This window comes from Cydia splendana, chromosome 14 (genome assembly GCF_910591565.1).
Source record: "Cydia splendana chromosome 14, ilCydSple1.2, whole genome shotgun sequence".
NCBI lineage: Eukaryota > Metazoa > Arthropoda > Insecta > Lepidoptera > Tortricidae > Cydia > Cydia splendana.
In genome coordinates this window covers 6,860,860-6,973,878 of record NC_085973.1, presented here as the reverse complement: position 1 = coordinate 6,973,878, position 113,019 = coordinate 6,860,860, and the positions used below count along the sequence as shown (strand labels likewise).

At 38.4% G+C, this 113,019-nt stretch overlaps 6 protein-coding genes and 1 long non-coding RNA gene across 8 annotated transcripts; 4 read left to right on the top strand and 3 right to left on the bottom strand.

The window, feature by feature from the left end:
• Positions 1-3,562: 3,562 nt before the first annotated feature.
• LOC134796871 (NADH dehydrogenase [ubiquinone] flavoprotein 3, mitochondrial) lies at positions 3,563-4,019 on the bottom strand. The gene has a single exon (XM_063769076.1). The coding sequence runs from the start codon at positions 3,930-3,932 to the stop codon at positions 3,624-3,626; it is 309 nt and encodes a 102-aa protein (XP_063625146.1). The 5' UTR covers positions 3,933-4,019; the 3' UTR covers positions 3,563-3,623.
• Positions 4,020-4,999: 980 nt separating this feature from the next.
• On the top strand, positions 5,000-40,354 carry LOC134796988 (transcriptional regulator ATRX homolog; the record flags this gene model as incomplete). The annotated part of the gene is made up of 29 exons (XM_063769181.1): positions 5,000-8,506; positions 9,044-9,117; positions 17,517-17,689; positions 18,128-18,249; positions 18,887-18,921; positions 19,074-19,259; positions 20,933-21,038; positions 21,249-21,341; positions 21,693-21,833; positions 22,553-22,669; positions 22,966-23,132; positions 24,061-24,224; positions 25,011-25,148; positions 25,824-25,999; positions 26,595-26,716; positions 27,911-28,034; positions 28,587-28,655; positions 29,383-29,527; positions 30,760-30,934; positions 31,884-31,996; positions 32,321-32,429; positions 32,913-33,084; positions 33,701-33,913; positions 34,365-34,524; positions 35,848-35,981; positions 36,989-37,012; positions 38,192-38,279; positions 39,097-39,203; positions 40,193-40,354. Coding segments are annotated over exons 1-29 (6,927 nt in total), but the record flags the coding sequence as incomplete, so codon positions are not given.
• Position 40,355: 1 nt separating this feature from the next.
• Positions 40,356-43,227, top strand: LOC134797148 (uncharacterized). The gene is made up of 2 exons (XR_010145044.1): positions 40,356-40,465; positions 41,059-43,227. It is a non-coding gene; the product is annotated as an uncharacterized LOC134797148 (long non-coding RNA).
• Positions 43,228-46,615: 3,388 nt separating this feature from the next.
• LOC134796870 (uncharacterized) lies at positions 46,616-47,358 on the bottom strand. Its single transcript, XM_063769075.1, has one exon. The coding sequence runs from the start codon at positions 47,264-47,266 to the stop codon at positions 46,724-46,726; it is 543 nt and encodes a 180-aa protein (XP_063625145.1). The 5' UTR covers positions 47,267-47,358; the 3' UTR covers positions 46,616-46,723.
• A 463-nt stretch (positions 47,359-47,821) lies between these two features.
• Positions 47,822-50,707, top strand: LOC134797131 (DNA repair protein Rev1). The gene has a single exon (XM_063769368.1). It carries the CDS (start codon positions 47,893-47,895, stop codon positions 50,635-50,637), a length of 2,745 nt encoding a protein of 914 aa, XP_063625438.1. The 5' UTR covers positions 47,822-47,892; the 3' UTR covers positions 50,638-50,707.
• Positions 50,708-55,089: 4,382 nt separating this feature from the next.
• Positions 55,090-93,357, bottom strand: LOC134797136 (tubulin-specific chaperone cofactor E-like protein). Of its 2 annotated transcripts, none has more exons than XM_063769379.1 (8): positions 92,985-93,357; positions 80,285-80,538; positions 79,441-79,946; positions 78,496-78,595; positions 58,764-58,948; positions 56,703-56,834; positions 56,146-56,245; positions 55,090-55,689 (listed from the first exon to the last, which is right to left on the bottom strand). In XM_063769379.1, the coding sequence occupies exons 2-8, from the start codon at positions 80,528-80,530 to the stop codon at positions 55,561-55,563; spliced, it is 1,398 nt and encodes a 465-aa protein (XP_063625449.1). In that variant the 5' UTR covers positions 80,531-80,538; positions 92,985-93,357; the 3' UTR covers positions 55,090-55,560. The 2 variants fall into 2 exon arrangements, with proteins under 2 accessions (XP_063625449.1, XP_063625451.1); XM_063769381.1 differs by having other exon boundaries at positions 55,090-55,680; positions 92,985-93,356.
• Positions 93,358-98,178: 4,821 nt separating this feature from the next.
• Positions 98,179-112,750, top strand: LOC134797130 (persulfide dioxygenase ETHE1, mitochondrial). Its single transcript, XM_063769367.1, has 6 exons — positions 98,179-98,372; positions 102,217-102,331; positions 107,373-107,517; positions 109,645-109,859; positions 110,370-110,640; positions 112,594-112,750. The coding sequence occupies exons 2-6, from the start codon at positions 102,218-102,220 to the stop codon at positions 112,632-112,634; spliced, it is 786 nt and encodes a 261-aa protein (XP_063625437.1). The 5' UTR covers positions 98,179-98,372; position 102,217; the 3' UTR covers positions 112,635-112,750.
• Positions 112,751-113,019: the final 269 nt, after the last annotated feature.

The following is a 113,019-nucleotide window of genomic DNA, read 5'->3' as shown; positions in this document are numbered from 1 at the left end:
CTATGTCTTTAGGATCTCCCTTTTTATATAATAAAATAATGCTTGATTCTGACCATTGGATGGGCGTCTCCTGTGTTTCCAATATTTTATTGCATAGGACTGCTAGCGGTGCCGCTAAAATTTCCTGGGCGACCTTTATGGCTTCATTTGTGATACAGTCCGCTCCTGGGCTTTTGTCCGACTTTAGCTTACAGGTAGTTTCTATAATTTCCTTACAGTCTATTGGTGTTATAGGTGTTTTGTTTTCTTGGATAATTATTTCTTGATTGTGAAACTCTTCTTGTTTTTTTGTATCGCAATTTGCATATAAAGTCCGGTAGAAATCTGTTGCAATGTTTAATATTTCCCCGCGACCATGTTTGGTTCCATTTGATAACTTTAATCCGTCGATCCAAGTTCTTTTTGTTTGCAGTTCTTTGTATCCTTTTTTTAAGCTGCCTTTTTGTTTTAAGTGTTGCTCAAGTGTTGTAGATCTATGATTCTGGTAATCCGATTTAATATATTTGCTTGTTAGTTTGTACAAAGCTTTAAGTTCGTTTTTCATTGCTCTGGTTTTGTTTGCAGTTTTTTGTAGTTCTTGTTTCCGTTTCATCAAGTTCCTTGTGCGGTCTGACAGGATGTTGCGTCCCGGAGTCTCTCGAGTTGTACTACATGCGTTCTGTAGACTCTTTTGGATTGCAATTGTTAGTTTGTCGTGGAATTTTTGTACTGTGTCATTTATGTTGTATTTTTCCAAATTATATACATACTTTTCTAGGTTTTCCTTGTATTTTGATATTTCCTCTTCATTTTTGAGTGTACTAAAGTGTTTACTTTGGTATCTTGCTCTACTTTTAATTGGTTTTGTTAGTAGGAGTACTGCTCGAAGTGGTCTGTGGTCTGATGGATAAGTTATATTTAGTGTATCTATATTTTTGAAGTTTTTTGGTTGGTTGGACATTATGTAATCGATTTCATTTTTATATTGTCCATTTGGTGAGCACCAGGTCCATCGTCGTTTCGGTTTCTTCTTGTAGAAGGTATTGATGATAGCAAGATTGTTCTCTAAGGCAAATTCTATGAGTTTGTGTCCTCTGGCGTTTCTTTCTCCATATCCATGCTGTTTTGTTATAAGGGATTCATTTGTTTCAGGTTGACCGATTTTGGCATTGAAGTCTCCCATTAATACTAGATCTTTATGCGCCTGATTAATTGCTTCTGATATAGTTTTGTAAAAATAGTTGATCTCTTCTTCTTGAGCTGCTTCAGTTGGGGCGTAGACCTGAATTATAGAAACACAGGCGTCTGGAAAATTCATGTTAAGTAAAGCGACTCGTTCTGATAGGCCAATATAGCTTTCAATGTATTGTTTAAGGTGCGCCTTTATTATAAATCCAACTCCGTATTTACCTGGAGTTTGTCCGGTGTGGCATAGAATTAGATCTTCATGTTGTGCTATTTCATTTCCTAGGCGTCGCACTTCCGCCAATCCTATAATATCATATTTTATGTTTGCTAGGGATTCTTTTAGTTCTAGGAGTCTTTCGTGCGAAGACAGTGACCTTACATTATATGTTATTAAGTGTAATTGTTTTTCATTACTTTCGTTGGGGTCTGGGCATGTTGAATTCTTTGGAAGGTTTCGGTCTAAAACTTCCTCGGTGACCAACCGGCTTGGAAGTTGATCTGTTTGTTTGTGTTTTGATAAAATTAATTCTGGGTGTGTTTTATTACATTTATTTGTCTGTATATTTTGAGTTGTTGGTTTTAACTTCTTTGTAGTTTTAGTATTCCGGTTGTCTGTAGCTTTTAGTTTTTTGGAGAGCTGTTTGCTGCGTTAGTAGGCAAGATTCCTACAAAATTATTTTTCTTATATTGTTTAGCTGGCTGCGAGGACGTAGTTCTGCCTTGGCTTGCGCTAAAGTTGTTTGGTGGTGTTTGTGGCGGTGTTGATGGTGTCCTCTTTCTTTTTTCTTGTTTGTTGTCAGTATTTTCCTTGATGATTAGTTTATCGTATTTTATAATAGCAAATTTACCTGCTTTTCTAGCCTCTATCATTTTTGGGAATAGGGCGTTCCTCGCCTCTATAACTTCTTTGGTGAAGTCGTCCGTGATTTTGATATGTTTTGGGATATGTTTCTTGTTCTTTAAAAGTTCTAATTTTCGCCATCTTAGTGTTAGCGTAACTTTTATTGGACGTATTTTGCTATTATTAACAGGTTTCTTCCCTAGTCTTTCCATGTTACTAATCTCCCAAACGTCCCATTCTTGGGCTTGTATACCTTCATTGACGATGTTTAAAGTTTTCACTACTAGATCCCTTAACTCACTGCTATTCCTTTCACTTTCTTCAACCCCGTGGATTATTATATTATTTTTCCTCGAGTCTGCTTCTAAGGTCTGTATTTTTGACTTTAATGATTGGTTCTCTGTTTTTAATTGTTCAGTTTCGCAAGATATTTTTTCTAATTTCTCGTCTATTGTTGAGCTGATTGTTTTTTGTACCGTTGCGTTTATAGAGTCTGTTTGTATACGTAGTTGCTCCAACATTTGGTTCCATAAAGATGTTGTTTGTTCATCCATGGTAGTTTTGCTGATTTTGGGCTGGCAACCTCGACTTGAAATGTCAGCTGTCACTTGTCGCTTGTTGCCGGAAGTTGACGTAGTTTTAGGTTATCTTCGTGTAGTTATACTTATGTTTATTGCTAACGACAATTCACTTTTATTGCAGTTTTCGTTGTGATCCTTATCATTTATTCACTTTCCGCACTAATTTTTGTGACACTGGCACTTTGTCTTCGTTGTGATGTATTCGTATCGTTCGCTCCGCTTCTTTTAGCACTTGTTTCGAATTTATTTTACGAGCAGTTGACGAACGCGTATAGCTACCATGACAGTCGCAACCGGAACACATTCAATAACATGGGAAAAATCGTAGGTATGTAACAAAATAGCGCATAGGAACAGAACCTGCCTAGTGAATCCCTGGCAATGAATGTGTTAATAATTATAAATACTAACTTTAGGCCTAGGAGAAACTGGACTATTTGGGTGTCCCTCTACTAAGAATACTGACAAATATCCTGCCCTTTTCTGAGCATATAATAATTTTCTTGTCACTTTCACTAATCAATCCATTTTGTATACAAAATGAAGCCCATCTCTAGCCATGCTCAACCATTTTTTTTTTTACAAGTTCCACAAAGACTGTTCTGCCTTGTAGCCCCAGGTCGCAAGATGAATTTGCTTAAAGGTGACGTTCGGATGGCAAGGTTATGAATTGTAAGGATCACCTGGCAAGCCACCTTTGCTATGAATGTGTTTTATAATTTATGTTTTAGCCAAGTGCAAGCTGGAATGTTACTACTCCAAGTATTTAATTTCATATCGCAAATTCTTACAAAGATTTTTCTGTATCACACCAAATTTAAGGGTTAGGGGTCTGTCCAAAATGTTTGTGTATGATCTGTCCGTATTGAGTGCCTAGAACCTAGCAACATCTTCAGAGGCTAATGCTTCTCGACTCAATTAAGGTCCTATTGGGACTGATTGGTAATAATATAAATAAAAACAATGCGAAACAAATTATCTACAACAATAATTTATTAACAATAAACTAGTTTACATATCACGGTTGCGGGGTTTCACTTTCTGAGAGCAGATGGTTGGGGGCAGCGGTACTTCGACATCTCGATTTCAGCCTCGAAGTAGCTCATGTTGTTGTACAAGTAGTATTCGGGGACCTTGTACGGTCCTGACTTTTTCGGATCGACTCCAGGTCCTACTGGTTGTGATGCTGGAGCAATGCAGTTCTGACTGAGGCCTGGAACATTTGCGTTTACTTTGCCAGCTGATGCCGATGCAGATGGCGCGGAACCTTGACTAGATCCTTCACTAAAATATCTAGGAATAAGTCTCAGTGCGTTACTGTTTCTAGCGGTTCTGGCAAACATTTTTGAGAACTGCGCTCGATTTTTATTATACAATCAATCAAATCGTTCCAGAATCCGTCACGAAAAAACACAGAATAGAATTCAAAGACAAACTTCACTGTCACATTGATTTTTATGTTGTAATGTGGCTTGCCAAGAATATTTTTACAGATTTAATATTTTTTATTTAAGTCGTCCAATGTCAATTTCTCATTAAAATCCTTTACTGGAAATGTTTAGCTGTTAACATTACTTCAAAATAAAATTAGGAAACATTAATGTAATAACTCCGTGGAAAAAGAATCGGATCGTTACCAAACGATATAGCTAGCTTTACAAATGTTCGTCTATACACTGTGTGCGTCTATGGTGCTTTTTCACGACTGTTTTGTAGTTATCTACTTTTGCTTATTTCGCCGATTATTGAGTCTCGAAGTGTAATATGTGCATGATTTAAAGCATAATCCATAACTGTTGCGTGTAATAATGTGTTGTTATCAAAGTTAAGTCTTTTTTCTTATAAGGAATTCCCTAAAGAGCTAGTTCAGCCATTTACATGAAAGGTGAGTACAAAAAACGATACCATAAGATTTTTTTTATTTTGAAGTGGAGCATAAGTTTCTTCGTTGATATCGTAGCAAAATTGTCTGTAGTAACGAATCATATGAATATACTTGCTAGTTTCTGTTAACAGAATATAAGAATTGATGCATACATGATAGTTACTGTACATAATAGTCATTTGTATATGTCTATTTGCCGCTATTTTGTATCTATATTTATGTATAGATGGTATAATCCTACCAAATTGAGATGGTCGAGCAGCAGGTGGAAACTGCGTTCCGTTTCAAGTAATCATAAGTAATATTGAATTTCAGAACGTACTTCCACAGTATCTTTGAATACGCCTATATTGAACATACAGTAAAAGATGGCTGCCTTAACGCGCATAATTAAAATATGAAGTGCTGTACTTTCTGTCGTGCGATTCACGCGCTGTTTTGTATTCCAATATCTAATAATCATTAGTAAGTGGTCATACATTGCGTATCCGAAACCGAGTGATTTTGAGCAGATTTTTTTACTCTATGGTTTTTTATTTTCTTTCGAATTTAGTAGCATTATAATTCTTCTGCGTTGCGTTTTCGTCTGTACATAAGTATATAGTGAATTCAGATCGGAATTATTGATGAACTGTTTATCCGTAATTCATCAAATACTTACAAGTCTCCTATATTTAGTTCAAAGTGATTCGTGTGAGCAGACCGTGTAACAAAATGGCAGAAGAAGTACCTGTTAGCGATGTTCTTTGTGAAGCTATGGAATATTTGTGCAAGCTCGGATCGAATTTGAGAACGCGCTCACAGAACCTAAAGGATAAGAGAATGAGCAAAGACAAGCTACGAAATACCCACGCGGTGCGTAAAGCGGCTTCTAAGGTGTTATTAATATGCGAATTATCACGAAAATCGCTGGAGAACGTCGAAAACGGCGTGAAAAGGGTGTTGACGCTTGTAGACGCCGCGCGGTGCTCGCCCGTGACAGTTGGCGCCAAAGATGAAAATCGCTCTAGGAATAAGAAAAAGTATTTCTACTTCGAATATGACTCTTGTAAGTTAAGAATTTCAGAGAAGATTTTACTAGCCCATTATACGTCGGTCAAAGTTCATGCTAAAAGTATGCCCGAGTCGATGATGGACAAGTATCCTGTGTATTACCACTGTAGTCTGTATAAGAAACGAAAACAATCTTTGAAAGACAGTGGCAATGAAAACCGCCTGAAAACTAGTAAAAAGGAGGATAGATCTTCTAAATCTGCTGAGAGGACTAAAGAAAGTGAAAAATCAGATTCAGATGCCACATCCAGTGACAAACAAATCAAAGATAAAATTAATAAAGAGAAAAAACGAATAAAAGTCAATTTAAATTCAGACGACAGTGACAGTACCAAAGAGAAGGAAGCAGAGGAAAAAGACAAGAATAAGCAGCTTAAATGCAGGCCCAAGAAAAAGAAGACAAAGGAATCTGAAGATGAAACAACTGCGGCTACACTCAGTGATGGCGGCTGTGAAGATAGAAAGAAAGAAAACAAAGCTAGTAAAAAAGACAGCCAGAAAGGACCCATGGTTGAAGCCGAAATTGAGTCAAAAAGCACTGAAAGTGATGGTAGTCCACTAAACTCAAAACAAATGGAGCATGAGGAAATGTCCAACAAAAAAGATCCCAGCGAAAGTATCAACTCCAGTGATGAAGAAGAAATTTGCAACAAGTCTAAAAAAAGTACAAAAAAAATTGAATCTAATAGCAGCCAAGAAGATTCCAATGATGACAAAAAGTTAGAAAACAGAAAAGTAAAACAAGGTAACAACAGTGTTGATAGTGATGATGAGAAGTCTAAACCAACTGACAAGTTAGATTCAAAGTCTAAAAGTCGTCGTAAATCTTTAATAAGTGACAGCGAAGAAGATTCCAATGATAACGAAAAGTTAGAAAACAGAAAAGTAAAACGAGGTAACAACAGTGTTGATAGTGATGATGAGAAGTCTAAACGAACTGACAAGTTAGATTCGAAATCTAAAAGTCGTCGTAAATCTTTAATAAGTGACAGCGAAGAAGATTCCAATGATGACAAAAAGTTAGAAAACAGAAAAGTAAAACGAGGTAACAACAGTGTTGATAGTGATGATGAGAATTCTAAACCAACTGACAAGTTAGATTCGAAGTCTAAAAGTCGTCGTAAATCTTTAATAAGTTGCAGCGAAGAAAAGAAATTAAGTGGTGAAAAATCTAAAAAGTCAAAATCAGCTAGATCAATAGACAGTGACTCTGACCAAAAAAGTAACAGTGTTACTGGAAATGAGAGAAAAAAAAAGAAACTTGATAAGGAAAGTCGCGATAAAAAAAATAAGATTGATGAATCTGAAATAGTTAATTTAATTGAAGATTCACCAATGAAACCAAAAGAGAATTTAAAAAATAAGGAGAGCAAAGAAGATAGTGACTCTTCTACTTCAGACAAAAAACCTATGATCAAAACAGTTAGATTCATAGACAGTGACTCTGACCAAAAAAGTGACAGTGTCAATGGAAATGAGAGAAAAAAAAAGAAACTTGATAAGGAAAGTGACAGTAAAAATAATAGGACTGATGAATCTGAAATAGTTCATTTAATTGAAGAATCCCCAATGAAACCAAAAGAAAATTTAAAAAGCAAGGAGAGCAAAGAAGATTGTGACTCTTCTATGTCAGACAAAAAACCTATGGTCAAAACAGTTAGATACACAGACAGTGACTCTGACCAAAAAAATGACAGTGTCACTGGAAATGAGAGGAAAAAAAGGAAACTTGACAAGGAGGGTCACAATAAAAATAAGAAGACTGATGAATCTGAAATAGTTGATTTAATTGAAGATTCACCAATGAAACCAAAAGAAAATTTAAAAAGCAAGGAGAGCAAAGAAGACAGTGACTCTTCTACTTCAGACAAAAAACCTATGATCAAGTTAGTAAGTCTTAACAAGTTACTCAAGCCTGATGTACTACAAAAAGAAATGTATCATATGGACACTAAAATCCCCCCAGTTTCAAAGACATACAAGAACCGCAAAGAAAAGAGTAACCCTCAAGAGGATGAAAAGAAAAAAGCAATTAGTGCTTTCAAGCCCAAAAAGTTTGATGTTGTTGTTACTAGGCTACCAAAATTTACAGATGTATTTTTGTGTGAATATGGGTTGAAGAAAATAACTCAGAATGGATCTGAGATTTATAGTTTAACATCACTAAAAAACAAGGAAAAAGAAAAATCAAGCCTGAAGACTGATCAAAATAATTCTAGATCAGAAAGTAAAGAAAAATCCTGTGATAATATTGATCCTAGTGATGCTGAAAAGAGTAAATTGGCTGAAGGAATTGAAGCAAGCAAAAATGCACTACTCAATTCTGATTCTGATGATGTGGATACCAATAAGCCAAAGAATTGTAAAAACTCTAGAAGGAAATCTAAGGCTCTACAATCAGACTCTGAAAAAGATGAGGGTAATGATAAAATAAAATCTAAATCTTGTTCACCAACTGCATGTAACAGATCTAGAAGTATATCACCAAAAGACGTAGATAAAAATGGGAAAATTGCTAGTGAATGTAAAGAAAAATTGGCTAGAAACAATGACCCAGAAAACATCATATCCCTGGATTCTGTGGCCACTCCGAAGACGCCAGATAGAAAAACGGAAGAAACAGAGAAAACTACACCACAGTCCAGAAGGAAATTAATTATGGAGTCAATGCATGCAAAAAAGATGCTATTGACTTATTCCTCAAGCTCTGATACTGATGATGATCAGCTGAAAAATGCATTGAAAGAAATTAAAAACTCTCTTTTAAAGGGATCAAGTTCAGACGATGAACTAGATGTGAAAAAGATAGTTCAAATGAATAGGAGAAAGCTGGTTACTCCCTCGGATTCTGATGATAGCTTAAATATAAAGAAGAAAAAGAGAGGAAAGGAGCTTGCTAAAGAGAAGGAGCAGGAGGATAGCAGTATTAGCCAAGTGGATGGAACCAATGATGAATTGTCTAATTCAAGTTGTAGCCAGGTTAGGAAATAGATAACCCATTCATTAATACATTGCCTACTTTCAATTTTGAATGTACATAAACATTCCTTTGTCCCAAGTTTGATTAAGTTAATTGTACTAATTTCAATTGTTTGCAGTTATTGCACATCTATCTTAAGATTTCTAAATTGTTTGTACAACTTAGAAAGTAAGTGTAGTTTGTTATGGACATAAGCTCCAGTATGACATATAAGAATTAAAGTCTATTAAATAATAGCAGTGTTTTCATTGAGTAAGAATTTATAAAATAGGATGGATTCATTTAACAATGAATCTTCATCAAACCAGAAACAAATTTAAAGACAGATCATTGGCTCTCAAAAAGTCGAATATTACATGTTGAAACCCGGTCTGGCCCTATAGATTTGTTTTTTTTTTTGCTTTTTTTTATAGTTTATTTGAAATACATTTCTGTTTTTTTTTTTCGTTTTACATATAGGTCTACACGAAACTAGCATTGCATGACTTACAGTTGGGAAAAAAAACGAGAGACTTATAAAGAACTAAAATTTCCAGATGGGCCGCTCTAAAACAAAACCTGCCAGTAGCAGCTCTGAGAATGTGGACACAGTTGACTCAGAAATTAATAGGTAAATATCAAATAACACTAAAGACTGAAAAAGGTCTTAAGTGTTACTTCTTGGCACCCTCAGGCCATGGACTGGACGCAAGCGGCGACCAAATTAAGGCTTTTCATACATTGCGCTCGACCAAATGTATGAATGGCATTGATTTGCCGCTCGCCGTCCAGTCCGCGGCCTCAAGGTTAAGTATTGCACTAGGTAATATAATGGGAATGGGACTGTCAAATGTCATATAAAATAAGGTTCATTTTCTTCATGGCTATAGTTTTCGTTCCTGAGGTAAGACGGGTGATTAGATACATTTATTTGGGTTCAAGGTTTTGTGTGTATGTTGTTTTGTGTTTCCATTTATGTTATTAAATAGGCTCTGGGTCTGGGTATTCTAATTTTTAAAGGCTGTGATGGCATCATATTCATCAAAGAACATTTTGCATTATAAATATGCTATTAATTTATATGCAATTATTTACAACTTTTTTTTTTACATTTCTATAAGTATATGCATAGAAAAAAAACTATAACAAATATAGCAGTTCGTACAAAGTCCATATTTTAACTTGAGAAGGTACCTTACACAAAATAAAATTTAGTAAAATGAAATACATACATTACAACTAGTGTCCGACCGAAACATGTTTATTTGCCGAAACCGAAACCGAATGTTCGGCTTTGGCTCTAGTTTCGGCCGAAACCGAAACCGAAACTTTTGTAGACTTGTTAAAATCGTTGAAAAAATGTCATAAAACCGCTTTTACACACATATTATGGGGCTGTCAACGCCCAATGTCCTTGAAATTGATGTTACTTAAGCAGTTTTTTAAGAAAATTACTAGAGTTAGACCAAGATAATTCTGCTACGATTTTGATAACACACCCAGTGCAAGTGTTATTTTAAACGTCAAAACTTCTATGAAATTATGACGTATAAATGACATTTGCACTAGTAGCACTGCGTATGCTATCAAAATCATTGCAGAATTTTCTTGGTCTAACTCTATTCATTCACCATTCAAGCTAACATGTAGATACAGGGTCAACCAAAAACGCGAGCTCGAAATTTTTTGTTAACAATATCGCAAGACCGGGTCCCGATCTTCACCTGGGCCTAAAAGTCCGAAGTGCCCCAGTGAGGCGAACTTTCATGCGAAGTCAATGTCCATTGTATTAAAAAGCGAGACCGCAGGCCGAGCTTGGCGCAGCGAGGCCAAAGGCTAAGCTGAAGTAGAGGCACATGATGTAGAGGACATGTGGAACACAAACCAATGGTAAATTGAGGAAAAAGTAAGGCTACGGTCGAGCATTCGTATGAAAAACTGTACTGGGGACACTTTTAAGGGTTTTTTCTTCGTTTTAATCAATAGTCAGCCTTTCAGCTTCGCAAAATATTAACTAACGGCACAAGTTGAGCGTAGCCTTTAGCCTCGCTTAAAATTTGCCATTAGAGGTAAATAGGAAAATGACTGAATAAGTGAGTGAATAAGAGCTAAAAAGACATCGTTCGACTCGGGCCGAGCTGATACTCGGCCAACGGCTACGTGCAACAGTGCTATCTCATTCACTCCGAAATAATTTAGACAGTGTGTGCGTTATAGGTATTGACAGCCTCTTAAGAGCCAACGGGAGTGGTCATTTCTCCATACAAACCTACTCCTCGTTTTCCTTCGTGGTTTTTAAAGCTAGAGCAATGATTTTTTCAATACAGATTAATATTGTCAATATCTGTGTCGGACCGTTTTGCTTTTTTTGATATTTTTGTTTTTTAAGGCGCTAGAGCCCTTTAAAAATGGCCAAAATGGCCTAATTGACTATGCCGCAATGAGAGGCGTGGCATTCAAAACTGATATCAATTAGCCAAAAAAGCAAAACGGTCCGACACAGATAATTTCATAATCATTTAGATTTCCAAATTTGGTTACGATTGGTTAAGTTTTGGAGGAGGAAACAGAGGAGTACGAAACCTCGATTTTTGAGATTTTTACGCAGGATTTTTCGCCTTGTCCTTATCGCACTACTTTTAGGTGCCGCTTCCGTTAGCAAGACGGGTATATTTACCTAAAATATTTAAAACTCAGCTCCTGTTTCGTCTTAAGACTGTGTCGACCGTCCAGTGGCGCCCTCATTAGTGGAATTGTGTTTTATAATAAACCAAATAATTTCTGTACCTATAAATGAATCAGTATATGTGGGTATTATTGTTGTCCTATTTATTCTCCAACTTTTGGTCTTTGTCCGAAGTACCATTTCGTAAGTTTCGGCCCGGCCGAAAGGTTCGGCCGTTTTTTGGCCGAAACCGAAAATACAGCCGAATCATGATTTTTGGCCGAAACTGGCCGAAACCGAAACCGAACCTTCGGTCGGACACTAATTACAACCCATCTACATTTCTCACTCTAAAATGAATGTCTTCTGTTTGGTCACCACTCATACTCATACCATAAATGATTATAGTTCAACATAAATAGTAAAAACTGGCCAAGTGCCTGTCGGACCGAGCATATTGGAGGGTTCAGTACCTTCCGTACATCATAAACCCTCCTTTTGATTTGCCGTTGTCGGGTAAAACAAATACTTTCAGGACGATTATTTCCAAAATTATTCGCAAAATCAAATTAGTGTATGTAATGTAACTATACAATTACCCCCTCATTCGTAAACGCGCTACAAGCCTCAATTCGCTAATAATCGTTTGTCTTTATCTGTCATTTTGACTTATGTATTTGTAAGAAAGGGATAAAACATTATTTAACTAAATCAGGCCCGTAAAGTTTTATGAATAATTTTCAGATTTTAACACGATTTTATCAAAAAAAAAAGAAATTCAAAGTGGCGGTCATTTTTTACAATCTTTGACTACGAATTCATATTAAGGTACCTTTCGGATCCTCAGATGTCAATTTTTATCATGATTAGAGCAAATTTTCCGTCGGACGTACCGTTTGTGAACTGCAAGCAAAAAACTGAAAAAGTGCAAATTTTTTTCCACATCTCCTGGAATGGAGCAAACTCGGATTACACTAATTTAGAACCAAATTAAGGTATTAAGACGATTTCCCGCTTGCTGGGAATTAATTCCTGGAAAAAATCTAATTTGACTGGCCTAAGACAAAAGCCAAACCTATATACGCATTTTGGGCATTTTGGCACGTTATTCACTTCAATCCGAACAAAGGATCTGCCTACCCTTACAAATAGCATATTCCATTGTATGGATCGGAATCCCAGCCGTCACATGAGTCAGCCTTGGTAAGACAAAATCGTAAGCACCGATACTCTCTACTCAGTTGGGGCAGCTTTTGGGCATTAGATAAAGTGTCATTCTATGGAACTTGCTAACTATGTAAACAAACCGCCATATTGAAATTGTCTCTTAATGATGAATTTACTAGTGACTTTTGTTTACATAGTTAGCAAGTTCCATAGAATGACACTTAAGGTAATTCTGGCATAAGTACTTATTATCTCAATCTATTGCTCGACCATCTCACAATTCGAATGACACAGTTCAGGATAGAAAGCCAATTCGAGTTTTAGTTATTCGAGCTGTTTCCGATATGATATGATATATGATACTGTTCAGTCAGGGTCAAAGGTGGTTTTTGGTTGCAGAAATCTCACTTTTGACACTGACCGATCAGTATCATATTGGAAACAGATCAAATAACTAAATCTCGAATTGGCCTGTAGGTCTGTATTTTGTACAAATCAATTCTTTGAATCTTTTGGGCATTAGACAACGTACGTACCTAAATAAAATGAAGTGCTCAAATTGATTTGCTTATGATACCATGAATATGAAAACAAGTTTTAAGAGTCCGCTCCATGAAATATGTAATTGCCCCAAATTTTTGAGTATACCTAATTCAAGTAAATATATACTTATAAAATATATTAAAAACGGGTCACTCACGTATTTTAAGTCGAAAAACGCTCGTCATGTTTCACTTCGTACCGAGGAGTATCATCAGAAGCTTGCGTTGACGGTGACGGACCGCTTAAATATACCTACTTAGTTATAACTTATAAGTACACCTAAGATAATATTTGATTAATATGTATTTATTTTTGGACTCTAGTTTCATATCCTAGAATCATCTGTGGAAAATGATATGTACTTAAGTAGTGTAAGTATGCTTCATTTTAGACTGACTCTAATTAGGTACTAAACAGTAATTAGATAATACAATATTTTGTCTATTGGTCAATTGGTTGGTAGGTAATTAGATAAACGATTATCTGACAACCTTTAAATTAACATACAACAGTAAAGGCTCCGTCACACAGGCGCGTTTTGCGGACGGCGTGTGAGCGGGGCGCGCCGCTTTTGCATATAAAACGCTCACGCCCCGCCCTGAATGCGCGCCTGTGTGACGGAACCTTAAGTATTTACTGTTGTCTAAAGTAGTAATGTCAACTCCAATATCAAATTTATAAGTGTTAAGTGGGATAGTCCACCAAGTGACATTCGAAAACCCGTTTTCTTTAGCAATAAATTCGACGTTCAATCTGATTTTACGGTATGGTTGTTATGCTTGGTGGAACAGGATAACTGTTATAATACCTAACCATACAGTATGTTTGGCGCCAACCTCGTTGCTTCAAGAAAACGAAACGTACCTACTTAACTAGCAGCAATAGTGAAACCTGACTAAGAACCGTAATAGTTATTGACTATCATAAGGGGTCATCCATTAATTACGTCACACGTTTAGGGGGAGGGAGGGGTCAAGAAAATGTGACATGTTGTGACATGGGGGAGGGGGGAGTCAAAAACATTGTGACGTCACTTTAACTTCATCAAATCATCAGTAACCGAAAATTAATTTATATTTTTTTATTCGCTGTACAGTTAAATAACGAGTTTTTGGAAGTAATTTTCGTTCCTAATTGGTTTTGTGTTATAAAATTACTAATATTTCTTTTACCAAAAATATATTTTCATTAAAAAAAATAATGCCGAGTTACTATCACCGATTTCGTTGAAAACAAAATTGCCTAAAATGTGACGTCACACCAGGTGGGGAGGGATTTGCAAAATGTGACCAAGTGTGACAAGGAGGGGGGGAGCGGTCAAAAAACCTAGAAATTCGTGTGACGTAATTAATGGATGATCCCTAATACCTAAAGTTGGTATTCCACCTGTGCAATTTCTTGGTCCAATGTGCACTGCGTCTCTCTTCTCACTAAGCAAAATGTGAGATGCAAATACACAACAAAGAAATTGGACACGTGAAATACCACACTAACTTTACACTATTTTACTTTAACTTTACTACAGAACACTAGTTTTAGAGGAAAATCTAAATTATTGTTGGAGTTCCTATATCGATAAACTCAATTATCGATGCTATTCCCACATGCTAGTACATAGTACCATATTATAAGAACTACTTTCTGCAAAATCGAGCTCCGAGGAATTGTAGAGTAGCTCCACATGCATTGCATCCTCCCGCTTCCTTAGGGTGGTATTCCACCTATGCAATTTCTTTGGCCAATTTGTATTGCGTCTCACATTATTTAATGAGAGAGTGAGACGCAATGACATTGGACAAATAAATTGGACGGGTGGAACACCACCCTTAGGTCGAAAAAGGATGTGTTCGGAAAGTAGATGTCCATGGCGTCAAACTACAACATAAACACGTTCACACAACGCGTGTAACCCACGTTTTAGTGTGTGGCCAGTAAAATGTCATTCTATGGAACTTACTGACGATGTAAACAAACCGCCATGTTGAAATGGTCTCTGAATGATGAATTTACTAGTGAGTTTTGGTTACATAGTTAGCAAGTTCCATATAATGACACTTTAAATAAGGAAGGGAAGGTTACCGAAGTAAGTATATAAGTTATTATTATTAACCGGGCAACTAAAATATTAAACAGGAACTTTCACTGGGCATATAATAATATAATTTGGCTGTCCATTAATATTTTAGCGCCAATAAATTTATATTAGCCTCAAATTTTAGCATCATATTGTTGAAAAACTGGCAGCAAAATCAAGCCACCCAAAAAAATTATAGGGAAAGTGAATTCATAGGTTGGCGTCTAAAATAATAAGTTGGCAACTAATATTGTAAAGCGATCATAATGTTTGGTTGTTTATATATGTACATATCCAGAATACCTAAGATACCTATATACATAAGCTTTAAATACTCCATTGTAAAATAATTTAAACATATGCATACCTAGTTATTTAAATTGTCAAATTTCCTAATCCACAAAACACCACTAATTTATTTACCAATGGTCAGTACCTATACTTATAGTCGAAATTCCTAATCATGAAACACCTAATGGCCATTATACCATTCGGTCTTTAAATTTTTAATTACTAATTTTAATAGTTATCACGGTGTTCTAGTCAAAAGATAGGTGCGACGACGAGCGAAGCGAGGAAGGGCGTGTTAGGTTGACCGTGTAGTGACACTAGTGACCAAACAAAATATTTTAAAAGAACTTAATTTTTTTTATTATTAGATAGCCGTTTTCTTTTAAAAATGTGCTTCGTAAATGGTCTCCAATATAATAATTCAGTTGCCAAATAAATATTTGGTACTTGCCTAAAAATAAACAAAAGCTGTAACGGCATTAAAATGTTGTCTCATATTGATATATTTTAAAGCTCTCTTTTTGTTGCCAATCTATTAATTTTAGTACCCACATCTATTTTTTTAAACTACTCAAATTCGATTAATTATTTTAATTAGTTGACCGGTTAAATACGTGCCCTTATTAAAAATACTCGAATGTGTAGTCGCGAGTCATAAATAAGAACCTAATATATTTAATCCTAATATTTTTATTTTTCTACATTTCCTGCTACCCAAAGGTTGTCTGGAAGAGATCGCTTTTTAGCGATAAGACCGCCTGTTGTTACCGGGTTATATTTTTCCGTTAAAATTTCTTTGTAGTTTTACATGTATGTAAAATGTATAATTATTGGTGCAATAAAGAATATTTACTTACTTACTTACTTAATATATTTTGTATCTGCTACATGTATGCACTTATGATAGAATAAAGAATAAGTTCTAGTAATAAGCTGACCACTACTACACTACACGATACTTTTAATAAAAGTTACAACACGAGAGGCGCGTATCTCACGAGGCATGAAACGAAAGTGCACCCTAAGAGCCCGGAGAAAGCTCAACTATAGCATAGCTCATTAAAAAGTTAGGGATAAAAGAAAGTCGGACAAAAGGACAAGGATATCCCTATTACCTTTTCCCTATGGATATGACAAAAGTGACGGATTGTCATTATGTAACGTCATATTTCCATAGAAATTTGACATTGCCACACTTTGTCATTGCAAATGGCATGCAGAGTTATCTTGGTCCGACTCTAAAGAAATGGAGAAGGTAGTTGCGGGCCTTTTGTTCACTATGTATTCCAGTTTGTGGTCCTAACTCAGAATCTTACTGCCTCACCAGCCATTGATTCTGCAAGCAACGTATCCCGCCCACTGCCTACTGCCTAACTAATAGTACTACCGTACAGAAAATTCACTCCTTCACAAAAGTCAGATTTAGGTATAAAATTATACCTATACTCGGCGAGCCTGCAACAAAATTGAAACTTATAACCGCGCACGAACCGTAAATCTTCTTTGCGCGAGCGCCACGTGACACGACTATCGTGCGGTCGAGCGGCCCACTGCCATACGCCTGCCCTGCCCGGGAGGCCAGCCGGACAAATGTACCTAAACTGCGTAGTGACACCCCCCTGACTAAATTCAGAGAGGTGTGAGAGCCATATGCTAAAAGAGAAATACCTAATAAAATCTACTTTGTTGGAGTTATCTACAGGTGGACAGAAAACAAGTGTATGTTCTTCGGTCACTCGCTTTTCTGTCAATGCCGGTCATTCTCCGTAAAGTTCTAGAAGGGGTTGATGTTTTGTTGGTTGTAAAAGGCGGTGAAGATTTCTAAAATATTAGCAACTGTTAGCTTACCCAACCTGACAGGCTTATTAAAACTAAAAAAACTTGTTAATAAATTGCGAAGGGATGAGATTATCACTTCTCTATTTTAAAAGAAATGCTAACATTAACAGAAGTTTTGAAGTTTGGCTTTGAATGCTTTTGTAATGACGAGTCTTTTTAATGAGTAATTTGTGTTGTTTATCAAATATTGATGATAATCTTAAGAAAATGTCTGTCTGATTTCAAAATTTGTCAAGCCAGCAATAAAATTAACTGCGTGGTTTATTCGTTTATCGCTTTAGGTATATGGGTGTGAAACTTTCGTTTGGCATTACGAAAAGAGATGCAGCACGAATGTTTGTATAAATAAGAGTTTTTTTTCTCTCGGGTCATCCCAACGGGAACGATAGAGGTCCCTTCGAAATTCCATAAAATCTCGAAAAAAAAATCTAAATGAAGCATGTTTTTCCAGATTGTCAAACCTCAAGACGCTGAACCGCCGCCGGCGACCGTCGGTCGAGAGGACGACTAGAAGCACCCGAAGAATGCCGAAGGCGCCGCCGATTAAAGATGAGGTGTTGGCCCTTGCCAGCTCGGGCTCTGGCTCTGGCTCTGAGAGCGAACACGAGGCGGCAGAGACGGAAGGTAATGAGTTAAAGCGCGGCAGAGAAGGAAAGTAGGTAATAATAATGAGGCAGTCCCTTCGTCAGATTACGCATTGCTCGACCACTATATACTGGGCCCCCAGACGACCTGCTAAAATTGAATGACGAAGCGCTCAAGGGGATTCATTCTCTGGAATTAGAAATGATTTAATTGTATCTATTACCTTATATTTGTATAATGCCATATTCTGGCTCTTGGGGTTTAAAGTCCTAATATTAATAGTACAAATTACCTCCAATGGAATTTGAATCATAATGAAATGAAACAGAGTTGCTTAAGTTTTGTTTCGTTCGATTTTAAAACAAAACGAATTCAACTCTATATTCTAACACCTTTGATTCAAATTTGACTGGCAATTTACCTTGTATGGGCGACTAGAGGATACGATTAAATAAATTTGTATGGAATTGTTTCCAGAGCTGCCCCCCATCTCGATGCCAAAGTTGAACGGGGACAGCATCAACCACATCGCCAAGGAAGACCTCCTGGCTCAGAGTGAACCGTCCAGCTCTGAAAATGAAAAAGCTAATGGTTCCGAGGTAAGAGGATATTTTATAATGGTTGGTGCTAGTAACTTCGAACTATCTGCCGACGTGTGAATGTCATCTTACTGGGCCCGTAAATCTTGTACTTAATATGAATATTCCCTAACCCCCATATACATAAACGCGCTACAAGCCTCAATTAGCTAACAATCGTTTGTCTTTATCTGTCATTTTGACTTATGTATTTGTAAGAAAGGGATAAAACATAATTTAACAAAATCAGGCCCGTAAAGTTTTATGAATAAGGGGGCTAGAGTATAACGACTTAATAATACATCAGCCCGAAAATCCACACAATTGGAAAAGGGAGAAAAAACTTCTCGGCTGAGGATATTTTCCCCACAATACATATAAAACTATAGGTATAGGTTAACTGGATGAAATCCCAGGGTTAAGTTCGCCTTTGTACTACACATGTTTTATCTGATGTAACCAATGTTCCTATCTTTTCGTACAATAAAGCGTTTACTTACTTCAGTCATCGAATTCAATTAAAAACAAGTGAGTCTAAACCGTAAAATTATTCATTGTTTACTTACCTACTTAAAACTTATTCGAAAATATTTTTAAAGTATTATGGGATGATTTATAAACGTCAATAAGTACCTTTTTTTTGCTTTTTGTTTCACAGGACGACAAAAAAGAATCAGATAGCGACGAAGACACGTGAGTTTTCATTCATAAAATATACTTATTAATAATGCTTACCTACCATTATTTTGGTTTAATATAAAAAGAATGAATGATATAAAAGGTTTGATTTGAATGCGTCTAAAGGTTCGTCGGGTTTTAACATTTTTGGTGTATCTATTACACAGTGTGAAGTCCAGAAGACGCAAAGCAAACGCCATAGCGTCCGATTCCGAGGCCGAAGCGGCGCGGAAGGCGGACAGAATGAGCGACTTCGACGAGTCGGAGGACGAGAGCAGCGAGCCTAGGAAAAAGAGCAAGCGAAAGAAGAAGGACACTGACAGCGACGGGTCTGTCTCTTCCAGCGACGGGGGGTAAGTGTCTGAAGCCTAAACTTTGCATAAAGAAGCGGCGCGGAAGGCGGACAGAATGAGCGACTTCGACGAGTCGGAGGACGAGAGCAGCGAGCCTAGGAAAAAGAGCAAGCGAAAGAAGAAGGTCACTGACAGCGACGGGTCTGTCTCTTCCAGCGACGGGGGGTAAGTGTCTGAAGCCTAAACTTTGCATAAAGAAGCGGCGCGGAAGGCGGACAGAATGAGCGACTTCGACGAGTCGGAGGACGAGAGCAGCGAGCCCAGGAAAAAGAGCAAGCGAAAGAAGGTCACTGACAGCGACGGGTCTGTCTCTTCCAGCGATGGGGGGTAAGCGTCTGAAGCCTAAACTTTGCATACTGAAGCGGCGCGGAAGGCGGACAGAATGAGCGACTTCGACGAGTCGGAGGACGAGAGCAGCGAGCCTAGGAAAAAGAGCAAGCGAAAGAAGAAGGTCACTGACAGCGACGGGTCTGTCTCTTCCAGCGACGGGGGGTAAGTGTCTGAAGCCTAAACTTTGCATACTGAAGCGGCGCGGAAGGCGGACAGAATGAGCGACTTCGACGAGTCGGACGACGAGAGCAGCGAGCCTAGGGAAAAGAGCAAGCTAAAGAAGAAGGTTACTGACAGCGACGGGTCTGGCTCTTCCAGCGACGGGGGTTAAGTGTCTGAAACCTAAACTTTGCATACTGAAGCGGCGCGGAAGGCGGACAGAATGAGCGACTTCGACGAGTCGGACGACGAGAGCAGCGAGCCTAGGGAAAAGAGCAAGCTAAAGAAGAAGGTTACTGACAGCGACGGGTCTGTCTCTTCCAGCGACGGGGGGTAAGTGTCTGAAGCCTAGACTTTGCATAAAGAAGCTGCGCGGAAGGCGGACAGAATGAGCGACTTCGACGAGTCGGACGACGAGAGCAGCGAGCCTAGGAAAAAGAGCAAGCGAAAGAAGAAGGTCACTGACAGCGACGGGTCTGTCTCTTCCAGCGACGGGGGGTAAGTGTCTGAAGCCTAAACTTTGCATACTGAAGCGGCGCGGAAGGCGGACAGAATGAGCGACTTCGACGAGTCGGAGGACGAGAGCAGCGAGCCTAGGAAAAAGAGCAAGCGAAAGAAGAAGGTTACTGACAGCGACGGGTCTGTCTCTTCCAGCGACGGGGGGTAAGTGTCTGAAGCCTTTTTTATTTATTTTTTATATTGGGAGGAAAATCCGTTATGGATACCTCCGCACCGCAGGGACAGAGCGGAGGTTATGTCGGACTTTCACCGTTGAAACCAATGAATTTCCCGGAACTTATGTCCGCGTTGCTTCGGTTTTATCATCACTGAGGGTCGTCGCTATTTTTAGGTTACTACTTCTCTTTAACAAACTGTCGCCATCTCTTTATATCATCTGACTAAATTTGATCAGTCCTGCATTTCGGCCGATCCATCTATATCAGTTTACGAGTAATATTATGTTATGGAAGAAATGTATTAGCAATGCAATGCAATGTATGTATGTGTGCTAACAATATGTGGACCTAAAGTTGTCTATTAATAAATAAATTCATTCATTCATTCATTAGTTGCTCTTTCGTGATGGAATACATCTTGAGCAAACAGAGTAATTCTAAAAGACCTGGTTTCTCCTCTATGTTGGAAAAGACCCGGATTCCATTAATAAAGTTTGTTTTCTCCAGTAAAAAGAAGCGTCGTCGCATCAAACAAGTGAATGATAGCGACGGCTCCGGATCCGACACGGAGAATGAAGGCAGGAACAAACATGGAAGAAAGAATATTCGCAAGGTAAGACTCAATGAGGACACGCAATGCGAGTACCTCTGCAAGTGTGATCCGCTTCAAGATAAGAGTTTAAAAAAAGTACCAGTTTGACTCTACGACTGCGTAGACAGCAATCGAGCATATAACAAGATAGGATGATAATATTGATAATTACCTTGTTTTCTTAAAATAATATTTATATTAAATGTGTTGTATTCCTTATTTGTGAAACAGGTGATGAGCAAGGACCAGTTAGAAGAGGCTACAAAGAAGGCAGCGCGACAGGAGAAGGAGAGGATTGCTCGTATAGCCGAACGCCAGAAACTGGTAAGCGTACCTACATTGTTTTATCTATTGCGCCGCTATTGGCGCACTTGTCCTGATCTACCTAACCATGGGAGTCCAATCCCAATAACAATAAATTTATTTTAAATATGGTGCATACCCAGCAGTGGCGTCCGTCCATGGAACAAGATTTCCACTGCCTTGCCTCATTTTCATACAGTCAAATTGTACTGTCACGAAGAAAAGTTAAACTAATTCAGCTTCGGCTTGCCTATGAATATTTTTTACTCACCCCCACCTAGCCTACCTACCCACCTATACCCCTATACCCACCTATACCTATCCTATATTTTATTTTGTTTATTCAGTGTAAACTTAAATCTCTTATTCTAGTACAACAACTTGGAATTCGACGAGTCCGGCAAGCCTGACGAGGTTGTGCTAGACAAGGTGGTGTTGGACTTCGACCCTGAGACCAAGGAGCCCATCATAGAGGTGGACCGCGGGCTCGTCAAGAAACTCAAGCCGCATCAGGTACGTATTAATATTACAAAACATATGCTAACTAGCTTTTGCCCGCGACTTCGTCTGCGTGGAATTAGTGACAGCAGCTAAAATAGGTATAGCGCTTGGATAATGCTAATAGCAATTAGCAATCATTCAATTCGCGCATTGCTTACTTCAATTATTAGGCAATTCATTAACTACTTCAATTCCACCCCCCTTTGCACTCTCTTCAGGGATGATTTCCGACATAAAAACTATCCTATGTCCTCCCCGGGACTCAAACTATCTCTATACCAAATTTCAACTAAATCGGTTCAGCGGCTTAAGCAAGGTAACAGACAGACAGTATGGATTTCGAAAGGTTAAACTTCACATTTCTTGACTTTAATTATAATACGGGACTTAATCGTGTAATTAAGTTTTAAAATTCACCTCCGACGTTTCGTGGACTGCGTTGTCCCCGCGTTGGGTGTCCGGCGTTGGCTAGAAGATGTTGATGTCAACTTTAGCCACTCATCTCCGAGACCACTGGGACAACGCCGTCCTTGAAATGTCAGAGGTAAATTTTAAAACGTGATTACGCGATGAAGTCCCTTGTTATGCTTAAAACATCAGACACAGATGATAAGGCCTATTATTATAGTTATTAATCTGTAAAAATCGAGTGAAAGTTTAAATCAGTGTATTTCTTGACTTCGCAACAGCTTTTGCTATATTTATATATTGATGACTATCTTTTTTTACAGGCTAACGGTATAAAGTTCATGTGGAACGCGTGCTTCGAAAGCGTGAAACGCATCAAGAAGGACCGCGGATCCGGCTGCATCCTCGCCCACTGCATGGGTCTGGGCAAAACTCTGCAGGTCAGTTATTGCATGTTATTCAGGTTGAAAAATAAGCAGAGAGAGGCTTCCCAAATAAAAAAGAAAGAATCTATTCTTGAATACCATACAAATTTAACCCTTAACTGGAAGACTGACTGGTTAGCTGGAAAAGATCCATTTTAGGAATAAGTTCGCCTTTGTACATAACATTTTTGTTTTGTTTTGTTCATTTTATGTGAACCTGTTTATGTGCAATAAAGTGACATACATATTGCACACCTCAATGCAGTAAACAATACACATCTTATTTCTTTACATCCTTATATCTTCCACAGGTGGTCTCCCTAACCCACACACTGCTCGCGCATAGCAAGCTGACCGGCGTGAAACGAGTACTAGTTGTCTGTCCGTTGTCGACCGTGTTGAACTGGGTCAACGAGTTCACCATGTGGCTCAAACACGCCGAGACGGACACCGAGGTGGACGTGTTCGAGTTGTCGAGGTTAGTACTACACAGCAAGCTGACCGGCGTGAAGCGAGTACTAGTTGTCTGTCCGTTGTCCACCCTGTTGAACTGGGTCAACGAGTTCACCATGTGGCTCAAACACGCCGAGACGGACACCGAGGTGGACGTGTTCGAGTTGTCATGGTTAGTACAACACAGCAAACTGACGGGCGTGAAGCGAGTACTAGTTGTCTGTCCGTTGTCCACCGTGTTGAACTGGCTCAACGAGTTCACCATGTGGCTCAAACACGCCGAGACGGACACCGAGGTGGACGTGTTCGAGTTGTCATGGTTAGTACAACACAGCAAACGAGTTCACCAACGAGTTCACCATGTGGCTCAAACACGCCGAGACGGACACCGAGGTGGACGTGTTCGAGTTGTCATAGTTAGTACAACACAGCAAACGAGTTCACCAACGAGTTCACCATGTGGCTCAAACACGCCGAGACGGACACCGAGGTGGACGTGTTCGAGTTGTCATGGTTAGTACAACACAGCAAACGAGTTCACCAACGAGTTCACCATGTGGCTCAAACACGCCGAGACGGACACCGAGGTGGACGTGTTCGAGTTGTCATGGTTAGTACAACACAGCAAACGAGTTCACCAACGAGTTCACCATGTGGCTCAAACACGCCGAGACGGACACCGAGGTGGACGTGTTCGAGTTGTCGAGGTAAGTGTTTTTTACAAGACAGCTTTACTCCACTGGCCCGCTGGATTTTAATATGTGATTATGATATTGATGATATGTAGGGACGTGCGGACGGAAACAGGCGGGCTGAAGATCGCCTAGAGTAATAGAACTTTTACGTAATTTACGTGTGATCCATCTCTAACCATATATACACATACCTACTTAGAGCCATCTTAATTTGTTGTGATTAAAATTGCTTATTATGTCGGAATTTTCCTTTTAAAGGCACAAGCAGAATTCAGAGCGCTCCTGGCAGCTCCAACAATGGGTGGAGTGTGGCGGCGTGTGCGTGCTCGGCTACGAGATGTTCCGCAACCTCTCCGCCGACAACAACAAAAAGTTCAAGAAGAAGATGCTCAAGACCTTCCAGGAGGCTCTCGTGGATCCTGGTAAGCCTGCAGACCGTCTAACGCACCAAAACGCACGGTCCGAGCGTGCAAGCTCGACCTCGACGCTAATGCCAAACGCCATACATTGTTAAAACAAATATATGGCAGTCGGCGTCAGCGCCTCTCAGAGCATGCGTTCCGTGGCACGAGAACCACGGCTCGTGCCACGACATTGAGCGACTTGCGACGGCGCGAGCGTGTTGGAGCGAGACACAGCGATCGGATTTTTCATTCCCACCTATAGTTGTCACTGCCGCCGTCGCCAGTCGCGTAATGTCGTGGCCGAGCCGTAAAGGGGCCCACTGATTGCCAGTTCGCTGGACGATATCAGCCTGTCAGTTAAACGCAAAATTTTCCAGCTCCGAACAACTGACAGGCTGATATCGTCCGGCGAACTGGTAATCTGTGGGCCCCTTAAGGCTGCGGACTGGACTCGACCGACCGGCGGTGTGGGCATCGGGGCGATGCAACCGGTGCGAACGTCGCTGACGCCGCCGCTCAAGTCAAAAACTCATTCATTCAAGTCTATACATTTTGCTTTAGTGGCCCGGAGCGGACATTATTGTCATAAAAACTTCAACGTGTCCTATCATATGCCTACATTTGTATAGGAAATTTTGAAACATGGGCTACTTTGAAGCCTTCTTGTAACAAAAACCGCTTGAAACGCTTGGAGCAAAAACTTACTAATAAGTGATAGTATGATTCAATAAAAAAAGTTTAAGTACGTGTAATTTTATACCGCTGTTATATTTTTCAGTAATGCATTAATCTTTTTGTGACTAGGCCCGGACCTTGTGGTGTGCGACGAAGGCCATCTTCTAAAGAATGAAAAGACGAGCCTGTCCCAATCCATGAACCGCGTGAGGACGTTACGACGCATCGTGCTCACCGGCACACCGCTGCAAAATAATCTCAAGGAGTGTAAGTACTCTCTTTTTAAGATTTCGAAGGAGGAGGTAATTGTCAAGTCGGGATCTTTTCTTAAATGTATTTTCCCGAATTTTTCAATGTCATTGGGTCAGGTTCTGATGGTTCCCTGGAGAAATTAAGGGATCTCTTGGAAGTTTTATAGGCACACGTATTATAGTCTTTTGAGTATATTTATAGTATATTGAATTATTTTTTCGGAAAGCATCATTTCTTGAAGTGGACTTGCTGATGAAAACCATTAAATGATGGCATACTGTTATGTGAAGTTGGTGCGTTATTTGTTAAAGGTTATTTTATTTAAAAACATTGGTGTAACGGTGGTCCTCCATTTCTCTGATAGTATGCAACCTCTTTAACATGTACATACGACATAACATCAATTTTATTCCGAACACATTCCTTATCACATAATGAAATTCTTAGTCATAGCAAAACGTCATGTTTAGCACAATCAGTGCCGAAAACCCGACTTTCGGGTATTTTATGATTTCGTTCCCAGGCCGGACGACCCGATAGTCGGGATCGTGGTACTACTGCTTTATATTGCGAAATTGTTGTGGCCTGGAGCGGATGTCTTGTATCACTTGTATGGCTGGGTGCCTGGGTGGCAATGAAATAAAACCGCGTATTTATCGTAATTAAAAATAACTACGTATATATTTACAGATTACTGCATGGTACAATTCGTGAAGCCCAACCTCCTCGGCAAATACAACGAGTACCTGAATCGCTTCGTGAACCCCATCACCAACGGGCAGTACACAGATTCAACTGAACGGGACATCTGCCTTATGAAGCGACGATCCCACGTTCTGCATACTATGTTGGACGGCGCTGTTCAAGTAAGGACCTTATGCCGTTGAAATAGAGTACAAGACCCATACATCCCTTGACTCCTACCGTTGCGATATCGGATCATTTAAAGTTTTTTCTTTGTTATTATCGATTTTGAACCATTTTACATGCAGGTCGTGATTCTTGCTAAGCTCAATTCTGTATTAGTTGTACAAATATTTTTCTCACTTGTAAAATGAGACACAATTGACCATATAACCATTTTATTTTAGGTTATATATCAGCGGTCGGTAACTGGCGGCCCGCGAGCGTCCCTGGCTATTTTGTATGTAATATTGACAAACGACAAAGTCTGATAAAGTCACAAATATTAACAAAGTGTGGCCCGCTTCAATTTTGTTAACTACTATGTGGCCCTTGGCTGCTAAAAGGTTGCCGACCGCTGCGATAGATGATCAATTTAATACTTCTTCAATTTGTGATCGAAACTTCTTTTTCTTCAGTCGATTCGAGAATAATATTTACTGTCGTCTAGTAGTTACTATGTGGCCCATGGCTGCTAAAAGGTTGCCGACCGCTATAATAGCCGAAGACAATATTCGCTATTATAGATTATGAAATTAATTTTGTTTATAATTTCAGAGGAGAGACTACGGGGTGCTGGCACCCTTCCTGCCTCCGAAGCACGAGTATGTGCTCTTCATTACGCTCACCGAGATCCAGACAAAACTCTACCAGCATTACCTGGACAACTATTCTAGAAGGTGAAATATATTCTTTTACTATAATTGGGTACTTTCCTCTACTTAAAATAAATTATTTCACACCGTGCACGAAATAAAGCACCAGATCATTATTAGAAAAATATAGATAGTAGTTATTTTTAAACACAATTTCTATTTAATAAATCGGATGGAAGTATAAAAAGTAGGTGAGTTGACTGTGACGTCACTACACACGTTTTCATATAAATTCCATATTAGCAAATCGTTTTGACAGCTCTAAAAAAGAAGCTGATTTTACTTATAGGGGCTGTCCATAAATTACGTCATCGATTTTTGACGATTTTGGACCCCCCCCCCCTATAATCATCCAAAAATCATGCTTCAAATGACCCCATTTCCTCCTACTTCATGCTACCGTCATCCGATGTCCAGACCCCCCCCCCCCCCTAATTTGAAATGACGTAATTTATGAATAGCCCCATAGGAAAGTAGCCAATTCTATAATAACCACGGTCTGGACAAACCCATCACGGTTCTTTTTAGGGTTCCGTACCCAAAGGGTAAAACGGGACTCTATTACTAAGACTTCGCTGTCCGTCCGTCTGTCACCAGGCTGTATCTCACGAACCGTGATAGCTAGACAGTTGAAATTTTCACAGATGATGTATTTCTGTTGCCGCTATAACAACAAATACTAAAAACAGAATAAAATAAAGATTTAAATGGGGCTCCCATACAACAAACGTGATTTTTGACCAAAGTTAAGCAACGTCGGGAGTGGTCAGTACTTGGATGGGTGACCGTTTTTTTTGCTTTTTTTTTTTTTGCATTATGGTACGGAACCCTTCGGGCGCGAGTCCGACTCGCACTTGCCCGGTTTTTTTTTTCTACTCGTCGACTTTAATGGTTTAATTATGACTTTGTATACCAAACTGAAATCGCATACTTTTCACCATGGGCTCCCAATTCCGCTGTGGGGGCGAACGTACAGCTACAGGCTATTTTACTTTGTCGCTAGTAAAATTTCTAAGTAATACTTCTGGTTACATGATTAAGTAAAGTTTTTAAGGAAACATCTAAATTAAAAGAACTTCTATCTGTGTCCCTATCGCATTACTAGAGCTATTATAGTGCTAAAATAAAATATATAAGTATTATTTCATATGAATGTTTAAAAAAACATTTACACTTATTAAGATTTTTTTCCTAACTGAACACGTATTTTTTTCACAGACCACTACCAGGAAAATCATCAGGGTTCTTATTCCCCGACTTCCAGTCTTTGCAAAGGATATGGACGCACCCTCTGGTCCTCAAGTACAATTCGGAACGATATGAGATCATGCAACAGAAGAAGGTACGTTCCCAAACAACGTCATAATCACGAGGTTTGACAGACAGAACCTAGGATTTCTTAACCTTTTGAACGCCAAACGGCGCATCCATTTGCCGTGCCACTGACGCCACGGGGGTAAAACTTAGTTTTGTGAATAAATAATGCCAACCTAAAAGTGGGGTGTTTTTCAGTAGATTTTCATCAAAAAACGATCGACGTTAAATGCCGTCTTTGGCGTCGTTGTCACGATTTGCGTTGACGTCAATTGCCGTCTGTGGCGTTCAAAAGGTTAACAACTGTAACACACACATCCTCACTTATCGAGTTTTGAGTCATTCACCGTTCGGTAGGTACTCGAGTTATGATCGTGTGCGTCTCGCGCGTAGATACGAGGAATTCGGCTTATTATGAACCCACAGTTTTGTTTTAGCGACGTAATCTCTGCCTATCTTCCAACTCTATTTATGACAACATTTTTTCAAAAGCCTTTTTCGTGCAATAGCTCTGATTAATAAAATGTAGGCATTTATGTGGAAGTTGTTGAAATATTTAGTTTTATTTATTTATTTTCAGAGAGATAAAGAGGAGGAAGATTCGGAAGGTTCGCTCGCCGATTTCATCGATGACGATTCTACGCCGGAGGTGAGTTTTTTGTCATTGAATTACAGAAATTATTAAGTGAAATATATTTAATGTACAAAATAAATGTAGCTTGCTGACTGTACCTGCATTAATAGACAATTGATCGACGAGATCGTTTCCCTGTCGCTAGAATTATAAATATACTAGTGACCCGCCCCGGCTTCGCACGGGTTAACAAATTATACACCTAAACCTTCCTCAAAAATCACTCTATTGATAAGTGAAAATCGCATGAAAATCCGTTCAGTAGTTTTTGAGTTTATCGCGAACATACAAACACACAGACAGACGCGGCGGGGGACTTTGTTTTTATAAGGAGTAGTGATGACAAGCTTCTTTGAAGACGCGGTTTGATAATTCAATTAATTATATGTATGTGGATTGGGTATTTGCAGTTTCAGGCCTACCTTATTTACTTATAAACTACTTTTATGTCGACCCCCACCAATGGATGGCGCCTCAACCTTTTTTAACCCTTTACCAGGCTGACAGTTCAAAAATGACAAATGAATGTCAGTCTTACTGATCGATAATAGAACACATGTTTGAAGTGCCGTTTGTGGGAATATATTATATATACATATATCCCTTAGCCTGGTAAACGGTTAAAGCAGAAGTGGTGACTTTCCCACAAAAATGTTTGCCGTTGATTTTTCAATGTCAATCATTGATCAGCGTCTACTTAGATTTTATATGTTTAATAATAATATGAAAACTGTATTAACAGGAATCCTCAACAGAAGAATCTTCAGACGATTTGTCAGACGTGAGTGACGACAGTCGAAAGAAGAGCAAAAAGAAATCTAAAGTCAAGAAAGGGAAAGGCAAAGATGCTAAGGCGTCAGGTCGACGCAACACGAGAGCTAATCCAGGTAACGTGGCTATTTTTCTTACTTCTAATGAATTTTAGTCAGATTTTTTATTTGCGGATTGTTTTTTGTTGGTTCAGTCTAATAGGGTATTTGACTACTAGTCAAATCAGTTTCTTTTTTCGGTATCGACTTGGGTCGTCCCATTCGTTTTTCGTCAAGTTCTTAAATTAGTCCTATTCTGCTTTCGTCGCTCATTCTACATTGAAAGCCACCGACGATTGTGACGAATGTAGAATGAGCGACGAAAGCAGAATAGGACTAATTTAAGAAGTTGACGAAAAACGAATGGGACGACCCAAGACGATACCCTTTTTTCGAACTGTCAGATTGATTTTGCTACCATGGAATTTATATAAAACATTAGCATGTGACGACGTCTCAATAAAATTACTACTCTTTAGTTTTATACGGGTTTTTAAACAGAAATTGTATCTAAAAAGAAGTGCCGTGTATGTTTCTCTATTAATCTTCTGGTGATTTATTTCGTGCATGGTGTAAAATAATTTATTTTAAATACAGTCTAATACCCTATTAAAGATCTCAAGAGTCCTTCTCCACTGCTGTGTATAAGGCTGAAGACAGAATCATATTCAAGAACCTCTCATACTTATAATAGATACAACCTTCAGCTTCGAATACTAAAAACAATGTTGTACGTCCCTCCCGCTTCCGCTACTGGCTCTCTAAGTCAAAGAAGTCATATAAGTCAGCATATAAGCCGATCCTAAACCAACACTCAAATCGTTCATCCATCTTCGAGCAACCCCGGCTTCTCACACGTCGGAAGGGAGGAGCCCAAGCGATCTTACTGTACTAATCGTTCTGCCATTTTTTGTGGGGGGAAACGTGCACACAGTCGCACTTCTCACTCACTACATACAAAATCAAATCTGTAATGACGACACATAGAAAATGACACACGTCAAAGACAAATCTTACACACCTCGATCTCTTTTTGTGTACGGATGAGATCCGTCACAACACGCACCGTGCTAGAGTTAGTTATTCGTACGTCATAATTGCATAGATGTTTGACGTTTAAAATAACACTTGCACTGCATGGGCTATCAAAGTCGCTGCAGACTTTTCTTGGTCTAACTCTAGTTGTGTGCATGCCCAGTTGGCCATGTGCTTCCGCAGAGGGGAAATAGTGTGAATGCCGACTCCCTTCCCGGTGTTGCTCGGAGTCTTCCATATATAATCAGTTTTTAACATTACCTTTGCTCTTTCAGTGGAACTAGAAGAAGAGAAGCCCAATTCCGACATAGAGGAGATAAAATACGAGAACCCAACGGAGTGGTGGATGAAACTCGTCACAGAGGAGGAGCTGGAAGACATCCGGCACTCACACAAACTGCTGCTGCTGTTTGATATCCTGAGGCAGTGCGAGGCGATTGGAGACAAGCTGTGAGTATACATGTGTGTGTGAACAACGGAGTGGTGGATGAAGCTGGTCACGGAGGAGGAGCTGGAAGACATACGGCACTCACACAAACTGCTGCTGCTGTTTGATATACTCTGGCAGTGCAAGGCGATTGGAGACAAGCTGTGAGTATACATGTGTGTGTGTGAACAACGGAGTGGTGGATCAAGCTGGTCACAGAGGAGGAGCTGGAAGACATCCGGCACTCACACAAACTGCTACTTCTGTTCCATATACTCCAGCAGTGCGAGGCGATTGGAGACAAGCTGTGAGTATACATGTGTGTGTGTGTGAACAACGGAGTGGTGGATCAAGCTGGTCACAGAGGAGGAGCTGGAAGACATCCGGCACTCACACAAACTGCTACTTCTATTTGATATACTCCGGCAGTGCGAGGCGATTGGAGACAAGCTGTGAGTATACATGTGTGTGTGAACAACGGAGTGATGGATGAAGCTGGTCACGGAGGAAGAGCTGGAAGACATCTTGCACTCACACAAACTGCTGCTGCTGTTCGATATACTCTGGCAGTGCGAGGCGATTGGAGACAAGCTGTGAGTATCACATAGTGGTGTACCATCAGCACCACACGCAAATTGGTGGTTCAATACTTACGCTATAGAATTTCCAATTTAGCATGAACCCTTAAATGGCATGACAATCCCGTGTGGTGACTACATGCAGACCCTATCTGAAAAATAAGTTGCGTAATAAATGATTGCTACCCGTTCCTTTTCCCACGAAAACTTTTTCTAAAAGAAGACACTTGGCTCTTGAAGAAATAACTCGCTCATCACTGCTCACTTTTCGATGATTGTCTGAGGACCCTTAGCGGCATATGGGTAAAAGTTGATGGATGAAAAGAAAAAAAGGGGAACCTTTACTTTACAGGCTTTACTACTACTAAGCGTCTAAAAGAACTATTTTTTTCAGGCTTGTTTTCTCCCAGTCTCTTTACTCCCTGGATTTGATCGAACATTTCCTGGGTAAAGTCGACGAGGCGACTCAGGAGGGGCGCATAGATGAGAAACTCGCGAGTCATGTTGGTGAGTCACAACTGGCTGTTTATTGCGTGATAAACTTGATAAAGGTAAAATAAAGTACATAATTCCATTTTTTCTTACGCCACATGGACGAAGTGATTTAAAAAAAGGTTTAAGATCATTTTATCTGTAAACTTCAACAGCAAAATGCCACTAAAACGTTCTAATCTAGTGAGCCCTGTGATTTTTGATTTCTACTGTTTAGTTTAGACACTGTTAAGATCTTTTACAAATAACTTTAAGAAACCAGCGCTCAGAATGTCCACTCCGAAGGACTGATTCAAATGTATTCCCTCCCAATCATTTCACAATCCAACTTTGTTTTAGGCTCGTGGTCGCCGGGCGTGGACTATTTCCGTCTGGACGGATCTACGTCCTGCGAGAACCGATCAATTTGGTGCAAGAACTTCAACCGGGAGGATAATCCCAGAGCTAGGTAATTGAAATCAGATACATAATTCGTAATTCGTTTGGTTTCATAAGTCCACTTTTACTTGTACAAGTTATGATTCAAACCGAGTGTTGAATGCTTATAAGATTCAAGAAAGTCTGAAATTTAAACTCTACCGCTCGGGAACTTGCGAGATACGATACAATCTGATTAGACTCATGTTAAAGGCATGTGCACACCGGCTTGCGTGTGCGTGACGTGCACGTGCGCTAAAATGTTGGAGCCGCACACGTCACGCAAGCGGTGTGCCGTCTCTCATAAGGATCTGTATACTACAACGCCGCACGCGCACGTGCACGTCACGCACACGCAGTCGGTGTGCACAGGCCAATTCCCGCCGTGAAAATAGCAGTACTGTTTGAGTGCTCACAGCTGACCAGTTTAAATTATTTGTTAACTTGACACCCTTTCTTTTCTAGATTTAGTCTTTATGAAGTCTAATTAAAACCTTTTTTTTACTCCTTTTAGACTGTTCCTAATCTCGACCCGCGCCGGAGGTCTGGGCATCAACCTCGTCGCCGCCAACCGTGTCGTGATCTTCGACGTGTCGTGGAACCCTTCCCACGACGTACAGAGCATCTTCAGAGTGTACCGCTTCGGACAGAAGAAACCGTGCTACATCTACCGCTTTTTAGCCATGGTAAACATTCTAGAATACCTATTATCGATTGCAGATAATTAAAAAAAATCTCGACCTAGCGAGGACCAAGCTAGTTGTGTCAAGTATCTCACATTAAAACCGTTTTTTTCTAATATATAAAAACTATCTCTTGGTTAATTGGACGTATTTTTGCAAACGGGAAGCAACCCACACCAAATACTCATTCAAATGTTTACTACATTGTTTTAATATTAAGGGCTGATTGGGGGCATTCTATTTCCCCTGTGACAATTTAAAGATAAATAAAAATAATGTAATAATGTAAATACGCGTAAATTGTCAATTGGGAAATAGGCGAAAATTACACAAAAAATATGTGATGCACTAAGGATTCTGACTCGCACGCGTATCTTTTTTCTGAGTATTTCCACCTGATTGACTAGTGTGAGGATGGTATTCCATCTGTCCAATGTGTATTTGTGTCTCACATTTTGCTTAATCAGAGAGTGAGACACAATGCACATTGGACATAGAAATTGGAGGAGTGGAATACCACCCGAGATAGTTTCATTCATCTACTAAACAACCTTATTCTCAATAATCCTTTATTACTGCCTTTCTTACAGTGTATTATAAAACAAACTAATTCACACAGGGCACGATGGAAGAGAAAATCTACGAGCGGCAAGTAACCAAGCAAGCGATCTCCAAGCGCGTCATAGATGAACAACAAATAGACCGGCATTACGCCGCTAACGATCTCGCCGAGCTGTACAAGTTCGAACCTGTCCCCGTCGAGCCACGGCCCGTGCCCAAGCTGCCCAAGGATCGGCTGTTCGCGGAGATGCTTAAGGATCACGAGAATCGGGTAACTGACTGGCTGTAAATATGTTTTAGCAGCAAATAGATTGGCAGTATGCAGCCAACACAGACACCGCATTATGAAGCGTTTACAAAGAGCACGAGGTCACCACTTATATGTGCATTTTTACTTGTAAAATGCTATGAATCCAGCAGCACAATAGAGTTGTATTCTACGCTATTTTATACTATAATAATCCATGAACACCCCTAAAGCTTAATAATTATAAATATTTTTAAAATACTTGAGTAGTGGTCCTAATTGTGGGCCCATGATATGATATGATATGATACGAGTGGTGACCTCGAATGACTTATGTACTCCGTCTAAAAGCTGAGGTGGTCTGTGGCAGCCAACGATCGCGTCGAACTATACAAGTTCGAACCTGTCCGAGACGCGACCCTTGTCCAAGTGTGTTGTATTATTGAATAAATCTAAATACCACATTTTTGTACAGGTCTTCAGGTTCCACGAGCACGACTCGCTGCTAGAGAACAAAGAGGAGGAGACCCTCAGCGAGGAGGAGCGCAAGAAGGCGTGGGAGGAGTTCGAGAACGAGAAGAAGGCTCCACCTCCCTCGCCCTTCCCTAACACCTGGTCCATGCACAACGGGATGGGTATGTTGTCTATCTCCGTCTCTCTTGCACAGTTCTCAGCGAGGAGGAGCGCAAGAAGGCGTGGGAGGAGTTCGAGAACGAGAAGAAGGCTCCACCTCCCTCGCCCTTCCCTAACACCTGGTCCATGCACAACGGGATGGGTATGTTGTCTATCTCCGTCTCTCTTGCACAGTTCTCAGCGAGGAGGAGCGCAAGAAGGCGTGGGAGGAGTTCGAGAACGAGAAGAAGGCTCCACCTCCCTCGCCCTTCCCCAACACTTGGTCCATGCACAACGGGATGGGTATGTTGTCTATCTCCGTCTCTCTTGCACAGTTCTCAGCGAGGAGGAGCGCAAGAAGGCGTGGGAGGAGTTCGAGAACGAGAAGAAGGCTCCACCTCCCTCGCCCCTCCCCAACACCTGGTCCATGCACAACGGGATGGGTATGTTGTCTATCTCCGTCTCTCTTGCACAGTTCTCAGCGAGGAGGAGCGCAAGAAGGCGTGGGAGGAGTTCGAGAACGAGAAGAAAGCTCCGCCTCCCTCGCCCTTCCCCAACACCTGGCCCATGCACAACGGGATGGGTATGTTGTCTATCTCTGTTTCTCTTGCACAGTTTTCAGCGAGCAGAGCGAGAAGGCGTGGGAGGAGTTCGAGAACGAGAAAAAAGCTCCACCTCCCTCGCCCTTCCCCAACACCTGGTCCATGCACAACGGGATGGGTATGTTGTCTACCTCTGTCTCTCTTGCACAGTTCTCAGCGAGGAGGAGCAAGAATGTTGTCAAAGTTACTATCTTACGGACTGTCCAGGGGTTTGTGCAAACATACTCCCAGCTGTCTTTCCGAAAGCATAAATCGCATAATAGATGTTGTAGGCGGCAGTTTAGAATCCAACCTTCACCTCCATCCTTAGAAGCGTATAGTTTGGTGTTCCGCAAGACTAAATTCTATCCTCGATCATTGCTGTTTTTCTACTTATGTATATACCAAAATGGACGATATTTGTAACTGCGAATTCGAAAGATGATTATTACACGGGCTGTGCATGAGAAAATGTGTGACTCAGTGAGGCGGAATACGTTAGGCGTAAAATACGGCCGTTGCTTGGCCTTCTTTTCCTTAATATTTAGCAAAACGTAATTTAATCGGATGGCGGGCGGAGGATGGCGTTGTCCCCGTGGTCCCGGAGAAGACTGGCTAAATAATAATGAGTAAAACCCGTGGAGGTTTAAATCTTTTCCTTGTTTCAAAATAGTTTTTTTTAATAAAGCTTTTAAATTGTTGTTAAGGAAAGTAATAAATGGTTCCTAAACAGTACCGCTTATGATTATATTGTATCCCCAGCAGCCAGCCTCCTGCAACAACAACAACAGCAACTAGCGTACGCCGCGCTGGCCGCCATGATCCGCAAGGACATGCCCAACATCAACGACAACCAGATCCGCGACATGCTGCCCATCATCTGCAATGCCAACCCCGGGGTGAGAATTGAGAACATACTGCTCAAAACTTCCTTCTTAAATCAGATGCAAGGATCGATATCTATAGTCTGTATGTTTAGGTATTTAAATAAAAGTAAACAAACAATTTGTAATTTTCGGGTAGTTATAACATTTATTGGTTAACCAACCAAATACAAAACCGCCTGGATCAGTCACTGAACGGCGTGACCTACATTATTTGATCGTGTAATGTTTTCATCTACCCTCAACTGGCTTAAGGAGCCATTTGAGGGTAGATTTTGTTTACTTTTATTTAAATACCTTTAGATACAGTAAGATATTATTGCATGTGACAGGAACTGAGGAAAACCCGGTTTTTGCTGTACAAATTCGTTCTCCGGAGTATTTTACAGTATGGGATAACCTAACATAACCACCAGCAAATTTACTTGGGCCATGACTGGCTATGAATTCAAGTCGCATTGCTTAATTTCCGTTCTTGGTATCATCCTAGTAACAATTATCTCAAACTTGAGACATTACGTGTTAATCGGTTTTCCTAATAGTTACACCCATGGGCGTCGCCAGGGTATGTGCGTCGCAAATGTATACCCCTCCCATCGACCACCCCCCCAGCTCAACAGCTGGCGACGCCCTTGTTGGTTACACCTAAATTTATTTCATAGCATAATATATCGATCCTTACTCTAAAAGTTTGAACTTATAGGCACATTAAAATTATAAGTTTGATAAAACTTTCATCAATTATGTTAGAATACTTGCAATGGGAATTATAGCATAGCTAACTTCAGAATTATGGTTAATAGTCATCGATTTATAGCCAGCTAGAATTAATTATCTACTAAACACTAATACACAATCGATATTATTATGAATTTGTAAATAATTCAACAAATTGTGTACATATTAAGGAGTAACAACTTACCCTATACCAAACGATAACACAATTCACTATACAAGCTATATTGCCTCATTGGGCAGTTTTACATTAAATTACATTAATCATATCACATTTATTTGTCCAGATGTTCGGTGGATATGATTATGGCGTAAGTTGGCGTCCTTATTCTTTGTTTATCCAGTATAGCCTCGGTAGGGATTATGTTTCAGCATGACTTATTTCTATCACGACGGCGTTTTCTACGAGTACCGTTAAAATGCCGTTGTGAGATTCGCTTCGGTCCCGTTGATACTCTTGTTTCGTAACTTATGTCATAGAGAAAAAAAATACATAGATTGCTCACTCCATACATGAGTTTTGGTACCAAAAAGACTATTACAATATTTTCATAGTCGACATCTAGCATCGAGTAGCGGAATTATCAGTACTGCTACTTGACAATAGATGTAGCACCGACCGGAAAGTCTTATGTTGTTGAGCATTAGATGTCGACTATTAAAATAATAGATTTTTTGGTACCAAAACTGATGTATGGAGTGAGCACTCTTGTCTTACTATATTTCTCTATGCTTACGTAAAGAATCACCCCTTTAAAACACATAATGAAAGTAAATATGTGTCCAAATTGTTACAGTGTATTTAGAGCAATGGAAAATAATGTAATAGTCTCAACCGGCCGTTAGCAACACTATTGTATTTTCACTATACCCTGCAATCTAACACTTATTGGGGGCAAGGAATGTCCAATATTGCTATAATATTACTTATTGAGCTTCAGAACTTACAGTTCACCATATTTAATTCAATGGAATTCCTAAATTCCACCAGTCCAATTTAAATGGAATTGGTTTCCTAAATGCGTGACGTTTTTTGACCATTACACATGATACCACATAATCATAGTAAATCTGATGTAAATTAAATAGAAAACATACACATAAGACATTCGGATACTTATTAAATAATCAAAAATTGAAGCAAAATTGAATATAAGGCCATAAGGCAAGGCAAAGACGAGTGAGTGTTAGAGAGTTAAAAACAAAGTTTACCCCTAAGCCCCTTTGTTGAGTTGAGAGCAATCGGAGGTTTCTAACCACATTTATAGCAATATTGACACTATACTTTCCTCTACACTTGAGGGCCTACTTAACTTCTGAATCTAAAGATTCTGTATGTCTCCATCACTCTTGTTGAAGTGACAGAGATGTAGATACAGGAATTCTGAAGTTAGTAGGCCTAGTTAGACTGCAGGACCACCGCACCGCTATAGTAGTTAGTGTGCAGAGCGAGGTTCCTATAACGAGGAGAGGTTACGTTTGTTGCGCAGCTGATGCAGAAGATGAGCGAGATCTACAAGTACGCGGCGCAGCCCGGCATGATGAACCCCTCCATGATGAATCCCGTCATGAATCCGGGTGAGTAAACATAAAAAAGTTTGGTCTTTGGAAACTATAAGTAAGATCAATTTAGGGAAAACCAGCATATACAATTTTTGAATGGGAAGACCGTCATAGAGTAAAATAATAACTCTCATATTTGAATACATACACTTACAGAAGGTAGATAATGTCGTAAGTCGAGTATGTGTATAAACGCCAAAGTTAGAAGCGACAAACTAGTTTGTGAAGGGTCTTAACCTGATAGACATTATAGCCACATTGACCTTTAGTGCATTTGTATCGGTAATCTAGTAGCATTTTGGTAGGAACGTGTGAAAAATTCAATGGAGATTCAGATAGGTAAATTAAAATACAAACATATTGTCACTATGTACTTTGAAAAAATCTCGTATCTCACATTGCTACTCAAAGGTGAAAGGCAGTATCCCATACATAGATATCACATTTTTTTCTTATGATTGACCGAACAAGATACGAGTTTCTTTCAAAGTAGTGCCGATATGCATAATTGTTGATACTTTTTAACTGAACCTTTTTTACACCTACCTATGTTGTCACCAGAATGTTAGCCTAATCTAACTGATGTGAAACTATAGGTCAAATTATGAATGAAGCTAGCAGTGGTCTTCAGAAATAGATCACTGTACCCAACGACTATTGCGATGGTGCTTTGAGATTACTACGTTATTTTTTCAACATTATAATTTTTAACACCTTTTATTCAAAATATCAAAGGAAATGCTTTAGTAAGCTATTGTGATTTAAAATGATGAATTGTTGAGTATTTTCTATGGGAATGTTACGTTATTTACGTACGTGTGTCTTTGTTTAGCCGGTGGTATGAGCACGAGTAGCAGCCTGCAGTACGAGCCGCCGTGGCAGCGCCAGCAGCAGCAACAGCAGCAGATGCGGTTGCAGCAGCTCATGCAGCAACAGCAAGTAAGCTACCAGATAATATTATTTCATTTGACCATTAGACAAAAAAAATATGTGTTTGGGTGGCCGTTCCTTAACCGACTAACGGAGCGGCAGCTGACGTCCACGAAGATTCATTACATATTGTTCTTTACTATTTTCTGAGTTATGTTGTTTGATGTTATTTGTCATGGAAATGTATTTTTGGTTTGCGGTTTAAATGTGGTACGGCAGAATTTGTTCTTTGTAATATTATTATCGTAATGAGCCAAAATAGGGATATTCAAATGTTTTGATTAGAAAGATTTTTTTCGCGGGCCGGAAAAGGTTCTCGGGCGGCAGAGAGCCTCGAGCTAAAACTTTTGAATGGGTGGAATCGCTTTATATTTTTATTAGGTTTATGATTTCGGTCACAGGGTGAGGTTTAAGATCAGAAATTTAGGCTTTAATAGTACATTATTGTCGAGGCTCGGAAGCAGCTACTTGCAGGCTGAGGATTCGTTTTAAACGGACGACCTTGGGAGTCCGTTTAATCGAATCCGAAGCCAGCAAGTAGCCTTCCAGCCGAGTCATATATAGTGCTTTTCTCAAAAATGGTGCAAGAATTGGCTTTGCCGCCTTTTTATTTTTTTAATATAAAAATAGAAGTGTATTTTTTTGCCGAAAATACGCCAACCTATTTGAGACAGCTAAATAGTCGCGGTACTAATCATCTGTTTGGCTGTTTAATGGGCCTGTGCCTTCATTTGATATGGCTATTTCAACTTTTAAAAAGTTTGGAACTCGACAAATAATGGAATTTGTATGCAACATTGCAGTCCCAAAATCGAGACTGCAATGTTTTTAATTTTTGACTGACCATAAACTACGCGCTTCGCGACCTATTTTTTAAACGGCAAAGTCGACTTTGCCGTCCATTTTTGAGAAAAATTATAGAGTCAGCACAAAGGCAAAAAGTATCGGCCCCGCGCAGGCCGTCAAGTGAAAGATTACAAACATCGTTCAATTTACAGATGGGCGCGAAGTACTACGCGGGCGGGCTGGGCAGCCGCGACCCGGTCGCCATGGCGCTGCAGCAGCAGCGCGCGCGCGAGTTCCTGCTGGGCGGCGGCGGCGCGGGGGCGGCGGGGGCGGCGTGGGGCGCGCCGGCGGCGGCGGGCGGGCCGGCGGCGGCGGCGGCGGCGGCGGCGGCGGCCGGGCGCCCGCGCGGCCGCCCGCCGCTGCAGCCGCGCGCGCCCCAGCAGGGCGATGTTGTTAACCTCGCCGACTCCGACTAGGAACCAGAGGTATTTAAACCAGGTTTTCTCTAACTTTTTATCCCACGTACTGTGCCCTGTTTATCAAAAGCTGGTAACTTGCAATACAAGTGGAAGTCCCTTTTTGACAGCTTTTGTTAGAAAAGGACTTCCACTTGTATTACAAGTTACAAGCTTTTGATAAACAGGGCACAGGTCGTTTCACGGAAGCTGGCACGAATGGAATGAACGAAACTTTAATTGTATGAGTGACACATATATCAGTGTACAGATGTAGTGCATAATTATTATCCATGGTATTTTTTCGGAAACGTTCGTCAAGTCAATTTGTCAATGCTACTTCAGTCGACCTCAGTACCTATTGTACCGAAACTGATTGAAATGGCAAGACGCGTTCATACGTTTCCGTTAAAAAAAACGATAGAAAAGAATTATGCACTAATTTGTATGTTGTATTGAACATCTGTACAGTCGAAGCCGCCATATATTTTTTCTTTTCTAACTGAATCTTCGCAAGCCGCCCCGACGTCCAGCCACAGGTTTAAAAACACTAAACTAAGCCATTTTTTTTAAGCACCCTTCTTCCCAAACTTAATATGAATTTAATATTTCTTTTGTTTCAGGGTCCCCAAAGTGTATAGTGAACAGATGTGTACAGTGAACGATATATAGGTGCTATGGTGTATGGATCGACGCGAGCGCCGCCACCGCCGCGCCGCGAGCCAAATGTGGAGTCATACCGCACGTGTACATACCGCGGCCCCGTCTCCGGACCCCGGGCTGTCCGCCCTCTACGGACACAACCGACATTCCGCCTTCAGGCTTTACGCTCCACTACATATCAAGAATCTCATTTTCTACCCTCAATATTATTTTAACTCGTAAAATATAGACAAAAGGCGGAAAGACGCAATATATCGTTGGTTTTAACAGCTGAACTAGAAAGCATTGAATTTCGATAACATTTAAAATATGCAGCACATAGTTCAGGTGTTGTAATCGCTGTTATTTGTCTATATTAACTAATATACTTCGTCTCTCCCATGGGCTACGGTCGCATATCTCGTTTCCACTTTTTCTTTACACGAAGCTAGAGCCTAAGGCGTTGACTGTTTAGACTGGATTTGTAAGTCGTGCTCAAATTGAAACGTGACGATTTCTCCGGGACTGGATTTAAATTATTACTAATACGGTTCTCTTTCGTGTAAACGCAACATTCCTGAACAATAGTAGATCTGCTTTTATACTCATTGTCGTGTTTAAGCGTATTGGGTTGCGTTGAAGCGAACTGCGACCTTAGGAAGGGCCGCTTGCATCGAATAGCATTTATATGAGTGTATCTTGCTGACTTTCAGCTTGCGAATCAACTGAAATTTTAATTAAACATAGTTGATATTACTAGTTATAGTATTTTTAATATTACGCCGCGATGCTGGCGGACCTTTGCGCGTTAAATTATTCAATAACATCGATGTTGAAAAGCCACTCGAAGGAATGAGTGTGACACTAATACTTTAAAATATATCTCTCAGTACAGGAAAATAGTATTAAGCTGTGTTATATGTCAGTAGTTAATTACTTCAGTGTTTAACATCATACCACTATCCTAAAGAGGGTGTATGAGAAATCTTTAATATGTGCACAATTAAAATACACACTTACCCCTTAGTCTTACGAACTACTGATTAGTAAGGAAACACCAATTTGAGGAAAGAACTATTTTTTATTTTAGAGTAGGAGGACAAAAGCTTGCCAACATTTTTGTTTTCGCAAATAAATTGACATCTAGCGCTGGTTTACTACATGTACTATGAGTAGATTTGATGTTTTATACAATATGTTGATATATGAGTTTGAATACAAGTCCACACTATGACTTATCTGAGCAGCCCCAGTATTAAATGAAAACTTTTTTGCTGCGACTACTATCTTTTAAACAATCATATATTTGACTGATTATAATTACTTGTAGTACTTTCTTTAATAAAACAGCACATTGCAGCAAAATTTATAAATGGATCCCTAATTCAAATTGACATACTTAATATAATAGTAATTAATTGAATTTTAGACATTTTTTGGCATTGGCTTTTGAGTTTGGTGAAGATTTGACGATTAATATTGTACTTGGTGACAATGGTGTAGCAGTATAAGGTTTGGCAGAAATTAAGACCACTGAGAGTAGAATAAATATTGTTGTCCCAACCTTATGCTGCCCTACCACATGTCTTGCATGTCCTAAAACATGACATTTCGTAGTTAATTTATTTGACCTGCAGCGAGCAGGTGATTTAGTTGTGATATTGCCTAATATAATGTTTTTGTATACGTTTATTTTAATGAGTCACCATCGTGACTTTAATGTTAGGTTCAGCAATTATAGATATATCTAATGTAGGGCTAAATAATGTACCTATTCACAGTGTGACAGGTGTAGTAGTGTTTTATTTGAGAGCCGCTAAAAATATACTTTTGAAACATTCTGAATGTTGATTTTTATATGGTTTAGATTTTTTTACAGAATATTTTATGCTTACAATAATAATTTATAGTTACACAAATATGATAGGAAATGAGCAGTATTCAGTAATTTATAATTTATATTAGTTTCCATGTCTTGCATCCTGTAGGGAGTATTGTTTTGTATTTGTATGATTACTTGTTCTTATCTGGACCTTGAGCTGAATGAGGACTGCTGTAATTGTTTCACTATTTATGTAATATATAATTGTAACTGTAGAAAACTTCCTATTATTTTGTAGTACAATCTATAATAAAGAATTCAGAAATGTGTATTATGTTGTTTTTAGTTGGAAGCAAATACCCTTATTTTTACCGCACTTCCTATAGGACTCCAACTAACTTGGCTAGGTCTCTGATAACTACATGCAGTTTGAGTTGTGCCATTTCTCCCAGGTTGTCTAACTAGCAATACATACTACCGATAGATCAATGCCATTGTTAGAGTAGCAAAAGATTTAGTTAATTACGTATAAACCGTTACTGCAGGGGCCCATTTCTAGAAACCATATTATGGCATCAAAACAAGTGGATCAAATTGCGCGACAAGTATCTACTCTCTATTAACAAAACAGAGATACGTTTCTATAAATATAACAATTAAACTGTGACAGATACTTTTGATTTGAATGTGAACTCAGTAGAGATAATTATAGCTCTATTTGGATAAGTAATCCAGGGTGGCAGATACTTTTGGCGAGTGGCCTCATGCACTATTATCGAAGCTGACCTCTGTAGTCATAACAAAATCTGCTCTGTTACAAACAAATCAAATTAGAAAACCGATAGCGAAGCGTCTGGTTGACGTAACTGGTGACCGAAGAGCTAGCGGCTAGACATGTGCGCCGCGCCGCCGCGCCGCCGCCGCCGACGATTTTTCCACGCCGCCGCCGCCGATAAATTTGACCGGCGTATAATCGGCGTGGCAAATTTTGATACCTATCGTGTCTTATTGCATGTTGCGTAGTGAGTAGATAGTGTCAGATATATAATTTAAAGATCCTTATGCTTTTTCGCTTATTTCATTTGCCAGTGAAACAAATTAGCATCATTTCTGTCGTTGCGGTGTTAGCTGTGATAACGATTTGGCGTTAATTTAAACAAGATCTAGTTTCTGGATCACAGGTAATATTATTGATATTTGATATTTTATCACACAGATTTTTTATAGAACGCATTTTGTTTTAAATTACGAGTAATAGTCTTGATTATCAATTTAATCAGTGAAATAAAGTCAAGAAATTAGCAGGTTCATATCCTAGGACATAAACATGCTATTTGGCACGTATGTAACCGGTCAACTAATTAATCGAATTTGGGTAGTTTAAAATAATAGAAATGGGTACTAAAATTATTAGTTTGGCAACTAAAACGGAGCCTTAAAATATATCAATATGAGTTGTATTTTAATGCCGTTACAGCTTTTGTTTATTTTTAGGCAGGTACCAAATATTTATTTGGCAACTGAATTATTATATTGGAGACTATTTATGAAGCACATTTTAAAAAGATAACGGCTATCTATTAATTTGAAAATGAAGTTCTTTTAAAATATTTTGTTCGGTCACTACACGGTCAACCTAACACGCTCCTCCTCGCTTCGCTCGTCGTCGCACCTATCTTTTGACTCTGGCACAGTGGTAACTATTGAAATTAGTAATTAAAAATTTAAAGACCTAATGGTATAATGACCATTAGGTGTTTCATGATTAGGAATTTCGACAATAAGTATAGTAAGTATAGTATATAGGGTATTATACGAAAATAAATTTGTAGTGTTTTGTGAGTTAGGAAATTTGTCAATTTAAAGTACTAGGTATGCATATGTTTAAATTTTAATTATTTAAAAATGGAGTATTTAAAGCTTATGTATATAGGTATCTCTAAGATATTCTGGATATGTACATACATAAACAACCAAATTTTATGATCGCTTTACAATATTACTTGCCAACTTATTATTTTAGACGCCAACCTATCAATTCAAGTTCCCTATTATATTTTTGGGTGGCTCGATTTTGCTGCCAGTTTTTTAATAATATGATGCTTAAATTTGAGGCTAATATAAATTTATTGATGCTAAAATATTAATGCACAGCCAAATTATATTATTATATGCCCAGTGAAAGTTCCTGTTTAATATTTTAGTTGCCCGGTTAATAATAAGCCATGCTATTTTATTCTTAGAATCTCGGGCCAGCTGTCACCACGATTATAATTGCGTATATTATGATTTTTCGTGTGTTGCTGGTGACACGCATTAAGAGTCATAATTTATTTATCACATAATATACAATTTCACATAAAATTACACATGATCAATTCTTAGTCATTTTATGGTGATTATCAGCTTCTTTCACTTCACAGTATATATTACCTACAATCAAAATTATAAAAGTCAGCTTAAAGCTTCGTAATAAGCTAAAAACAATTACTTTTACTTATATGAACTTAAATCACCAAGGGTCATCATTAAGCTAAGAAAGATAACAAGTAAACCTTAATATTTCATAAAAACTCTTTTATGAAATGCAATGTATTATCTCATAAAAAGTTTCTCAAGAGACTCTAAATTTTCCGTCAGAGGGCTCGTCTATCAAATTTTTGGGTAGTCGCTCACAGTATGTCGGTCTAAAGAGACGCCGGTTTTCCCATGCAAGTGCTATGCGATACGGGACAGTAAATAAATAATAAAGTATATGTAGTTCATCATTATTTCGTAACAAATCATAAATAGGCGAGGCGACAGTGGCTGGGAAAAGTCAATATAGATAGATTATTTTAAAATTACGACTAAACTTATTTATAAAATCTTTTTGTGTTTTATTTGTAGGTATTACACTTATAAAGTCATTATATACTGCCTAAAATGTGGCGTTTTCAAGTGTCCTTTTTATGTTAATATTTAAACATACCCATTGTTAACCGTTCTACTTCAATTTAAGAGGTATCATCTTGTCGGTGGAGTATTTTCCATTTCTCCCTCTCAAAAGGCAAAGCTTTGACCTCTTGATACGACACGACACCAGCTTAACCGTTAACCGTTAGGTTGGTAAAAAATGGTTGCCAAGTGAAATAATGGGATATAATTTTCGGCAATAATTTAGAAAACACACATTATATGTTTTGGATAGCCTAGTAAATACTCAGAAGGCTTTAATGTAGAGTTTCTACAGCCACGTCCTTATGCAGTATCAAAAATTATGCCACGCCGATTTCACGCCGATCACGCCGCCGCCGCCGGTCAAAAAATCATCGGACGCCGCCGCCGATGATTTTGCCATCGGCGCACATGTCTACTAGCGGCTACCTTGCACAACGTAACAGCATTGCGATACAGCGAGAAAATGCCGCCAGCATCCTTGGTACAATGCCTCGAGGGCCTATTTTAGATTTAAGCTAGGTATTAATTTCTTTTAGTAATACCACTGTTTATATATTGCTTGAAAATAAATGATTTTTATTTTGTAAAAGAAAAACAAAAAATTTAAACTTAGAACTTGCTTTTGTTTCTAAAGTGTGGTAAAGCGGCTCAGACAAATCTTTAATTCACTTATTGCTTAAACCTACTTCTGCTTGTCAACAAAAAGTATTAACAGGCACTTTAATTCTAGGGTTAAAAAAGAAGCATAAAATATTGTTGTGGGATATAAATATTTAATGATAATTACTAATCAATTACTAAAAGTAATTATTTTGAAGTAATAATTTCATAATTCAGTCATTTTCATATGATTTTTGCATTTGCAATAACATGTAAACATAATTTTAAACATTTAAATTAGGTATTCCAGTCTTCACACCAATAGACACTTCGATGTATTTTAGCAGCCGTCGCGCCAAGAACCTTGCATCGTCTGACTTGAACATATCTGCTGTCATCATGTCAAGTTTGAAATGACTTTTGAAAGCCACTAGTTCACCAACATTCACTGCCATAGAATTTGGTGGTAATCCACTGGAGTTTACAAGAATAACTCGACGACTCCTCAGGTCAGGGTGAACTTGCATCAAAACTTTCTTAGCCCATTCAAGGCAGAATACTCGACTGGTATCCAAGCCCAGTATAACAAAGTCGATAGAAACTCTTCCAACTAAATCAGAGTGTTCCACGACTTCTTCTAAATGGAAAGAACGTAAGATTGTCAGTTTCCACCTGAAATTTCCCTGGGCATGTACATCTGTAAGAGCTTTGGATATCTTTTCGATGATGTCAACATTTGATGATAGTACAACTACGGATAAAAAGTTACTGCTTGTTGTAGGTCCAACCCATGGGGCAATTACAGTTGCTTCTTCAATCACAGACATTCTGATGATTATTGTTCTTTTGAGGACAATATATTTATTTTCTCGAATATAAACAGACAAGATAACCGCCGTTTGTTTGAATCGGCTTCGGCTGTCAAGTGTCAATGTCAATCCAATCTTATACATCTCACTCACCTATATATATACTTACTTTACTCTTTGTCTCACTCTATGGTTCCCAGGTTTAAAGCTCTTACAGACGGGCGTACTGGACCGCAACCTTGGTCCGGTCATAATATCTCTTTTTCGCTATAGCTGAGTCCATAACAGACGTACGGTAGACCATCTCCACACGATCGAACAGGCCTCGGACCGGACCAAGGTATAGTATGTTTTGGCTCAATTTCAAAGAAATACCGGGTGCGCTGCACAGATCAGTGTGTTTACTCTCATTCGTAGAAATGATGGTGACTGGTGTGTGGTAATAATGGACAGCAATCAGTAAGCTGTACTTATTTGCCGCTCATATTTCCACCAAATTAAGGGTTTCAAATATTGTGTGAACTGACAACACTAACAGTTAAAACGTCAAACTGACAGCACTAAACACGACGCGGGAACAGTACATTTTGCGCAAAAACTATTTATTATAATTTAATAGTTAGTTTTAATACGGCTCCCAAAGTATGAGGCGACGCGATGATAAATTTCCTGACAATGGCTTCGAAGCCTGGGGCGGTTACATGAACGCGAAAATTTCCAAATTGGAAGAGCAGTTTTCCTCCAGAGTGGGCAGTGAACAAGAGAAATTGTCGGATATATTCAGTGGGGTAAGCATATTTGTTAATGGATACACAATTCCCTCTGCAGACGAACTGAAAACTCTTATGGCAAAGCATGGCGGCGTTTATCACACTTACCAGCGTAGTGATGATTTTATTATAGCATCAAATTTACCCGACACTAAAGTAAAAAATATGTCGTTAGTCAAAGTAGTTAGGCCAGAATGGATTACAGACAGTATTACTGCCAATAAGCTGCTGAATTATAGAGATTACTTACTGTATGGGAACTCCAGATTGCAACCTCGACTTAACTTTGCTAAAGTCAAAAGTGATACTGATGTTGATAGCAAGCCACCAACAAGTATGCCGGAGAGCACTGTCAGTAAAAGTAATAGTGAGAAGTTAGATGATGTTCCAAATGTTGTTAACACTAAGCCGATAAATAATGTATCAGAAGATTTGCCCAAGAGGACAGACCACTCAACAAAAACAGCAGCAGATCCTAATTTTATTTCAGAATTTTATAATAATTCTCGTTTACATCATATTTCACAACTCGGAGCATGCTTTAAACAACATGTAAATGATCTAAGAGAGACCAGCAATTTTGAATTTCCTGCTCGAACACAGTTAAAGGAGAAAGTTCTTGCATTAAATAATGCCAACTGTCTATCACAAGTAATATTTGAGGGTGGAAAAACAATCATGCATATAGATATGGACTGTTTCTTTGTATCAGTAGGGTTACGAAAAAGACCGGAGCTGCGAGGGAAGCCTGTGGCTGTCACACATTCCAAGGGCGGACAAGGCAGACCCAAAAGGGCAGGAGTAGACAGGGATACTGAATTCAATTTATACAGAGAAAAGCAAGCTAAAAAATTAGAAAAAGCCACTGGTATAAATGAAGATATCAAATTGGAGACTAGAGTAGATGCCATTGGAGATGAGGATGACAAATATGGGTCTATGAGTGAAATAGCGTCATGTTCATATGAGGCTCGAGCAAAGGGCATTAGCAATGGTATGTTCATGGGTGCAGCTTTAAGATTATGCCCAGACATACAAACCATTCCGTATGATTTTGATGGATATAAAGAAGTCGCTTACACATTATACAACACCGTTGCTCAATACACTCTTAACATTGAGGCAGTGTCTTGTGATGAAATGTATGTTGATTGTAGTGAGCTATTGAAGGATTTAGATATTACTGTTCAAGACTTTGCAACTATATTGAGAGAAGAAATAAGGACTAAAACCGGGTGTCCTTGTTCAACTGGATTTGGAGGTAACCGCTTGCAGGCTAGGTTAGCAACAAAGCGAGCAAAACCAGATGGTCAGTTCTTCCTGTCTGCAGATCTTGTTGAAGATTTCATTTTTGACATTAAGCTGAGGGATCTACCTGGGGTGGGGAGGCAAACTGCTTCAAAATTGGAGTCTCTTGGTCATCAGACTTGTGGCTCCTTACAGAATCTCAGTTTAGCGTCTCTGCAACAACACTTGGGTATCAAAACAGGCCTTCAGTTGTATGATCAGTGTAGAGGTCGAGATAATAATCCCCTAACATTCCATACAGTGAGAAAATCTGTATCAGCTGAAGTTAACTATGGAATTAGATTTGAGAATAATGAGCAATGCATAGAATTTTTAAAACAATTGTCAGCTGAAGTCCACACAAGAATGGTACAATTTAAAGTTGTGGGAAAATGTATCACTCTAAAACTTATGGTAAGAGATGAAAAAGCACCAGTAGAAACTGCAAAATTTATGGGGCATGGGTTTTGCAATGTTATAAACAAGTCAACTTCTTTACTCAATGCTACAAACGATGTGGAAATCATAACTAGAGAAATAATATCTCTTTGTAACAAACAGAAGATAGACCCTAAAGAAATGAGAGGTATAGGGATACAGGTCACTAAATTAGAATCTCTAGCAAATAAGGGTCAAACAAAAGGAGCTATGAGCAAATTCCTTGTCAATACGAATTCAATCAAACCTGAAAGTAAAAATACGGCAAATCTTCCTGAAATTGTGATTAAAGTAAAACCTGAGCCAGTTCCAAAGCCAACAACACCCAAAAAAACAAAAGCACAATCTCCCAAAAAATCTCCAGTGATAGGTTCCAATAAAAGTTCCCCTGTCGCCTCTGGGAAAAGGCGAGGTAGACCTCCCAAAAATCTATCTTTAAGAACACAGGTCTCAACTTCAAAAAATCTTATGAGTAAATTTTTACATGGACAGAGTAACTACAACCCCCCATACAAACCACCTATACCTGTGCAGACTGTAGTTAAACAAGAAAAACAGGAAGTTAAAAAAGAAACTAAAGAAGTTAAGAAAGTATCTTCTCCTAATCAGGGTTTACTAGATCTCCCATGGGACAAAGTAAGAGAACTACTAAGAGCATGGCTTGAGAGCGGCCAAACTCCCATACCTTACGATATTAATTTGATCGTCACATATATGCGAGAAATGGTTATCAACAAGAACATAGACAAGTTAAACATACTTTTGAACTTTCTGAGGAGAAGAATTCGCGAAATGAATAGCAGCAGTTGGATGGATGTGTATGAGAATATAATGGAACAAGTCCAGAACGCGATGGTCGCTGTTTATGGCAAAAAGCTGTGGGTTGGTAATTAACGGTTTAAATTGTTGACAAGCGTGATGATAATGAGCCAATGATAACTGCCAGTATCAAGACAATGTCTTCGTGCAAAGTGTCATTCTATGGAACTTGCTAACTATGTAAACACACCGCCATATTGAAATTGTTTCTGAATGATGAATTTACTAGTGACTTTTGTTTACATAATTAGCAAGTTCCATAGAATGACACTTTAAGGTGGCTACTTACCTATCTTACGATAGCTAAAGTCGTTGTCGGCGCTGTGGACTTGACAATTGACGATGATTATCGTGATTGAGTTGTGATGTGATGTGCTAAACGTAAAAATCTTCAAAGGCAACAAAATAAAACAAACAATGTTACAATTGTTTTATTTATTTTCCATTGTTTCTATTATATAAGATGACCATTTAATATACTTTTCAGATACATGAATTTAGCGAAGTTATTGCATGTATCACTTTAATAAGGCTGCCATGCAAGATTCAGTCGTGCATGCAAGTTAGTATACAATTATACATCCATTGAAGACACTAATCATTTAACGTCTTTGGCAGCTCCGGACATCACAGGACAATTTTTACATTTGCTGGAACCAATAAGGAGATACACTGTATTCAAGGTGCAACCAATTGCGGCGCACGGTCACGCTACGTACGTTTTTTTTAATTAAATTGATTTTAAAATGAGAATCGTTCCTCCTACACTAACTAGGACTGCTGGAGCGGACTACATTACGCACGATTCACAAAATTAAATTTGCCAATTGTCTAGTCCTCTAATCTGGTAACTAAAATAATGCGAGAATTTGAAAAATTAGATTTCTTACTTCTAGTAACATGATTTAATTAAATAAACAAATACAATAGGTACAGAGAAAGTTTTGATTAGCCAGATTATTCGGGTAGATGGGGTTTTCAAATTGAGATGATTTGATCCTCATGAAGGGCCCTTTTCGTGAGTTGACAATATTATATTCGTGCCTAGCGTGCGCCGCAGTGGTTTTACCGTTACAATAAGTAGAATCGTGTAACACTATGATTTAGTAAGAACATGATCTTAAGTAGGTAGAACTTGATTATCGTAATTTACTTTTAAATGTACCAATACGGTATCACTCATAAAATGGCAGTTAGTATCACTTTACGTTTCGTTAAACACTTATTTAGACGCATTACTGAAAAATGTTAGCTCTCAAGATATACCAACGAGAATTCATAAAAATAATATTTAACACAAGAAGTAAATTATTTTTTTCAAAGTAAATACATTTATAATTTATATCACAGTTGCTAATCGCAATAAAGGTAATACATTGATCTTCACTTAATTTTTAAGAAATATAAGTTCATTTATAATTTCGATACAGTCATATTTCCATAAAATATTGGAATACTTATATGTATATTTTTGTAACTATATCCCGATATGTTGTATACAAATCAAATTTGTAAGAAAATTAATAATAATATTAATAATGTACTTTTTACTTCTTAAGTTCAAACCTAAAACTACTTGTGACAAAAATATAAGTGCAGCTAAGTATTTGTCTGATGGTAAATAACAATAACAACAAAAAAATCTAAGAAAAGTAAAAAATAAAAACACTAATTCCACAACACATTTGTTAGTCTAAAGAACACTTAAAATTAATGCTTTATTCTCAGTGGAATATCAACCGAGGTCTGTGGCAAATGGTGCCCCGTGCTTGTATGGAAAATGTTATATGGGACCCTCCTGCGCCTATGGCATGGAAAATGTTATATATCCTGCGCGTACACATGCTTATGGCATCATTGGCATCACGGATAGTTTGTGGCATTTTGCCCGTCTATGAATTCCACTAGTAAAACAATATGTACAAAATGGCGTTTAAGTAAGGGCCGGTTTTTGAAACTAAGGCCCTTTTACAAGCTACTTGCATTTCATATAAAAATATGCTTTAGCACTTAAAGCTACTTTGCTATTGGTGAAATGCTAAGAACTTCGAATCTATTTTGTGTTGCCCATTTGCCTGCGTTGATCAACTATTAACATATACCTAGGTAATGTTGCTTGCACACTTTGCATACTGTAGCTGGAGCAAGTAGAGCAATTTACGGTAGCAATTGTTTTGACAGTTAATCTAGATGGCCCTGCATAGGGCCATGTGGGCCACAGTATATGTGTTAATTCTTTTTCAGATGTCAAATTGTGTCAAAATTCCAGTCCACGAAAGTTAGCATTTTCGCCGCGTTGATCGCGATCATCGCTTTCAATTAAATAAAAATAAGCTACGCCATCTAGTTTAGCTATCAAAAGTGTTTTACGATATATTTTTCAACTGTGTAAAACCTTATACCCTTCGAGCAACACCGGCTTCCGACACATCGGAAGGGAGGGGCCCAAGCGATATCTCACCGTACAAATCTTTCTGCCATTTTTCGCGGGGGGAAAGGTGCACACAGTCGCACTTCTCACACACTTACATACAAAATCCAATCTGTAATGACGACACAAATACATAGAAAATGACACACGTCAAAGACAAATCTTGCAAACCTCGATCTCTTTTTGTGTACGGACGAGTGACAAGTGTCACAACACGCACACTAACACATTTTCGTTGAAGTATGTTATTGTATTCTGAGAGATGAGAAGTCGGATTTGTCGCTCGACCGATCCGCAATTTGTACTGAGCGAGCAAAATCGATAAATCCAACAATTACATGAGACTAAAATATAATAATTGTGTTTGAATGTAATTAAACGTATGATATGTAAAAAAAAATATTACATGTGAAATGTAACACTTTCTTTTTGTAAATTTGATGTCCTCGACCTCTTTTTATAACAAAAAACCGAGCAAACAGGCATTTTTGTGCAGCAGTGTTCACGCGCGCGTCTGGACTCGGTCTAGTGAAAAATCCAAGTGCAACTAGTTTTATTACCCGCGCTAGATTAGATTGACGCGCTAATCTTGTACCTCGGCAGAGGGGAAATAGTGCGAATGCCGCCTCCCTTCCTAGACCGGGAGATAGTGACACATTTTACTGGGTCATTTGTACCAGTATGGCGGTTCGTCAGGGGTCTAAGCATGTAATGAAGGAAAGAAAATGCTATGACCATAGCGCTGGTACCGGCGGCCCAATCGCGTGGGCGTTAGTCGAACGTGTCGGATAAAATACGAGTGTCGAACGATTTGTACCACAAAAATCCTCGTATTATTCGATAGTCCATAAAAAAGAAGTAGGCGGTAGCGTAATGCCATACTTCTCCGGTGTGACTTACAGCCCGCCATACTGAGGCGAACACGTTAATTAAAAAAAAACAATTCAACCATTTGTACCAAGCTAATTTTTGCACAGGTGATCATCGTCGAGCAGCCATTCATGGACATCACCATGCCATACTTTTCGGATGGTTCCAAATGCCCGCCATACCGCCGCAAGGAAGTTATTTTTTTTTTTTTGCTAAACGATTTGTACCAGTATTGCATTTAAATTTTTGGAGAGTATTTGATAAAATGTGACCGTTATTATAATTGCCATACTTATAGTAGGGGGAAAAAGTGCTGCCATACTTGAAAAACTTATTTAATCGACACGTTTCAAAAATACGACTATACAATACGTAAAATATTTTTTTACAGCATGGCATCATCATATTCTGTTTGATTGGATACAATTATACCTAAAAATAAATTATTCCGGATTATAACTACGGGGCGGACGACTGTGAGACTTAAGCCAAGACTTAAAAAATAAAAAAAAATTTGACGATTTGTACCAGTATGGCATTTGGATTTTTGGAAATTATATGATGCAATGTGACCATTATTATATTTGCCATACTTCTAATAGGGGGAGAAAGGGGCACCATACTTGAAATAAAAAAAAAATATTGTACACATTTGCCACCTCCTACAGGTATGGCATTATGAGATTTCCATTTATGATCACACAGAAAGTTTTGAAAAAAAATTACAAGGTGGTACAAATCGTTTAGCAATAAAAAAAAAATTAACTCCTTTTCGGCGGTATGGCGGCCATTTGGAACCATCCGAAAAGTATGGCATGGTGATGTCCATGAATGGCTGCTCGACGATGATCACCTGTGCAAAAATTAGCTTGGTACAAATGGTTGAATTGTTTTTTTTTAATTAACGTGTTCGCCTCAGTATGGCGGGCTGTAAGTCACACCGGAGAAGTATGGCATTACGCTACCGCCTACTTCTTTTTTATGGACTATCGAATAATACGAGGATTTTTGTGGTACAAATCGTTCGACACTCGTATTTTATCCGACACGTTCGACTAACGCCCACGCGATTGGGCCGCCGGTACCAGCGCTATGGTCATAGCATTTTCTTTCCTTCATTACATGCTTAGACCCCTGACGAACCGCCATACTGGTACAAATGACCCAGTAAAATGTGTCACTATCTCCCGGTCTATCCGTGTTGCTCGAAGCTTATACCCATCTGCTTGTAGCCCTAAAAGAGCGGGAGATGGTTATCTGCTAGAGTGAGATGATAATAATATTATTATCTGCATATATATATACACGAGTATATACTCGTATCACTTTCTCGCTTTAGCAGATGGCTGCTTTTTTTTACTGGATTGCAAGCAGGACCATAGTACTAGGTTTTATAGCCTATTCCATATGAATCTGCAAAGAATTAAAAAAATGTGTTTCTAACCGTTCCGCCAATGATATAATTCCATGGACACAAAAAGTGGTACCTCATTGGCCGTACGAATGTCCTGGTTTTGTTTTTAATATTTGGCAATGTTTAAGGTGTTTGATTGTTACTCAAGAGCCTACAATTCCAAAAAGAGCCAAAAAATCTAACTACAGATCCAAATGAAACAGACTTAGGTACTATAACATTTTTGTCTATGGTATTCACTTATTAACGTCAACGCTGCCAACTAAGGGTTCTCGACGGCGTCTCACGCGGTCGAGTTGGTGGAGATCGAGTGCTTCAGCTTCGAGTCGATGATGATCTCGTCGCCCGACCGGATGTTGTAGGAGTACAGCTGCTTGGTCGGGTACTTCATCTCTTCCGGCCCCTGATGGCACTCGAGGAAATTTAATTTATAAATTTGGTATAGTATAGAAAAAAAAACAAGTTAAAAAATGTTCTACAAAAAATAAAACATTAAGAAAATGACATAAAATGAACAACCTACGTAACTCTATTACTAAGCCTCCGCTTTCTGTCTGTCTGTAGGTATGTAGACCTACAAATTTTTTAAAAATTTTACGGGATATTACTTACTATGAATTTTTATGTAATTTCCTTCATGGTTTTTGAGTAGGTAAATTGTTATAACCATCTAGACGAGGTGACAACATTTAAGGGTTCCGATTCTGCCACGGAACCCTAAAAATATAGGTAATATAATGATAGAAAAGATGGATAGGATATACTGTGTGAGAGAAGAGTAAGACGACATGAAAAGAAAGAATCTTAATAAGACAGGGCTGTTGTTTGTTGGGTTTAGTTTTAGTGTAGTAGAGGTTTAGGTATTTACCTGAGAATCTCTGAGTTCTTGATCGACGTAGAAGAGTCTCATTTTGGACGCTGGGAAGCCGGCCAATCGCTCCAGCCTAGTCTTCAGGTCAGCGACAGTTCTGAAATTAGCAAAATTCAAGATAAACAAAGACAAAAGATATACTAAAACACGTATCAATCATGTGCTGTGTCAATCATAGACCAAGCAATATTAAGACATTTGTAGCCACTTTTTACCTTAGGGTGGTATTCGACGCGTCCAATTTCTTTGTCCAATGTATATTGCGTCTCACATTTTGCTTTAATGAGAGAGTGAGACGCACTGACATTGGACAAAGAAATTGGACGCGTCGAATACCACCCTAAGGTAAAAAGTGGCTACAAATGTCTTAATATTGCTTGGTCTATGATTGACACAGCGTTGTAACAAAAATCCGTCAACTCTTAATGTATGAAAATTAGGGTTCTTGAAGAGAGTAGGTACGACTTGGTGATCTGCACCCGCGTCTCGGGTCCCTGACACCAGCGGGCCCAGCTTGCCCTGGACGCCCACCAGCTCCTAGGGTTGTTCTTTACCTATAAACGTCAACGGTGCGGACTTCGCTGTTCTCTCCGCAGGTGAAGGTGATCTGCACCCGCTTCTCGGGTCTCAGGTCCACGGACACCAGCGGGTCCAGCTTGCCATGGACGCTCACCAGCTCCCAGTACCTGGAAAATTAGTTGAGAGGTCATTATGACGAAAGTGGACGAGTGCGCGAGAATGCTGAATGGCTTTACATACTGTAGTCCCATTATCCTCTCTGGATATTAACGCTATAGAAAATATGATTACACAATTTTATGTAAGTAAAGTAACCACAAACTATGCCCCTTCGTATTTCTTTTTTTTTGTAGTTAGGAGCATGTAAAATATTATATGGAAGTCCGGTCCATTGAAGCTTTCATCATTATCATACCAAACATTTCATAAACACATTTAAGTAGTAACTTTGAATGGTATGATAATGATGAAAGCTTCAATGGACCGGACTTCCATATAATTGTTTACATGCTCCTAACTACGAAAAAAAAAAACGAAGGGCTTAGTTGTGGTCACTCCTACAATAGGTAATAGGTACTCCTAATAATGTAACTTTTCCGTGTAGGCAGTTGTTATTCCGCAATACCTACCTAATCCTAGCCCATTTTAAATATGTACAAACATACTTGTACCTACACACATTTATAGTATTCAGATTAATAGGCATTTTTACTAAAATTAATGCAAATTGATGCATTTTAACTAGGTAGTTTCTATTTAATAATATAATAGTGGAATGTTTATCGCGACCTTCGTGTGTTTCGCCATTGTACCAAATACGCATCATATTATATTCATAAGCACAGAAACAGCCATAAATATGTACACAGATTTCCCCCTTATTTCCAATAACATAAGGTCTGAAAGTGTATATGTAGGTAGCTATGTGCGGGCGAGAGGTATCATTGAAATTTGCATGCCAATTTAGTCATTTAGGTCGCAATTTCAGTGCGAATTCTCTGCCCACACTTGATCATAATTTATTAACCTTCAAATCCAGTGTTTATTGATTTGATAGCTGTTGGTCCGAAACGCGATTCGTCCAAATGAATTTAAGTACGCTTTTCGCCCAACACGCTTTTCGTCCAACACGCTTTTAGGCCAACACGCTTTTCGTCCAACACGCTTTTAGGCCAACACGCTTTTCGTCCAACACGCTTTTAGGCCAACACGCTTTTCGTCCAACACGCTTTTAGGCCAACACGCTTTTCGGCCAACACGCATTACGTCCAACACACTTTACGTCCAACACGCTTTTAGTTATAGCAAAGTTATTTTACATCTCGTGTTTTTGTGTCCCTCGCTACGCTCAAGATTGATGAGGGGATCTGACTACCTTCCATATGTCCTATTGATTCGAAATTTGGTACCGTGTTACTTCAATGATATTGAAACAACATGGTAAGGTAACCCATGACTTTAAATATGACATGTTAGAGTAAGGTTTAGATTTCGAAGGTGGGTAATTAAATGGGATTAATTAGGCTCCATTTCCACTGCGGCAGAAACAAAATGGACAAATAGCTACTTGGACGAACGGCGTAAATGATTCTTGACGAACCACGTAGTTGACGAACTAAGATTTGGACAAATGGCGACTTGGACGAATCGCGATATGGGCGAACGGCGTAAATGATACTTGACGAACCACGTAATGGACAAATCGCTACTTGGACGAATTACAATTTGGACTAACAGCTATCAAATCGTACGTTTTTTTTGGGTTTCGATCCTTACTCAACGAGAATCTTTATATTTTTGCCATGTCCGTCCACCCGCCCCGTTCATCTTGGCTCAAAAACTCGGCTCAAATTGTAGAGATTGAATGAAACAGAACTATACCTGACTAGGCTACATCGGGCAGCGTTAAATAATAATCGTTAATAGGCCACACTTATGCAGGACCATGCGATGGAATATTTTTCAGTTTTTTTTACTAAAAACCATTTCGCAGCGACTGGCGGGAGCTTGCACCAAACCGTGATGAGTGGCGGAAGAAAGGGGAGGCCTTTGCCCAGCAGTGGGACACAACATAGGCTATTAAAAAAATCATTTACCTATCCGGGCGGTCGCTCTCCGGCTTCTCCATGTAGTACCGAATGAAGGCCCTCTCGGCGGAGTCCCTCTCCTCTTCGGGCACCGCTCCTCCTCCGTTCAGGGTGCGGACACGAGGCAGCCGAGCCACCAGCAGCAGCCGCCGCTCGTGCTCCGTGGATTCCAGGCGCTCCCATAGCGGCCAACCCTGAAAGAAAGAAATAAAAATAAGATGGATACTATCGATGTAGTCTGAATCCCTAGTGCAAATTTCATTTGATAGCTTGACGTGATTCGCCGGACGATATCAGCCTGTCAGTTAAACGCAAAATTTGACAGCTCCGAACAATTGACAGGCTGATATAGTCCGGCGAACTGGTAATCGGTGGGCCCCTTTATGCCTCATTTTGTATGGGATTTTGAACAGCGCGCCAAGCGGGACGTTTTGGAAACTCAAAATCCCATACAAAATGACACTTAACGCAAACGCGTACGTCGCGTCACGCTATCGAATGAGATTTACAGTTACACTAGAGGTACCCTAATAGCATTTTCTTGTAGGGATTTTGTTGGGCCTTTGTTTACGTATTAGTTGGGCAACCGTTATATTTGGCCGTACGATTTGCTGGAGGGCCCTCGACAAAGGCCCTCCCGAAGATTCCCAACAGAGGGCCATAAGAGTAATTTTTTCGTTGGGCCTATTTAAATAAATCATACAATTATTCAACGGTGGTGGTTTTGGTTGGGCCGTGGTTGGGCCTATACACATTTGTTTGATGGTTGGTTAATTGTTACATTTGGCCGTACGATTTGCTGGAGGGCCCTCGACAAAGGCCCTCCCGAAGATTCCCAACAGAGGGCCATTAGAGTAATTTTTTCGTTGGGCCTATTTAAATAAATCATACAATTATTCAACGGTGGTGGTTTTGGTTGGGCCGTGGTTGGGCCTATACACATTTGTTTGATGGTTGGTTAATTGTTACATTTGGCCGTATGGCTTGCTGTAGGGCCAACTGCAAAAAAATAAAAAAGGGCAATTTTTTCGTTGTGCTTCTGTTTGCAAATTCAACAATTACCCAACGGCAAGTCAGGTAGGTCGGTAGGTAGTCGTGCACCAGGTTGAAGGCCCAACACAGCTTGTCCCACAAAGGGCCAACATTGTAACTTTAACGTTGGGCCTTGTGTAGGATTCTTACAATACTACCGTAGGTAAATAGTTGTGTAATTTATAGTGTGCCTACAGTCTAATTATGTGTGCCTACAGTCTAATTATGTAATGGGCTTTTGTTTACGAGTCCTACAGTTACCCTACGTTAAGTAAGTGGTTGTGTAATACGACGTTGGGCCTTTGCTGATAAATATTACAATTACACTACGGTAGGTATTAGTTGTATCCACATGAAAGCCCTAGGCTAGCAAGCAGTTGTTGTTAATCTTCTCTGTATCGTTCCAATTTTAGTATATGTACTGCCGAAGCAAGTACACTTACTATACACTCTAATTTGTATATATACTAACCGCACTTCGAAACTTCGTAAGCGAGATTAATGTTTTTTTAGATTTAAATTGAGAAAATGTTGGTAAAATACAATTTTTAAAATTTATGTATAAATTTTATAGTTATAGCTATTAGATTTATAAGTTACTTTTAAAAAATATTATGATTATATCCGGAATAATCGAGAAAATAACTATAACTTCGATGTTTGGAGACAGCAACGCCATCTAGTGACGCCACAAGCAAACTCAACTGGTATCGTTGGGCATCAGTACCACAGCCAATGTTGGTAAATGCGATATTTGTGCTCATTGGGCCAACGAATGTTATCGTTGTTTAGCCACCGGTACCAAAATACACAAAGGCCCATTGTTAGGCGTCAGTGCCACAGCCAATGTTGGTAAATACGATATTTGTCATCATTGGGCCATCGGATGATATCTTTGACTAGCCAACGTTACCAAAATACACAAAGGCCCATTGTTGGGCATCCGTGCCACAGCCAATGTTGGTAAATGCGGTATTCGTCACCATTGGGCCAACAAATGTTATCGTTGTTTAGCGAACGGTAGCAAAATACACAAAGGCCCATTGTTGGGCCTCAATGCTACAGCCAATGTTGGTAAATGCGATATTTGTCGTCATTGGGCCATCGTATGATATCGTTGATTAGCCAACGTTACCAAAATAAACTAAGGCCCATTGTTGGGCATCAGTGCCACAGTCAATGTTGGTAAATGCGATATTTGTCATCATTGGGCCATCGGATGATATCGTTGATTAGCCAGCGTTACCAAAATACACAAAGGCCCACTGTTGGGCATCAATGCTACAGCCAATGTTGGTAAATGTGATATTTGTCGTCATTGGGCCATCGGATGATATCGTTGATTAGCCAATGTTACCAAAATAAACAAAGGCCCATTGTTGGGCATCAGTGCCACAGCCAATGTTGGTAGATGCGATTTTTGTCATCATTGGGCCATCGGATGATATCGTTGATTAGCCAACGTTACCAAAATACACAAAGGCCCATTGTTGGGCATCAATGCTACAGCCAATGTTGGTAAATGCGATATTTGTCGTCATTGGGCCATCGGATGATATCGTTGATTAGCCAACGTTACCAAAATAAACAAAGGCCCGTTGTTGGGCATCAATGCTACAGCCAATGTTGGTAAATGTGATATTTGTCGTCATTGGGCCATCGGATGATATCGTTGATTAGCCAATGTTACCAAAATAAACAAAGGCCCATTGTTGGGCATCAGTGCCACAGCCAATGTTGGTAGATGCGATTTTTGTCATCATTGGGCCATCGGATGATATCGTTGATTAGCCAACGTTACCAAAATACACAAAGGCCCATTGTTGGGCATCAATGCTACAGCCAATGTTGGTAAATGCGATATTTGTCGTCATTGGGCCATCGGATGATATCGTCGATTAGCCAACGTTACCAAAATAAACAAAGGCCCATTGTTGGGTATCAGTGCCACAGCCAATGTTGGTAAATGCGATATTTGTCATCATTGGGCCATCGGATGATATCCTTGACTAGCCAACGTTACCAAAATACACAAAGGCCCATTGTTGGGCATCCGTGCCACAGCCAATGTTGGTAAATGAGGTATTCGTCACCATTGGGCCAACGAATGTTATCGTTGTTTAGCGAACGATAGCAAAATACACAAAGGCCCATTGTTGGGCATCACTGCCACTGCCAATGTTGGTAAATGCGATATATGTCATCATTGGGCCAACGAATATTATCGTTGTTTAACCAACGGTACCATAATACACAAAGGCCCATTGTTGGGCATCTGTGCCACAGCGAATGTTGGTAAATGCGATGGTGGGCCAATACAAAATTAATGTTGGCTACGGAACGGACCTCATCCCAACGTTTTCCCTACCGTTGGCACCGTGGGCCCCAACGAAAATGCTACTAGGGTACCTACTGTTTGTGTATTTCGGTATGTCGACTAAGCCAATTCGTATGTTGATTAGACATTTATATGGTGTAATTTTTTCTGGGGAGGATATGGAGTGAGTGACAAATGACCAATTGCATCAAAGCAATATAAATCCAGAAATTAGTGTCATAGTTATGGAAACAGCGTGCTCAAAACGCGTCGAATAAGTAAGGGCAACAGCTGCTTGCAGACCTAACTTCACAGATTCTTAATTATTAGACGCACGGTGTACTAATACTAAGTAATATTCATTTCGTTTCATTAAGTACAGTATAAGTACTTTTCTGTCGCGGCCCTATAGCTAGCTACCTCATCTTTCACGAGTCAAATAGAGCTCCAGATCAGATATAGTGTCTGTAGCCGCCTATAGAGGGAAAATAAACTACATTCGTTTGTAAATTTATAAACGAACCCATGCTCTCCAGTATAAATATATCCGGGTCCCCATTATCATACAGTCACGAGTTCAGCAGACGAACAAAGCGATCATCGGATAAACAAAAAGTGTGGCATATTTTATAGGTCTCTCATCTCTCAAGGATAGGACAACTTTCCTTATTCGGCGTCCGGACTTCGCAAGGGCAGACCGTTTTGCTATGAAATCGATGGTACTTATATTAATAGGCTTGAACGTCGTCAACTTTGCTAAAATGGAAGTAGTTTAGGTCAACAATTTCAAGAGCTTGAGAGAAACAAGGCTCAATTTCATTAAACAGTACACATTAATTATCGATGGAATTACGCCTGTATAATTATTTAAGTCTAGGCACTAAGGCAATTAATACTCAGAATAAAAAGTGTTACTGATTGTAAAAGGGATGTAGTCTTTGAAATAAAATAAATGAACTTCAGAGTTTGAGCGCTGAAGTAGATGGCACTTATACGCTTGTATGTTTTGTATAAGTAGTCGGTAACTGGATTTTCAAACGTCGGCTTTTGACACCAACAGCAATCACATGATGGACAGAGCCGTACAGCGCCATCTACATCAGATGTGAAATTCGACGCAAGAATTTAAGTACCTATTTTAGGCTTTACATTACACATCTAATACAATCAATGAAATAAGTCTCGATTTTCCTCAATAGAACATAGAGAGAGATCTTTATTTGCATACCAGTACAGATGTTACATACATGGACCCTGGAAAGGGTGTAGCAAAATAGGTAGGTAGGTAGTTCACAATATCACAGTTTGCTTATTATTATTACTGAACTTATACTTAGGTCCTATATAATACTTATTCATTTTCTAAATTGCACTTTTCTCTAAGTAGCAATAAAAACCTTAAAACATATTGATTGGAATTACGCGCGCATAAGGATAAAAGCATAACTAAGTCCAGGCAATAACGTAGGTTTAATGAAATAATCTATTCCGGTAATAATATCCGCAGTCAAGATTCTTTGTTTTGCACGATCAAATGTGATCGGCCTTGCCGGCCGGTATTGACTAAAAACGGAAGACGGAACCTGCGTGCGTCACACACAGACCCTGAGCATGCTTAGTCCCTTTGCTAAGTAATGGCCTCAATACATATTATTATAATTGACAAGCCAAATGACCCCCTTTTGGGAGTTCAGTGTTCAGTCTCCGCTTCAAATTGTGAAAGTTAGTACTAAGTTCTTCGACAGTAGAAATAAGGGCTCTAAAGACTAAAGTATGCATGGAACACAAAGACTAAAAGAAATCTGGGATCCATTGACTCTTACGCCGAATCTAATATAGTCGGGTTCTCAAGGATTTCATATCTCTGTGGAACCACGTGGAACCCATGATAAACATCGGATATCGGGCATACATTGTATATGAAAATTCAAATTAGGAATAAGCATAATGGCGTCCGTTCCAGCCGGTAACGGTTCCGTTCCGACTCGTTAATTGCGGATATTGATTTCGTCCCGAGGTCCGGTGCAATCGCAATGTCGTAAGCAGACCCACTCATCCTTTGAAATGCACTAAACGGATGGAGGGTGCGATATACTGACAACACATTTCTGAACATGTGTAGGCCTTATGCCGTTGTAATAAGATTTACAAATGATCAGTGAATTAGGTAGTCTACACTGTTAGTGGTGTGTAGAGTTTGCTTTTATAATATTATGCGTTTCCGATACGGAATAGGCGATACTGTCGAGTTTCATTTCTTCCATAATGTTTAGGTCATACTGAGCAACTTTTACTATGAGACCAACCCCGAAAACGCAGAAAAAAAATTGGATGTTTCATAGGTACATTTTGCTGGTCTGATGTTGAAATTTCCTATGGGAGAGTCAATTTTTTTTTCGCGATTTCGGGGTTGGTTCCATAGTAAAAGTTTCTCAATATGGCCTAAAAATTAACGGGTTTGAGTAATTGCTTTTCGTTCAGATACAGGGTGTATATTGCCGCCCTAGGCCCGGGCCTACTGGGCCTTAGGGCAAATCCGCCACTGAGTATCGGTTAAGTAAGTAATTGTAGATCATACTGAGGAAGAGAAGGTATGAAATATATTATGGTATATGTATAAATCTGCCATGTCGAAAGCGAAAATTCTATAGGTAGGTATAATGACTTGACTGATAAACTGCAATAGCGGATGGCAATTGTAGGTAAGTACATTCAGCATTAAAACGACCGGGGCCTTGTATGCTTGTATAAAACTCGTACCTACATGTGATGGGGACAGCGTCACAGATTAATAAATAGTTACTACGTAACAGATACTTCATTCCCAAACAAAAGCAAAAATACCTACGCTATAATAGCCTACAGAACCTTAATAATAATACCTGCTGCTCAGGACAAGAAGAAATGTACCATAATTACGCGCACAAAGAGTCGAGACTGTGTTGCCCGCCGTTCGAGTCACGTGCCAACGCGTCATCGTAAGAATGCGCTAGGGTTGTAGCTACCCTACCTATGATGATTATTATAATAAAACGAATGTTGCGAATCAAATATGTTTTAGTTTTAATATAATGATTTATAATTTTTTCACTTCTCGGAATTCTCTGTTATTAAAATTTAATAAGTAGTTGAAAATATCCTAAATCGCGTAAACTAATTTTAATAAATATTCAGGAGCAAAGCAACAGACAATCAACGGTTTTTAAAAGTTGTAATACGGTGCTACCAGGCCGATTAATTATTACGTCGTCAAAGTTATTTAAAAATACTTTTTCTAACCCTTCAATATAATTATTAAACTTTCAGGTGGGACCTTTAGCCCGCCATAAAAAGATGTTTTTTTATTATAGGCTTTTTCCTTTGTTTTTTTACTTTTTCACCCATCTACTGCACAATAATTACGTGGTTTCGGCATTTCGAAGCATAAGCGCGGGAAACGCGCGGTGCAATGCGGTGCGAGCGCTGAGGCGGGCGTTCGGCGGCCCTCTGTCGGTTGTATCGTCGACGATACGCCGAGCGGTAGGCATATAACGCGTGGCCTTGAGCGTGTGACGGAGGCCTGACTGCGTGTAGTACCGTAATAATCGTATCTCCATGGAAATTACTACATACTTGATCCAATTATTTAATTATAATTCAAACCAACATATCTTAGATCAGGGGTCTCCAAACTTTTTTAGCTGAGGGCCATATTGCGCCTCAGAAACTTTCGCGCGGGCCACCGTCGGTTTTTGCGCCGTAGTAGAAGAGCCGGCCGCAAATTTTCTAACCGACTTGATACCACGATCAAATGTACAATGGTTTCCCATAAAAGTGATGCTAAGTCCGAATTCGATAGTCTGCCACGGCGGAACATGCCGAAAGTACGAAAAAGAAGGCCACTTCCGGTGCGAAAAAAGGGGGCTGATTTAACCATCTGATACCGAAATAATAGTTATGGCAGCAGTTAGAAATTTACATGTAGACACAGAAAAGCGAAGTCTGCCAGTATTTTTTATGCCGGAAGTGCTTGGCAGACGCTCTCAAAGGTGGCCACCGGGACCCCTAATTTAACCCATCTGATACCACCATGAAACCAATTCCAGTCGGTAGTCGGTAGGTATGAACCCTCATGTCAGGAATATATAAGTCTGCCAAGGCTTTTCCTGCCGAAACACCTTGGCAGACGAGATTATGTGAGCAAGGTAACCATCGGTTACCCTACAGGTGTTCCGGCAGGAAAAGCCCTGGCAGACTTATATATTCCTGAAATGAGGGTTCATACCTACCGACTGGAATTGATTTCATCGTGGTATCAGATGGGTTAGTGTACGGTACCCGATGGTCATCTTGCTTATAATCTCGTATGCCACGGTGTTTCGGCATGAAAAGCCTTGGCAGACTTATATATTCCTGAAATGGGGGTTCATATCTACCGACTGGAATTGGTTTCATGGTGGTATCAGATGGGTTGATGTAGGGTAACTGATGTACACCTTGCTAACATAATCTCGTCTGCCAAGGTGTTTCGGCAGGAAAAGCCCTGGCAGACTTATATATTCCTGAAATGAGGGTTCATACCTACCGACTGGAATTGGTTTCATCGTGGTATCAGATGGGTTAGTGTACGGTAACCGATGGTAATCTTGCTTATAATCTCGTCTGCCATGGTGTTTCGGCAGGAAAAACCTTGGCAGACTTATATATTCCCAAAAATGGGGGTTCATACCTACCGACTGGAATTGGTTTCATGGTGGTATCAGATGGGTTAGTGTAGGGTAACCGATGGTTACCTTGCTCACATAATCTCGTCTGCCAAGGTGTTTCGGCAGGAAAAGCCTTGGCAGACTTATATATTCCTGACATGAGGGTTCATACCTACCGACTGGAATTGGTTTCATGGTGGTATCAGATGGGTTAAATTAGGGGTCCCGGTGGCCACCTTTGAGAGCGTCTGCCAAGCACTTCCGGCATAAAAAATACTGGCAGACTTCGCTTTTCCGTGTCTACATGTAAATTTCTAACTGCTGCCATAACTATTATTTCGGTATCAGATGGGTTAAATCAGCCCCCTTTTTTCGCACCGGAAGTGGCCTTCTTTTTCGTACTTTCGGCAAGTTCCGCCGTGGCAGACTATCGAATTCGGACTTAGCATCACTTTTATGGGAAACCATTGTGCATTTGATCGTGGTATCAAGTCGGTTAGAAAATTTGCGGCCGGCTCTTCTACTACCGGGGGAGGGTGTCTGGTTGCTGCTGCTAGGAACAGTTCCACTCTCAATGAATGCTGAATCCCTGGAGCCTGGCTCCCGCGGGCCGGACAGTGGGCACTCGCTTTGGAGGTCCGCGGGCCGGATTGTAACACGTCGCGGGCCGGATTTGGCCCGCGGGCCGGGGTTTGGAGACCCCTGTCTTAGATCATCGCTACTTCCTTGATAGATCATAGGATAAGATGAAACCTATGTTCTAGGTTCTAGGAAAACAGGTAGAAGCTACAGTCATGCACGTGGTGAGGTACGTGATCGTATAATGTTTGATTTAATCGGGCAGACATTTTAAAGACAATACTAAATGTGAAACAATGATATGTTGCAATCGCTTTGATTTAACAGTAAAAAATTAAAAATATATTACTTAAGTACAATAGTATGACTTTTTGAAATTCTTTCGGGATCGTATCGTATTCCGACGCGAAATTAGATCTCTAGACTCTTATGGAAACTACCAAAACCTTGCAGTATCAAAGTGCTAATTCTAGACAAAAGTATGTTGTGAACAGTGCCGAGGATATTACATAAATCATTTATTTCGGACCATATTAGGGATTGCAATCCGGTCCGGCGGATCCGGTAATCCGGCCGGATCCGGCACATTTTTCAACATACCGGATCCGGTAAAATTCACCGGATCCGGTCTCGGATCCGGTAAAGTGAATCAAAGCGCTAAAATATAAAATAACAGCTTAAAACACTGCTAAAATTTAAAATTTCTCACATGTACCTACATGTTCTTTCGTTTTATTGTGTACAAACCATTATAGCCCAGTTATAATAAGTGTTACCTGCATTTAAAATATAATGAATAAATATTTATAAAACTTCATTCAGCACTTAAGTTAAATGTTTTGTCGAATTAAAAGTAATTAGAGGAATATATGTTGACTTTTGATGACCGGTCTGACCTAGTGGGTAGTCACCCTGCCTGTGAAGCCGCGATCCTAGGTTCGAATCCCGGTTAGGACATTTATATGTGTGATGAGCACAGATATTTGTCCCTGAGTCATGGTTGTTTTCTATGTATTTAAGTATTTGTATAATAATGTAAATTACGCATCTGTGACAATGTATGATCAATACAAATAAAGAATTTGAATATGAATATATATCGTTGTCTGAGTACCTACCAACAACACAAGCTTTATTGAGCTTACCGTGGGGCTTAGTCAATTTGTATAAAAATGTCCTATAATATTAATTTATTATTATTATTTATTGTATATTTTGTTATTAAAATGCTACTAAATAAAGCGGGAAAATGTAAGTACATAACACAGAGAGAATACAGTAAATGTGTACAAAGGCGAACTTATCCCGTTAAAAATGTTAAATGTTTCGTGTGAATAAATGTTTATATGTATACTTGTGTAGGTATGCACGTTCATTGATTTTAATTGCTCAAACTAAAATGGTTGAATTCAAAGCACCTTTTTGTCTGAAATGTGGGTTGGGCTATAGATATTTTAAGAGAAAAAGAAGATTTCATTCGTGAGACTGATTATTGTAACAAGACTTAAATAAATAAATAATAAATAAATAAATATTATAAGACATTCTTACACAGATTGACTAAGTCCCACAGTAAGCTCAAGAAGGCTTGTGTTGTGGTTACTCAGACAACGATATATATAATATAATACTTAAATACATAGAAAACAACCAAGAGTCAGGAACAAATATCTGTGTCATCAGGTCATCACACAAATAAATGCCCTTACTGGGATTCGAACCCAGGACCACCGACTTCGTCAAAACTAAGTGGTTAATAGTGGTTAAGACTTCATCATCATCATCATCATTTCAGCCTATATACGTCCCACTGCTGGGCACAGGCCTCCTCTCATGCGCGAGAGATCTCATGATGAGAGTCATGGTTAAGATTTAGTGGTAAAGTAATAACATCGTTGATTTTTGAAACTTAAAACAGCCGTTTTATTAATACATTAAAAAATATCCTTAACATCGCATAATATAACGCTAAAAAACATAATAAAATACGTGACTTGATAATTTTTTTATCTGCAACACCAATCCGGCCGGATCCGGCCGGATCCGCCGGATTGAGGCCAAAATCCGGCCGGATCCGGCCGGATTCAAAACCAGACCGGATTGCAATCCCTAGACCATATACATACCTACACCTACGTAGATAACTTTTTATACAAGTAAGAGGCAATGTCTTCAAATATATAAAAACTTTACAGTGAATATATACGTATGATATGCGAATAAAAGAATAACTTTACAAGGCGTAGGTAATACTCGTAGATAATAGCAAAGTAACTGACTAGTAAGTTGAGCAAGCGGTTTGCTGTAATGATAGCAAAAACTACTTTTGCTAAAGGAAACCGTCATGTTGTGCGGGTGAAGTAAGACTGGTGCCCTTCAGTACTTGGTTGTAAAGTACTTATTATTAACATTTGCTATTGTGCAAATGTTAATAACATTGTGCAACGAAAAATAAGAAATGCGTCACTCTCGTATGTACCTACTTCACTTGACAAAAAATAATAAGAAACAGCTATTATATCCCTGCAGATGGAGAAAAACAACTATCCTTGCAGACTATGCTTTTAATTAAATAAAAATATAAACTAAACTAGTACATATATACGTTATACCTAACAGGCATAATTTCTTTTATTTCGTTGGTACCATTCGCCCACACTGTTAACTGTACATCGGTGGAGCTTATACCTTTTGTAATATGGTCCACAGATGTACAGTGGAGTGTTGTTGTTTGTACCCCATGAGCGATATTCTGGTGATTTAAAAATCTAATAAGGTTTTGATATGACACGATACGTTCGGCCGCACTTTTCGGCGCACGTGAGACGCACTGCGACTTCATAATTTGTTAACATTTTAATGTTGTTATGATACGACCTTAGCACAACTCGCAGTAGTCGCAGTTTGTGCTAAGGTCGTATCAAAGAACATTAAAATGTTAACAAATTGTAAAATATACCACTCCATGGATCGTTTATTGTGTTCTCTTTGCAATTTGCTATAAACCGAACGGGACCTGTTTTCCCTTCTAAGTTATACGATTCCCCAATGTAATATACGTTCGTAAAAGTCTCCATACTTTATGACGTTCCCCGACGGGTCACGGACGAGACTAGGTACAATATTGCCCTTTCTCCGCGACAATAGAAATTGCAGACATGTCGACCTGAGGCTAGTAGGAGTGCAAATTTGCAAGTTAGAATAGAATGCTTTGCCCTACTTAGCCGGTGCCCCATGCTAGCCAGACTATACATATCCTTTATATTAACAAAAGCCATTTGGGGTCATCCATTAATTACGTCACACGTTTAGGGGGAGGGAGGGGGTCAAGAAAATGTGACATATTGTGACATGGGGGAGGGGGGAGACACAAACTTTGTGACGTCACTTTAACTTCATCAGGAACCGATTTTTTTTTTTTATTATTTTATTCGCTGTACATTTAAATAACAAGTTTTTAAAACGATAATCGTTTTTATTCTTTTAATTTTCTTTCCTAAGCAGTTTTGGGTTATAAAATTACTAATATTTATATCGTCAAAAATATTTTGATAAAATATTAATAATACTTAGGTACTTACTTAATTCGATTTGGCGATTTCGTAGAAAAAATGTGACGTCACACTAGGGGGGAGGGGTTTGCCAAATGTGACCAAATGTGACAAGGGGGGGGGGGAGGGGTCAAAAACCCTAGAAATTCGTGTGACGTAATTAATGGATGACCCCTTTACTCAAACCTGTTAATGTTTAGGTCATACTGAGCAAATTTTATTATTGGGCCAACCCGAAATTGACTCTCCCATAGAAAGTTTCAACATCAAACCAGCCAAAATTTATGACACAGCCAAATTTTGTTTCGTGATTTCGGGGCTGGTCCCATAGTAAAAGTTGCTCAGTATGACCTATGGTTTTAGTTAATATACGATAGTATATGTTGTTTCCGTATATGATGCTGATGCAGCTTTTGCACAGACAAAACATCCTCCAGACTGAGCATAGTCGCGCTACCCCCTCTGCCACGCATACGGTAATTTTACTCCATGTTCGAGTCGAAAGTGTCTTTGTGTGACGTCCGTGTCTTTGAACGGACCAATCACTTCGCTCACCTCGTCCCGCGTATCCCCGCATTTTTGGCATCATCGGTTGCATGAAATAATTGCTCTAAACTCGGTCTAGAGGATTCCTAGTCTATGAGCTTTTGTAACCATGTGTCTATTTTGCAAGAAATAAGAGTAAAAGTTGCAATTAAATTTTCGTTTGGTTGCAATGAAAGATTGGTCTTAGGTATTTCCATAAAGTAATAATTCTTTATTCTATGGTATTTCTATAAGAGCTTTATATAACATTGTTGTCATATTCACCTAGTTTAGAATGGTTCATAAAGGTGGACGGCAGACTCCCTAGAGGACCAAGTCCAACGAGATGGTGTGACCAAATATCCGCCCAGATGGACAGGGAGAAGTGGAGAGCTACTATAAGGAACATTAGTGTGCAGAGTCACGATCCTCAGCAGTGAGGGACCGACTTAGAAGAATGGTTTAGCAACTTTTAGAATTTTTAAAACAGCGGTATCCTACACGTACCTATTAAAAATATATATCTGCAAACAGTGTAGGTAGGTATAATGTATTATCCTTATTTTCTCAAGTCATGGGAAAACAAGTTGAACTCAAACAACACCTCAACTCAACACAAACTGTGCATTAGCTTCAATCAAACAAAGAGCCGCGCAGAAGGCGTAGGTGTAGCGACCGTTGCGTTCGTCTTATGTATGACATGATTTTATGATTCACTGGCCGATGCAGACTGGTCGGTTCCAGTGATTTTCCAATTTTAAAAATGCTGCATTTGAATTATGAATGGCTTCCATGCTATGGGTCTATTCGCGCGGGATTAAGTCGGTTGTCATGTCCACCAGGGGGTGTGGATTCTGTGGATATCAAACGATAAAACTAGCGTCAATTCTTCCCCCCTTTTTAGGGATGAGAGGTATCACTCAGACCAATCCCGCAAGAGGAACGTTAAACCTGATACGTAGGTAATTATAAAAAGTCAAAAGACAACAAAATAAGAAAAAATATTTCTGCCCAAAATAAAGAAAAATCATCACAATAAAAACAAAAATCTTTCCTGTTATTATTTCATTGTACAATGATCAAAGTGTATATTTTTGTTAGGTATTTGTGTGCAGTTAGCGCTATAATGTGAGTAATGTAACTTGCAAATGTGACATTAGCGAAGGTAGTTCTTTGACCTGCTATGTTTTTCTGAGTCAACGCTCAATATTTATATAAGATGTATACAGGGTGGAAAGGCACGACGATCCTTCCCGGAAGTATTAGGTCGTTTAAGTGATACAGAGACTATTGGTAATGGTAAGAATCGTTAATTGAGTAAAAAATAAAAATTGCAAAAATACTACCTTTTTAACTGTGGTGATAACCCTATAGCATGTGCACATGACGGCTAGATTAAGGATCTCCGTCGGGAAAGCTCGGGACTTTACACTTTTTTCCGATCGTTGACAGTATCGCAATGATGTATGAATGACGCATAAATGTCAAATAAATCAAATGCATGCAAAAATATTACAAACAATTTTATTACTTTCTTAGATAATTACTTTTTTCCAATATTTAATACTATCTTCTTTTCACATACGGTGTTCAAATGTACCTCCGTGTATTACAACGCCGCCGCAGCCCGTACCCGAGTATGTCGATGCACATGCGATATAGTGTATGCTCTTCGTCATTTATCCTCCGCAGAAAGCACCAATTAGCCTTTGTCTCATTTCGTCCGCAGTTTCACATTCCGTTTGGTTTGGTACACCATATCTTTTACACAGCCCCACAAATTTAAATAGCCACGAGCATCTAACATTTTTATTTGAAGAATATGACATTCAATAAGTATAGTTCAATGAAAATTTAATTTCAAACATCAGACGTCTTGTCTATTTCCTACCACGCAAGAAGGTTTGTTAGTTTGGTATTGAAGAAGTATTTATTCTTGATTTATTCTTAGTATTTCATTTTTGCAAGTTCATTTGGTGCAACTAACACAACCTACATGTAGTTTTTAATTATTTTAGATAGTTTCCAATTATTCGAAAATAATTTTGTGAAACGTGTTAAGAAACTAAAACCTTTTTATCAGTCAAGGAAACCAGAGATATTTATAAGACGATTGCGTACTTTTGAGTGGTTGTCAATGTCACCATTTGAACTGTCGTTGTAAACAATGTTGTGGTTAGTATTATTAATATTAAGGAATAACATAACTATTTCATTCAAGTATTGAACAAGTGGAACCACTAAGAAAGCGAAAATCCTGCAATGATTCTTACCGTGCTGTAAGCAGACCTAAAAATGGTTAGATGGCAACAAATTAGCATAATTTCCTGTCGAATACTGATTGTTTACAAGTAAGTTCATTGACCCTGTCACCTGTTAGGGTTAGAACAAAGTAGTTTTTTGCGTGGATGTTTAAAAGGTCATAATTTAGAAACGGTTGCCCATATTAACATAGTTTCTATGGAGAAAATATAGAGCTTAGGCTAAACTATCTCCCATTTCCGGAAAGGATCGTCGTGCCTTTCCACCCTGTATAAGTATATATGTACTAACAACGACACACACTACTACTAGTACTACCTACTTAGTATAGACAACGATTTTATCAATCTATTACTCTAAACTGCCTTAAATGCGGTTCCGATTTTAGGGACCTGTTCCATGCAAGCTTGTATCTTGCAATCTCTTTTTAACGCCTACTATCCTTAAATTGGAAATATCAAGACAATACTTACGCTGAGTAGCTTATTTGATTCTAAAACTAACTCTTGGATTTTGTAGTATTCATTACATTTTTTGAAGGTTATTTAAGTATTTATTTATGTTCATACTTGGGGAATAACCTTATATTCATATTTCTGTGGGAATAACCATATAGTCTACCATATCCGCTAATATAAATGAAAATAATCACACATATGAGGTATTAGTTAATTTTAATCATCATTCAAGCAGTTTCATGCCTGTTACTTGTTATAGTTGCTAAACTAGCACCCTATTTAATTTTTCTTTGCTCTACGAATTCTACAAAACGTTACTACATTGCTGCATACATACAGTCTCCCATTATACTAAACTATTAACAAATCCGCAATTACCTAACGCAGATCTTTTGAATTTACAAATGGATGCTGTTAAGCAACAATGTGTCAACCCACATTAATTTTTCAATAAGATGTCAACTCAAAAAATTGACGTTTAAAGTTGACATTTTATTGCAAAATGGATGCGGGATGACTCACTCTTTCTAAACACCATCCAAATGACCATTGCGGTTGCTTTAATCATCAGATTGTCCCTAGCAATACGATTGTGAAAGAAAGAAATCGTAGTTTGTCTATGGTCGGAAGAGTTTGAGAGGAATGGAAGGTCAGCGGTTAAAATGGCGATGGTGGCGCCAAAGCTGGCCGATGGAGCGGCCGTGAATAGACTAACCTCGGTTATTATTTTTGGCATAGCATATGAGTAATGGATCTCGTTCCTGGCATTTTGTTTTTTTGTACAGTATGGCGTATAACGGGTAATTCGGACCGTGTTAAATGTCGGATAATTCTGAAAAGGGACTCAATTTGATAAGTTAATTATAAGTAGGTATAAAATACATACTAACTTTGATCTCCCTCATAGGTTAAGTATAATTTTGTAAAATGTAGTATAACCCAAGTCGCAAAAGTCTAACTGTGGCAAAAAATCATCTGACTTTCGGAATTATCCGATATACGAAATTACCCGAATACACCTTATACGTAATTACGTACGATCGCGTACTAAATAGGCTAAACCTTTTTTAATTTTGTACATGTACTTACTCGTACATATCTTAGGATTATTTTCGGAATGCTCGAAATAAACCTAGAGCTAGAGTCCTAGTTGTTACAAAGAGATCCACGCAATTTATGAAAATAAAAGTTAAGATGGCAGTTAAAAATATGTAAATGTCTACCAGGGGGCCGATTTTTTAATTTAGACCGCTCGATTTCGTGTATTTCGTTCAATAATATCTCCACTATTAGGCATTTAAATTCTACTATAGTAGAATTGAAAACTTTATTTTTATTCCCAATTTCTATCGCTCGTACCTATTTCAAAAATTAGCTTTTCGCCGTTTATTACCGATTTTCGAGTGATGAAATCGAGTGCTCGAAATTCAATAATCGGCCCCCTGTTTCGAGTGTTGTCGAGTCAACTCTATTTATTACGTCTGTTTTGTTAGTAATTTACCTTATTATATTTTTTTTTCTTTTTTTTTGGCAAATTTATAGTAAACACGGGTACCTATACGAGTACCAACAGATAAAGCTAGCAGCAAATTGCGCGTTACACATGAAACAAAGAGCTCGTTTCATAACTTTACGTCAATAGCTGTGACATCACTTATACTACGATGCAATTCAACGTAAAACCATACAAAGCTAGGGTTACCAGACGGTACGATTTTCCAACATGGCAACAAGTATGGAAAATGCTACTGGGATACAATAACTACTTTAAACATTTTTTTGTACGTGAATTAGTAATTGGACCACTAATATTAAACTTTAATAATAGGATAAGTACTTACAAAATTAGATGGTAATGTAATGATACTTTTAATGTTAATCTCAATACACTCGTGGCGTATAATATCGCGTGAGGGGCACACTGAAATTAAATTGGTATCTGACACCACACTCACTAGCGTCGTTTGCTCGGGTTATTCAATAATTAAGAATTTACATTAGAACTTCAAATACTTCAATATTAAATACAACACGAGCCTTTTGAGCTTACTGTGAGACTTAATAAATTTGTGCAACAATGTCCTATAATAGGTATTAATTTTTTATTTACTTTCCAAAATATATCTGGCAACAGTGGCAACCCTACACAGCGGAACACTTCGTTAAGCTGTACTTTCACATTCTTCGTCGCGTGACGGTCACAAAGCGACCGCTAAATGCTAGAAAAAGCGTCTTTACCCATGTCCCAATAAGGTTCTAATTAGCTTAGCAATACGTTGGATATAATAAGTGTAGTAATGAATTGAATTTATGTTTATGTACTGCCGGTTATATTCCGTGGTTTGATTGATCGGCCTTGACACAGACAAGCGCGGAAATTGAGCAGACAATTAAACAAAAACAGTAAATGCTGGATGAGTTAACTGGGTTTTATTACCTAGTTTTCTAGACTATGGATTTTAGTTATGTATAGTTACTGTTCAATATGTATGCAATGTGAGGACTATAACTAGAAATTAAATAGTTATGCTGCTGTAAAAATAAAAATAAATACTCTTGGTACTATAAGTAGAAATTCTATATTTTGTAAATAAAGAATTGAAAAATGTCACTGATATTATACAAGAGTCGATTTAATTATTGTGTCTTATTTGCGTAAATATTTTATACAGCTAACTCGTCGTCTATGTCAGAAAATATTTTTAATTTATTTCATTTAGTTAAACTGACGCTATATAGGCAAATCTAAATAATCGTTTAAAATAGGTAAAGACTAACATAATAACATTAATAACATAATAAATTACAATAATAAACAGCTACATACCTACACTCGTTTTGAGTTGCGCAGTTGACTGTACATTAAAAATATTTTTTATTTATTTCTATAAATTAAACAGACGCAATATAACTTTGTAGATGCGCTCATCGACTTTTATATCGTCCACATATCCACACAGTTAACATACAATTCATGAACCTTAATACAAGGACATAAGGCCAACCTATGGTCAGTATTAAAGAGTGTTGCTTTTATACATGTGCACGTACTTAGTCAACTTATGCGTGCTAACGTGTTCACATGTGGTTTCCTCGGTAATATATTCGATTATATTTATTGCCCATTTCGTAATGGATGTTATTGAAACTGAACATGGTAAACGTATTTATTTACTGCGAGTCCAATAATATTTACCTATACTGGCAAATTATTAATTGTAAAACACGTTTTATCGAGAAATACCTAATATGTCATTGTGTTGCTGTTAGTTTTATAGTAGATTATTTTCAAATTCAATGGATATAAGATATAACATTTAAATCGTCACGTCATAATGCAAACATAGTCGTAGACAGTAAATATTATTCTCGAATCGGCTGAAGAAATAATGAAGTTTCGATCACAAATTGATGGAGTATTAAACTATTTAAATTGATAATCTATAGCGTATGCGTCAGATAAAGCTAATGTGTCGAAATTACGCGTGCCGGGGCCGTAATATTCCCACTAGATGCGTAAGCGCACACAAGTCTAATTCTTAAGAACCAATATAACATGACCTGTTGATTTGTAAAAACTACGCGTAATCTTAGAGTGCACTTATATTGGCCCGACTGGGCTCGTGTTATAGTAACCGTAATACCGGCGACTGAGGTTTTAAAGCTATCTCCTTTGCACTTACTAAGATCAGGCAAGAGCGAAAAAGATGGCAAAGGCCCTAGGTATTGCTGCCACTATAGCTATCGGAGCTACACCACAACCCGGGAGTCGAGAATTGCGCAAGTAAAGTGGGCCACGACTAAATCCGGAAGACCTTCACCTGCATTGTGCCGATAGCTCCCGAGGGACACACGCACAAATTACGACACCCCGAGGTGCTAATAAAATACACTGATGCTGGCTATTGCGAATTTTGACGGGTTATAATCTTATTTCATGCAAATTTGAGCAAAGAGATTGATTAACTTATCAAAATAGGGAACCTGCATAAATATTTATCTTTTTACATTATTTTTCAAGTTATTAAGGTGCCAAATTAAGTAAGTATAATAGATCTAGTACCATCACATTACATTATTTTTACAAATTTCGTATAGTCGACGTTTTTACATCCATGTAGGTACCCCCAATTAAAAGCTATAAATAACCTAGACCGACGTTATTCCTTTAAAACTTACCTACTTGTAACGTTTCTTATTCAAAACGTTATTGTCGTCACGCATACATTAATCCTGACCACAAGACAAGCGATTAAAGATTTAAATAAAACCTCAAAAGTTTCCACTCCCGGTTGCCAAAATTTTCTAATTCAGTATGTCAAACGAGCTTACCTGTACTCGTAAACTCTTCAACGAGGGAAACTGCGCAAGCCTGTCCACTTCGTCCCACGTCCCGAGGCCCGTGTTGTTCAGGTTCAAGAACCGGAGGCGTCTGTAAACAAAATTACTGTTTAATAAGTTCTTTTATGAGCTAAAGAAATATATCTACTGTTGCTAGCTAATCTAAAAGGACTAATTTAAGTTGGCGCACAGCGATTGATTATCAGGCTGACAAAATATTACTGTAAGTCCTTGTAATTTTTATTAGCGAACCAAATCTTACGAATACGAACGTAATAGTCTAATGTTCGATTGAATATTAAGGGGCCCACTGGTTAACAGTCCGCCGGACGGAATCGGCCTGTCAGTTAGAACAAAAATTTGACAGTTCCGAACAACTGACACGCAGATACCATCCGGCGGACTGTTAATTAGTGGGTCCCTTTAAACTTAAAGCAAGCAGGGTACTTAAATCTACGGTACTTACGGTATTATATATACTATTCCAACCTCCGTTGATTAACCAACTTCTCTTATGGGGAATTTGCATACAAATATTTACATATTTAATATAACTTATTAAGACTAGCAAATCACATAATGTTATACACATCCCCAAAGGAGTGTTCCCCATTGTTCAGATTAAAAAACCACAGGCGTATGGAGACGCCACATTAAACTGGTTTATAGGTCATCTTTTACGAGCCCTCTAATTACGGCGCTAGGTTCATTAGGTCAATGTTAAGACAGTCAGGGTTAAGCTGATAACAATATCAGTAAATATTAGGGGACAAGACTAACTACATAATAAATTTACTTAACCTGAAAATAAGCAAGGTTGTTTAACTCTATTTAAGTAAAAGGCCCGGATCAGATAGTAATAATACCTATTATGCTGGCCTGATTGCTTTAGGATTCGATAGTGAAAGCGCTAAAATGAGAAGACGGTATACTTACGGGAAGGCATCGTGACTCTTTCTATTTCCATTGTCATCGCCGCATTTCTCACAAGGATCCGGCTCCAACGTATTGACAGGACAGTCGTTGACCAACAGCGTTTCCAAATTTGGGAAAGCGTATCCCAATTTCGATATTTCCCGCCAGCTATTAATAGGGTTTCCGGAAAAGTGGAGTTTCTTCAAGCTCTCGTGTACTGGTTCGTTGGAGTCTGGCGCTTTGAGTCTCGAGCAGGCATCGCACCTGTCCTTCTCATCAACTTCCTTGCCGCTTAGATCCACGTACGAGTACTCGTTGAGGCTCAAGTGCAGTTCTTCGAGAGCTGGCAGAGCCTTGAGGAGTGCGTACACGTTGGACCAGCCGACGTATGTGGAGTTCAGGACGAGGTTGCTGAGGCTGTCCCAGCGAGGGTTGAGAGCTTGCGCGGCTTGGATTTGTGCTGAGAGACGGTTGAAGCTCAGGTTTAGGAAACGCACGCGCGGCGTCTGCTCTAATATTGCGAAGACCTAGGAACAATGCGATAAACTGGTGAATAATGTGATGTGAAATTGCATTTGCAGAATATTCAACTTTATATACTTAGATTCTGTTATCTTCATTTTTATTGCAAAATATGTACAAGAATAACTAATAGATACCTACTTGTTGTGACTAGATTTTCTATACAATTTAAATGAACTGCGATGGAAAGTTTTTGCAAATGAACGGAGCATATTGCGAATAAGATTTAACATTCTTTTTTCCAAATACACCTTAACCGAAGGTACACGCCTCTTTGTTTTAAGCATACATCGCTTTTCGCGTCATATGTGCGCTCGATCCAACAGAATAAATTCTGACATACCTCTGACCATTCCGTAAGCTTATTGTTAGCTATATCCAGCTCAACGACATCAGCGCACTTGTCAGCCAGCACGCAGGCGTCGCCCGCGCAGTCGATGTCGCAGTCATTGAGTACCAGCAGTGTTGGGACGCTCAAACGAGGCGACCGCTTCGGGACGAAGATGGCGACAGGCAGGTTGTCTATGCACGGGTTAACTTCGCCTTTGGCGCCGTATTTGCGCTCGAGGGCTTCTAAGAGCGAGGGCATTTTGCTACCTGTGGCAGATGAAACGGGGAGATTAATACGTCGAATTTAAGATGGCCATTTCGTCAGGCATTTAATTACGAGTAAATGCAAATAATTAATGTAAATGACTCGTAACAGTCGGCACGAGACTAAACATAAATTCATCCCAGTACGAGTACACACGTAAGTATTACGAAATAAAATAATATCACATCGTATTTTCTGAAGTGCAATGAGTCATTTGGCAACAGAGCAAAAGAATTCGTGTCGCGGGTTTTCAGTACAGTACAAGTGTAAGATAAACTCACATATACATGATAATGTTAAGGTAAGGGGCAAGTAAATATGACTTGTAGTTAATGGGCATAAGCTACACAAAACAGGTTTATCAATTTTCTTCACGATCCTTATTCTCTTGACAAGAGTCGAATGATAATCATTTTGTGCGGTTCTCGTAAATCCTTGCCCTTTTCATGCTTGAATTTGAATTCTTTATTAAGTAGTGAGTCGTGACAATCAAATATCGTGATAAACAAAAGAGCCTTAGCATGATGCTTAAAGTGCATGGCCCTAATCGTATAAGGTTTGAGACGTGACACTAAACTCCATATAATCCGATATCCTCAATTTCGTCATTATGTTAATACTCGTATGAAAGAATAATTGAAAACGAAAGGTAGACTTTCTGCGCGAACATATTAGGATCAGATAAATATAAGCAATCAGTTATAAATTATAATGTTTGCTATCATATTAGTCATAATATGAAGACGTATTTCAACGTTGCTATTGAAGTTCTTATCTTATGGTATATTGATTCAAAGCGCGCAATAAACCGGAATTGCTTTCAAAAGGGCAGAGATGTCAAAAGGCGCATGTCGGGGATTAAAGGGCTCGTATTGCAGATTAAGTGCTCGATCTACAGCTGTTCTGTATTACGCACAAAGGGGAAATTAAGCCAGATATTTCTTAATGGTAAAAAATAAATATTTGTTACTTTAGATCAACCCGTATACTAACTTAAAACAGCTTATAAAGAATATTTGAGATACATACAAGAGTCGTTTTTAGAACATGGTTGTCAACTTTTCATACCTACTTGTTATAAACTCGAATAAAAATCTTTGTTTTAAATACAAGTTACTAGGAGACTATAATTATCGTAAAAACATCACGTTTCACTTGGAAAATAAACCTTCAAGATAACTACTGTCGCAAAGTAATAAAATATTTGCATCCACCGGCGACGACCTATATTCCGACCTTGTAAATTCAATAGTTGCAGTCAAAGTCTCAACGGGGAGTGCTTTCCATGGGTTCTGTAGAATTTATACTTTTGTCCCGAATAAAAATAAAAACTGCTATTATCAATTTTGTTACAGACCTTACTGGTATTCCGTGGAAACCTTTCCGAGAGAGCGTAACTACACGCTAAAGCGGCTAAAGTACAAATTTTATATACTTAAGTGCAAAAGTTTCAAGTAGGTAAATTACCATTTCATAAATGTCTAAAATGGCGCCAGCGGCCGTCACTTCTTATACTCTTATATAATCGGATATAAAATACAATTTGAAACAGACAACTGAAAGAGCAGTCTAATGATCACTTTATGCAGTTTATTGGAGCGACTCCAAAGATGTGCGTTACCTCATTCTTACCTTGGGACCAATTATATTATGATGCATAGACCAATTTACTACTAATAAACCATACGCTGTACATATTAAGAAAATATAGGCTGAAACATTATTTGAGGTCTACCAATGGAATGGTAGAGGTAGGTCATTAACTGACCCAGGAACGCAGGTACATGACATGGCCCATTATCATTAATAATATGTATATGTGACAATAGGGATTCGGAGTATGAGGACACTAATAAAATTACACATAAAATTAACACCACTAATATAGATCCCATCGAGAACTGACGAGAACACAGAACAAAAACAACTTTCCCTGATGTTTACAGTCCCGGCTATTTAAATTTTTAATAAATTGCAAAAAGCAGTTCGTCATCATAATTCGAAAAAACGTCTATCAGACTCCCTGTTGATCGGATATTGCAAGGGCAGTAGAGATGGACAAAGACATTCTTCGAGTTTTGGGTTTCGCGGCATCGGCAGCCGTCCTTTGCAATTGCAATCTTTCGTCAGGCTATCATAGCCAAATCGATAAGTATCGATAAAACCAGCTATTAATCGATCGAATAAGCAGCCAATAGCCTACCGCAAAACTATTGCCCAGCCAAGCGGATGCGTGTCGAAACGACACCAAGTGTCAGTCGCAGCAATGTAACGTACACGTCAAAGATATGTACACACTTTTTACTCAATTACAACGGGATATGGTGCTAAAGTGCATACATTTTTTTGCTGACGACGACTGTACCAGCTACAAACACTCTGTAATCTGTAAACTGATCATTTGTCGACCTTATGTCAATACGATAAAGGCAACTGTGGACAAACTGAGTTGCAGTCAGTTACATATCATTTGCAATAATTACTATTGCAAGAATGTTTCGAAACACATTTTTTATACAGAGTTTCTTTTCGTTGTCCGTCAGAAAGTTGCATTGTCCGTAACTCCGCATTAAAAAAAGTTACGCTAATCTTTTCGTAGGCCGTTAGGTTCTTGTTTCTTATTTCTTTATTTTCAGAGTATACCTACAATAGTTAGGTGGAGAATAACAATAGTTAGAGAGAGAGCTATATATATATATATGTCTGAAAAATCTGGCAGATACACATTCATCTGTAGTAGACAAATATATTATGTCAGTGTATGGCGAGAATTGGATTGGATTAAATTGTGAGCGTGGATGTCGTGGATTGGGTATAGAGAAGTGTGACTGCCGGAGATCTATCCGATGTCCAGCCAATCAAATGCTAGAGAAATCTGACGGAAATCTAGGGAGAACGGGATACCAATTCCGTTAACACCACTCCGCTGCACCAAAAATGCTATAAAATTTACGATGTCTGCTAGTAACAATGACTTTTTTTTTAGCTAGCCTATTAAGGTGTCCCACTGCTGGGCAAAGGCCTCTCCCCTTGTCTTCCACGACTCCCGACATAGCGCCTGCTCTGGCCAGTTACTGAGAAAGAGGTGTCTAGGTCGTCCCGCCATCTCCGTCTGCATGGGCCTGCCGTGTCCGCGCTCTCCTTCTGGCATCCACTTGAGTTATCGAAATAAAATTACATCGCATTATCGCATACTCGTTTGAAGTAAATACATTGACAAATCATTTCTACCATGAGATTTAAATAAATGAGTAAATGACTGTCATTTCTAAGGAATCTCGAACAGACAAACATTTCGATCGACCGCTATTACTCGCCTGACAGTCGACATTGGATTTGACAGAGTAACAGGCAGAGCTCAATAATAAAGGAGGCTTAGGAGGAGGGGTGTTTCTCAACTATCGGGAGAAGGTCATATCGTGAATTCGTGATGGGCATCGGGCATCCATGACGGTGGCTTATGAATGTTATGATTTTAATACTGTTCAATTTAGCGTGCTTTCCGCTGTTGATATAATGTAAACAGATTATCCATAAATCCAGGAAAGTACTAGAATATTTTAATGCATTTAAGTTTGTCGGAAAAACGTTATTGATTTTTCTGTTATTTTTTATTAAAATCAAAATAATCCATGCATCCATCACAAGAATATAGCAAAAAATTGTCGAATCGAGCAGTTTGAATCACCAGATATTTTGTAACTGCTAGAAGTGATACTACCTGGACCCTCAAGCTGCCGGGAAGATCGTCTAAATCTCTAACGTACCCGAAATCCGGAATGATGTCTCAGAGCCACCAAGTTTTTGAGAAGCTTAAATAAAAGCTAAAGTCAAATTATAAAACGTGTAAGTATACACGCTTGCATTTTTTTTTCTGTGCCCCTGACAACAATAAGTAATGACCAAAAAATTCATTCGGAATTTGGACAGTAATGGCAACTTATCTAAGTATCTACTTTAAGTGCAATAACTAACCACTGTTTGATTGTTGATTGTAATCAGTGTTATTAAGTGCACGCATTGCAAACCTTGGTGTCGTGAAATTATAACATTTATCTACACGTGACTTCGGCTGACCTTTTTGCCCTATCAATAGGTCAGGGTTGACGTTCAATATTTAAATTAAGACGTTTCCAAGTCAACCGTTAGGCATATCGTATTAATAATTATAGGGTTCTACCTACGCTATTGGAAGATGATTTATGAGCAACGACTTTACAAACAGTATCTGAGAAAGGTAAAATGGAAAGGGAATAACTCAAACAACATTAATCAAATAACATTACGACCTCTACCGGCAAAGATTAACGAAAGAAGACTTGCTAAACATTTATAGGTATATCTATTTATACCTGATTCTTTAGTTGGAAGCCACAGCGGAAATGGCACGACCTCAACGCATTAACAAAAACTAGCCAGAAATTGCGTTAAATCCAATCGGGAAGATTGGAAGTCTATGAGGGATTTTAGACAGCAGAATACTAGAAAATACGTTGGACTTAACTGTTTGCTAATGAACACAGAAAGGACATTATCTTAAAAAGAAACTAGAGTCAAATTCTTCATTGGAACAAGAGCAAGAGCAAGACACATCTCCCACGTTATCCGCTAACTAAGCGACCGAGTAAGGAAATTGATTATTACGCCTCGGTTTCGACAAAGGCCAAGGTCGTGGCACAATCGGATCCAATTACAAGTCCTCTTAAACAAAGTGGATTTTTTGCGCACTTATCGAACGAATTGTCTATGGGTGGAAATTATGATGAGCTCTGACAAATAATTATGGAAAAGGAAGATTGTCATTAAAGAAAACCATGAGTTAATGCAACAATTCATGGCCGAACTTGAAGCCTTGAAGTGTACACACACTGACTCTGCTGTTTGTTACCTGTATTGTTTATTTCCTTTTTTCACTAAGGCTTTGCGAGCTCGCGTTACAGCTTTAAACTTTTCAGGGGGTTACAACAGTTACGACCCATAAGTCGAAAAACACTGGGTACGGTGTTTATTACGGTGTGTTGCAGTGCATCAGCTCTGGGGCTGATAAAGTACCTAAGGGTGGTCTTCCACCTGTCCAATGTGTATTTTGTCTCACATTTTGCTTAATGAGAGAGTGAGATGCGACCAAAATATTGGACAGATGGAATACCATCCAGAGATGCGATGGGTATGACGCACAAAGTTGACAATCTTAAAGAACCGAAATAACCGAATTGCTAAATGGGCATGCGGGGTGCAAAAGCTTGAAATATTATCTTTGGTATCTAAGTCTTCTTTGGATTATGTATGATTTTCCTCATCAATTACAGTTACGTAGTATTTCACAGATTATTCAATTACAGAGCTCCGTCATTTTGTAAATTATGGTTTACATTCATCATATCTGTATGTGTCATACAACATTCGACCGTTCCAGATTTGAAACAGCGCGTATAATTTCATTGCACGATTTGCGGCTATTGACCAACGCTTGTACATCTGTTGTGCAAATCTTCATCAATTGCGAAAACATTCATAAAAACCTTTTATAAAAATGATATGAAAAATTAAGAACAAAGGCTTCAATAAAAATGTGATTGAAGAACGTCCCACGCGTGCGCATGGATGTAAGTAAAAAGAGGTAGATATGGTACCAGGCGCACGATCGTGAGCCATCAAATATAGGTTCCGGAACCTATATTTAGTTAGTCATATGGGTGACGGCAACATGTCAAGTTGTCAAAATCGTTGGACCAAATTTTAATTTTGTCAACTATGAACGTCACACGTCTACATAAATAAAAGGTCATTGCGCGTGCGCCATATTGGAGCCGCTGTCATCGAACGAAAAACTCTTATTAAAACAAAGAAAAAAATCTAGTGGACACTTGGACAGTCCACTTTCTATTTTCCAATCACAACAAATAGGAATAGTGTATATTAAATCCTAATTGTTTCTCGGAACAAAGTAACTACATATAAGTTTAGAAAAGATATTTAAAAAAATTACTAGTAGGATTTTTATTTTTTTAATTTTAAAATAGGGACCGCTTTAATACTGTTATTTAGACATGCGACCTGCCTCAGCATTATCATGATAGTCACGATATAAATATTTTAAGATGTTAATTAAATTACATCACACCCACGTACGAGATGTAAAATTCTTCATAATTGCTAAAGGAATAATAGCATTAAATTAATAATAGCTATCCAGGACTTGAATAACGCCGCATGTTCTAATAAACGAACTAAAGATTAACTATACCGTGAGGAAGGCTGTTGAAAGCGAGAGTTGGCAAGGTCGAGCATAAACTGTAATAAAGCGATACCATTTGTTGCTAAAGGAGCATAGTTACGGGAAATTTTGCCATCCTAAGTGTGAAGGATGAAACTAATAGAGCATGAAAACTAAAAGCTAGATAAGAAAAGATAACAAGATATGAGCACTTTTCATAATAAGCGTAGTACTTGATTTTTTAATTAAAAAGTTTTCAAATTATACGTGTTCAGTGAATTATATTTGTTTTACTGCAAATTGTCTGCATTCCGCATAGTTGGTAAACATGAAAGGTAAAAAAAGTAATAGGGCTGAGAATTTAGCTGGAAAGGAAGAAAATGTATTAATGTGGCGAATATTATGGACGATGATGGTTGACAAGTTGGCGAATGATACCTAAATTTTGAACCGCTTGTTTATACCGCCCGTCCAACGAGGCTTTATGAATGTTGACGAATAATAATTTTTTTATACAGGGTGTCACCGGAAATTGATTTTTTAATTAAAAAGTTTTCAAATTATACGTGTTCAGTGAATTATATTTGTTTTACTGCAAATTGGCGCCCGAACGAAATAAAGCACCAGATCATTATTAGAAAAACATAGATAGCAGTTATTTTTAAACACAATTTCTATTTAATAAATCGGATGGAAGTATAAAATGTAGGTGAATTGACTGTGACGTCACACACACGTTTTCATAAAAATTCCATATTAGCAAATCGTTTACACAGTTCTAAAAAAGAAGCTGATTTTGACTAGTAGGAAAGTAGCCAATTAAACTAAGTAGATTAACAGCATATTGGTAGCATTATTCCAGGCAGTCAAATTGACAAAGGGCTGTTTGAAGAGCAATTGCAAAGGGTCACGATCTTCAGACATGAGGGGACAATTAGACCAGCGTAATAATAGTTGCCAGAAAAATAAATTGGATGGCCGAAAAAACTTGGCTGAAATATGACGAAAAGATTGAAAAACAAATGTATTTCGTATCCTATTCTTTATACGTCGTCGTCCCAAACACAATATATTATGATAAGTAAGTAATAGTATTATAATAAGAAGATCATAGAAACTTTCATAGAAAAAGGTTTTATTCCAGGGACGAGGTCGCAATTTTCTTCAGAAGTACTTGCCCTTGTATAAGCACTAAGCTTTGAGTGGTTTAGGCGAAACATAAAACACATAGAGCGAAACATACCTAATACTCAGGCGAAGAATTTGTTCATGTTGTGGCTATCCTTGCGGATTTTTCTACTTTTACTTATGTAGTAAAATTTTGCTTCAGGTAAATATACCTTACGTATTAGTTAAGACAGATAAAAAGTGAGTTCGGTAAAACAAAATTTAATCTAATTATTGAATTTCGTAAAAACATCCAAAGGAAAGGTTGTTTTGTCTAAATTAAGTTTGGAGATTCATATTGTGCGTCTTGAAACGTCGTAGGTAATTGGCAAAATCCCTTCTGCCATAACGCACAAGAGGGGAAAGCCATAATTATAAAAAAAACTTTTGGGCTAATGAATAAACGAATGACCCATGTGGCTAGTGGTGAGTGACCCTATTCCATGTAAATAATAACCTTTCAAGGGAAAGGTACTAACATATAGTAATAAAATATAAATTCGATTCTAATAGGTCAATATTGTTTAAAGGGACATATGACGAAATGAAAACAGTTCTTAGTAAGGCATTGTCTGATACAGCAATTAATAAACTTCTAACTGTGTATGCTTTTATGCTTCAGGCGATAAATCTGCGAGACAATGGAATTAATAAAATTAACTGCTGCACGAGGAACCATTGTTACTAAAGCACTTTAAAGCTCTACGTAGAGCTAATAAAGTTGCTGTATATCAGTGATACATTCCCGTTTCACATAAATGAAAGTATTTCATACCTACTTTATACGAGCAATATTTAATTTGATTTTGATTGAGCCAGTTAAGTCAGATCCTTGGGAAAATTTATTTTCTATTTCACGCAATGGGTGAACTTTCATACTGCATTGATAATGAAAGTCATGGCGAAGGAAAACCGATTCAGCCAAGTCTCAAGTATTCGGAAAACTAGTTTAAATCTGGAATGCACCTTTGAGGTGCCGCAAGAATGCAGTTAATCGGTGAGAATATCGAGTCGTGACAAAACACTAGACTCTGGCCACGGTAACTTTGCACCAACTTGGCAGTAAGAAAGTAAAAAAAAAAACAAATTAGATAAACCTATACCTATTTGTTACGGACTTATATTACAAATGGAACTATATTTTCGTGCCAAAAGTTGTTTACGTTCAGAGCCTGGTTTCCAATTCGTATTGGAAAGATTACACTGGCCAGACCAGACTGCTTGTGCCGCACATGCTGCGCTAAATTACATCTATTTTAGGATTGAAAAACAAACGTTTCAGTCTACAAAATCGATCTGAATAGATTACTAGAGCCTGAGGGTAGGATGGTAAATAACTAATTCACTAGTCAATACTAGTCTGAGTTTTAATGCTGATTCAATTTATTGGAATATTGGAATTTTTTGGAATTTAGTGCGTTTGGTCTGGCTCATACAGCTTGGTTGAGCCGCTCAGCAGGCTTATTATGGATGGCTTTATCCACGTGACAAAATATCCGTCACTTTTTAACATAGCGCGAATGAAAGTGACGGATACCGTTTTATCACGCTGTCACGTAGACAAGAACGACCATCATATCCGTTGAGCGTAAGCTGAAGCAGGGGTGCGAAACTCCTGACTTCGGCCAAACTCGGCACCGCTCGGCTCAGCATTGCTCCGAGCAATTATTAGGGTTGACACAACTTGACGTCCCTTTGCGTGCACGACCACAGATAAGATAATGGCTTGAATTTTGACAACCCTAAATAGCCGAAAGGGATAGTGCCATATATTAGAAAGGGACAGCATGATTCGACCCTGAACCGCTGTCAAACTTCGGTTTTGTAGGAAGTTTCCTTTCTGTACGTTAGTATTATTATTTATTCTGTGGCTGAAGCGACAGCATTGTTGTTGTTACCAATAATAAATCACCAATAGTAGTTCGGGCTAACTAGTCAAAAAGTTAGTTTTTTCTGTCAAAACCACCCGTAAGTATAGTTATCATACCTATACTCGCAGAACATGTGTCATCAACCATTAAACACATTTTTTCAATGCCACTGACTGTGACCGGCGAACTGCACCAAATTTCCTCGTTTTGATAGCACCTCGTCTCAAGGTCTTGGTTACAAAAATCCTAACACAACTAGATAAAACTACCAAACATGGTATGGTAAGTATTAGAAATATATGAAGCATAAAAAGGATCAATGCTTTGAAAATAAACACATTATGCAGTGTTAGATCGTTGACTTAAAGTTACAATCCAAAATCTTGTTTATAAACACTAGACACTACTTAATTTACCAAAAGAGGTGCCAGGAAAACACGAAACATTAACAGCAACAATGCTTCGAAGATAAATGCATCGTGCAGTGGTAAATGATTTACTATAGGGTGGAGACACACCCCGTCTCGACAGTGAGGAATTGTGAGGGTACTGAACTGGAAGTCTAGCCTCATAAGCATTAAATAGTGGAGGATATTAGAATTTAGTATGTAGGTAAATGCATAGCAGACATCATGATCATGAGATATTCGATTTAGAAATTTATTTCTAAGTAGTAATTCCGAGAGGTTGATGGGAACAGTCTAATGGAAAATTTGTAATTAGAAATTGTTGCCTGAAAAGTTCAGGACAAACGCTACGACGATATCCTCGACCCGAAGAGTTTCACATTTTTTGTCTTTAATATTGGAATAGTCCTCTTGAATCTTAAATTCTGATTCCAGGATTGAAACAAAAAATGCATTCTGCAATCTGCCAACACTGTGTGGTAAACTGAGAGTCTGTACATAGGTAACTACTGTAATTAGCTGTAGGTATACAATAACCTTAGGTACGCGGTACACTGACTGTGCGAATGTACCGTGTACCTAATATTGTAGAATCACAAATACATATCCTACCTAGTGATTTTACGCACGATCACGTCCTGAACAATTCACACTAAAAATTCATTAGCAAGATAATGGCAGCGATTACTGAGGCGTGACCGCGTCTGTGTCCTTGGTGGGTGGACATCCACAAGACTCGCAAAAAAACAGTTCGTGTTCGCAATACCTATCGCGAAATCATAAAGATTCCTGTAAGTACTGCGTAGTTTTTGGTGCGCAGTAGGTAAGTATCGTTTTGACTTGTCTAGTTTACGTAAAGTTATTTAATACACAAGGTCGTGTTAAGTGGAATTTTTACGGTCATAACTTTGAATTGCGCTTAATTGTTTTTAATACACGTTTAGATGACGGAATACCTATTTAATTGTGATATGAAAAAATTATACAGAGGGGAATGAAGAGAGAGTAACTGTCAAACTTGGATTGATGGCTGGCAAGGTAATGTAGAGAATCAAGTGATTGGCTGATTAATGTTACCTCTTCGCATTCCTCACAATTGCGCATTCGGGAGGGTGGATCCTTTATCCTTTAATTCCTTTAGTTGAGTATCATGATTCAGGAGTCTCGTCAAATTTGAGCAATCCAAAACTTATGGCTGCTGTGACCTGTGTAGGCCAGGCTTTTGGCTAATCCGCTTCCTTTCTGCGGATCGGATTAAAGGGGTTCAGCTCGCAGATAGGACGCTGTTGGCGGGCCGTAGTTTGAAGTCCCCTTGTGTAATGGAATAAATCAAACTCTAGGCAATTATGTAGCGGACGCCGCGGAAGCAAAGAGAAACCCTTTCCGAGTGCCCCCTAGTTATTCGTCCCTATTTTAAGTCATGTTATCATTCAGATCCAGAGGTTCTGATAACAAAGTCGCCACTTCACATCCGACTCATCCAAGCGGGTATTAATGACCGTTGTGTCATGGGAATAGGTAGGTCCTACTAATATTTCGTCTGTATTCCCACGACGATGTTAGATCTAGGGAATACTACGGTTGGGTCATTTTTTTAATTAATTAGTTAGTCTAGTTTGACCCAGGACCGAGTCATTTCAAACATCGACAGAGATACCTAATCATAACTGTCCTTGTCTTAGGCAAAGACAATATTTCTCTTTGGTCTTACGCTAGTACTAGCACCCAAAAGAAAGGAATGAGTATAGATTTCTTTGTTTTTACTTACTGACAAGTTGTGTTTGCCAGATTATAGTTAGTTTCGCACGTGGCTGCGTCGGCAAGGCCGCACTATTTCTGAACGCAGTTTCGAATCGCGCGGGAACTCGACAAACGTTCAAATGTTTTCACCTCGTGTATTTTTTTTTTGTTTATTTACATCCAGCGCCGAAATAGCAGACGAAGGTTTCAAAACTAGGTCACGGTTAAAACGAAGCGAATTGTTGAAAGATGCGTTAGGCATGTCGTGTTCATTCTAATACTTTAATTAAAATTATGATGTAGGTACATAATTATTATGTATTAGAAATAATAATGTAGTATAATCTGTTATGGCTATCGTTAACAATACAATTAATTTAACCGGTAATTTTGTTTTAATAGGTAGACACACTGCCTAATTAAAAAGCATTGACGAATTAATTAATTTCAAATGCGTCGCGTCGAGACAAGGTCAATAAAATAATTTCAATAGGTACCATTTTTTTTTACCTACAGGTAGTAGTAGGTAGTAGCTAGACTAAAGAATTTTACTAATTTTAGCCACAGCCTACAATGTGTAAGTACTAAGTATGCGTGTGTACAATGTGGAACCTGGAACCCATTCGCTAAAGAACAGTTTTTTTTACCTAAGTAAAAGTACATAGTGCTTTTCGAAACAATCATCCACAAAAGGTTGGGTACTTGGGATATTTTGAAAATTACGTTATACTTGACGGGAAAATCTCGTGTAAAGCAAACAAAAGAACTGACACTTCGTCCTTCGCGCGTTTTTTTTATCGCGCGATTAACGGCGTACCTAGTACCCTACCTAGTTACCTAGAACAAGGAAGTGCCTTATAGTTTATACAGTAGCGTCACTTGACTACCAGCCATAGCCGTAAAACTGGTTTTAACTGGCCAGTACGATGCAGTAACGATAAAGAAACATAAATTAAAAAAACCTCGCGCTGTCTAGGTTTTTGTTTTTAAAATGGGTCTTTTATAGGTCACAAGAGTAGTACTGTAACTAATTTATGTGTACTCACCCTATGCAGTGCAGCAGCAATTTAGATACAATTTCTCAATCACGTTCTCATCAATTTGTTGAATAAAACAAAAAGTTACATAGTTTGAGCTTGGTTCCTATGAAATCCTTTGGTGTAGGAACAACAAAAACACTGTTATGTAAACAAAGATGAACACTTCGTCAAAATTGTGCGGGTTACATGAGCACTGTAATTCTTATATGATTGTAGGGTGACAGCTGTTCACAAGTTTTAATGCATTCAATAAGAGTCCCATACGATCTTGGAAACGCACTGAAACAAAATGACAACAGTAAATGTTTACATCAGTAGTAAGCGAGCGCGGCGCAGCGCAGCCCGCACGCACACTAATCACGCTCGTGTGTACGACGCCGAGGTATCGACTGGCTATAGGTGGGGATGAAGGGGGTCAATGACGCTACCAGCTGAGCACTGCAGCAAGAGCGAGTAGGCACGATGTAAAACCATGTGTGTTATGAAACAGGAATACAACAAAATGAAGCACACAATGATAAATTTTAAGAGGTTTACGTACGTGTAGATTTCCCACCCCAGATTTTCTCAGTGTTTGCCTAAAACTTAATATAATCTGCATTTGAAGTTTTTTCTCGTTTTCACATTTCTTGGTTTTTTAAGACATTTAATTTTCTGACATCTGCTTCCAGTCAAAATAAAAAAAATGCACAAAGAAGTATTGATTACATATATGTATAAGCAGGTTTAAGTACATAAGTTAGGTTGCATATAGGTATTTTCTTTTGAGGTAGAAATGTATAGTTTGTCAAAGGACTGTCTCATTTCAATCATATTTAGACTTATTACTATTTATTTATACTTTGTCTTACACTAGTACTAGCACCCAAAAGAAAAGGATGAGTATACTTTTCCTGGTTCTTACAGACTGACAAATTGGTTTGACCAACTAAAATCACAAGCTACTAAGTCTACTTCTGATAACGTCTATTCTCGGCCTAAATATGGAACTAATTGACGAATTTATCACATATAGATCTCCGAGCAACACCGGCTTCCGACACATCGGAAGGGAGGCGCTAGGGTTGCCAGATGGTCGGGATTTGGCGGGATTCTCCCGATTTTTAGCATGTGTTCCCGATTCCCGACGAAGTGAAAATTGTCCCGAAAAACAGCTTCACGTTATAAAACAATAATTTCATGTTCCGAACTGTCGTCGAGCGAGTGAGCGACCCGCGTCGAGCGCGTAGCTAACGTAGTGCCAATAATGTAAAATACCGTTGTTTTTAATAAATATCGTTGTTTTTTTTTTCACCGACTTAAGTCCCAAAATCCCGAAAAATTGATATTTTTTCCCGATAATAGCGCCTTTCGATCTGGCAACCCTAGGAGGGGCCCAAGCGATATCTTGCCGTACAAATGGGGTTGGCAACTGTCAAAGGTTTGCCTAGATGGCGCCATCATAGCTTGCCCCTTTTTCTATGAGATTTGGCTTAAAGAGCTGGCATCCAGGGTATTAAAAAAACAAAAATTTGACACAATTCTAGGGATTGACGGGGCAAGCTATGATGGCGCCATCTGCTAAAAACTTCCACCGGCCAACCCCATTTTTCTGCCAATTTTTGCGGGGGGAAAGGTGCACACAGTCGCACTTCTCACACACTTACATACAAAATCCAATCTGTAATGACGATACAAATCATATACAAATACATAGAAAATGACACACGTCAAAGACAAATCTTGCAAACCTCGATCTCTTTTAGTGTACCGAGTGTACGGACGAGTCACAAGTGTCACAACACGCACACTAACACATTTTCGTCGAAGTATTTCTCGGAGTAAATATCTATGGAGCGGCCATTAACAGGCGTTCCCCTCTGCAAAAAGATCGCGGCCGCCGGTCAAGGAGGTTATATAAAACTAGTTGCCACACGTCATACGCCATTCAGCAAACGTCAGTCTAAGCGGAATGATAGGAGCCGAAAATGCCGAATTGCAGCGTTTTCTCGTGCAAAATGAGATCGGAAACGTCTAGTCTACAAAAAGAACACGTTTCTTATCATATGTAGGTACTATTACATCTAAATATTATCAAATAGTGCATTAACTTTGCAAATAACTAAAAAACATTGTCAATCTGACAGTGATACCAGTGATATGATATTAGATCTAATTTAGGGTAATTCTAAAGAAGACTTTCTAAATATCAATTAGGTACGAGTAGAATTTCTAATAGGAAATATTATGCGAAACTCTGCGTAGGGGGCGCGACTACCACAATCCATCACAATCTGGGGGTCCGCCGCGGAACAAGAAAATTTAAATTTCGTTATCTAACCTCTCTATCACTAAACACTGATTTAAACTTTCACGATTATTAAACACACTCTCTCTATCACTATTGCATATTTGAGCGATAAAGAGAAAATTTACTAGCTAGCTTAGTGCTACACTCTGGCGGCAGAACATTGCAGTAATATGCCCTATTTGCGTTGCTTTTTGTTATATGTGACGTTCCATGGAAAAAGGTACCTTATGGCGGCCGGCGCTTACGTCGCATGGCGCCGCAATAATATTGGAGCGGCGTTAATACTAGCGTAAGCGCCAACCCCCATAAGGTACCTTTACCCGTGGGACGTCACATATAATTTATGTACTTAACACATTATTTTTATATAACACCTTAGTTTCATATCAACCTAATCTATTTAATCATATAAATTGATCTATAAGAATAAAGAAAAGGGGGACGGGGGATCAAAAAGTATTCGAAAACATCTCGCGTGATTTGTGCACAACCCCTAAATAACGTAAAATTACCGATAGACTCTTTTTTGAAAATTAATTTTTCCTTTAGTTTCTACATATAGCTGGTCAAGCAGATCTTGTCAGTAGAAAAAGGCGGCAAATTTGAAAAATGTAGGCGGGAAGGGATATCGTCCCATAGAAAATTTGAATTTCGCGCCTTTTTTACTGGCAAGATTTGCTTGACCAGCTATATATTTTTATTTAACATGTCAAATATTTTATTAATTTAAGGTATTTACGGCTGTCACTTTCCATAAATAGGCACTTTTAATTTATTACTCTGGTATCACCGTACCAATATTAGTGATGGGACACCATAAAAACCAATATCGGTAAAATCGATATAAACATAATGAATAATATACAGATGGTCATGATGCCTAGCGAACACCAGCCATATCGTACAAACCTCAAGGAGTGATATTCCTAGGCAGATGATGATCTGCCTAGTGACCACCAGCCATATCGTGCTAACTTCAAGGTGTGATATTCCTAAGCAGATCATGAAACGCCGGCATGTCATGATCTGACTAGTGACCACCAGCCATACCGTTCAAACCTCAACATTTAGGCATATCGAATAAGTAGGATGTCCTAATTTTAGCAAATGATAACCATTGAAATGGCTTGACAGCCTACTTATAGTACGTGTTTGGGTAGCGTATGATTTTAGTACCTACCTAGTACCTACGCATTCTGCTCCAAATGCCACATAGAATGCAGCACTAGCCGTGGCAAAAAATGCAAAAGGCAGATTATTAAATGGCGGCGTTTCATGATATGCCTAGGAATATCTCGATATGCCCGATTTTACGATCTACCGCCGATATATATACTAATTATCCCGTACTCAATATCCCTTAAATGACATCCTATGGCCGCGTTCCATCTCTGTCATCAGATCTGCATGCTCGATAGTATATTGCATTGCTTTCAGAAGTAAACCAACATGTAAAATATTAACTAATGAACTGATAATAAATAATCATTCTATATCAGCTTGCAAGATTCGCCCTAAACAAATTGACAAACTATTAGAAATAACATCTAAACAATACAAAAATTCAAAGTTAGTAAAATGCTGGTACAAAGACTTGATATTGTATTATTATTATAATTGATAAAATCAGAAATTAAAATTCATTGTCAATTCTATCGACAATATTATCGGCGCGTCCCTCGCACTATCTAGGTTTACTTAGAACTGACGTCATCTCGTTCACGGACAGGGTTGTCTGTGTTTGTTCTTGTACTTGTGTGAATATAGTTTTTGCTAGTGTTTGATAATTTTGTCGTGTGTATGTGTAGCGACGCATGCTAAAAATGCATTAGTGTTAACATTATTTGTGTGCGTTACCTCGTCCCCCGCGCCAAAAACGACAGAATTTTTCAGATAGAAATTAGTGCGCGTCTCTACTCCATAGATATTTACTCCGAGAAGTATTTTATTGTATTCTGACAGATGAGAAGTCGGATTTGTCGCTCGACCGATCCGCAATTTGTACTGGGCGAGCAAAATCGATAAATCCAACAATTACGTGAGACTAAAATATAATAATTGTGTTTAAATGTAATTAAACGTATGATATGTAAAAAAAATATTACATGTGAAATGTAACACCTTCTTTTTGTAAATTTGATGTCTCCGACCTCTTTTTACGACAAAAAGCCGAGCAATTAGGCATTTTTTCTGCTGCTGTGTTCATGCACGCGTCTGGACTCGGTCTAGTGAAAAATCCGAGCGCAACTTGTTTTATTACCCGCGCTAGATCAGTTGATCTTGTACCTAGGCAGAGGGGAAATAGTGCGAATGCCGCCTCCCTTCCGTGTTGCTCGAAGATATAGATGGTCAAGCAAATCTTGTCAGTAGAAAAAGGCGCGAAATTAAAATTTTCTATGAGACGATATCCCTTCGTGCCTACATTTTTCAAATTTGCCGCCTTTTAATACTGACAAGATCTGCTTGACCAAGTATATATTATACAATATAGAAATAGCAGACCAAATGAAACCCAAATATTCGTGTTGTATCTCTTTTCTTATTTATATTTTGGTATATTGTGGGTTCAAAATGTTCGTTAAATCAATATTTCACCATGTTATGTCAATCATGGACGTAGCCCAAATATAGTTGGACCAATTTGTCAGTCAGTAAGAACCAGGAATAATATACTCATCCTTTTCTTTTGGGTGCTAGTACTAGTAGTAGTGTAAGACTAAGATATTTAGTATGATTCTCTCTGTCTATGATTGAAATGAGACAGTCCTTTGACAAACTATAATAAAGTACTGTAGCCTTTAGGGAGCCTAAAATCTATAACTCCCTGAAATGAGGGGAATGTTTTAGATCTATTTATTGCAACACTGGAGTGGTGCTGTCACTGTCACTGTCAGTTGAGTTGTCAGTGTCACAAGATGACCGATGCCCGGTGTGATGAAGACGACACTGCAATAATCAAAGCAAATTATCAAAAGAATAAGATAAGTGTTACATAAATGATTATTTTTTTCAATCAACAGCAAACTCGACATTAAACAGTCGTTAGTGTCTACCTGAATTGCCCAGCAGAACAATTAAATCTGGAAAACAAATTCGAACTGCAGGTATGTATTTTATTTGAACAAGTTTTATATTATATTAGTTTATAGGATAATGTTACCTTATTTATGTTTAGCTAAGTGGATAAGTATTAATTTGATGTTTTGAATTTGGTTGGGTTTGGTAATGTCAGGTAATAGTTAAACCTAATTAAAGGAACAACGAAAAAGTTGGTTGTTACCATAATTCAGGGGTGTTCAAAAATACAGACCGCGAAAAGAGCTATAACCAATAATTCCATACAAGCCGGCGCTCAAAAAAGAGTCGTGGTGGCCCTAGGGTTAAAAAGTTAGGACACTCTGATATAATTAATTACTATCATTGTTTTTACACATTGCCACAGAATAAATAATAGTACTACCAAAAAGAATAGATAGTATAGAGGGGTCCTGTCATTGTAAATTTTGTAGTCACTGTAAATTTACTGCCATCTATCGACACACGACTAAAACTCAAAATGAAAACGTACAAAGTTATCAAAAAATGTATATATATGGATAAAATGATTTTGTTATTTTTATATCATTTGGATCCATGTTCATTCACCACTGACTTAATATTAGAAAGATTCTTATTCTATATCAATGTTCACTGATATCTATGTGTTAAAATTGTTAAATATGAAACGGTGTCATCACGCCATCTAGCCGAGGATAGGCTAAAGGTGTGTGCGCCATCTATTCGAGAATGACTTTTACTTGAATTCTGAGGCACGTTTTTTCCTTAGACTTTATTCGTCTTATACGAAGTTACATATGTCTTTGGTACTACCGTACAGAAAGGAAACTTCCTACAAAGTTTGACAGCGGTTCAGGACCGAATCATTCTGTCCCTTTCCAATATATGGCACTATCCCTTTCGGCTATTTAGGGTTGTCAAAATTCAAGTCATTATCTTATCTGTGGTCGTGCACGCAATGGGACGTCAAGTTGTGTCAACCCTTATAATTGCTCGGAGCAATGCTGAGCCGAGCGGAGCCGAGTTTGCCCGAAGGGAGGACTTTCGCACCCCTGACATTGTTGACACATGAATATTATTTTTTTATAGTATAGCACCTAAATGGTTGAAAAGAAGTAACTAAATATTTGTTTTTATTGTAATGCAAAAGCTATTTGATTCTTGAATAGACTGATTAGCAATAAAATTTTATTACATGAGTCATACATTGTCCTCTCAATACCTACAATTTGAGCAAGCACAATATCTCATTATATTTATCAGTAAATTCCGTGCTGCTTACGTTGATAGTCAAGTAAGAAGTAAGTAGCAAGATCGAAAACATTTATTACTTAATTTATTTATCCATAACATTTTTATAACATAATAAAAACACTTATAAATAAAAAAATTGACCTAAGTCGTAGTCGCTTGGTAGGGTGCCCATTGCCCCGCTGGAAGGCAATGCTGATCTGTTGGGCAAAATAATATTTGTGTTGTTTTTTCCATTGTTAAATTTTAAAAACATTCAAGACTAATGGAAACACTGTATAAAAAATTACTCTTTGTTCATTGGTTGTTTCTATTTTATATCAAAATAAAGCTGCCTTGCATATTTTTTGTGTATAATCGGAATAAACTTTTCTGTTGCTATGAATTATTCTTTGTTTATTTAGTTATCACAAGACAGTGACACATTAGTCACGTCAATGTTAATACTATTAAACATAACAATAAACAAAGACTGCAGTTATTATATTTAGATACTGGCTGAGGTACCCGGCTTCGCTCAGGGAGCTGACATGATAATTGTGTGGTGGTTGTAATAAAAGGAACAACTTTAAAATATATTTAGGTTATACCTGTACCTACTTCTACGTGCATTTTTTTTATTTCCAACTCGGGAACAACCTACGACCCGTATATTTGAGAAAAGCATAGGGAATAGGGATAACTGAAAGTGTTTGTCGAAAATCTTCTGAGAGTATGAAGGCTTCGAATAGTCCACAATGTTCTAGAATATTCCAAAACATTTGAATGTGTTCTGGAACACTCCACAATGATCTGGGATCCTGGATTCTAGGCTATTTACGAATATTTTATAACATTCCTGAATATTCCGGAATGTTCTCGAACATTCGAACCTCACAACTGTCTTGCTTTAAATATATACCCCTACCAATAGGTAGCCCCAACCCTATAAAAAAGGCTTCGAATGGTCCAGAATATTCCACATTTGAAAGTGTTCCGGAATGTTCCACAATGATCTAGAATGTTCTCGAATATTCGACAACATTCCAAAATGTTCTGTAGCTCCACCCAAACAAAAAAGGCTTTGAATGGGCCACAATGTTCCAGAATATTCCACAACATTCGAGAGTGTTCTGGAATCTTCCACAATAATCTGGAATGTTCTCAAACCTTCGACAACATTCCAGAAAGTTCTGAAATGTTGTAGAATGGTCTCGAATACTCTCGAATGCTCTGGACTGTTCCAGAAATGTCTAGTCCCGAGGCGGCTTCGAATGTTCCAGAATATTCCATAACATTCGAAAGTGTTCTGGAATGTTCACATTGATCTAGAATGTTCTCGAATATTCGAGACGAACACTCCACAATGATCTGGGATCCTGGATTCTAGGCTATTTACGAATATTTTATAACATTCCTGAATATTCCGGAATGTTCTCGAACATTCGAACCTCACAACTGTCTTGCTTTAAATATATACCCCTACCAATAGGTAGCCCCAACCCTATAAAAAAGGCTTCGAATGGTCCAGAATATTCCACATTTGAAAGTGTTCCGGAATGTTCCACAATGATCTAGAATGTTCTCGAATATTCGACAACATTCCAAAATGTTCTGTAGCTCCACCCAAACAAAAAAGGCTTTGAATGGGCCACAATGTTCCAGAATATTCCACAACATTCGAGAGTGTTCTGGAATCTTCCACAATGATCTGGAATGTTCTCAAACCTTCGACAACATTCCAGAAAGTTCTGAAATGTTGTAGAATGGTCTCGAATACTCTCGAATGCTCTGGACTGTTCCAGAAATGTCTAGTCCCGAGGCGGCTTCGAATGTTCCAGAATATTCCACAACATTCGAAAGTGTTCTGGAATGTTCACATTGATCTAGAATGTTCTCGAATATTCGCCAACATTCCAGAATATTCTGATATGCTGTGGAATGCTCTCGAATACTCTTAAATGGTCTGGACTATTCCAGAAATGTTTAGCTTCCGACAACATTCCAAAATGTTCTGTAGCTCCACCCAAACAAAAAAGGCTTTGAATGGGCCACAATGTTCCAGAATATTCCACAACATTCGAGAGTGTTCTGGAATCTTCCACAATGATCTGGAATGTTCTCAAACCTTCGACAACATTCCAGAAAGTTCTGAAATGTTGTAGAATGGTCTCGAATACTCTCGAATGCTCTGGACTATTCCAGAAATGTCTAGTCCCGAGGCGGCTTCGAATGTTCCAGAATATTCCACAACATTCGAAAGTGTTCTGGATTGTTCACAATAATCTAGAATGTTTTCGAATATTCGCCAACATTCCAGAATGTTCTGATATGCTTTGGAATGCTCTTGAATACTCTGGAATGTTCTGGACTGTTCTAGAAATATCCGAGACCCGAGACACCTTACCAGGTACACATTTTTGTAGGTATATATTTCACGATCTATTCTGAACTTTCTTCTATTAAGTTAAGGTTCAAAATTCAAAAACAAAAACAACTGCTTCTTGGTCTCAGAGGGCGAAACTTTCAGCCCTTATATCTTCAAACCACCCCATATAGCTTCCTTGATCGTATCGGGACTCATTTCTGAGTTTTAGCGGCACGCACATTGTACACTTTCTTTTATTATATATATATTGAATATATTGATTATCTCGCCAGGATGGTGACACTGACAGTTAGAATGAAGACTGCACAGGCAGTGCGCCTGCTGGTGCGGCCCGCTATTCAAGCGAGGTTTGCGTCAACCATTGAATCTAACTTCTTTTTTAGACAGGTAAGCTTATAATATTTATGCACCATTTCGTTGGCGGCTAATTGCCAAATATTTAGTATAACCCTTAAAAATCAAATAAAAGCAATCAAACACATGACACATTTGTACACCTTTAAGGGATCTCTTCCAGTTAAACTTTCAGCAATTGAGAGGGAATTATTTATTTACTAAACTGTAATTAAATTATAATCACTACCTACTACATATTATGACGAGCTAACACCCACTTGTAATTCTCATTTACAGTTTATGACCTGCTGTTAGAAAGCAATAATTCTAGTTTATGTCACTTTTATTTTCCTTAGCCATGAATCTAGTATTTAACTGGATCAGGCATGAGGGGTGGGGGGAAATGACCGAATGAGATAGTCTTATGTATCTTTCAGTAGGAGTAGCAGCGTAAGCGCTATTATTATTTGTCCTTATCACTTAACTACTGTTAAAACCGGCCAAGTGCGAGTCGGACTCGCACACGAGGGGTTCCGTACCATTATCTATAAAAACGGTCACTCATCTAAGTACTGACCCTGCCCGACTTTGCTTAACTTCGGTCAAAAATCACGTTTGTTGTATGGGAGCCCCAGTTAAATCTTTATTTTATTCTGTTTTTAGTATTTGTTGTTATAGCGGCAACAGAAATACATCATCTGTGAAAATATCACAGATCACGAGATACAGCCTGGTGACAGACGGACGGACGGACAGCGGAGTCTTAGTAATCCCGTCCCGTCCCGTGGTCCCGTTTTAACCTTTGGATACGGAACCCTAAAAATGGGGTATTTACCATGTAGGTATATTTGTTTTTACGAGTTATAGGTACTAGTATTTATTTATCGGGAACTCATGAAAACAAATATACAGGGTAAATACCCCGCTTTTAGTAATAGTTATAAGGTTTGAAGCAAGGACCGGAAAACCCCTCTTTACGCTTAATCCTATCAATTCGGTAACCCAATCGATTCGGTTACCTTATCATTCGGTAACCCTATCATACTGTTACCTGATTGTAATGGTAACCTTATTGAAACGGTAACCCTAACCTTTAACCGAGTTAATCTCAAAACCCCATCGCGATAGGGTTTTTGTTAAGGGTTTTTAACAGGTTTTCATTCAGTTATGGTAACCTTTATTATCGGTTGCTTACTGGTTTGCTACATTAAAGAAGTTTTAGTGATGTGCCGTCAGAACTAAAAAAAATACTAAAAAAATTGTTTATTTTATTTACTTTATTTAAATTTATATAATTTATTTAATTTATTTAATTTATTTAATTTATTTAATTTATTTAATTTATTTAATTTATTTAATTTATTTAATTTATTTAATTTATTTAATTTATTTAATTTATTTAATTTATTTAATTTATATAATTTATATAATTTATTTAATTTATTTAATTTATTTAATTTATTTAATTTATTTACTTTATTTAATTTATTTAATTTATTTAATTTATTTAATTTATTTAATTTATTTAATTTATTTAATTTATTTAATTTATTTAATTTATTTAATTTATTTAATTTATTTAATTTATTTAATTTATTTAATTTATTTATTTTATTCAATTTATTCAATTTATTCAATTTATTCAATTTATTCAATTTATTCAATTTATTCAATTTATTCAATTTATTCAATTTATTCAATTTATTCAATTTATTCAATTTATTCAATTTATTCAATTTATTCAATTTATTCAATTTATTCAATTTATTCAATTTATTCAATTTATTCAATTTATTCAATTTATTCAATTTATTCAATTTATTCAATTTATTCAATTTATTCAATTTATTCAATTTATTCAATTTATTCAATTTATTCAATTTATTCAATTTATTCAATTTATTCAATTTATTCAATTTATTCAATTTATTCAATTTATTCAATTTATTCAATTTATTCAATTTATTCAATTTATTCAATTTATTCAATTTATTCAATTTATTCAATTTATTCAATTTATTCAATTTATTCAATTTATTCAATTTATTCAATTTATTCAATTTATTCAATTTATTCAATTTATTCAATTTATTCAATTTATTCAATTTATTCAATTTATTCAATTTATTCAATTTATTCAATTTATTCAATTTATTCAATTTATTCAATTTATTCAATTTATTCAATTTATTCAATTTATTCAATTTATTCAATTTATTCAATTTATTCAATTTATTCAATTTATTCAATTTATTCAATTTATTCAATTTATTCAATTTATTCAATTTATTCAATTTATTCAATTTATTCAATTTATTCAATTTATTCAATTTATTCAATTTATTCAATTTATTCAATTTATTCAATTTATTCAATTTATTCAATTTATTCAATTTATTCAATTTATTCAATTTATTCAATTTATTCAATTTATTCAATTTATTCAATTTATTCAATTTATTCAATTTATTCAATTTATTCAATTTATTCAATTTATTCAATTTATTCAATTTATTCAATTTATTCAATTTATTCAATTTATTCAATTTATTCAATTTATTCAATTTATTCAATTTATTCAATTTATTCAATTTATTCAATTTATTCAATTTATTCAATTTATTCAATTTATTTAATTTATTTAATTTATATAATTTATTTAATTTATTCAATTTATTCAATTTATTCAATTTATTTAATTTATTTAATTTATATAATTTATTTAATTTATTAAACTTATTTAATTTATTTATTTTAATTATTTTAGTTATAATATAATAATATTTATAATAAGAACACACCACACAGGTAGGTATAAAGATAAACAAAGGAAAGGCAAAAAAACTTGTTTGTGCTGGAGGCTTCATAGACCGCCCATGCCAACCTCGGTTATTCAATAATAAGTTGAATTTAAGTGTGCGTAAAGATTACAATCGTTTGAACTGGTCAAAAACCTCATAATGAGGTAACTGAATAGACTGGGTTTTTATTTCGGTTACCGGTAACAGAGGTTAACTCGATCTGATACGGTTACCGAATCAAAGTGTTACCTTATTAAGCGGTTACCGTTATGGTAGGGGTTTTTATAAACACCTCTAAAATAACCCTATGAAAAACCCCGGTTAAGGTAACCGGTTCCTGTCCCTGGTTTGAAGATGTTAAAGTTGTATTTACTGCACTCAAGATTAGCACCATTTGTGAAGTAAACAGCAACCTTGGAGCGGTGTGGGTAATTAGGGGTCATCCATTAATTACGTCACACGAATTTCTAGGTTTTTTGACCCCTCCCCCCCTTCTTGTCACACTTGGTCACATTTGGCAAACCCCTCCCCCCTAGTGTGACGTCACATTTTTTCTACGAAATCGCCAAATCGAATTAAGTAAGTACCTAAGTATTATTAATATTTTATCAAAATATTTTTGACGATATAAATATTAGTAATTTTATAACCCAAAACTGCTTCTTAAAGAAAATTATACGAATAAAAACGATTATCGTTTTAAAAACTTGTTATTTAAATGTACAGCGAATAAAATAATTTAAATAAATTTTCGGTTACTGATGAATTTAAAGTGACGTCACAAAGTTTGTGTCTCCCCCCTCCCCCATGTCACAATATGTCACATTTTCTTGACCCCCTCCCTCCCCCTAAACGTGTGATGTAATTAATGGATGACCCCTTATGTTGCAACGTGCGATGGCGGAGTTATGTTAGTTGCCGTGCACAAATGATAATTAGGTAATAATCATTGATGTACGACTAGCCTCTGCCCGCGTCTTTATCCGCGTAGAAGTCGTTAAACGAACGGACAATCGCATTCATAATTGACAAATGTTTTAGTTTTCGTATGTCCGATAGTTTCGATATACAGGATGGCTAAAAAATAAGTGCATTCCCGTTGCCAGGGAGGTTTTGGGATTATACTGAGCAACTTTTACTATGGGACCTACCTCGAAATCGCGAAAAAAAATTGGCTGTTTCATACATTTTGGCTGGTCTATTTTCTATGGGAGGGGAGGGTGAATTTTTTTTCGTGACTTCGGGGTTTTGTCCCATAGTAAAAGTTGCTCACTATAATCCCAAAGCCTCCCTGGCAACGGGAATGCACTGATTTTTTAGCCACCCGGTATATAGGTCGAGCGCTGGTAGCTTCGAGCAACACGGAAGGGAGGCGGCATTCGCACTATTTCCCCTCTGCCGAGGTACAAGATTAGCGCGTCAATATAATCTAGCGCGGGTAATAAAACTAGTTGCACTTGGATTTTTCACTAGACCGAGTCCAGACGCGCGCGTGAACACTGCTGCACAAAAATGCCTGTTTGCTCGGTTTTTTGTTATAAAAAGAGGTCGGGGACATCAAATTTACAAAAAGAAAGTGTTACATTTCACAAGTAATATTTTTTTTTACATATCATACGTTTAATTACATTGAAACACAATTATTATATTTTAGTCTCATGTAATTGTTGGATTTATCGATTTTGCTCGCTCAGTACAAATTGCGGATCGGTCGAGCGACAAATCCGACTTCTCATCTCTCAGAATACAATATATATAACATACTTCAACGAAAATGTGTTAGTGTGCGTGTTGTGACACTTGTCACTCGTCCGTACACAAAAAGAGATCGAGGTTTGCAAGATTTGTCTTTGACGTGTGTCATTTTCTATGTATTCGTGTCGTCATTACAGATTGGATTTTGTATGTAAGTGTGTGAGAAGTGCGACTGTGTGCACCTTTCCCCCCGCGAAAAATGGCAGAAAGGTTTGTACGGTGAGATATCGCTTGGGCCCCTCCCTTCCGATGTGTCGGAAGCCGGTGTTGCTCGAAGGCTGGTAGCCTAGCGGTAAGAGCATGCGACTTTGAATCCGTAATTCGAATTAGTTTTCCCTCTGGGTTAGAAGGTCAGATATATGGCAGTCGCCTTCTTAAAACTAGAGCTTAAGCCAATTCTTGGCATTAGTTGCTTAGTGGAACCCAGATTCATGATGATATCATATCGTGAATCGTTCTTTGTCTATGTTTTCCTGTCCATTTAGTTTAATTTGCATTTCCTTTTTTAATATAATATATTTTTTTCTTTTATCCAGCTATTCGACACAGCATCCAGCACGTACACCTACATCCTGGGCGACAACAGCACGCGCGAAGCTATCCTCATAGACCCAGTCATCGAACACGCAGAGAGAGATGCCACCTTACTGACGGAGCTTGGGTACAAGCTTGTGTATGCCAGTGAGTGCTTGTTGTACAAACACAGCAATACTCTTAACTGTCCATAGCTATTCGACACAGCATCCAGCACGTACACCTACATCCTGGGCGACAATAGCACGCGCGAAGCTATCCTCATAGACCCAGTCATCGAACACGCAGAGAGAGATGCCACGTTACTGACGGAGCTTGGGTACAAGCTTGTGTATGCCAGTGAGTGCTTGTTGTACAAACACAGCAATACTCTTAACTGTCCATAGCTATTCGACACAGCATCCAGCACGTACACCTACATCCTGGGCGACAATAGCACGCGCGAAGCTATCCTCATAGACCCAGTCAACCAGTCATCGAACACGCAGAGAGAGATACCACCTTACTGACGGAGCTTGGGTACAAGCTTGTGTATGCCAGTGAGTGCTTGTTGTACAAACACAGCAATACTCTTAACTGTCCATAGCTATTCGACACAGCATCCAGCACGTACACCTACATCCTGGGCGACAATAGCACGCGCGAAGCTATCCTCATAGACCCAGTCAACCAGTCATCGAACACGCAGAGAGAGATGCCACGTTACTGACGGAGCTTGGGTACAAGCTTGTGTATGCCAGTGAGTGCTTGTTGTACAAACACAGCAATACTCTTAACTGTCCATAGCTATTCGACACAGCATCCAGCACGTACACCTACATCCTGGGCGACAATAGCACGCGCGAAGCTATCCTCATAGACCCAGTCATCGAACACGCAGAGAGAGATGCCACGTTACTGACGGAGCTTGGGTACAAGCTTGTGTATGCCAGTGAGTGCTTGTTGTACAAACACAGCAATACTCTTAACTGTCCATAGCTATTCGACACAGCATCCAGCACGTACACCTACATCCTGGGCGACAATAGCACGCGCGAAGCTATCCTCATAGACCCAGTCAACCAGTCATCGAACACGCAGAGAGAGATACCACCTTACTGACGGAGCTTGGGTACAAGCTTGTGTATGCCAGTGAGTGCTTGTTGTACAAACACAGCAATACTCTTGACTGTCCATAGCTATTCGACACAGCATCCAGCACGTACACCTACATCCTGGGCGACAATAGCACGCGCGAAGCTATCCTCATAGACCCAGTCATCGAACACGCAGAGAGAGATGCCACGTTACTGACGGAGCTTGGGTACAAGCTTGTGTATGCCAGTGAGTGCTTGTTGTACAAACACAGCAATACTCTTAACTGTCCATAGCTATTCGACACAGCATCCAGCACGTACACCTACATCCTGGGCGACAATAGCACGCGCGAAGCTATCCTCATAGACCCAGTCAACCAGTCATCGAACACGCAGAGAGAGATACCACCTTACTGACGGAGCTTGGGTACAAGCTTGTGTATGCCAGTGAGTGCTTGTTGTACAAACACAGCAATACTCTTAACTGTCCATAGCTATTCGACACAGCATCCAGCACGTACACCTACATCCTGGGCGACAATAGCACGCGCGAAGCTATCCTCATAGACCCAGTCATCGAACACGCAGAGAGAGATGCCACGTTACTGACGGAGCTTGGGTACAAGCTTGTGTATGCCAGTGAGTGCTTGTTGTACAAACACGGCAATACTCTTAACTGTCCAACGGTGGACCATATTACAAAAGGCATAAGGTCCACCGATGGACAGTTAAGAGTGTGGGTGATGGTATGTACCATCAGCCGCAAAAGTGTATGGCAGTAATATAGCATAGTAATTTCGCAGCTCACGAAGCCGTCTATATCGGAGCGGATAAGATGTTCACAAATATCAAAATGCCTCTATTATCAAGCCTAAGTACATGCTCAAATATTTTTTGGCACCTTGGCAGCTCCAATATATTATAATTTTACATGGCGACCCTACCATGAGGCGGATCTCATAGACCCACTGATCAAACGTAGAGAGATGCCACTCTACTACATGAGCTGGGGTATGAGCTCGTGTATGCCAGTGAGTGCTTGTATGTATGGTATTTTCTATTTTCTACAATTTGTAATAATTATTCCAAAAAGTTTACTTATTGTCAGTTAAGAGTTGCTTAACGGCAACTTTAGTTGAATTTCGGTTATTTGAGTTAGATATCGAAAACTCGTTTAACTTTAATTTTCACCTTTCAGTGAACACACACATGCATGCTGACCACGTCACAGGCACGGGGAAGCTCAAATCACTCCTACCGGGCACCAAAAGTGTGATCGGAGCCAACTCGGGTGCCCAAGCAGATGTTCATCTAAACGACGGAGCGACGGTTAGCGTTGGATCGATTAAGTTGCTCGCTGTGGCCACGCCGGGGCATACGAATGGTTGCCTGACTTACATATGCCACGATCAGGTAGGTTGCCTGACTTAGGTATATCTGTCACGATCAAGTTGGTGAAAAATCTTTACCCTCTTCATCTTTTCAAGTGAACGTTCAGCATTTTTATGGCATATTTTCGACATCTCAATAGTTATATATTGTTACAATAACGCTTCACCACCCAAAGTTGACTTGATGTTCGCAGTGAGAATAATAATAACAAATAACAGTACAGTAGCCACTGTTTGCCCACAACGCCTCAGTAGTTTCATTTTATCATCGTTTTGTATGCACTACTCTTGTTACCTTATCAAAGTAATCAATGAAAGTCGATTGTTGGTAGTGGACAATAATGATAAATAACAATAATGGATAGTTCCATACGCCGGTTACGAAACCTACCTAAACCATTTCAAAGCCAAGTAGTTCAGCTGATTACTGCTTCAGAAAGGAACGAAACTTTAACTTTTAATTAACGAGCCAATCATTTGTAACTTTAGTTTCTTTCGTGGCCTCCATGTAAATACATTCCCTTTTTTCTAGGCGATGGCCTTCACCGGCGACACGCTCCTCATCCGCGGCTGCGGTCGAACAGACTTCCAAGAAGGCTCATCTGAATCCCTATACAACTCCATCCATACTAAAATCTTCACCCTTCCCGAACATTACACTCTCTACCCAGCTCATGATTATAAAGGACAGACGGCAACGACCGTTGGGGAAGAGAAAAAGTACAATCCTAGACTTACGAAGAATTTAAAGGAGTTTATTAAGATCATGGATAATTTGAATCTGCCGTATCCTAAGATGATTGGTGAGTTTTGGTATTATTTACTGTTTACAAGTCCGTCCGCACCAAGATTATATCGAAACAAAAGCAGAATTTCAGAAGAACAAAATTGATCAAAACGTTTTGCCCTACAATGCCATCTACCGGTAGTTGAAGAATTCACATGACGCTTTTGAGCAAACTAGATGTGTACTACAGCTAGATTACGCAGAGAGGTAATAGATGGCGCCAAATGTCTCGTTAACCGGTAGTATTGCTAGTAACCATGAGCAAAGACATATGTAACTTCGTATAAGACGAATAAAGTCTAAGGAAAAAACGTGCCTCGGAATTCAAGTAAAAGTAATTCTCGAATAGATGCCGCACACACCTTTAGCCTATCCTCGGCTAGATGGCGTGACGACACCGTTTCATATTTAACAATTTTAACACATAGATATCAGTGAATGAACATGGATCAAAATGATATAAAAATAATAAAATAATTTATCCATATATATACATTTTTTGATAACTTTATACGTTTTCATTTTGAGTTTTAGTCGTGTGTCGGTAGATGGCAGTAAATTTACAGTGACTACACAATTTACAATGACAGGACCCCTCTATACTATCTATTCTTTTTGCCATGAGTAACCATAATCGAAATACATTAGGTACCAGAAATGTAACAATGAAATCTCTACGCGACACAACTGCCGAAAAAAGTGATTCTTGAGGAAGGTTTAGCTGTATAATTTGTTAACTTGTGCGAAGCCGAGGCGGGTCGCTAGTTTAGATTATAATTTTTATAGCGCTAATCCCTTTTGTAGGAGTATAGCGATAGCGGTACAACCTGAAATTCGGGAATCAGCTGCAAATGGTGTTAAAGGTATGAAAGTCGGCACGATTAATCTTTAGGCCATTTGAATCAATTTGACCCGTAGCACCAAAAAAAAAACAAACGGAAAGGAGTTATGACGTCATCTTCTTTTTGTATGGAAAAAAACAAATTTTTGTTCAGAAACCTATCGTGTGTGAAATTAAATGAAAGGGCATTTTGAGCCGGTTCTAAAAATATATCACATTATTATATTTCCGGTACTTGCATTCAATTAAAATAAAAATAATTTTTAAAACATACCAAGTTTGGGCTCCTCCAGATACGAAACCGTTGAATTATTTTTTGTAAAATATACCTCAAGTAATACCCAATATCCTCATATCTAACCCCAAGAAATTAATTTCGAAAATATTTATTTTTAGTATTTTTTATTATTTTTTTATTATTACAAATTGTGATCTATCAATCTATCAATGAAACGGCCTCCTAGCCTAGTCGATAGTGACCCTGCCTATGAAGCAGGAGGTCCCAGGTTCGAATAAGGTAAAGGCATTTATTTGTGTGTTCATCATCATCACCACACAAATAAATGCCCATATACACATAAGCCCTGGTAAGTAAAAAAATACTAAAACTAAATATTTTCGAAATTAATTTCTTGGGGTTAGATATGAGGATATTGGGTATTACTTGAGGCATATTTTACAAAAAATAATTCAACGGTTTCGTATCTGGAGTATTCTGGAGGAGCCCAAACTTGGTATGTTTTGAAAATTATTTTTATTTTAATTGAATGCAAGTGACGGAAATATAATAATGTGATATATTTTTAGAACCGGCTCAAAATGCCCTTTCATTTAATACCACACACGACAGGTTTCTGATTTTTTTTTTCCATACAAAAAAAGATGACGTCACAACTCCTTTCCGTTTGTGTTTTTTTTTGGTGCTACGGGTCAAATTAATTCAAATGGCCTAAAGATTAATCGTGCCGATTTTCATACCTTTAACACCATTTGCAGCTGATTTTGGTCAACAGCTAGTACTAGTAGTCCTATGCCCAGCAGTGGAACGTATAAAATAATTGACGAATGTGTTGAATGAATGAATTTTCTGTATCTTCTTTCTTCTAATTTCCTATCTTTTGCTTACAGATAAAGCTCTTCCTGCGAACAGAGTATGCGGTATCTACTGAAAAGTGTGTTAATATATAAAATATCCTATCGAGAATTACCTATGAGTAGAGATGTAGTGCATTATTGTTTTCCATAGTATTTTCTCGGGAACATTCGTATTTGTCATGCTACTTCACTTCAGTGAACCTCAGTACTTTTTGTACCGAGACTGGCTGAAATAGCAAGACACTTTCGCACGTTTCCGTGAAAATACGATGGAAAATAATTATGCACTACATCTGTAATATATAGCTGGTCAAGCAAATCTTGTCAGTAAAAAAAGGCGCGAAATTCAAATTTTCTATGGGACGATATCCCTTCGCGCCTACATTTTTCAAATTTGCCGCCTTTTTCTACTGACAAGATCTGCTTGACCAAGTTTAGTTACTCTACAGATCACTAATT

Bases quoted from the DNA above. Each gene is read 5' to 3' on its own strand.
- LOC134796871 (XM_063769076.1), bottom strand. From the start codon at position 3,932: ATGTTTGCCAGAACCGCTAGAAACAGTAACGCACTGAGACTTATTCCT.
- LOC134797130 (XM_063769367.1), top strand. From the start codon at position 102,218: ATGGTGACACTGACAGTTAGAATGAAGACTGCACAGGCAGTGCGCCTG. The intron at 102,332-107,372 runs GTAAGCTTATAA...TCTTTTATCCAG, and splicing joins CTAACTTCTTTTTTAGACAG to CTATTCGACACAGCATCCAG. The intron at 110,641-112,593 runs GTGAGTTTTGGT...TTTTGCTTACAG, and splicing joins GCCGTATCCTAAGATGATTG to ATAAAGCTCTTCCTGCGAAC.
- LOC134796870 (XM_063769075.1), bottom strand. From the start codon at position 47,266: ATGTCTGTGATTGAAGAAGCAACTGTAATTGCCCCATGGGTTGGACCT.
- LOC134797131 (XM_063769368.1), top strand. From the start codon at position 47,893: ATGAGGCGACGCGATGATAAATTTCCTGACAATGGCTTCGAAGCCTGG.
- LOC134797136 (XM_063769379.1), bottom strand. From the start codon at position 80,530: ATGCCCTCGCTCTTAGAAGCCCTCGAGCGCAAATACGGCGCCAAAGGC. The intron at 79,947-80,284 runs GTATGTCAGAAT...CATTGTTCCTAG, and splicing joins AGCTTACGGAATGGTCAGAG to GTCTTCGCAATATTAGAGCA. The intron at 58,949-78,495 runs GTAAGCTCGTTT...TCTTTCTTTCAG, and splicing joins TGAAGAGTTTACGAGTACAG to GGTTGGCCGCTATGGGAGCG.